Raw genomic sequence first — 144,179 nt, forward strand, 5'->3', positions numbered from 1 at the left:
CACATTTCAAGTTGACTAAACTTGGCAGCATGAACACATACTTGAAAATAGAATTTTTTTTTTTTACAGTGTAATAATGACAAACTTTATCCTCATTGACTTTTTTTATCTCATTATTATGTGATAAAAAGACAACTATGGCTTAAAATGTCATGATGATATAGATACAAATTTATGACTCATTTGACTTTGATCTAGCAACCTCATACACTGTAAAAAAAATATTGTTGGTTTAACTTTTTTGAAATTAAAAATAAATTTGAGTTAATACAATGAAGTTTGGTTTAATAAATATAAACTCAAAATATTATTGTATCTGAACCACATAAATAAAAATAAAAAAAGTTGTGATAAATCATGAAAATAGCACAATTTGGCATGTTTCATGTTTGCGTTATTACAAAACACACAATTACGCAATATGCTTACAAAATCTTTTAATAATATTTTAATAAAGGGTGATGTCGATTCTCAAATGTTCATTGTATTAACTCAACTTTTTTATTTCAATGAACTCAAAATTTTAAGGCAACCAAGCAACTTACATTTAAAAACATTTTTTACAGTGAGTAGCAATGCCGTAGCAGGCTCCCAGAATGCCCTAGCAACAATTTATCCATTGCACTTGTACAGTAGCACATGTACAAGCCCTTAGTGCAACAAGATGTGGACATCACACAATGAATGAAATGACAAGATCAGCAGGAACACACACCCTGTCATCCCCAAAAACAAAAGCACAACATACATTTACATGTTAAACAATCTCCTTGCAAAAACAGTAAAATGTGTTTGAATCAATATTGAACGCTGTTAAGAGGACAGGAAGTGGTTGACCCAGTAAATCATCAGCTGAACTAATATGGCCAAGGACAGCTCTGTGCATCTCTGGGTGGAGATTTACCGGGCTCAAAGTGCGCTGTGTATAATCATACGGGTGCTGATGCAGCGCTGCTCCTAACGATCTCATTCAGCTTTAAAAGTCATTAAAGTGGAATACGACAGATAGGCTGAAGAATCATTGTTGGCCTATCTTTATTGTTAAGGCTGGTTGGTTTGCAGCTGCATGGGGTTTGAACTAGAACGAAAGGAGGACAAGGAAACACCCAGGACAGGGGTTACAAAAGTGTGGCTGCTTAAAATTAGCTTTGAATATGCAACGTAATGTACAGTACAAATATTTTTAGCAGCAGCTAGATAGATTCTATTTATACTATGCAAAAATAGCAGTATTTTCTTTGCAATAAGTTTTAATAGTAGTTAGATGATATTTAAACTTATAAATAGAGGCAGATTTGTACCTCAGAGTTGTTGCACATTAACAGGATGCAATAATAACAGAGAGTGTAAATGATTATATTTATTAAAATTATTAAATGGATGCCACCTGATTGGGACAATAATCCCTCCCTACACATACCCTAACCGATAAACACTTTTTATTAAACAAATGTTAGACACTTTATTTCCGCTTTTCAATTATTTTCTAAATTTTTATTGAAAATTATTTCCTTTCCGATCTGTTATGGGATGGTAAAAGGGAGTAGAGTGAGTTCGGTAAAAGAAAGGCGGATTTGAACTTGGGTTGACTCGAACTTTCTGCTACGCGCCTTATCATGCTATTGCTGTTAACAATCTAGCATCTTCCGTAATTTTGTGCGACCCAACCAGACATCAGTGGGCAGAGTTCGTTTAAATAGCCTCTGCCAACAAGACAGGCAATTTATTTAGTTAACGCAATAGGCTGGTAACCAGAAGTTGGTTCGATCTCCAACATGAGCCAAGTCGTAAGGTGCTCCATAGGGATTGTCCCTATGGGTTCAATTATTTTGCATGTGAAAACATGTTTTGTCAGGTTTGACACTGATACCAAATCCCTTTAAAAGGATTGTTTAGCCTAAGAGGAAAATTTTGTCATTTACTCACCCTCATGTTCTTCTGTGGAACACAAGAAGATATTTTAAAAACTGTCTTCAATGCTGTTTTGGACCCCATTGACTTCCCCCATTGTTCCTGTACAGGTTTTGAATGATATGAGGATGAGTAAATGATGACCGAAATGTGCTTCCAGAGAAAAAACTAAAGGCAAACAACAGTAGACATTTATCCTCCAACGTGGAGTTGTCTGTTCAAGAAACATCAGCATTGGTATTGGAAGCCATTTTAGGTTCATATATGGAAGGTGCTGCAGTACAGAAAGACGACAAATAGAGAAAAACATTTGAAACACTTGAAATATAATGAAATATAAGGCACAAGTCACATGGAATTCTTTTACTGACTTTTTTGTCCTCTTTGGAAAAGAGCAGCATGAACAATGTTTGACGGAGGACAGAACATGATACAGGTTTGGAATGACACAAGGGTGAGTAAATGATGGTGGAATTTTCACTTCTGGGTGAACTATCCCTCCTTAAACGCACACCTCGGGTCTTTAGTGACCTGGGACGTCATTCACTACCCTCCTCATTCGTTTTTTTTAAGTTAGAAGAGAATGCCTTTTTTTCCATAAATGTTTTGTAAAAATTGTATAGGGTCTCTAACGACCTGAGGTGTGTAACAGTGTAAGGATATTTGTTCTGCATAACAATAATTGAATCTTTGATGATTGAATAAGTGCAATTGACCTTTATTCCACAAGGTGGCAATGTCTGATACACAATGATGAAGTGACGTTTCACTCATAGTTACCGCAGGCAGAAAACTAAAGAATAGGAAGTATCATCAGCAAAACTTGAAATGGCTCAGCGATTTACAGCAGAGCAAGTACTGAATCAAATATTAGTGTCACTGTCACTTGATGGTGGATCTGGTGAAGAAGCTGTCAGCGATCAAAATATTGATTATGAAGACGTTGAAAATGATCGTTTTGAGAATATGTCTGAGATGGCAAATATGAGCCAGATACTGAATGTTAACTAATGAACCTTATTGTAAAGTGTTACCGTTGTGTTATATAAAGATCGGGGTCGCTAAAGACCCGAATATGTAATAATAATTGGAGAAACATTCATGCATTTAAGGGTTAAATAATACATATTTAAAGTCACCAAAATTAGGCATTGACCCCTAAAACATCATAAACAAACGCACTCAGTCAACAATTGACAGAAAACCTTTATTAAAATTTAAGTTAAATGCCCTCTATCACATCAAATACTGAAAAAAAAACCTCAAAGAAAGGAGACAGTTTGACGCTAACACCTCAAGTTAGGACAGAAGGGATAGAGGGATTTGCAGGCGGAACAAATACATGAAGAGCGTATGACAGAGAAGAAGAGAATAGGAGAATATATGATGACAGAGCCCTTCGTTCAACTGGAGAACATTTAGATATGATTGTCGTCATGCTCCAGTACTATAAGCAATTAGATTGTGAAATGGCAAAGCTGGAGAAACATTAGGGAACGGGAAAAGGTGGGGAACGTAATCTAATTCATGCATTTTATGGAGAAAGATTGCATAGCTGTAGAAAACACTGTCTCAGTGGAGCTGACGCCAGTAATGTGCTTTTAGCCCTCTCTCTCTCTCACTCTCTTGTCCAGTTTGTTTGTTCCTTCCTGAAAACTGTCCCATGATTTATTTGATCCCAAATAAGAGTCTTTAGAAACGGGAGAGTGAGTCAAAATGTTGTCCAATGTGCCACGGACATTGGTTGAAGCCCATAGAAGTGGTTTACGCCCGCATTAGTTTTACTCCAGGAGCAGGTGTGTGGGTCAAGCCCACAAAAGGCCTCACCTTTCCATTTCGTCTCTCTGAAAGCACAAGGAATTTCTGATCCAAAGTTTTCTGTTCATGATAAAACAGCCATGCATTTGTCAGTAATCCTGTCTAGTGTGCTTCCGGTGCAAAAACGACATTTATCCTCCGATGTGGACTTGTCTGTTCAAGGAGCGTCAGCATTGGTATCTTACGTTGAAGCCGTTTTAGATTCGTATATGGAAGGTGCTGCAGTACAGAAAGACGACAAAGAGAGAAATGGCATATTAGATTAGAGGTAAAAGCACACAGACCAGTCAAAATCAAATTACGCCATTTCATGCTCCTAAAGCATCATTTATCGGACCAAAAAAGTGACAAAGCCTGGGTGCATATTTTAGGATTTGCGTTTTACAGCCATAACCATTCGAGGCAATTTTGCTGTCTCACTGGTAACTGATGAAATTTGACCATTAAGTAATTAAAAAGTATTCAAGAAGAACCAGTATGAGGAGCAGATGGCTTTTGATAACGAAATTGATGTTAAAATGAATTTGGAATTCCACCAAATCGAATAGCAGAAATAACTGAGAAATAACTATTGTCATAGATCTTCAAACAATAGACATTAACCACCTGTGCATACGTCACTTGGGGAAAGTGCTGTGTCATTCTCTTAAACGGACAATTTTACCTCATGTCACCCTTTACTGTCATTTGAATGAATGTTTAAAACAGTGAAGAAGGAATCCACAAAGTTTGAATTTTGACACTTTGGTTTGTACATGCTGTCTGCATTGTGTTTGCCCCCGAATCACTAAAGAAAATTGAATTTAATGAAAAATATTCATTTCTTTAAAAAAAAGAAACTTAATGACTCCAAACTTTTGAATGGTAGTGTAAATAGTACACATAGCGTTATTTGGTTAGTGATCGAGACAAGTTTTTGTGTTGAGATACCATGTGCAAAAGGCATAAGTGTTTAATGAATTGGAGTGATTATGCAACAGCACTTCAATTAATTATTTCAGGAGAAAAGCACAACAGATTAAAACAAGAAGATGAAATAAGATTACACGTGTTTCTTGTAGCACTCAGAATAAATTAAAATACTTTTATCCTTATAACCGTATAATTAATGTGTCTGTAAGATCTGATTTACATGGTCCCATTAATGTGGAAAATTGCAGAGTCATACAAACCCCATTGTTTTTTGTTTATTTTGCATTACACACTTCACCTTTAAGTGAAGTTAAATCTAGGGATGCACCAATAGGATTTTTTGGGGCTGATACCGATTTTAACAAACTGGCCGATTCCAATACCGATATTGATATTTGTCCCATGCCCTCTTATTTGAAATTTTGTCATTAAAATAGATAGTGTTTTGATCAGGTTTTAAATCAGCAAAGTTAAAATAAAAAAAACATACATTAACTTATAGCCTACTGGCTAGTTTATTGCTGCATTATCAAATCATTTCTAATGAACATAGACTGGATCCATTTAACATTCAGCAGGCCAACATAAATACATAAATACAACAGAACAAAGATACATATGAAATAAACGCTCCGTGTTAATTTTACATTCTACTCTTTGTTTTTAAAGCTTTGCATGGACTTACTCCACAGTATATATGTGATCTCCTCACCCCATATACAGCCTTAAAATCTCTTCGGTCAAGATCTCTTTGATTACTCCTCTCAGTCCCTCATCCACATTTTAAAGCTAAAGGTGACTGGGATTTTTCGGCTGGAATAATCTTCCCCTCCATATTAGATCTTCCCTGTCTATTTCTGTTTCAGTTCTCTTTGAAGACACATTTTTATTCTTGTTTTAATCTTTTTGAGGTTGTATAATTTTCATTTGTCCATTTGGTTTTTGATTTTGTATTGGTCTTGTAGTCTTTAAATCAGGCTTATATCAGGCTAAAGGTTTTACTTTACCTGCACAGCACTTTGGTTTTAACTTCTGTTGTTTTTAAATGTGTAAAAAAAAGTACAGTCAGCAGAATGCTAAAAGCATTAACTTTCTATGGGTGTTCAAGTAATTCCCTCTTAGACTGACAACTGCTGAAAGCAATTAAATTTTTTTGGGCCTCCAGGTCTCCAAATGATAGAACAAAACCTTCCTGCCCCTTTCAATCATGTGGTTGGTGAGGTATAGCTGGGCAGTCCAAAAAGGCCTGTAAAAGCCAAGCAGAGGAACTCTTGCCCCATAAAGCATTTTTGAGCACACTGTAGCCAAATTATAGCAGTGTGTCTCCAGAGCAGAGTGCTAATCATGACGTTAGCAAACTAGCATAACTGGCTTTACACTCATAAGGACTGGACATAAGGACATTAACTCCCAATAAAACTTTGCATCATTAGTTTGCAAAACTAGTAAGTACAAACAGTAGCTCTGTTCCAAAAAAGTGGCTAACTGAAGCAAATCTGTCATCTTGCAAAGTATTTCAATAAAGTTTAATGTTAGCATTTTGCTAAGCTAACACAGTACTCAGATGAGCATTAAATGGTCATTTCTGCACTAGATTTTACTTATCAATATATGTCAGTGGTGAATAAAATATTTACAATGAGAATACTGCCCGCATTCTCCACCAATTTGGATAGATTGGACTACTTTAAATTACAATCTATAGCATTACAACGGCAAAATCAAACTCTGGTTAACATACATATGATGAAACAAGTCACTTTACCAATATTCTTACCTTAAAAAGTCAGGAGCCCTGGAGATCATGTTCTCAAAGTCCGCAAAGGAGAGTTTGCTGTCTCCATCCAGGTCGGCCTCCTCAATGGCCTTCTCACACACCAGATTAACCTCCTCCGGTGTTAACTCCTCCTTTGTTAACCTGTTTAGAGTCTTTTCTAAGTCCTCCTTGCAGATGTAATTATCCACATTGAAGTCTAGGAACAAAACACGATGATAAGAGTTAACTACAAATGAGTTCATGTTATAAAGTTGCTGCACTGTTTATGAATGTTGCAATATAAATGTTTACTACAACCTCCAAAACTGTGCATTGTTACAATCCCATTGTAAATAATTTTATATTTTTGTTCTAGCGAACTGTACATGAGGTAACGAAAAATGACTTTTACCATATATTTTAAAAGCATAAATGGCTTTCAGTTCTCTAGGAGCCATTTCGCTGAGAACCGAAAACATGTCCACAAAGTCGTTGAAGCTGAGGTTCCCCTGGCCATCTTCGGAGAACGATTCCACAATCCGATTCCTGAATGGATTCTCCTATAAAACAGAAATTGAGAGGTTTCTTCTGTCACGATTCCCTGTGCTTTGTGTTCTTGGACATTTATTTTGTCCTGCTGTGCCGGTGTTCATTTCCTGTGGTTTGTTCCTGTTTGCCTTTGTCTCCCTTGTAAGTCAACATAACAACTGATTACCCACACCTGTGCCTTGTTATCCTCTTGTTAGGCTGTGTATATACAGTATACCCCTGTTTTTTAAGTCTTTGTTTTTTTTTCATGGTCAGCTGTTACGTCTCCTGTGTTCCCTTGTCATCTTGTTTGGATTATTTCCTTCATTTCCTGGGTTGGATTACCTTTGTGTTTATGTGTTCATTGAATAAAGACTGCTTGCTAAAGATCCTCACCTCTCCACGTCCATGACATCTACTAGGTTTTTCAGGATACACTATATAAAAAGGACTATAGAGGCTGCATATTAGTGCAATTTTAGTATTATTTATATACTATTATATTATTTATAAATATTATAAACTGGCTTTTATTTTTTTCAATTTTATTAAGTTTTAGCAGTTTTGTTTAGCACATTTGTAATTTTTTTCCATTTACATTTTTTTTGTCTAAAACTGAAGTAAAAATAAATGGAAGTTAAATATAAAAATAACTATTTCTATTCAACTTCCATTTATTTTTACTTCAGTTTTAGTCATTTTAGTACATCAATTTAAACTTATTTCAGTTGCAACATGTCTAATCTACGTGCAAGTTTTTCCAACTAATATTTATATTTTATATAACCATATTTATAAAAAAAAACATATTTAATAGTATTAGATTAAGTTAACAATAATAACTCTCTCTACATACAGTATATAATATATCTTGATATTCTTATGGAAACCTGTACTTTTTAATTGTATTGAACTAGAATTTTTATGTAAACCTTTACAAAAAAGGATCATGGTATCACCATAAAAGTACAATGGAAACCATATAATACCATATTTTACTTTGAAATATTTTACAAAATGTTTCCCTTAAAATCAGTGGAAAAATGTGGAAAAAGTCTACAGACTGCATTTGGCCCTAACTGTACATAAGCATGTGTGCAGCAGAGGGAGTTTTGCTGAGTGAGTCATGTATAAAATGTAGAATGGCTGACTCCCCAAACTGGTGCCCATATATTTCTTACTGGCTATTGGCCTAAAGGAATTTTTATGCCCTATGCGACTAGCTGACTCAACACCTCTGGGAACAGTAGCATGAACACAGCAGAGCAGGATCAACCCTAACATTTCGCCACTCAACATCCTGTGAATGGTTGTTACTACATTTCTGGAATGTGAATGGCGCTTTGCATTTAAAACTTGCTGTCATGATGTTCTTGATGGTTGTTAGGGCAACACAAGGTGGTTGCTAAGGAGGTTACTTTCTGGTCCAAGTCAAAAGAGACCATCCCAAGTGATATTTTTGTGCCGTTTTATCATCCACCAAGTGAAAATAGCAAGGTTACACATAGGATTTGAGGTAAAAATGTATGTTAATGGCACAAACTGTTCTGTATAATTGTTACTTCCCAAAGTTTAATACCTCAAGTTCAAGTTTGTTCAAGTCCTTGACCCCAAGTATGAGCCCAAGCAAGTGTAACATAAGCCAGTAAGAGCTGTGCGTGTAAACCTCTCTCCCATGGCCTCAAGAGGCTCATTAGCAGCTGCGGTCTTGTTAGTGCACCTGCCTCCCATGCCGGAGACCGGTTTGAATCCCGCTCGGAGCGGGCCATGTAGGACGGGTTACATTTGGTGCCGTGACCCAGATGGGAATGAGGTTTAGGGGGGTGAGTGTAACGGACGTAGGCCAGTAAGAGCTGTGCATGTAAAACTCACTCCCCTGGCCTCAAGAAGCACGCTAGCGACTGAGGCCTTTAGCGTTCTTGTTAGCGTGTCCGCTTCCCATGCCATAGACCCCGGTTTGAATCATGCTCGGAGCAGGATGAGTAGGACCATTTACATAAGCAGCATAGTTCAACTTGAAGGAACTTCAAGCATGATTTACGTGAACCTGCAATAATTAAATATATTAAATTACGTATTTAATCTCACTTTATTAAGCAATGTCTTTGCTGCTGACATTCAATGATCTAATTCAACCATATTAACGAGGAAAAAATTACTTTAGATAAACATCACAGTTGTTTTATTTTTTTATTTTTTTATTTATTGCTGAAGCAAGTGTGTTGAACTTTCTTCTCCTACATCCTATTTTTCTTCAATCCAGAATGGCAGAACAGCTGAACGGCTTGTTTACTGTACAGGCATGAATTTGCATTTCCTTCAGTCTGAGGCTTATGCATTTCACTTTTTGGTATGAAAGGGCCTTTACATTTGCCAAAAAGATAACTTTTTTTGTTGTTATTCACAAAAAAAAAAACAAGCAAGCCCAGCCCAGGTGAGAAAAAGTAACGCAAAAGTAATGTAATGCATTACCTTCTATAAAAAGTAACTAAGTAAAACAATTAGTTACTTTTTTGGGGAGTAATGCGAAATTGTAATGCATTACTTTTAAAAGTACCTTTCCCCAATATTAGTCTTAAATATTACAAACTGTACAAATTCTGAAATCAGACTAGATTCATTCATTTGAATCGTAGAGAAAAGTAAGTTAGGCTGCATCATGGGCAACAGCATAGAACATCTGTCCATGTGTAATGTCAAAACACTCTGAGGTGTTTGTATTGGCAGAAGTCAAGTATACAGCCCTCTAATGCCCTAATGTGTTAAATCCCTCCACTTTTGCATGAAAAAGCTAATTATCAGACTGAATGGGGATTGGGATTTATGTTTCTAAAGGCTGAGAGGATCTTTGGAAACTGGAAGCTGTCGTAGTCCCATCAATCCCAGCTGGAGTGGTCTCCATCAGTATCGTCCACCTCCCAGGGTTGGGTTTATAGCTCCTTCTTCCATCTGACAGCTTTAAAGGGCAGTAAAATTATGTTCCAACACGGGGGACATAATGGGGCTCATTCTGGAGCTGTAACATCTGACAAATTTTGACTGACTGAGGGCTGGGTCAGAAAAAGGAAAGGTGAGATCGGATCAGCGATGTGACTATAATAATGAATTTCTAGACTTGACTGAATTTCTTTTTTTTTTTACCCTGTAAGACTGAATTATTTTTAAATGGAACATTTTATTGAACCTTAAGACATAATATTTAAAAAATCTAATACATAAGTTTGCATGTGTGTGCATTTATATATATCAGCAACTGTACCAAATTGCTCTTTGTAATGCAAATCAAATGCAAATCTTTATAACAGTATAGCAGACTACTGTACTGTGTAAAATGCATATAGGTATCAGTTGTCAATGCTTAGTTTTATGATCAAAGCTCTGTAGTTGTATTTGTAGAGGGCAAACCTATTCATTGCAATACAACAATGATAAACGTTCCTCAAAAGCCTGATATCATATTGGATACTTGCATTTTAAAATTATTTTTCCAAAAAAAAAAAAGTATGTTAAATCTAAATAAATCAAGCAAACCCAAGTTGCTTCAGACCATTAAATATTCATAATATTAATAACAATATAAAAATCAGTAAAGATTTCGCAGCAAAAAGTCACGTGTACCATGACCTGAAGGGGGGAGTTGTTACAATCATTGTGAAAGGCCTTTGACTTCCTAAAAACTGTCAATGAGACGACAGAATGCATGTAGAAGATTGAGCACAACAAACAATGGGTTTTCAGCCAAGTTTTGATAATGTTGATAATTAGAGGCCTTAGACATTTGAGTATCAAATATAATATGGTTGGCTTTGGTTAAAAAAAAGAGTTAACTCCATCAGCCCTTGCCCTTTTGACCATAACCCGCATAGGAATGGTGCTAATAAAGCACATGCTCTATAAAGTATCATTATCATGACTTTAGTGCTAGCATGATGCTAATGCTCTTTTTGGCTGATACCATAAACGATCCCTTGACGCTTTAGTCCGATTAAACGTATGCGTCTTTACAACCATGGAAAATCTAAAGCGCTAACATAATTTGCTGAAACGGCACCGTCTCATGGTGCGTTAACTTTCACAAGTGGTGTAATATCCCTCGCTCTCCCGCTTGTGCTGTCATATAAACAGCCCAGCCAGCATGGTCATTAAAAACCAATTTTGCCCTATAAAAACAAGTGTCTATTTGATATAAACTAAAAGTGCAGAGAAGGTAATTGAACAAGTAGCCTATTCTGTTGCCAAAACAAGTGTCCGGGAATATTTCTGCACCCCTTATGCTGTTGTATACGAACTGCAAGTTTATTTCCATGTAGTTAACACAGACAACTGATACAAACAGTAAAACATTCCAGTGCAGTTATGAGAAATGAACTCTCTGAACGCAGCTGGACCAATTAGAACTTTGCTGCATCACAAAAGTAGTAAATGGCAAAGTGGTGAACTGTTAGAATTACCTTCAGTTCCGGCATGTTGACTATGAGAGCTAAAGGGATTTTAACATCAGGGTCATTGGTGTAGTCCATTGGAACCAAATGTGGAGCCAGCTCGTGGTATCTTCCATGCAAGCTGCAATGCAGAAAAAGTGAAAACTGGTTACTGGAGTTTATTACTGTTGCTCTGACTTCCTTTTAGCTCATCCTTTGAATCAGACCTCATTCGTTTTATTCACAACTACTGCAAAGTGAGAATGAACAAAATGGTCCTATAAAAAGTACAATAATGTACAATATGTACGTGTCAAATATCAAGTTAAAGTTGACCTGAAAAGGAAGTTGAGATAGTCTTTCCTGCCCTATTCTGACATATATCCAAGTGAAACGGTTTAATTTTTATTGACAAATATATTTTGTCATTTTTTCGCTTAAACATTTTTCACTTACGAAAATGGGACGATAACTAAATAAAAACCAGTTTGTGATAACAAAAACTATAATGAAAATCTACTGACCTTTTCGTCAACGAATAATAATAAGATGAAAATGTAAGGGAGGGACGATTTGGAAAGAGATTAAATCACAATGAATCCCTTTGTGTTGAATCGGAGGTTAGATGCGCACATTTGAATGATAATGTACTGATCTATCCGGGGGGTTAATAGAATAGACTTGCTGCATGTGTCTATAAAACGTTTAAAAAAAAGTCAACATCTGTGAGAAAGAGAAAAATAAGATACATTTCACATTTTACGTCAAGGAAAAAAAGACCATTTGTAAACCGTGTTGAGCGAAGTAACAATCTCTGGGAAAACACAAAGGAATTTAAAATACAATACAGGGCTCAAGAGCAAGGACTGCACGATGGCCCAGGACAGTTGAAGGAATTGAAAAAAAAGTGTTTTATGCATTTGCACGTGTTTTACCAATTTAAACAATAAAGCCATTTTAAACTATTCAAGCGCAAGAAGACGCGAAAGACAACTCAATTCGGGACGGCACACATCTGAAGTACGCACACAGAAAGCCGCCTCTCTGACAGCGTGCGAGTGATGAATTGAGTTCTCTTTCACGTCTTATCGCACTTAAAGGAATATGCTACTTTTTTGAAAATAGGCTAATTTTCCAACTCCCCTAGAGTTAAACAGTTGAGTTTTACCGTTTTCGAATCCATTTAGCCGATCTCTGGGTCTGGCGGTAGCACTTTTAGCATAGCTTAGCATAGATCATTGAATCTGATTAGACCGTTAGCAAATTCTGAAAATGAAAATATTTCTAGGCCGATATGGCTAGGAACTATACTCCCATTCCAACTTTTGATTTTCCGTCCGTTTTAGTACACGATGTAACTATAGAAGAGCCAAGTTTTAAATAGGAAAAATATTGAAACAGTTTGGTCATTTTTTTTGAGCGAGATGCTAACGGTCTAATCAGATTCAATGATCTATGCTAAGCTATGCTAAAAGTGCTACCGCCAGACCTGGAGATCGGCTGAATGGATTCGAAAATGGTAAAACTCAACTGTTTAACTCTAGGGGAGTTGGAAAATGAGCCCATTTTCAAAAATAGGGGTGTGTTCCTTTAAAAGGACAAATACACAGAAAAAATATATCAAACTGCCCGTTTTAGCGAGTATTCATTAAAACAGTCGATTATGTCTTTAGTGAAAGGTACACATTTGGGAGAAAAATAATCGTATTTGAATCCATGCATTAGTTCTTAAAGTGATAGTAGCCTAAACCTGCTGCTTAGTCCTTAATGTTAATTCAAACAACAAAAGATAAAGAGAAAATCACTCACTGTTCTTGACTGAGTAACTTTAGTAGCTTTAAAAAGGATTTATACAAGGAAGACTATGCACTGTTATTTTACATTTGATTATTTGATTTATTCAATTTCTACCTGAAAACTCCTGTTAGACCTAACTGACAAACTTAAAGCACTGTTTATTTAATTGTATCTTTGTACTTATTTTTGTTTCTTATTTACTGAATGTTAGAATTGATTCGCCTAAGGCCCAGATTTACTTACAGCTTGCTCCAGCACAAACCCTCTTTTAGCATTAAAAAACTACTGTGGATTTAGTAAAGACATGCAGTGAAAAATTTGCACTGAAAAGGCGTGGACAGGACTATTTTTGCAGCTGATCTTAGTGCATATGCATTTGTAGGAGTCTCCGTTTCAGACACAGAATTTATGGGAGGAGAGTATTTAAATGAATCATGTAAGGTGATTTACTAAGGTTTGCGCTTGTCAATTCACTGTTATTTGCGACATTATTTACAGCCCCCCAAAAAAGGGTGTCTTAAACCAGATGCTAATTTGAGCTGCTCTTGTTAGATTGCATTGGTCGTTATGAAAATGATCCGGCTGCGTCTGTGTTTTTTCATTTGCGTGTTGTCAGTAGATCACATGCAAAACTTTCCACTTCCATCTGCGCTTTTATGGGATTGCGCTCTCGTTTAGCAAATCTGGCCCTAAATCTATTGTAGGTTTAGTCCAAAACTAGTCTAAATCTAAAACAATTGAGATGACTAAAATATGACTAACACTATGGCTGCGTTTACACTGGCACAAAAAAATCTGATTTTTTTACTCACATATGACACAGATCAGTATTTGTTGCACAGGTGTAACATTTTTTTGCATCTGTTCTGAGCCACCTCCAAATGTGTTTTTAATACATATCCAATATCTGAACACCTGACCTGCGTCTAAACCTGTATATCCGATTCCCCTTGAAATTCCAAGCCACCACAAGGCAAGGGCGACACGTTTGCCCACAAAGATCACTTTTTAATGTTGTATTATGAAGCAGATGTGCCTGTATGCGCTCACACTAAAAAAATTCACAGTGTTTTTTATTGAGGTGGAAACTTTATATATTGGTAAGAGATTTCACACAGAAACATTCAGGAGCAAATTTGTTTTCAACTTCTGCCCCACGTAAATTGTATAAATAAAGCTAAATTATATTTCTTAGCATCGAGGTGATAACTTCGCTCCTTTTATAAATCAAACTCACAGCTGTTAAACTCAACACTGTTGACCAAGAACAAAGGGCGGGACTTGATTTTGTCCATAGGGAATTGATTGGATGGGCGTGGTTTGCTATTGGTCGATATCATGTGAGTGACAGTTTGATCCTGCCCTCGCACCATGTCACTGCAAAAGGGAGGGGAAGTTATTTTGATTGACGATTATGATGTGCATGGATAAATCATTTATAATAAATAAAGCAATATTCCACCAAAAACAAGAATTGTCCATTTTGGTTTCATGGTGACTTTAAGGTTAAATATGTTGGAAGGATAATGCAAACAAAACAAAACAAACAAAAAAGGAAAACAAATATTTTATATTTTTTTGTTTGGTAATGCAATGACAGAACAAAACAAAAACCGAACCAGACAACATCTCATTTATTGTTTTGTTTCTTTGTTGATTCAAAATAAAATAAAATAATAAAACTGAAAAGGCAATAAACAAACAAACAAAAAAACAGCAGTGGTTTATATTTAATTCAGAAATTACCACAATGGATAAAACTAAATGCATTTCACAAATACCGTGAAACTCTATTTCACACGAGCCCATCATAATTATGCACTCATTGTAAGAGGAATTAGCAATGCTCTTGACTAAGGCGGCAGATTTCACAAGGCCTTTTGTCTGTTTGTTCCTCACAGAGAGATCTGGAAACTTGCCAGCAAACGGTGAACTGATGACTCATTCTGAGCATGGCAACAAGACAGAGGGAAGCGGACACTGTAATAGGCCTGTGCAGCAGTAATGATCATAAAAACTTGCACAGAGATGATAGGACAGCAGGGACACAGGACGATAGAGAAAGCTGATGAGGCTTTGTGTAAGCAAGCATTAAATGAACAACTAACACCAATGCACCAATAGTCATGTATATGTCACAAAACAAAACATGTTTATCATCTTATATGTTTGTTGATTACCAAGCAAAACCAATCCAAAAGAAAGTAGAAACAAAAGAAAAAAAAAACTAAGTAAAATAAAATAACTAAAATAAACAGATAAACAAAACCAAAAATCAAAGCAAGCATGAATAAAACAAACAAACAAAATAAACATTGAATATAAAACAAACAAAAAAGGATAAAAAGAAGCTGATCTCACATACTATACATCAACAAGCAACAAAATCCTCTAGGCTCTGAAAAACAAAGTAGAATAAAATAACTAGAATAAACAGATAAACAAAAAATCAAAGCAAGCATGAATAAAACAAACAAATAAAATAAACATTGAATAATAATCAAAGGCCTTCTGAAGAGAATCGATGGGTTTTTGTGAGAAAAATATCCATATTTAACATGTTATAAATTAAATATCTAGCTTCCGGCGGACCGCCTTCAGTATTCAACTTATGATAAAAGGCGTGATGATGTAACGTAAGCATTTTGAACTGCGAGAGGTGTTACACTTTCTTCGTAAGTTGAATACGGAAGGCGGTCTGGCGGAATATGAATATTTTTCTTAGACAAAACAAATGATTTGCTTCAGAAGGCCTTTATTAACCCCTGGAGCCGTATGGATTACTTTTATAATGGATGGATGCACTTTTTTGGTCTTCAAATTTTGGGCTGCCATTCACTGCCATTATAAAGCTTGGATTAGCCAGGACATTTTTTAAATATAACTCTGATTGTATTCGTCTGAAAGAAGAATGTCATATACACCTAGGATGGCTTGAGGGTGAGTAAATCGGGGTAATTTTCATTTTTGGGTGAACTATCCCTGTAAAGAAATAAAGGCTCTGCTAAAACAACCTAATGAAAGAAAGAAGAATCTCTATTCATAAATGTAAAAAATGTACTGTAACGCACCAATACCAATACCAATTCCCAATACTAATATATATACGAATATTATACTTCATATGAAACACTACTTTGTAGAAGGAAACTAAAATGAAGTGATTAAGCGTGTGATCAGCTCATAGAAGTCAATAATAAACACATACATTACAATAACTGCGGCCCGTTATATTTACATTATGACATATGATAATATGTTTTCAGACAAAAAGCTTTGCTGTTAGCAGAGGCTGTGGAAATATTTCTAGTATTGATGATTGTGCATTACATACTGTATCTTGTCCCTGCCGTAGTTACAATCTCATGTTCCACCACAGGCATCCAATCAGGATGCAAGGAAATACAAGCCAATTCATAACGATTGCCGATAACCCTACGCTAACCTTGCATAACAGTGTGGCGGATTGTGCCGGTCTGTGCGGAGAACAGGGGAAACTGAGTGTTTTATGAAGGTGATAAAGTACAAGACTCTATTAGGTTTGCCAGTGATTGTCCATTTTGTTTCTCGTGCTCCACTGGCCCTGTTATCAAAACCAATCTCGGTGTCATTGCAGAGGCACAATCCATCCACATGAATCAAGATGGGCTGACACATCTTATGCAAGAACTGGAACTACTTATGAAACACCGGATGACAGCTTGTGAAATGAAAAATAACATCCCTGAAAGAGCTGTCGGAAGTAAGAAGTTCATATGCAGATTAGGTGAGGTGTACAAGATGTTTTGAAAACACAAAACTAAAAGTGGTAGATGTAGTTCAGATAAGTTATTCCTATTTAAGCTCATTATCACGAAAGATACAGCTAATAGTTCTGATCCTGTGTGATATCAAGAGCCAACAATTCCTGAACCTAGGAGAGATGTTTTTCTAAAGTCATCAGATGTGCACTGTTGCCTGGTGAACAATAAAACAGCCAAAAAATGTCCCATTCAACTTACATTGAAGGACCTTTAGCGACCACATAGCAACACTCAGAAGAACACATTATATACATCATAGCAGCACTCTAAACCATCCACAACACCTTAGCAACCACATAGCAAAACTAAACACACAGAACACATTGGCAACCATATATTGACACTCTAAACCACTCAGAACACCATGGCAACTGGATGGCAACGCTCTAAAGCACTCAGAACACGTTAGCAACCACATAGCAACACTACAACACACTCAGAACACATTGGCAACCCCATAGCAACACTCTAACACATTCAGAACACATTGGCAACCACATAGCAAGACTCTAAAACACTCAGAACACATTAGCAACTGTATAGCAACACTCTAAACCACTCAGAACATGTTAGCAGCCCCATAGCAACACTCTAACACACTCAGAACACATTGGCAACCGCATAGCAACACTCGAACACACTCAGAACACATTGGCAACCGCAAAGCAACACTCTAACACACTCAGAACACATTGGCAACTGCATAGCAATACTCTAAACACAATAAACTTTTAAGAACCTAACCCCAACCTCTCAGAACACATTGACAACCACATATCAACACTCTAACACACTCAGAACACCTTAGTAACTTCATAGCAACACTCTAACACACTCAGAACACCTTAGTAACTTCATAGCAACACTCTAAACCACTCAGAACACATTGACAACCACATATCAACATTCTAACACACTCAGAACACCTTAGTAACTTCATAGCAACACTCTAACACACTCAGTAGGTGTTTCTCAATGTCAAGGATCCTTCCTCTGCAGGACTGGTCCTTCCAAGTCACTTCCTTCAGAGGCTAGGCGAGGCTCCTCTTTAGCATTCGGAGAACAGGTAAATGGAACAGGCTAGCAAGTGCGCGTCAGCCTCATTACGTCAGTGAAAAGGTCCGTTAGCCATCAATAACGTCATTTGTATAACGGTTGTAATTTGTACTGGAATTTAAAAGTTAAACTTTACTTACATTTACTACGGTTATAACTAATGTTTGGTAACGTAAATACTTACACTTGAAAGCATATTGCCCCGTTAACACTCCGCCAACGTCCGATATTTTGTATTTTTTGAACAAGATAGCAAAGCTGCGCGCATAGGATTGTGGGTGATTTGAGAACGCTAAGTGCGCGAAGTCTACTCGTATGCATCTTTTCCTGTATATGGCATATCTTTCGAATGAAGGACTCAGACCTTGGTTGAAATTCCGAGGATCCTCGACATTGGAACAGCCCTTCGACGGAGGTCGATGACGTAGCATCCTCGGAATTCTGGCTTCCGAGGATCCTTCCTTGACATTGAGAAACGCCTAGTAACTTCATAGCAACACTCTAACACACTCAGAACACCTTAGCAACCACATAGCAGCATGCTAAACTATTTAGAACCTAATCCCAACCTCTCAGAACACCTTGGCAACTACATAGCAACACTTAGTCTAACACACTCAGAACACCTTAGTAACTTCGTAGCAACACTCTAACACTCTCAGAACACCTTAGTAACTTCGTAGCAACACTCTAACACACTCAGAACACCTTAGCAACCACATAGCAGCATGCTAAACTATTTAGAACCTAATCCCAACCTCACAGAACACATTGGCAACTACATAGCAATACTCTAACACACTCAGAACACCTTGGCAACCATATAGCAACACTCTAAACCACTTAGAACACCTTGGTAACTGCATAGCAACACTCTAACACACTCAGAACACATTGGCAACCGCATAGCAATACTCTAACACACTCAGAACACATTGGCAACCGCATAGCAACACTCTAACACACTCAGAACACATTGGCAACCACATAGCAACACTAACACACTCAGAACACCTTGCCAACAGCGTAGCAATACTCTAAACCACTCAGAACACATTGACAACCACATATCAACACTCTAAACCACTCAGAACACATTGACAACCACATATCAACACTCTAACACACTCAGAACACCTTAGTAACTTCATCGCAACACTCTAACACACTCAGAACACCTTAGCAACCACATAGCAGCATGCTAAACTATTTAGAACCTAATCCTAACCTCTCAGAACACCTTGGCAACTACATGGCAACACTCCAACACACTCAGAACACCTTGGCAACCACACAGCAACACTCTAAACCACTCAGAACACCTTGGCAACCATAAAACAACACTCTAAACCACTCAGAACACCTTGGTAACTGCATAGCAACATTCTTAAGTACACAGAACACCTTGGCAACCACATTGCAATGCCCTAGCAACCATTCACAACATCCTAGATGTTGCACAAGTAAGAACTACACAAATTAGCACCAAAAATCAAGTTCAGGTAAAGTATGCTTTGTTAGAGAGACAAAAATCAGACTGGATCAATATTTTATTTGACTTTAGCAGGAGTAGCTCTAGCATGGTATTATTATCCAGAGCCCCAGGTATTTAACAACATCAAGCTAATTTTTATGTGGAATATGTTGCAGTTTATTCAAAGCATCCTGGTGCATTATAACACCCAGCGATTGGGTAATGAAAGCAGAGGGTTACAAAGCACTCTGGGGACATGAGATAAAAGCCAGTAATGGTTCATTGCTGAAGAATAAGCGGAGCCTATAATGGCCATTAGAGAGTAATGCATTAAACATCTCATTAACCCCTTTCATGGACGCAGCCTCTATGTTACTCTTTGGCCCAGTTAATAAACGCATGGATTTTTTTTAACCCACCACATGAAACATATACATGAGAAGTCTTTACAGAATCTCTATCTTTTATAGAGAAAATTCATCGCGGTTTCCATGATTGCAGTTTAGAAGTGCAACAACTTTTGAACAACTCAACAACAGTATGTGTGATAGTGGAAAGGTCACCTGATATGTTAATATGACAGGAAGATGTTTTTGCTAAGGGAACCTACACACCACAGGAAAGTCCATGAGCCATCATGAGTCACCAGGGGACTGTGGGATGGGTTTCATTATGAAAATTGAGGCCTTTCATTACTGTCTCTCTCATTAGATGGGTATTACAGCCACAAAAAACAATTAATCCCAGTACCGATCAACGTGAAGATCTTCACCAGCTGTGCATGTGATCTCAGCCAAATACCTTTGGAGAAGGGATGCTTGGTAATATAACATAAAGAATAATTATTTAATAGGATACAAAAAACTTTTTTGTCTGAAACTTTTAAATTATTTTAAATTAAGATGTCACTCAGTACAGTGGTAAAAAAAAAAGTTATTAGAAATATAAGACATATTAATTCAACCAATAAAAAAACAGACTTGTGTCAAGATTATGACAGCATTGTGGGATTTTAAATGTTTCAAGACAGTTGAGAAGATTAAGACGTCTGGGGCATTAATCTTGTTACTTATTATGCTTTTTCAGATATTACCTTTCATGTAGTGTGTAATAACTGTTTGTGAATATAAAAGGTCTGCAAAGTTTCAAAGATCAAAGTGCACAATACATGTTATTGTCTCCCAAAAGAAATAGCCAAATCTCAAAAACCTGAAACGAGTCGTCAGTATAGTCTTACTTCTCCTCAAGCCTACGTAGGTTTGTTACAAATTTGCATAATGCCCACCTATGGGCTTCATTGGCCACCCGTGAACAACGTCTACTTTGACCCTCATACACTGTGGTTATAGTTGAGACCGGAAAAGTTTGGTTCATATGTCGAGAAGACGCCATTTTCTGCTCTGCGAAAGCAAATCCACTTTGATGCACTTCCAAAGGATGAGGAATTCAAGTGCTGAGGAAGATCCGGAGCTATAGTTCAGATATGGTAATGAAAATTTAATTTCCGGCACGCGCTGTAAGCGCAACCAAGCACCAATCACAACAGACTGGGCCATCTGGCAAATCAGAGCAGAGTAGACCAATCACACCAAACTGGGCCATCTGACCAATCAAAGCAGAGTAGACCAATCACAACAGACAGACTGGGCCATCTGACCAATCAGAGCAGAGTAGACCAATCACACCAAACTGGGCCATCTGACCAATTAGAGCAGATTAGACCAATCACAACGGACAGATTGGGCCATCTGACCAATCAGAGCAGAGTAGACCAATCACAACAGACTGGTCCATTGGACCAATCAGAGCAGAGCTGTTGAGCGGTTTTCAGACACTGTGAGAAAAGAGGTGAGTCTGCGGTCAGTGTATATTATGAGAAAATAAAAGTGTTTTTGACCTTGGATGCATGTAAAGCTATTGTAGGAGAACTTCAAAACCAAATTAGGAGCCCTTAAAATAGCATAATAGGGGGGAATATTAAAAATAGTTTAAATACAGTATATAACATATCCTAAAAGAAAAAAAAAACATGGGATTTGCACCTAAAAAATAAGGAGACACCAAATGTATTCTTAGAAAACCATCTTAAACATATATTTTTCTGTGGATTTATTTAAAGCCTGCAATGCACACATTTTTAAAGACTGCATTATAGACAAGCATCCACATAAATGTCTATCAGAATCGTAATACAATTTCATTTAACGGTTTCTACGTCCACAACCAGGGACTCGGACAGACATGGCCAAGAAAACATCAGTAAATCATCTGTGCATGATGCAGCGCAGCATCCTGAATCATATCATATTATCCTTTACACACCAGGACAAACATCACACCAATCTATCAATCTCACATGACACATAATGCCCAGAAAAGAACATTGGATTGGACATAATAGACTTTCGGCTGAAGTGAGAGTGGTGTATTTTGTGTAGCCTGATTGTTTTGGTGAAAGATGGAGATGATATTGCAATAGAGGGTCGAATGCATTGGGTTTTGAAAGCTTTGAACATCAAGAGAAACTACTAGAACATTGTGGCTGGGACAAGTGGCATTGAGTAGCTGATGATTAAAGATCAATCATATTTCCCATAATCAATATGTCATTGGAAGTCATTAATGTCAAAACACGGAATCTTTCGTACCAGCTCCATTAAATCTAAAAGCTGAGTCACAACAAAGCAAAGTAGGCAGATGCCTACTGAATTACCTACACAGAAACCGACTTAACAGAAAATGTAAGTGGCATGTACAGCACTGGAAATGTCCTGGCCATGAGTCAGACCTGGGGAAGTACACTAGCAAAAGCTCAGCCAATCAGAGCCTGTTGTTGGGCTTCTGTATTACCGTAATTGGGTCGTTTGACTGTAATCTGACACTGTACCTCTTTCTCCTGTATCTGCTTTTAATTTCTTAAAGTAGACACTTGATCTTCAAACGACAGCGATTAACAGCATATCCTGAAACCCGAGAGCAATATGTCAATCCTATTAGAACAGAAAGCCAGCAATTTGTTTTATTTATACCTAATGCACAGAGGGAATGGACAACAGCCAGGTCGAATAACAACACAAGGCTTTATTTCTTTATGTTATCGTGAATAGGAATCTACAAAGGAATGAACCAGACCTGATGTGACACTTTGCAAGTCTGTGCCTAATCAAGAGATTGGGTTCCAGGTCTTTCGTAAGGGTTGAAAAGCGATCCTACGCCGTGAGAGTAACACAGGTAACAGCGCTTACCCAAAAAGTCTTGGTTTCAACCATTGAACAACCATTATAGAAGTATTTTTGGAACACAGAGTTTGGTACAATTTTAATAACAAATGTTTATCGTTCTCGAAACAGTAAGAACCAGTTATGACAATGTATTCCAACACACTTTAATGACAATTCATAACCATTTTAATGGTGATTTTGGCTATTTCCTATGGATCTCATTCATGCGTTTTTGTACAATCTGCTCAGGAATAGTTTGGAGCTAGGGTGGAGCTTCATGCCTAATTTTAATATTAATCGCCAATTCAAAAAATAATAGAATTTTCTCATGAGATCAGGTTGGGTATTCATACATGTTCTAGTACATTTCCCTACAATTGGATAGACATTGTAGCATACAATATAGTATATATATATAAGTATACACAGTATATAAGTATACACAGTATCTCAACATAAACCCTAGTTCATTTTTACCAATTGGCGAAATTATATTAATTCATATAGTTTAGTCGTAGAAAAATGTATGACCCAAACCTAAACTTAAAAAAATATATAAAAGTTGGATGTTTCTGTACGATCCATTATTGTATGATTTTATATATTTGATCTTACAAATAAAGAAAAAAACCTTTGGTGTTCATAGAATATTTAATTCATAGAATGATTGATTTTATTGTATTTATAATACATGAGATTAAGTGTTTAACTCATCATATTTAACACAGTTTACTCATTTACCTAATTTGACATTGTAACGATTAAATCAAAACATTTCTTGAACGTTTCTCCATCAACTAATAATGAGATTCCCGCGATGGGATTGTCTCTCATAACTCGATCACATGCAGTGGTATTGTTACAAATATTTCATAAATTACAGTTCCAAATCAGCCGTCAGTAGAATCGCAAAGATTCTATAAAGTTATTTTTACATTTATTTTACGTCTATAAAGTTTATATTTACATTGTAGATCCTGTTAATATGCTGTATTGTACATATTCTTGTCTATACAAAAATGCACATGTAATGTATATGTAAACTTTATATTAAAATAGCTATACAAATGAATGAGATCCCCCTGATTATGGGTATATAATGCACCGAAGCAGCACTGGGATGCAAGATAAAAGCAACATTGTAAAAGGATTCTTGGTAGCTGTAACTAATGGCTGGCCCGCTTAAGCTGAGCTGTAAAATACGTCTGAGTCAATAACTGTGACTGAGCCTATTTGTGTTTACAGAGCTACTAGACTACAGCAGAAATCACTATGGTGCGCCAAAAAAGAAGAAGAGAGATTTCTCTGGAAAATCCCAATTTTGGGCTTAAATATAAAAATCACTAAGGAAGATAAAGTCCCGACAGAAATGCATTTTCTACGCTAAAAATAATTTCTACCTCCTCAGCAGAGGCCATTCACACAGAAAGGGTTTTGTTGAATGGCGCAAGATGCAAGTTCAATTTTTAAAGGGGTCATGAAATGAGAAATCTAATTTTCTTTGAGCTTTTTGACATATAAGAGGTCATCATACTATAAGAATATCCTGTAAGTTTCAGAACTGAAAACGTCCTTGTTAGTCCGAAAACAGGTTTTATTGTAACCAAGCCAAGAGAATGTGCCGATAGATAGGGGAAAGACCGCCTCTGCAGAAGAAAATCAACGCCTACTTCATCATTGCAGCTGTGGCCCCGCCCACTGGTGTGTTAGTGAGATGACGAGGAGAGAAGAGCGATACAGGATCACTGGAATAAAAATAACATTACCTTCCAAAGGACCCTAATGCTAATAATATGGTTATTTATTTTCAACAATGTGAATGTCTCAGTTGAGCATTATTTATTTGTACTTGGTACATTTCACTGTACATTCTTCGGTAAATCAGTCGCAATTTCGGCGAAACAGACTTTTGCAATATGGACTCGACAGTAATTCGGCAACGTGTAAGTAAATTTGTGTAGTAAACCAGTGATTTCTGATATGTAATGAGTCATGTACAGTCAGATGTCCTTTGTCTATGTGTCAGTAAATCAATCCAGTGACTAAACGGTCAACTTCACATTGTTTCTCTTAGAAGGATGAAAATAATCTGTTATTTAAACTGTGATTAAATTATATATAGAAAGCGATCAAACAACACTCCCTTTACAATCGCTGGAGCTGTCAATCAAACAGCGCAAGTTTATCAGACTGAGTTCTGGACTCTTGCCTAACTCAGGTTATAATCAACGAATCTCTTATTTACATTGCGTTTGCACTGTTAGTTCCCATTCAGTCGGTCACTCTCGACGCCACGTCGGAGTACCGACGAATAGGAATCTCGCTCGCGAGAGCCAATCTACTTCGAGTGTAACTAAACGAGCCAATGCACATTGGCATGCAATGATCGCACCAAGTGCTCATGCCACGCCGTGCGGGTATAAATGAGACACAGGTGATTGCATCAAATCAACCTTTTGCTTCGGAGCCGAGTGGTGAATGGTTTGTCCTAAAATCACTCTCTACAAAGCGTGTGTTAACATTATAACGAGTCAAGCTCTTCGGTGGACCTCTCCTCGTTTGGTGTTGGAGTGACGGCACTGCAGCGGGGTTGATTTTTCTCTTTCTTTTTCTATTTTGAGCAAAAACAAAAGGCTGTTCTCACAGCTGGTTCGGTGCGCTATTAAGAGCGCTGAAAAGCCGTTTTCACGGCTGGTAAGAGATCGCCTTCTATGAGAGAGAGAGCGCGCACGTCAGGCTGCACTTTTTCCCTGTCTGTGTCGCTGCGACTATTCCCCTGTGTGCTTCAGCACCGCGGAGAGCAGTTTCCCTAAAAGAGCTACACAGATAGAGCTTGCATTCATGATGACATTCTATCTGTGTGTTTCTGGATGCGGTTGTTTCCTGTCCTCACTGATGGCCACGAACACTGTTTCACATGTCTGGGCGCATGCTGAGACTGTGTTCGTGGGTGGTCATGTTTTCTAATGAGAACATGACCACGTCGGCACGCCGGTCGCGACTCATCTTTCTCCGGGAAGCTTGAGTCCCCTTTGTTGTTGGCCAGCCGCCGTGTGTAAAAGCACAGCCGCGGGTCTGCTCGACACTCTGGGAGACCGCGGAGATCAGCGAGAGTTGCCGTCGGGGAAACCCGAACGGACCTCTCGTTTCTCTGCGTGCCGTGTGCCGTTGAGTGCTAGGCTGTAGCGCGGGTTGTCACGGCAACCCAGCGCTCGCTCTGCGCTCTAGGTGCGCTGTCCCCTTGCCTATTTCTCGTTGTGGCGCCCTCCCTGGCAACAGGAGAGGTCTATTTCAGTGAAATAGCTGGGGTGACCTGAGGAGAGGAGGGCTTCTCCTTCGGGGAACCAACCCCCTAGGGCCCCTCCCCCTCTAGCGCACTGCAAGCTGTGCAGCTCTGGGTGGAATTGCTGGTCCTTCTTATGGGGGAACCTAGCATTTCATTCAGTGCTCCAGCTGAGGATCAGATGTCAATCGCTGCATCGGAGAGAGGGCTGTAGTGCTGTGGGAATGAGGATGATGCTGAGCCCACTGTAATGGTGTGTGCTTCGCTGAATCGGATTCAGAGTTAACAGCCATGCTTCCCGGGATCACTCCTGGATGTGCATGGAAAACTTGGCAGTGTGGCACTTCTTTGGATATGGAAAGCCAAAAGGGCCAAAACTGCATAAGTTTTTCCTCTCTCACTACCCTCAACGGTGGGGTGGCTGTGCGCAGACCACCCCTGCCTGCACAGGGTAGTTCTGAGTTGAGGTTGAGCTGTGCATGTTGACTAACCGTGATCAAAGTCATGGCGCAGGCCCTCAGCCAGACGATGTCCACCTCAGTGGTCCAGAAAAACCTCCTGGCTTGCCTTGCTGAGATGTGAGTGGTCGTCAAAGTACGCTTTCTCGATGCTCCCATCTCACAAGGTGGCCTTGGGCGACACTGTTGAGAACTGGGCCCAGCAGTTCTTCGCAGTCGGTAGCAGGCTGAGGCAATCAAGAGCCTCCCCCGACGTACCATCAGAGTGCCTCGTGGGCCGCCCCTCAGTCTGCTCGTCGCCAAAGGCGTCGTCCCCTGCAAAAAACAAACAAAAAAAAAACACACTTGGCACAGCCTGCTCTACTGTGTCCTGCAGGGGATGACGCTACCTGTCTCTGCTGCTGTTTAAGCGGTCGGTGAAACATCACCTCTGAGACGGGTGACCGGGAGATGGACGGGGCTGCTCTTCCCCGGAGGAGGGCCGGGTAGAAAATCTTGAGTCAAAATCCGTTCTGCCGCTGGTGTCACAACCAGTGGTACCCAAATTCTCAAAAAAAAAAAAAAAAAAAGAGCAGTTCTTCCCATCTCTGGGTCCCAAGGGGGTTCGGAGAGCTGTGGACGGTCAAACGCCGGACCACACTCATCCTCCTCCTTCGCCAGTGGACAGTAGTGGATGGTTCAAGGACGCAACCTAGCCTTCTCACGTACCCTCTGCCCTCTCGTGGAATCAGGTAAGTGTGCACCGCACACTCACAACCGCGCTGCGGGCCGCCTCCACGAGACAGCCGCCCCAGCCTGGTACCTGCATTCCACCTCGCTGCCCCACGGTGGGTACGCCGGTGGTCCCTATTGTCCCGCTTGCATGGACTCTGCGAGCCTGGCTAGAGCTCCCCAGTCCGTCTCGCTGGCTCATTCGGACCATCAGGCTCGGCTATGCGACTCAGTTCGCCCGGCGCCCCCCCCCCCCCAGGTTCAAGGGCGTCCGCTTCACCTCGGTGAATGCCGCAGATGCCCATGCCCTGCGTGCGGAGATCGCTGTCCTACTGGCGAAGGACGCGATAGAGCCGGTCCCTCCAGCCGATATGAAGACCGGCTTCTACAGCCCGTACTTCATTGTACCCAAGAAAACTGGTGGGTTACGACCAATCTTGGACCTGCGAGTCCTGAATCGGAGCCTCCACAAGCTACCGTTCAAGATGCTCACGCAGAAATGCATTTTCGAATGCATCCGTCCCCAAGATTGGTTTGCAGCGATCGACCTGAAGGACGCGTACTTTCATGTCTCGATTCTTCCTCGACACAGGCCGTTTCTGCGCTTTGCGTTCGAGGGTCGAGCATATCAGTACAGAGTCCTGCCCTTCGGGCTGTCCCTGTCCCCCCGTGTCTTCACAAAGGCACGGAGGGGGCCCTTGTGCCCCTGAGAGAACAGGGCGTTCGCATCCTCAACTATCTCGACGACTGGCTCATTCTAGCACAGTCAAGCCAGGGATCAGTTGTGCGAACACAGGGACCTGGTGCTCAGACACCTCAGCCAGTTGGGTCTTCGGGTCAACTGGGAAAAGAGCAAACTCGCCCCCGTACAGAGGATCTCTTTTCTCGGTGTGGATTCGGTCGAACGGACAGCGTGCCTCCCAGAGGAGCGTGTCCAGTCGATGCTGAACTGCCTGAACACGTTTCAAGGCAGGATGGCGGTTCCACTGAAACAATTTCAGAGGCTCCTGGGGCATATGGCAGCCGCTGCGGCAGTAACACCGCTCAGCCTGCTTCATATGAGACCGCTTCAGCATTGGCTACTCTGCCGAGTCCCGAGATGGGCGTGGCAACGCGGCACTCTCCGGGTGAGCATCACACCGGCCTGCCGCCAGTCTTTCAGTCCATGGTCAGACCCCTCATTCCTTCGGGCCGGAGTGCCCCCGGAACAGGTGTCCAGGCACGCTGTGGTTTTCACGGATGCCTCTGCCATAGGCTGGGGAGCCACGTACAACGGGCATGCAGTGTCAGGGGTTTGGACAGGCCCGCACCTGCATTGGCATATCAATTGCCTCGAGTTGCTAGCGGTGCATCTTGCTCTGGGCCGCCTCAAAGCGCAGTTACGGGGCAAAGATGTACTGGTCCGCACGGACAACACTGCGACCGTTGCGTATATCAACCGACAAGGTGGTCTGTGCTCCCGTCGCATGTTGCAACTCGCCCGCCATCTCCTCTGGAGTCAGAAGTGTCTGAGGTCGCTTCGGGCCATTCATGTCCCTGGTGTGCACAACCGTGTGGCCAACGAGCTTTCACGAGCTGCGCTCCTAGGCGAGTGGCGACTCCACCTCCCAGGTGGTTCAGCTGATTTGGAGACCGTTCGGGGTGGCACAGGTCGACCTGTTTGCCTCCCCAGAAACGTTCCACTGCCAGTGGTTCTATTCGCTGACCGAGGATACACTCGGCACGGATGCCCTTGCGCACAGCTGGCCCCAGGGGCTGCGCAAATGCGTTTTCCCCAGTGAGCCTACTTGCACAGACACTGTGCAAGGTCAGGGAGGACGAGAAGCAGGTCCTGCTGGTGGCGCTGTACTGGCCCAACCGGACCTGGTTCCCAGAACTTATGCTCCTCGCGACAGCCCCTCCTTGGCCGATTCCTCTGAGGAAGGACCTTCTGACTCAGAGACGGGGCACCCTTTGGCACCCGCGTTCAGACCTGTGGAAGCTTCATGTCTGGCCCCTGGACGGGACGCGGAGGTTCTAGGTGACTTACCCCAAGAGGTAGTTAACACCATCACTTCGGCACGAGCACCGTCTACAAGACAGGCTTACGCCTTGAAGTGGGACCTGTTCGTCGAGTGGTGTTCTTCTCGCCGAGAAGACCCCTGAAGATGTTCGATCGCGTCTGTGCTTTCCTTCCTGCAACAGGGGTTGGAGCGTAGGCTGTCGCCCTCCACCCTCAAGGTTTATGTTGCTGCAATATCTGCCTATCACGACCATGTAGAAGGTAAGACGGTTGGGAAGCACGACCCGGTCGTCAGGTTCCTTAGGGGGGCGAGACGGTAAAATCCTCCTCGCCCTCCCTCCATACCCTCTTGGGATCTTGCTCTGGTGCTCAGAGCACTTCAAGAATGCCCCATTTGAGCCTTTGCAGTCAGCAGAGCTAAAGATTCTGTCTATGAAAACTTGGCCTCCATCAAGAGGGTAGGGGACCTGCAGGCATTTTCGGTCGACGAATCGTGCCTAGAGTTCGGGCCGGGTGATACCCACGTGGTGTTGAGACCCCGGCCTGGCTATGTGCCCAAGGTTCCTACAACTCCCTTCAGGGACCAGGTGGTGAACCTGCAAGTGCTGCCCCCGGAAGAGGCAGACCCAGCCCTAGCTTTGCTCTGTCCCGTCCGCGCTCTACGGGTTTACGTGAATAGAACTCAAAGCTTCAGAACCTCAGATCAGCTCTTTGTCTGTCACGGAGGCCAGCAGAAGGGAAAGGCTGTCTCCAAGCAGAGGATGGCCCACTGGATAGTGGATGCCATCACCTTGGCTTACCAAGCACAAGGTGTGCCCTGTCCGCTCAGGGTGCGAGCACACTCTACTAGAAGTGTTGTATCCTCCTGGGCGCTGGCATGTGGCGCCTCGCTGTCAGACATCTGTAGAGCTGCGGGCTGGGCGACACCCAACACGTTCGCTAGATTCTATAGCCTACGTGTAGAGCCGGTCTCCTCCTGTGTTCTCACCTCAAACGGGTAGAAGCACTGAGAGGCCCCGTCTCTTGTCGGCTTGCTGCGCTACGGCGCTTATATTCTCCAGAAGCAAACTCTGTGAGTCCTCCACCGCCCTCGGTGCCGGACGTGGCGGAACGTCTGGCATCAGGCCCCTTGCCGCTGAATCCTTGAGAACCGGTATTGGGCTCGGGTTATATGAGTGACCCTACGGGGATCCCATATATCTTTCCACGGTCGCTCCTACGGGAAGCCTGTGTCTTTCCCTTGGGAGAGCCTTCCCTGCAGTGGGACTGAGCCCCCTCTCTCCTTTGCGGGCTACGGCTCAGCATTGTACTCCACATAACTCCTTTGGGGTACGATGTGGGCTCCGCAGCGTCCCCTTCACTAGGGCACGCTTCCCAGTGTTATCCAATAAATCACTGAGCGGGTCTTGCGGAACGGCAGTGATGGACTTCCCGGTGTGAGCCCCGTCTCATCAGGTAAGAGAGCTCAGGTGGCTCACACAGGGCACTGGAAGGGGGCAGAGGCCATGGCGCTTTGGTAGGGATTCCTATTCGTCGGTACTCTGACGTGGCGTCAAGAGTGACCGACTGAATGGGAACGTCTCGGTTACGTATGTAACCCTCGTTCCCTGAAGGAGGGAACGGAGACGCCACGTCCCGTCGCCATATCCTCTGTACCCTGCTGGGGTGCCTGTCTACCTACTCGGCTCCTCAGCAAAAGGCTGATTTGATGCAATCACCTGTGTCTCATTTATACCCGCACGGCGTGGCATGAGCACCTGGTGCAATCATTGCATGCCAATGTGCATTGGCTCGTTTAGTTACACTCGAAGTAGATTGGCTCTCGCGAGCGAGATTCCTATTCGTCGGTACTCCGACGTGGCGTCTCCGTTCCCTCCTTCAGGGAACGAGGGTTACATACGTAACAGAGACATTATGATGAAAGCATTCGTGAGAGTGCAGAAATCGAGTTGCAATGACGATATCCCTGCATTCATGTGCTCAACATGTCTGTGATCGGCTACAACGCTCATCACTGCAACCTTTCAAGCCACGATCTGAATATAATGCCAAAGATGTAAATATAAAGCTATAATAAACACTTTTCACAATTAGTTAACATTGAGAACTGTAATCGTAAAAACGTGCTAAAAGTTTTCAAGAGTTACACATGTAATACTAGCTAATTCATATGAAAAGATGTCAGCCAATCACAGCAGTGGGCGTTTACACTGAAGTCTCACAGCAGACACGCCCCTTAAAACAGAGCCTTCAAATCAGAGGGCCATCGTAGTAGGGAAAATGCCTTTTATTTCTGAATTTCTGAAAAATCCTACTAACATTATAAGTGCACCCCAGGAAACATTATAAAACAATAAAACAATGCAGTTCATAACACCTTTAAGAACGGTCAAACTATCACGGTCTGTCTATCACATGTTTACATTGAAAAACAATGGGAAAGAAACGCAATGAATTAGGGGCCGTTCTGAGTGAACAACCCCTAATTGTAATTCAGATCAAGCTACATTTGCCTCAATTTTATTACCAATAATTTCAGTACATACAAAATCAGCAGCCATTGTGACATAAAACCTGCCATATAAACATCACGATTAGACTATTTAAAATTAAAAGTTGAAAAATGTCATCATATTTGATTGATCTACTACATTTACAACTTCACTGCAGCTGTGCAATGAAGCATTTTAATCTACTGTTTAATCACTCAATTATCCTGTTGCCATTGTTTATATATGCTATACATTTTTTATTTATAAAACTAACCGAACTTACAAGCTATGCAGAGAAAATTCTCATTTTGGAGGGCAGCCACATGGTCTAATTGAGGCTGGCAGAGAAATTGAGCGATGGACTTAGCTTTTTTAGCTTGGAGCTCATGCTGATTAACACCAACAAACCTTTCTGATTGAAAGCCGATTAGTATAGCTACACTGAACGCAGCTGCATTGGGCCAAAAGTACAGCGTTATATATGTATATACCAACAGCTTACAACCGAGGCAATGTCATGTTAGTGGCTAAAGACAATTACACGCTTTGCTGCTTGCTGCATGGCCTGTCAGGGAGAGATTCTGATAGAGCCACAAAAAAGCAAGAAAGAAATCACATTCTTGCAGACAGAGCGAGGCTATAAATCTCAATTGGATGGGATGTAATCTCTCCCTCTGTTTACCAGGACAAATGTTTCTCGCTTTAGAACATTGGCTTCTAATTCAAAGAATGCCCATGTAGAGCTTTCCAAGAAAACAGTTGGCAATAAATATACTTACATTTTACTCAATACTGAAAAGCAGCGATGAAACGGTCAATCCAATTACAAAATTACTATTTTAGCTTGTTAGAGTGTCATATTGTTAGCTTAGCTAGATGCTAATGTCAAACAGCTGAAATCAATTGTGAGACGAATCTTATCCGTCATGGCATGTCAAGGTTTTCTGGGCCGCCTGACCCAGACAGACTTAGTTTGTCCGTTTAGGGCTACTGTAAACATGGCGGCGCAAAATGGTGACTTCACACAGTTATGTATATTATATTGCATTTCTGTCAATATATCCTCATAAATATTACCCACTGCACCTTTAAGATGCACTGACTAAAAATATAGCTAGCTATATACGATAGATATTTTATTCAATGCTGAAAAGTAGCGCTAAAGTACAATCTCCTATTTTAATGTATAGGTTAGCTTAGAATTGACTATGTCCAAATGCCTATGTTGAGAAAGAAGTTGGCTATATATACATTTCAATCAATACTGAAAGGTAGCATTGAAAAAGGTTAATTAAACAAAAATGTACTATTTTACCCAATAATTGTGTACTTTTTATGCTTGAGTATCACATTGTTAGCTTAGCTACATGCTAATGTCAAACAGATGAAATCAATCATGGATTGAATCTTGTTTGCTTCATGTGAATTGTAGCAACGCACAAAACATTTTATTTCATACAATACTAAAAAGTACAGTGACAAAAAAGTTTGAGTATCGCATTGTTAGCTTAGCTCCATGCTAATGCCAAACAATGAATCGATGAATCGAATCAATCGTGGATCGAATCTCTTGTGCGCTTCATCTGACTAGTGCTATACTGAAAAATAGTGTTTAAAAAGATAGTTCATTAAAAAATTAACTATCCGATTAAAATATGACTACTTTACCCAATATTTCTTGGCAAGATGTAGTTAGCAGTTTAAAACTCTTGTGTGTCTTAATTTACATTCATTTATGTAGAGTGACGCGCAGAATTGCCTATGTAGAGCATCCCAAATGATGAAAGTTTTACCCAATATTTGTGTTGCTACTGATGTAGAGCGTTCCAATTCAGTCACTTGTGAGGTTCCTTACAAGGCAGCTGCTTATGTAGACAGCGGAAAGCAAGTGAGCGCACTAGATTTTGGAACAGAGTTTTAGATTAGAGTTCAGGACTCAGCGGCTCTTAAATTTGCATAAATGGCAGCTCACATAAAGGGCAATTCCCATAAAAAGAACCTTTATAATGGTCATGTTCTCTTTATTAGATCTCAGGTCTCATCTGAGCAACCGTATGAATTTCAGTCAAACAAATGGTGCACAGCCTGTGAATGGAATACTAATGAAGCCAGCGGACTGTTAAATGCAGGCTGGTCTGTATGAATGAGCATGGATGAATATCACTGGAGCTGAACTGCTGACAGGGAAAATATCCGTTGAATGAATGGGGTGAGAGTGATATATAGATCTTAGACATGGTTAGTAAGAGCAAGTGGAATGCAGTGGAATTGAACAAACTGGTAGAACACACAAAACCATAACACAATAGCTTCTAACACACATTTCTGCTTGTATTGATTATGAAAGTTGTCAATTTCAGATTCATATTGTATCCCTGCTGGATTCCACAGAATTCTTTCCCAAAATTAGCACAGAAAATGCCAAAAAAAAGAGGTCTATACTCACCGAAGAATCTCTTTGCGGGTGAAGAAGGTGCAGTCCTAAGACGAAAAAAGAAAGATAATCACTCCTCTGAACACACATAATGTATAACTGCATTTCATAATACAAATAAAAAAATTAATAGTAATGAATAGTTTTGTAAGTAGCCTATTATTAACGCTTTGCAAACTTTTGCTAGACTTAGCCACAGAATTAGGCCACACCCTCACACCAAAAACCCACCCTCCTAAAATATCAGCCAGTAAACAAGAACACACCCATGCAGAGATAATTTCTGATTGGCTGAAACCCATTTTAACCTATTTTAGTGCTAGCTGACAGGTAGTAGTGCAATATTGTGCTTAATATTGAAGAAAAAAACAAACAAACATTATGTGAGAGAAGTAAAACATTGAGAAATGTGAAATGATTTTTAGTTTTCAACATTTTTGAAAGTCTTTTACACTCACCAAGGCTTCATTAATTTGTTCAAAAATACAGGGAAATTTTGAAATTGTATTACAATTTAAAATAACTGTTTTCTATTTTATGTAATTTATTCCTGCGATCAAAGCTGTATTTTCAGCTTCATTACTCCAGTCTTCATTGTCACATGATCCTTCAGAAATCATTATAATATGCTGATTTTCTTCTCACAAATGTTTCATATTATTATAAATACTGAAACAGTTGTGCTACTTAATAATTTAGTAGAAACCGTGATACATTTATTTCAGGCCTCATTGATGAATACACTGTAAAATAAAAAATGTAATTGCCTTCAACTTAGTTAAGTCATTTCAACTCAACTTACAGTTTAAATGACATTAAACTGACTTAATAAAAATTTGTTGAAACTTGTAAAGCTTTTAAAAAGTTGATAAAAAAGCATATGTTTTCATAACAAATATTTTTTACAGTGTGGAAAGTTCAAAATAGCAGTATTTATTTGAAATCTTTTGTAACATAAATGTCTATACTGCCACTTTTGACAAATTTAATGTATCCTTGCTGAATCAAAGTATTCATTTCTTTAAATGTACCCCAAACTGGTCTACAGAAACTTTGACTTATCCTGTTTTAAATGATAAGTTTAAGGAAAAGCACAAAAAATAAAGTGTCGATGAGTCGAATCATGTGAACCGTGAATCTGACACGTTAAGCAACAGTTTTTTCATTCACACTGCATGACTGCACGTGGATCAACACCTGAGCTCCTTGTCGGCTTTTTCAACACCTTTTGTATTGCCACACAAAGCCTCTTAGGTTTCACTGTGTATGATAAGTGTTACCCATCACAAAAAACACACATGAAATGAGGCCTGGCAATATGACCGCAGGGAATGGCGACAGCTGTCGGCCCACTGTAGCACGAATCCCCTAAAAACCATTATGAGACTGTTCCCAGGTCTGTGTATCCTTTCCTCACTGTACTCACTGTAGCCATGCTGACCTGAGCCGACAGATTTATTAGCTAATGATTAAGCTCTCCTTTATGATGTTTACCCGAACACCCAGCCAGCACTATGCAAAAAAAAAAAAACATCCTCCAAATCAACGGAGCAGCTTGGAAGACCATTCCATGATTTACGTGCATAAGCCTTTGAGTACAGTTAATTGCTCGTTAATTTGAAATATTGAGGCTTGAATCTGTGAGATGTGAGGTAAGGCCACAGCTGCAAGTTATTAGCGAAGAGGATAGATGACCCGGTGTTAAATTATTACCATAGATGTAGCCCACATATCTAACAAAGCAATGGCTTCTTTATAACTTCTTATAATGACGTCATAGAGACATAATATAAAGGTACAAGAGCAGCTGGATTTTTCTAAAATCCTTCTCTCTGCTTCCTTGCATTGTTACAAATCCCAAATGTAGTGGAGCTGGAAAACGTCGCCATTGATGAATCTTCAGCATCACAGCAAAATAAATACATTTATTATAAAAAAAACAAGAATCATCCCTGTATTAAGGTTGTCCTAGCAGGCTGCATGCAAAAACAAACATGCAACGCGACCAGTGTATTCTGATTCACAAACAAATTACTCTAATGGAGTGGTGCAGGTATGACATTATTTTGTAGGCCAAAACGCGGAAGCGAGCATTTTAGCACTTCCAGTTCCCTCGTCCCGAAGTCAATGGGTTTTTTGAATGTGGTTTTGTTTACATGGCTGACATAAGGTCTGTGGTGAACACAAGCTCAAGACACTTTCATGTTTATTCTATGACATAAAATACATCAGTATTACCCCACTCATGATTTTTTGAAGCGGTTACATGTCTTGAAAAAGGCTGTTTCTAACAAGTGGCCAAATGGGACTACAGAGGCTGTCAGGGAGATTAAACGTCATAAGCCGAACAGGTAAACACAGTCCGCGTTTACAGCCTCATTATGCTTATAGTTGTGCTCTTATAAACTATTCTAACTCAAACGTTCTGGGAAAATGTTTTTAGATTAAACTGAAAGAGTTGTCAGAAGCTTAGTGATGGTGACGTTGAAGTCGAGCGACCGTGGTTTTGTATGTTTATAGCCTACCTTTAACTTTTTACTTCTGGCAAATGCATTTAGACTTCAAAATTCATAAAGGTTTGTTCATCTGTGACAATGATCTTGATGGACAAAGCGTGCAAGTATCATAAACTTTTGTTGACCACAGAGCTTGTTTTTAGCGATAATCCAAAAGCCTATGGGAAAATCCTATTGAGTTTTTCTCGAGGGAACCCGTGTGGCGCTAACTGTGTGGCCGTTTGACGTTTCGACGACACTCTAAAGCCGAAAGTATACTTCGTTTTTTACGCACAGCCTTGCAAAGTATACTTCTTTTGACTCGTAATCCCCACTCGCGTTCTCTTCTGATGACGAAATTCGCATCAACTTGCGTACGCGTAAAAAGTGAAGTATACTTTGGCCAGTGTTGCATTTGTCCCGCCCCTTCTCCACTGTGATTGGATGGCTGGGTAACAAAGACAGTGATGAGCACTGCGTTTTACCCAAAGTTGAACATTCTTCAACTCTCAACAATCAGTAGACGCTCAGCACCTTGACCTGCTACTGGTGTTTTAAAAAATGTGGCGCTCCCATTGAAAACAATTGGAAAAATACGCTAGGAAAAAAAAAGCCTTTGGTGGACACACAGCGAAGTATTTCCTCCGGAGTGGAGAGCGCCTTTCTGAAGATTCCGCTATAAAGTAATCCACACGGCTCAAGGGGGTTAATAAAGGCCTTCTGAAGCGAAGCGTTGTGTTTTTGTAAGAAAAATATCCATATTTACAACTTTATAAACTATAATCACTGGCTTCTGGTAACGGCCATACGCAAGTCGAGTTCCGGCAGAAGAGTGACCTCTGACCCGACACATGACGCATTGACGCCGTGGAAGCGCAGAGGATAGAGCAAAACAAAACACTGGTCACAAATAAAAAAGTCTAAAACAAATTATTTTTAAGAGAAATGCTTGAGTTTGTTGCCCAGCCCCATTTGTTTGAATCACGAGAGGCGTCTAAGCTTACGCTACTCCTACATCCTCCGTCATACGTTGGGTCAGAGGTCACTCTTCCGCCAGAACTAAACTCGCATAGGGCTGTTACCAGAAGTACATAAAGCACGACCAGAGTACTTCCGATTCTTGAACAAACGACTCTAATGAACGAGTTTATTTTTAATTAAAAATGAAAAAAAAAACCTATACAGCATGGGACTGGGCAGTGTAGCCTATTTCTGAAATCAATGATTCTTATGATGATTCTTTTAATGAACAAGAAAGTTTGAATCATTTTGAAACACTATCCTGTGTTCATATATAAAATAACATTAAAACTGAAATTTTCCCAAATGAATCTGAATCAAGTCAAAGTGAAATTGGAATGGAGTTAACTGTTCACCATTTGATCACATTTACAAAAGCATCTCCTTTAGTGTTTCACTGGAAAAAATAAATAAAGCCATGCAGCTTTGGAAAAAAGGATATGATGACAGAATCCTAAGTTTTGGATGTCTCCTTTAAGACATGATTAACATCAAATAGTCTTGGAATAGATTTGTGAAGTAACTGGTTCACTGAGTCAAGGACTTGTTTTTCAATGCAAACAAAATGGGCCTTGAAAAAGGATTGTTTTAGGATTATCCACCAAATTTGCTGCAATATTCTCCCCCACTAGCCTGATTTACTTTCACAGCACAATGAAGGACTTGATAAGGCTTGGCTGCTCTGAGGAATGAGTCTATCAGCCAAATGGCCAAGCTCCACTGATCCAGGTACGTCCAACCCAGTGATTAAAGAGCACAAGGAGCGGCGGCCATTGTTGCTAACAGCCATTGATCTCCTTGATGCACTTTGATGATTGGCAGATGGGAAACTCGGATGCTTACTATTCAAATTTCCTAGACTCAGTGAACCAATTACTTATATACAGCCATATGATGTTACTCATATTTCATCATAATGCTATTATAGAAAAACAGGACTTTAAAGAAAGCCCAACAGCTTACTATTACTAACCAGAATTAGGTTTCTTAAGCTTGTATTAATATTTAAGACTATCCGAGTCCTTCTCGAAGCAGTAGATGATGTTTCGCCAAAGCATGACAGACTACGGTTACCGAAGAAGACAAAAGCATCTTCTCTTCTCACATGTTCGCGCACGAGGAGGATAAGCGCTTTGGAACAATCAGATGCCCTCAGATATGCCTCAATGCTCAGACCTTAAGTAATAATATATGATTCATGCTATATATGATTATAAGTGGTTTACTTCTGTGTGTTGACCATTATGATGGTTTTAAGAACATCATGAAGATAAATACTGACATTTTGACTAGTTTAGAGTTTAAAAAGCTCAAGCTCACAAAATGTGCAACAGCTTATATGTCAAACTCAGAATTTCCTTGCAAAATCATACAATCTTCACACTGTGAAAGACAATAAAGTGGCTTGTATGCCGCAGACAATAAACTAAGAACCAGGTGAAGCCTCGTATAAAATCATACAGACCATCTCTGGGAATAAACACTGATGCCAGCTTTTATACTTAATTAAAAAAAAAAAATATATATATATATATATAATTCTAATATATATTTGATGTTATCATGTTTCATCATACTGCTTTAATAAAAAACATGACTTTAAAGAAATTAGGGTTAGAAATTATATATATTATATATATATATATATATATATATATATATATATATATATATATATATATATATATATATATATATATATATATATATATATATAATTATTATTAATTAAATAAAATAAAAAACATAAAAAATGAAGATTTTTTTTTCAAAAAAGCTGTTTTCTTTCCTGTTTTTTTTAATTATTTAATTAGAGATGAAAATGTCAAAACCACAGTTCTGTTCATTCTTTCACCCAAAACTTAATTGTGTAGCTGTTCTCTCTATCAAAGAATGATAAAGACTAGAGTCTCTTACCTGATAGGCGTCTAGCTGTTCATCAGTAAATATCGTTTGCTTATTACCCATCTTAGTCGAGTGATTTTCCTCTCGTGCAGATGCATCACATTGGTCTTCTCTGTTCTAGGCATTTATGTCCACGGTTTGGCCAGCCGAGAAAATTGGGAGCCAGCATGAAATTTCAGTCCTTCTTGAAGTAGCCTATGCCTGTTGGTGGTAAAGGCGACACTCTCCATAAATACTTAAACAGCTCAAGAAACGTTACACTTGTTTGACGCGTACCGTTCCTGACGCGTGCAGTATGTACTCGTACTGTCGCTGTTCGCTCTCACTCTGACGGAATTCTCAATGAAAATGATTCTTGAACCACCTAACACATTTACACCACCAGGGGCAGCATGGGACGCCGAGTGTGTATATTATATTATTATATAAATTAATACTATACTCTCAATTCTACGTCTTATTTAGCCTAGTAATTACTTTAATATCAATTTTACTAATAAAAAAATTGTGGCACTTTTCCCTGTGATCTCAATGGCAAAAAAAAGTGTCCCAATCGACCTGAACTCACCACTATTTGTCCAGTAATTACTAATAAAAACAAAATTCTTAACATACACACACACAGAAAATATAACAAAAATATTCTAAACAACCACACTGTCATAGAGGAGTCATTTTAGTTCCCCAAAGAGCCTTTCAGTGAACAATTATAAAATAACCTTTTTTTTTCTTTTCCCAGGCAACATATTTGAGATAGTTCACCCAAAAATTAAATTGTTGTCATAATTTACTCATCCTCAAGTTGTTCCAAACCTGTATGGGTTTCTATCTTCTGATGAACACAAAACAAGATATTCTGAAAAATGTGGGTAAGTTTACAGCATTTTCAGTATTTTTTTCCCTTTATGAAAGTCAATGGGTGTTGTCAACTTTCATTTTTTTGGGTGAACAATACCTTTAATATAACCTTTTTCAACTTTAAAGAATCGTTTGTGCAATGGAAAGATTCCATAAATGTTAAACGTTCTTTGTGGGTTCTTTAAAGAAAAGTTGTGTCATTTATAAAAATTATCAATGTTTCCCTAAAGTTTTTGGTGAATCTTTCTTTATACTTATTCCATTTATAAAACAAATGACACAAATTCCAAGTTCTACAGTCCCCGTTTCCATGACAATATCCTAGTAACGATTGTAAGCACACAAAAACACTGAAAGGGCAACTTCCGGCTGGTCTGAACTTTAGATAAATCATTTCCACTGGCGTAAATTAAACCAAGAGAACGTTTGAAATGAAGAAAAGCATCGGAGAAGTAAAAGAGCAGGTGGGCAAACAATCCCCGCTTTAAATCATCGCTATATAGGGCAGACATTACAGTGAGGCTAACCGCAGTGCTAACAGTCACACCTACTCAGATCTGCCCGTGCGCACTGCACACTGTAAATGCCCACCAGCATTTATAACCAAAAACATCCAGCCCATGCTGTAATCTGCGAATGACTGCATGAATCTCAGCGACAATGGACTCTAAGAGGGAACGGGACAACGGTGAGTTCCTTGATAAAGCGATATTTGACACGTTAGCGCGTGCTAGCAGCGGTAGCTGTCCACACACACTGTGGTGCTGATTCACAGAGATACTACTGGGACTAAAATGACATGCATTTGTATTGAATATATTTTGTAGGATATTTCTTTTGTTTGGCAGTATAATGAATGCAGCCTTGCATTATAATTTCAGTTAAACAGCATGGCGTCTCCTTTAGGGCATTTCTCGCTTGTTGCTCCGCATGTGCGCTAAATTTGGGTTCATTAAACACATGCTTTGACTGCGTTGATTAAACCAACTGTTGGTTTGCAACTACTTTTAGTGTATCCACATAATCTCTGCCATTATATTTTAGCTCGCAAAACTCTTTCAAGTGGGTGCTGTGCGTGTTGCCATGGTCGACTTAAAATGGATTAGTATAGATTTACTAATCCATTCAGTTAGGTTAAGTAAGATTATTTATTGTTATATTTACATGATTCTTCATCTTTTTGAATACCGGATTACAGGAAACCCATCCCATAACCATGCCAAGTGCTGTTTTAGTGCTTAGTATTTATAGGTTATTGTAGTTTTTATTAGCTAATATGTGAATTAGCTTTATTTAGTTATTTTGCTATGTGCAATTTTGTCATTTTTTAGTATTTAAAAAAAATAATATTACTATTTAGTAGTGCTGTCAAATTGATTAATCGTGATTAATCACATCTACAGTGCCCTCCACTAATATTGGGATCCTTGGTAAATATGAGCAAAGGCGGCTGTGAAAATAAATCGTTTATCCATAAATATTCAATTCACAATATTCTAACCTTTCATTGATGTAAAACAATTGAAAGTGGAGGGAAACTCGCATTATGAAATAAATGTTTTTCTCCAATGCATGTTGGCCACAATTATTGGCACCCCTATGAGTAAAATATCTCTGAAGTATATTTCCATTAATATTGACATTCTTTAGCACACCAGGGTGACTAGGAACATGAAATTGTCAAGCTATGACGTCCTGTTTCACAGGAGTATAAATATGAGGAAACAAAAAGAATATAGTTCTGATGTGCAGAAAAAGATTGTTGAGCTTCACAAAATAGAAAGTGCTAAGCATGAAAATCCTCATTTTAACCATCAGGGCTGCATTTCCCGAAACCTTCTTAACACTACGTCGTTCTTAAGTTATACCTTAAGGTGTACCTTAACGTTAATACGTGTTTCCCGAAACTATCTTAGTTAAGAATACCTTCTGTAAGTATTACTTTCGTAAGGTTGGTCTGGACCACTCTTAGCTATACCTTATCACTATTGACAGTTCATTCCACTAGTGGCCACCACTGTGCATAAAGCTTCTTTACATGTCAGTCTATACGAATATAATTCTGAAGTTGTAATATACACCCAGTGTTCAATCAGGCTAATTTTTTTTTAATGCAAGGATTACAATTGTCATTACACTAATTTTAGCTTTTTAATTATATTATCCAAAGGTACATCAGCTGGCAAACCATTAGACAGGAAAAGTTTAGGAGCCTATTTAAAGGGAATGATTGTGGAGGGGAGTTTGGTCAAACTATGGCAGCGAGACAGCGAATAGTTGTGCTAAATCAAAGACGGCGCCGTCCGCGGAGCCATTTAGTGTATGTGCACTATTTCATACGTGAAAACTTTAGTCCCCTGGCTAACATGTCAGAAGCCGCTATTCCAAATAAATTTCGCCTGCCACGACAGCAAATTGAGCAGCTTTTAGATCTTGTTGGTCCAACTTTGTCGAGACAAACTGGACGGAGCTACCCTCTCAGCCCTGAAATCCAGCTGCTGGCGGCTCTCCGTTTTTATGCCATGGGGAGTTTTCTGGAGGTGGTTGGGGATGGATATGGGCTGAGTAACAACTCGGTGTGGCGGTGCGTTCATTCAGTAAGGAACATCCTGCTTCGTCATGCCATGAGTATATCCGCATGCCTTCCGCCAGGCACAAAGTGATGGAGGTGCACCAAGGCTTCCATGCCATTGCTGGTATCCCGCAAATAATAGGCCTTGTCGACGGGACACTTATACCCATCACCAACCCTTCTGCACTAGACCAGGCCTTCATTTGCCGTAAGGGCTTTGCGGCCATCAATGTCCAGGTGGTGGTGGACCACAGGGGGAGGTTCGTGGACGTGGTGGCAAAGTGGCCTGGTAGCACACACGACAGCTTTGTGTGGGCCAATTCAGCGGTGGGCGAAGATGCAGAAATAGGGGTTTTCGGCCAGAGCATTTTTTTAGGAGACAGTGGCTACCCTCTCAGAACCTATCTTTTAAATCCAGTCACCAACCCCACCACACAAGCCGAGCACGATTACAACATCCGTACCCGCAACTTGGTGGAGCGCTCAATCGGGCGCTGGAAGATGCGTTTTCGGTGCCTGGAGGGTTGCGTCTGAAGCCAGAAAGATGCTGTACAGTAGCAGTAGTTACAGCCATGCTACACAGCATTGCAGTCAGTGGAGGTGCAGCCTTGCCAGAAGAGGAGGAAGAAGATGAGGAGGAGGAGGAGGAGGAGGAAGAAGAAGAAGTCCACAACCCACCTCAACTAAGAGATGCCCTACACGCTGCTGGTGTACAAACAAGGCAGCAAATCATTCACACTGTTTTTGGTTAATGTATTTTTCACCCTATATTTCTTTTTATGCAACCACACAACATTCATTCTTTTTTTGTGGACATACACACTTTCTCCCTGCCATTTTTTGTTCGCATAAAGCAGTGAAACAGCCCCTGCATAGAGTAAATAATCGATTCTTGAGCTATCGATATAAGCCACTTCAGCACCGCCGCCACGGACAGCACCTGCTAACGTCGCACTTAAGAAGGTTTACCTTAAGCAACCTCCTAAGGTATAGTTCGAGGAACACACCTAGAAATGGTATGCCTTTAGTTAAGTTATACCTTTAGAGTCTTCGTAGCGTGCTAAGGGACAACGTTATCGGGAAATGCAGCCCAGGTCAATAATTAAGAAGTCCCAATCAACTAAAGATGTTATGAATCTGCCTGGAATAGGACGCGTGTCTATATCGTCCTAATGCACGGTGAGGAGGAGAGCTTGAGTGGACAAAGACTTTTCAAGTATCACAGATGGAGAATCGCAGAGATTTGTTGAGTTTTGGGGTCAGAAGGCCTAAAAAATTAACAACAGCACCAACATCACCACATTTTTCAAGAAAAATCCTCCTCGCTCATCCAAAATCTCCAGCATATTCAATTGTCAGACACGACTGGAAATTCAAAAGGGACCTGGTTCTGTGGTCAGATGAAACTATAAAAATAGCTTTTTGGCAGCAAACCCACCTGTTGTTAAATATACTGCTGGATCTTTAATATTGTGGGCCTATTTTTTTTCTGCTGGAGGTCCTGGACATTTTGTTCAGATACATAGTTTCATGGATTCTAGCAAATACCAACAGATAAAAAATCTAAACCTGACGGCCTATGCTAGAAATCTTATAATGGGCCGTGGTTGGATCTTCTATCAGGACAATGATCCAAAACAAACATCAAAATCAACACAAATATGTGTCACTCAGCACAAAATGACGCATCTGTCATGACCTTCCCAGTCCCCTGACCTGAACCCTAGAAAATGAGTGGGGTGAACTGAAGAGAAGAAGCACCAACATGAAGCTGGGAATCTGAAGGATCTGGAAAGATTCTGTATGGAGGAATCGTCTCTGATCTCTTGTCAGGTGTTCTCCAAACTCATCAGGCATTATAGAACAAGACTCAGAGCTGCTATCTTGGCAAAAGGATGTTGCAATAATTGGGTGCCAATAATTGTGGCCAACGTGAATTAGAACCCCCCCTCCCCCCATTTTCAATTCTTTTACTTCAATGAAAGGTTAGAATTTTGTGAACTTTTTGAATGAAAGATCAAAAGGATAAACAATGCGGATTTATTTTCACAGCCGCCTTTGCTCATATCTTACATGCAAGAATGGCATCTCTGTCAAGTCGAAGTTTGTTGCGAAGCTCTCGCCATCTCGAAAACGCCACGTCGATATTTCCTCATTTTGTTCCAAAGTCTGCTTGCCATGGTCCATAATGTTTGAATGAAACTACAACAGCATGCCGCTAGATGATACCCAGTTGTCCACGTCTGTTGCCATGGTTTCTACGGCAGTAAAAGCGGACACCGAGGGTAACGCGGATATGATGCATTGACAGGCGACTCCCTCACACGTCCCGGTTCCTTGGTTAAAATCACAATTTTCTTACGATTTACGAATAGTTGGAAACATTTGGAAACATATTGTAAGTACTCAACTGAACAAAATATATAACACTGGCCTAGTGGATTTTGGATATTTTACTGCAAAAATCCTACATATTGCACCTTTAATTATTTTTATTCATATTTTTATTCTAGTTCAGTTTTAGTTTTTATTTATTTATTTAAGTTAGTTGCCAAGACATAATTTCTAATTGTCATCATATATTTATTTCAACTTTATTTTTCACTTTATTTTTCACATTAACAAAGTACAAAGGAAAACCCGTGGGAAATTTCAGGAGCTAGGAGAATACACAACTACATTATACATTAACTACGCTAATGGCACAGAACCCAGAACTGAGGAAACTAAGGACTTAAGTACACAAGGAGTCGTAATGACCTGAACAGAAACAAGTGTGTAATTCATTAGGAACTATGGAAACTAATACAAGGCTCGAAACTGCGACCATTTCGGTATTTGGGAGCATTTGTGCGAGTGCAAATATTTGTTGAGGTGCGACCGGTTTTCCTTTCTCTAGAAAACGTTCGCTGGTTACTGCACAGTATTTGCCTGCTGTGAGCTGGTACGGTAACCGAGCCACCGTTCTATCACATCTACCACTTCATCTTTACGCTCTTAACTTTAAAGCAAACTTTAGGTTAGTTAATATCAGCCATCAATTACTCCCTTTTATTGCGCTCTGCTGTCACATGACAGGGAGCTAACTAGCGGAGTATGGGGTCTCTGCGGAACAAAAGTGGGCGTTTCTAAATTTGTGGGTGTTTTCAAACTGATGGGTGTTTATAAATCACGCAATGGAAATGAATTTTTCAGTGTACATTATTTAATTTGATTGCCAACAGCCCTATAGTGTCTTATTCTAATGATATGTATTGATCAAATTTAAAATGAAAGATGAAGCAGCATACATTTAATAAGATTGGGGGGGAAATACCCTTTATAAAGGTACAAAAATGCCTTCTGGGTAAATCACAAATATGCAGATTTAAATATAGAACTGGTAGAACACTGGTCAGAATATTGCTTCAGAATAAATAAGATTTATAACACAATTTTTTTCATTTTTTTCCAGACAAGCAACTTTTTTTATTTTGACAATTGAATTGAATGCAATTACTTGCACATGACACACACACACACACACACACACACACACACACACACTTAAACATAATGTATAAACATTTTAGTTGTGGTGCTCCTAACTTATTGAAGTATTTCGAGCCCTGTAATAGGGAACACAGACAGGCAAACAGAAAAAACGGGTTTTTTTTTTATTCTAAAAAAGGCAATTTTTTTAGTAATAGTCTGTAGTAATTATAATCATCTCAATTTAAAAACATTTTGGCATATACATTTTGAAATAAATTAAATGTAAGGACACAAATGTCAGCGTGAAAAATTAATATTTGCAGGACATTAAACCCTGAGGGAGCTGCAGCTGTAATCCAGTCTTTGAGAGTTAAAGAAAAGCGACACATAAAAGGAGATTAAAACTGTAATCACCGTGAATCTTTTGAATCATGTAGAGCCACATCTATAATCTCCCCACAGGAAATACTTAACAGACCAGAAAGAGCTTTAAAACTGTTCGTCTATCAAAAAAAATGCAATATAAAGTATAATCACACATTTGCTCCTTATATTCCAGAAACAGAATGTGCAAAGATCACCACCGTGCTTCTGAAATCCCGCACTGGGGAGTTTGATTTGGAGTCCATCTTGTTTCTTAAACTGAGGAATTTAGGTAAGACTACTAGTGTCTTCGCTGAATACATTATCACAGTCGCACATAAATACGATCTTGCTTATGTTTTTGTTTTGTTTTTTGGCAGGAATTTATGATCTTGGATGTATAGGAGAGTGTGTAAACCTGGAGAGGCTGGACCTCTCGGGAAATAACATCACAAATCTGGGGCCTCTTTCAACTCTACGGAGACTTCTCGTTCTTAACTTGTCAGCCAATAGAATCTCGAATTTAGGTAATGGTTATTTCATTTGTAGAATTCAGAAACCCTTGTTATTAGCGATATCGGTGGCCGTTAAGTGAACTGCAGCCACCAACTTATGCTGAGAGCGATGTTTAGATTATGTAAATATGTGCTTTCCTCTCAATAACAAAATAACGCTCTACAAAAATGACAGTGGTGAGAAAACAGCAGTTTAGAAAGCATCCGATCATAGCGATGTGAATATATTTGCACCAGGTCTACAATTCAAAAGTCATTAACTACACTATAATGATAGTTTGATTATATTTCCTGGCAAAAAACGTTTCCGAGTCCTTCACATAAAAATCAGTCTACAGGCTTTCATAGAGTTTCGTTACAAGCTGTTCACACATTGGCAATAAAAAAGGCGATTAACACATGAAAATTATTTTATATATCCCCTTTAATCTGATTAAACTGTACATAAAAAGCAGTGCTATTATATCTGACTTTTGGAGTTGATCATGTCTCTTCTCAGAACCCCTTTCCAGCTGTGAAAGTTTACAGAGTTTGAATGTTGCTGGTAATGTGATACCGAGGTAAGCCGCCTTTTTTAGTTACTCATATGATATTTATCTGCTTTACTATCCACCTTTCTATGTGACAAATATTGCTTTGCACCTACAGTGTTGATAATCTTCATGCACTCAAGTCTTTAAGAAAGCTGGAGAGCATCAGACTGAAGGACAACACCTATAATTACACCAATCCAGGTTAGCGGTTTTCTGGCTTTGATTTATTAAATCTTTTTGGCACTCAAACATTTTCCTTGATTCCTATTTATTTTGCTGTAGTCTGCAAGAATTCAACATACCGAACTCTTATTCTTGAAATGTTCCCAAACTTGAAAGTGTTGGATGGTGAGTTCATTTTTTGCTAAACACTTTTAAAAAAAAGTTATTTAGAATAAAAAAAATGTCATAAAATGTTGTACGCAGTCTAGCAAGTTATCACATTCTCTTTCAATGTGTTATTTAAGGTGAAAGGGTGGTGGGACGTGGAAGTGACTTATATCAACTATGCAAAGACATTGATGATACTATTAAAGGTATTCGCTGGAATTTAAATATTTTTATTTAATAGATTTTAAAAATTAGGTGATGTGTATCATTTGGTACTGTGCAGTTTTGTGTAGATAATATGCTTAACACTGAAACTGAGAAAAAAACTGAAACGATATAAACATTTTTGGGGTCAAATATATTTCATTAATTAGTTAACTATGACAGCCCTAAAAAATACAGTTCAAAAGTTTGGGGTTTTTAGCACTTTTAAACTTTTTAGCAAGGATGCATTGAATTGATCAAAAGGGACAGTAAAGACATTGTTAATGTTACAAAAGATTTCTATTTTAAATAAATGCTGTTCCCTTTCTGTCAGTCACGTTTGACGTTATGTCGACTGACAAATGGGGTGTCACTTGGGAGCGCCAATCACTTCTGAGTTTTAGAAAAATGGTCAATGAAATTGGTGAGTGTAATTTGCACGCCTGGACAGTCCCCCGTACATACGGGTATATAAGATGGTGGCGTGCATCCACTCATTAGATTTTTGCTTCGGAGCTGAGTGGTTGCATCACTCTTCCAAACACCATAGCTGAAAGAGCATTATAAAGAGGAGATCCCTCTTGCTGGAAGAGTCTATGGCGCATTTCAGTGGTGTTTCGCCAGTTACTGAGTGCACAGTTAAGTACAGCGATTCCTCTCTGGGGGCTTTGGCATAAAAGAGCAGATGGCCCTAAAAGAGCAAGCACGGGTGCTTTTTTAAAGATGCCTTTCCGTCCGTGTGTTTCTGGATGTGGTCGTTTCCTGGCTTCAATTAATGGCCATGATCGTTGTCTCACATGTCTGGGCCGAGAGCATGCTGAGACCTCGTTCTTGGATGGTTCATGCCCTCATTCAGGAATATGACTATTTTCCTCATGAAGGGTAGAGTCCCCTCTGCTCTTACCCAGCCCGGTTCCTCTGCACAGCACACGGTGGTTAACACTCAGGGAGATCTGAGGGTTACAGAAGGGTTGAAGCTCTTCCGCCGGGCCAGTCCCCACAGACCTTCCACTCCTCCAGCGCGTTGAGTGCCATCTAGGTTCTGGATGATGTCGCATGTCCCCCTCATGGCAGACCCAGCATGTCATTCGGGGCTCCAGTCGAGGACCAGATGCCGATACCTGCATCGGAGAGTGGGCTATAGTCCTCTGGGGATGAAGACAAGGCTGAGCTTTCCCCCACTGTGGTAGTCGCTCAAGCGAAGTCGGATTCATAGTTGATGGCCATGCTTTTCTGGGCTGCCGAGGGCATCAGGCTTGAGTGGAACACTCTGCTCTGCCCTGAGTGTTTGTGGTTGGACAATTGGTTCCTGGGTGCGTCCTGCCCAAGTGCCTTTCTTTCCGGAGGTGCATGAGGAGATCCAGTCGTGGAAGGCACCTTTTACTCCCTGAAGCTGCTTCACGGCCTCCTTCACTCTCATTACCTTTAATGGTGGGGCTGCCAGAGGGTACTTGGAGATTCCACAGGTGGAGTGTGCAGTTGCAGCACACTAGTGCCCGCAAAGTGCCGCCACCTGGAGGACCTGTCTGCGGCTCCTGTCCAAGGCCTGTACGTCAGCCCAGTCTGCAAAGGCTTACAGTGCATCTGGACAGGCCACCTCCACCATGCATATATTGCCCATCCTGCAAGTACATCAGGCCAAAGCACTCAAAGATCTGCACAGGGGTAGTTCTGAGCCGGAGTTGATGCAGGAACTGCGCCTAATGACCGACTTCGCCCTCTGGGTGAGCAAGGTCATGGCAGTAGCCCTCAGCCAGATGATGTCCACCTTGGTGGTTGAGGAAAGCCACCTCTGAACCTTGCAAAGATGCAGGATGACGACAGTGCGCTTTCTCGACGCCCACATCCACCACACACTGTTGAGTACTTTGCCCAGCAGTTCTCGGCAGTCCATAAGCAGATGGAGACCATCAGACACCTCTTGCCCTGGCATGATACCATCACCATCAGGACTCCGAGGACTGGCCCTAGTCTGCTCGTCATCGAGGGTGTCCCCTTGCAGCCTCTACACCTGCTCCGGTGCAGGCAGAAACAACATCCCGGCCGCAACGTCGAGCCCCCAGCAGGAAGGCGACGTAGCCTGTCTCTCAGACCGCCGCTAAACCCTCCAAATGTCCATCAAAGCAGTCCTGAGATGGGCAACCCAGAGAACCAAGAGGTGGTGATCACACCACTCCGTCCCTAGTTTATTTCTGTTCTTACATACCCCAAGTATTTTTCTTATTGCTTTATATATTACTTGTATCAATAATATATTACTTCATTTTTTTAAATAATAATTTTTCTCTGTGTTTATGAGACTCTGTCCATATATATGTTCTATAATTATTATATTCTCTTTCATGTGTAGCAGGCATGTATAAAAATGGCCAACTGCCTGAGGTGCCAGAGACCAAACCTTGGGTGGATGATGGCTTTTGGGAGATAAAGAGATCAAACAATGCCATTGTTGATGAAGCCTATAAACAGTTCAGTGGTATGGGCTAAACTCATCAACATTAATCATAACCATTTTCTAAAACATTCTTTAAACACATCATCAGCAGTCACACTTCCAAACCATTGATTTAATATGCTTTCGGTAACTATCTCAACAGATGTTCTTCATGAATGCAGACTGCTGAACAGTCGAGCAGCACATGTGATCTCACAAAACGAACGGACCTTCAGCCTCAAGAACCAACCAAAGCAGTATGCCGTTTGAAGCTGGGAATTTCTCAATCGAATTATGTTTCCATAAGAATGCATCTGTTTTCCACAGCTTTTTCTATGTTTCTATTTTCAAATGTCCATAAGCTTGATGCATCACTGGTGCCAGAAATCCAAAATGCTCCGTGTTGCCTGCAGTGTGAGGGTTTAGTTTTTGTAACTACACTCGAGTTCTTTCTGATTTTCCGCGGTTTAGAGCAGTGGTTCTCAACCAGGGGGCCCGCAACAAACTTCCAATGGGGCCTCAGATGACTTGAAAATGATAAAACAACATCAAAAAAGTCAAGATATGTCTTTGTATTTGGCTAGTTTTATAATGAATCTGCACAGATGAGCCAAAACAGACAACAGGCAAAATTAGGCAACCTGCCTAATATGTTGTTGGTCCTCTGCATGCTGCCAAAACAGCGCTGACCCGCGATACATGGACTTTACAAGGTGTCCTGTAGTCTCTGGCACAAAGACCAGGACCAAGATCCTTCAAGTCCTTTAGGTTGTGAGGTGGAGCCGCCAACTTGTTGGTTCAGCACATAACACAGATGCTCACTTGGATTGAGATCTAGGGAAATTGGAGGCCAGTGCAACACCTTGAACTCTTCATCATGTTCCTCAAACCATTCCTTACAATGTGTGCAGTGTGGCTGGGTGCATTAACCTGCTGGAAGTGGTCACTGCAATCAGGGAACGCAATTGTCTTGGAGGGGTGTACCTGGTCTGCAACAATACTTAGGTATCCTGCTGAATGAATCCTGGTGCCATAACTTTCCAGGTAAACGGCACACATGTACACGGCCATCCACGTGATGTAAAAGAAAACAGGTCTCAACGGACCAGGCAACCTTCTTCCACTGCTCCAAGGTCCAGTTCCAACGCTCGTGTACCCGTTGTCTGCACTTTCGACTGTGGACAGTGGTCATCACAGGCACTCTGATTGGTTTGCGGCTACGCAGCCCCATACACAGCAGAGTGCGATGCACTGTGTTGTGACACATTCCTCCCATAAATTCTCACCATTGCTGACCGGGATCAACCCACAAGCCTTGTTGTTTCAGAGATACTCTGACCTAGTCACCCTGCCATAACAATTTGGCTCTTTTCAAAGTCTCTCAGATCTTTGTTTCTGCCCATTCCTCCTGCATCCAACACATTGACTACAAGAACCGATTAGCTGTGTTGACCACGCAGACCGATCAGTGTATGACATTACAGTACCACGAGAGCGATTCGGAAGCATACAGAGCCGTCTGCTCTCTAATCGCTTATTATTATTATTATTATTATTAATTATCATTATGTGACTGGTCATAATGTTTTGGCTCATCAGTGTACATCTTTCTATTTCTGTTAAGCTCTAAAGCTTTATATTTTATGTAATTGTGAGTGAGGGGGGCCTTCAAGTATTGTTGTGGACAATAGGGGTCTTGAAGTCAAAAGGTTGAGATCCACTGGTTTAGAGAGACTGATACTGTAGTTACCCCTAATCCAACTTGATCACTGTCTCAGGATGTTCAGAATCAAGACAATTCCTCTTTGCACTCCTAAAACAATGCTGTATTTAACATTATGCTTTAAATTATGCTTTAAATGCTGCTATTTGTATATTTCATAATGGTGAAGCACTTGTATTGTTTATTAACCACTTCTGATTCTTTCCCATGTTGCTCTTCTTGTTTACATTTTTAGAGAATGCTTTTTGCCTTTTATCTATGCCGAATGTGGACAATTTATTTTATTTTTTTGTAAATTGCTTGTTTCATATGATTTATTTTATTTTTGTTTTTGTTTTAAGTTACATCCAAATTGTGCTCAGCTTTGCATCTTTGTATTTACATTTTGTTAGATTAAAGTACATTCATGCGAAATATCCCAGTGTCTATGTTTATTCATCTTACAAGTAATGTAAATAAGCTGACTATTAAACAGACTAAGGCGATAGTCTTTGATTAAGCCAGGACTCAGGAGTAGGCCTGAGTTATAAATGTGCCTTAGAAAAAAGGAGAGAAAAAAAACATTACTGGTGTAGCTATTGAAAACAAACATTCTGCCTGTCAACATTACTCACCCTCATGTTGTTCCAAACAGTCTTTCTTCCATAGGATAGAAAATGACCTGAATTGTGCCAGAATTTTCATTTTTGATTGAACTATACCTTTTTTCTTTGCACAAATAAGGTATAAAATATCGTTCTGAACCCATTCAAGAAAACATCTCCATCTTGTGGTCTATACATGCATCGGTCTAGTCAATACAAGTATTAAACGTAAAAGTTACCCACCTCACTGTCCTCACGAATAATTTTTTCCTAAAAGTTACTGACTCGCAAAAAAAAGAAGAAAAAAAAGATTTCGTTTTGTTCACGAGGGAAGAAAAGTCATGTTGCAAAAGAGAAAAAAAAAAAGAAAATCGTGAAAAATGTACCGTGACATCCAGTGCAGTAGGGGGCGTGAAAAAAAGTATGTGCGTTCAGCATGTCAGAGCTCTCATCTTTACAGCTGCATACAGATCAGCGGGCCCTTACACGTGGTTGCCAGGTTTATTTAAATCCCCATTTTACAGTCTGCTATTTTGAAAATTGCTAATTTCAGTGTGTTCTATTATTATTATTATTTTTAAGAATTGTTGGGAACATTTGTAAATTAATATAAAAATGCATAAAGTAAAGTTTACACCTTCTAAACTCTGAAAACGTGACAATTACGTGAAAACGTAAAAATGCATTTATACTCCTATTATGCGTCCTATACTCCTATTATTAATAAAATTCAAAGTACTTTTGGTTAATTTATATTGATTAAAATGTATATACTGGGGGTTTCAAAACCGGGGCCGCAATTAAGGGAGTGATAGGGGGTCTGTGGAAAAGTTTAGAGAAACATAGTGTAAAAAATAAATTAATTAAATTAAATAATATTACAAAATAAATACCGGTAATAAATAAATAATACAAATGAGATTAAACTAACAAGCTAAACTAGATAAAAAAATAAAAAAATAGAATTTCAAATTGGCTTGAGAAAGCCGGACCAGAAAGTTATTTTTTTTTTAAAAAAAGCTTAAAATTTGAAGGTTTTCAGTGTGAAGTAGTTTGAAGTTTAAAGTAGTTTAAAGTTTGAGGGTTTGAAGTCAATACAGTCAATCAGAAAATAGATAGATGGATGGGTGGATGGGTGGATAGATAGATAGATAGATAGATAGATAGATAGATAGATAGATAGATAGATAGATAGATAGATAGATAGATAGATAGATAGATAGATAGATAGATAGATAGATAGATAGATAGATAGATAGATAGATTTAACAAATTGATTATACATGACAAGTAGAAAAAAACGTAATAGAGGAACATAATACAAAATTAATTAATTAATTAAATACAAATAATTTGGTGTATAAATACAAATAATTTGGTATAAATACAAATAATTTGGTATAAATACAAATAATTTTGCTCTCGCACCATCATATTTTGCGATCCGTGGAATCTAAAAGATTGAAAACCAATGTTTTCAATATAAGGTAAATCACTGATGTATAGTAATTTGGGTGAAATCTGGCAACCCTAGATACTCATAGTAGAGGATGGGACACCGGATAGCTGCTGGCTGCATTGAGTTAGTATCACGATTAGTACAGGATGGCTGGAAACGCGTGGAGGTCAACGGTAAGGATTATATTATATGACAAACCTCAGATCATAGCAGTTATGCTATCTGCATATGCATATCTGTTATGCCTAATATGAATGCAAGTTTACCTTACGCTGAAAAAAAATCGTTGCGTTGCATTAGAGATGCCACAGCGGCCCTGTACTGCATGCCCTTCACACCGGTACTTACAAGATTAACACATTTAACAGCTCTCAGTCAATTCATACACTAGTCTTTTAACACAAAGTGAAGTTAAGAGAATAAGACGACCCGTTCTGCCCTCAGTGGATGAATTACGCCTGAGCCACAGATGTTCAACGCCACTGCAGTCACCCCGAACCGCACATTAATGTGTTTAATTACCCAAAGAGTAGATACACTCAGCTAGTAGGACAGTGAGGTCAGGTTGTGATAATTTTAAAACGACATTCTTGCCTTTTCAGCTCATAAAACTTCTCGAGAGATGCGGCGTGCGGATAACTGACGCGAGCGGGACTCCGGAAGTAAGACGCGCATCTCAGTTCAGTCAGTTAACGTTAGCTTATTAGCTTGCAGTGGGTTTTTTAGTCATTAAAGATGGCAAATCTGACGTGGACATTAAAATAGTCAGGGTGAGGTAGTTTAAAAATTATCTTAGCTGATTTACACCAGCGAGGAGATCTACTAACGCAAACTAACTAACCAACAAGCTAGAGGATGAAGGTCACCTCGGCATGTTGACTTCATGTAGTAACAAGAGCTGACTGATGTCCCTACTAAACTGGACCAGGGATTTATGAGTTTCTCATATTAGCTAGTTCTTCTAGAACATACAACCATGGATATAAGTGATGATGAGGACATGAGAACATGCAGAAGAACCGTTTAGTGTCCTTCAGGCTGGTGTTTTACCTCCTGGGTGCCAGGACATTATATTTTAGTGAATTTCTCTGACACCATTCGGGTCACAGAGAGCACATTCAGGGCTTTTCAGAGATACCATTTGTTTTGAGGTTTCACCAAGACAACTTCTCCTTGGTCTTTAATAGACTAAATTATCAAATTTAGCACTCTTATGGAAATATGAGAATATTTTGTAATTTTCATTTAAATCTGACTAATGTTCAAATTGTTATAAATCAACATCTCAGGAAAATGTTATGGGGTTTCTAATCAAAATGCGGCTTTCTGTTACAAAACGGTAATGATTTTTTACATGTCCTCAATAGAGGACACCGGGACTTAAAGCATGCTTATCAGGCATTTTGGGATACGCAAGTGAATAGGAAAGAAATTACATATCAATATTCCTATACAATATTAGATATTATTATGAAAATGTTGCCTACTATTACTTCCATTATTACACTTGTTTTTTTATTACACGATGCTCCAAGGACACATTAATATGCAAATTAGAGACCGTGTTTAGATGCATTGAATGGGAAAACACATGTATGGCCATTTTACCCACATATTGCAATAAGTAAAAGGGCATATACATTTATTCTGTTATAGCCTATTTTTCAAAACATGGTTGATAACCCTCTTTAAACAAAGTTTGTTTAAGAAAAAAAATCATGAAATCTGAAAATTGATTGGTGAATCCAAAAAGTAATTTCATGTCATTTTATTTAGAGTCCACTCAAGAGGACATAGCATAACATTTTAATAAAATATGCATTTTAGAAAAATCCATTTGTTTCTTGATCTTAACAATGTAATGACATAAAAAAAATTAAAGTTCAAAAGACTTATTTTTTCTGGGTCTTTGGAGATTAATGTAGTTTCGATTCATATTACTAATATTGGAAGGAGACGCGCATCTCAGTTCAGTCAGTTAGCTTATTAGCTTGCAGTGGGTTTATGGATGAAATATAAAATAGCTGTGCATATGATGGGAAATCTTAGCTATATAAACCAACCATCATATAATAAATAATAAATGATCATTTCCACAGATGGCTCCAAATGCGTTCAAACTTAAGCCACACTTAAAATGTATGAATGTCATTGCAAAATATGAAACCCATTCTGGCATCTTAAGATACTATATTTCTAATAATAATAATAATAATAATACTAGTAGTATCGTTTCTCAAAACAAACTTAATTCTTCTTACCAAAGAGGTTTTGGTAAGAAGTCACCCGGAGGTGGCAAAAACATACTATTGCCTTAATTTTTAATATCTACAGTATATATTGTTTTATAATGAGCAATATTTATATAATTTGTATTATGCAATATATTGTTTAACAGTTTCAATATTGTTTTGTAGTTAAAGGGATAGTTCAACCAAAAATGAAAATTCTGTCCTCAATTATTCACCGTCATGTCTGGAAGACTTTTGGTCATCTTCGAAACACAAATGAAGATATTTTTTATAAAATCTGAAAGATTTCAGTCCCTCCAAATAAAATGACATCCATTCATTTTTGAGTGCGATTATGAATTAAAACTCATTTTTGAGTTTGAAATGTCCAATTTTTTTGGTTCACAGTTTTTTGGCACCGCTCTCTCACAGTACACATTGCTTTCTCAAAAAAAAAAAAAAAAATTACAAATAAAGAATTAATGTCCTCATCAGATCTGCTGTCTGTTTTTCTTTTCTTTTTTTTGAGGGGTTTGTTTAAAAAAAGAGAAAAACCTTGTAATTTGTGTTTGATCATCAGTGACCCCTGGTTTCACAGACAAGGCTTAAGCTAGTCCCAGACTAAAATGCTTTATTGAGCATTTATTGCTTTAATATTTTAACTGAAAGCAACTTACACTGGCATATCTTAAAATATGTCAGTGCTATATTTCTAAGGAATGTTTATAAAAGCTACTTAAACCAAGGTCAAATCCTGGCTATGAAACCAGGATCTAAAGTTTTTTTCTGATTTTAAATGGATGCTTATGCAGATTTGTGAAACAACACCCCTCATTTTACACCAGGGATGAGTAAGAACTAAACCTTAATCGCGCAAATAATTGGCAACGGTTTGCATTTGTTTAATCTTTTGTCTTCAGGATGGTCCCTGGTGTAATTCACCTTCTACATGCCTGTCACATTAATTGAACTTGCTGCATTGCATGCAGAGTTAATGGGATCAGACTTAGTCTTTTAAGTCTGGCTTAGTCTAATTAACTGCTTTAGCTACTGTGTGCTTCAGTGAAGATCAGCCATAGTGACAGTCACAATAAATGCAGTGCATGGGTAGTTTGCTTTTTAATTGAATGTTTGGGCTTTGTGTATTGGGTAGTATCAGCTTGATTTATCTCCCAGTGTTATTGATCTGTTTGTACCTTTGAAATCGCCTTTGCAGGTGTCCCGTGTAATTGGAGCCATAAAGACTCAGACCCCACAACCCAAAACCTTCTCTAGAGGGGTAAGTTGAATTTAACACTCGATGCTGTACCATAATTAGTGATGACACAGACAGTTACAAATTATCTCAACTAACTTTATGAATGACACTAACAAATCAAGTACTAGTGGTATTACCATTATTAATTGTATTTTTGAAGATGGTACCATGTTGTTGTTTTTTGTTTTTTTTAAAACATGTCCAATGGTAATTCTATGGTATTAAAGGGATCGTTCACGCAAAAATGAAAATTGTCATAATTTACCTATCCCTCAAGTTGTTCCAAACCTGTATTCATTTCTTTGTTCTGCTGAACACAGAATAATATATTTAGAAGAATATGTGCAACCAAACAGTTGATCTTTGGTCCCCCATTGACTTCCATAATATTTATGTTTGGTGGCCCGTATTCTTCAAAATATCTTCTTTTGTGTTCAGCAGAATTCATACAGGTTTGAAACAACTTGGGTGAACTATCCCTTTAATTCAAGTACATTGGATGCAAATGGTGTGGTACACAAATATGGTAAGAAATGTAGTACCATCCCAGCTAACAGGGATTAAGGGAACGTTCTCAGGACTTGAGCTAATATTCTGGCAAGGTTCTCTCAAGTAACATTAACATCAATAGAATATTCTTTCAAAGGTCTTTAATAATGTTCTTAAAGGAACACGCTGACTTTTTGGGACTTTATCTTATTCACCGTATACCTCAGATTTAGATAAGTCCATACACACCATTCTCATCTCCATGCGTGCCATATCTCTGTCTGACGCACCCACCGCTAGCCTAGCTTAGCACAAAGACTGGAGGTAAATGGCTCCAGCTAGCCTACAGCTCAATAAGTGACAAAATAACGTCAACACTTTCCTATTTACATGTTGTGATGTGTATGGTTACATTGTGTACTAAGGCCGACGGATTTTCTAGACTGATATGTTATGGCAGAGTTATGGCACGCACTGAGATGAGAATGGTGTGTATGGACTTATCTAACTCTGGGGGATACGGCGAATAAGCTAAAGTCTCCAAACGTCGGCGTGTCCCTATAAAAACGGGAGCTCAAATACGTTATTTACACCGTTAATGGAGAGTTTTTTTCTGAAATGTTTTATTTGGACGTACGTCTAACATTCATTAAATGTTACTACTACTTTCTTGCACACTTTATATAATATGCACACTTTGACTAGTAAAAGTGATTTATGTTCTAACTAAAAAATAAATAAATAAACAATATAATATATACATATATATTTTTTTACCCTGTCAAATCCCACTTTTCAATTCGTTTTATAGATTTAAACTGTATTGTTAGAGGAATAACAGGTTAGGGATAGGGATGGTAAATGGTCTGATTAACATGTCCGAAAGGCAAGTACTTGGCTTAATGCACTTGGAGTAAGCATGAATCATAAAAGTCTCAAACATTAATTTTGCAGCCTGCAGAAAATATGTAGTTGTGCAACTTACTTCAGTTAAGGTTGTTCACACAAAGGCGTTGGCTTTTTGGCACTAGCATCCAGTCTTAAAACATACGCTGCAAAAAACCCCTCTATGGATGACTTATGGATGTTATTCTAGAGACATTAGTTAGAGGAGCCAGCAGTGTTCAAACTTGATGAACTTTTTTCAGGTTCAAACTGTAATGTTAATTTCTAAACATAATTCATGTATGCATTAATTTGATCAAGTGCGACAGTAAAGGCACTTATAATGTTACAAATCAAAAAATATATCATGGTTTCCACAAAGAATATGAAGCATCACAACTCTTAAACATTGATAATAAGAAGAAATTACTGAGCAGTCATCATATTAGAATGATTTCTGAAGGATCATGTGACACTCAAGACTGGAGTAATGATGCTGAAAATTTAGCTTTGCCATCACAGGAATAAATTCTCTTTAAAATGTTATAAATTATAATAATATTTCACAATATTCCTGTACTTTTGATCAAATAAATGCAGCCTTGGTGAGCAGAAATTGTTTTCAAAAACATAAAAAAATCGTATTGATCCCAAACATTTGAACCATAGTATTTTTATGTAGAAGCCTTTGGAAAATGATGCCAGTTTGCGACGCTTGCGATTTAATTTTCAGATTTAATCTCGTTTTCTGTTTTTTTGTGCTTTGACAGATACAAACTGTAACGTTAATTCCTGGAGATGGAATCGGTCCTGAGATCTCCACTGCAGTAATGAAGATATTTGAAGCAGCAAAGGTAACTCTGTTGTTTTACTCTTCAGGAATTCAGCTTAGGCTGCGAGTTACAACAAGTGCACTGAGCGACTATTATGTTTTTAACCCCTTTTGTGCACCGCTTTCAGTCTTCGAAGAGAATTCATCACATTTGTGTAAATATTTGCATAGTAAAAACATGCATAGAGCTAGTGTAAAGTCACCATGAATTGTTTTATTTTATGGAATATTGCTGGACTTATTTAAAATGATTTATCCGTCATTATTTTTTAATTCATGTGCCCTTGTAATCTTTAATCAAAATAACTTCCCCCTCCATCTTCCAGCAAAATCTCTTCTTTAATGTGTTTATTGGAGCGAGGGCGGGACATCCTGTCACTCACATGAGATCAACCAATAGCAAACCACAACCATCCAATAAAATCCAACCATCCAATTGACAAAATCAAGTCCCGCCCTACTTTTTTTTTTCTTGTTCGAGAAGACGTTTCACTCAGATATGTCACAATAGGGAAGAAAACACTAGCACAACTTAAGTTTAATGTCAACTTTAAAGCTACATTATCACCTTTTTTCAAAATCAGGCCCCTATTCAGTGGGAAGAGAGAAATGTCACCGCCATCCAAGGTCCCGGAGGCAGGTGGATGATCCCTTCTGAGGCAAAAGAGTCGATGGACAAAAACAAAATTGGGTTGAAAGGTAAACTTGTCATCTCTCTCACATCAGTCGAATCATTATAGTGTTTACGATGACTCGCAATCAATTTCGATTATATTTCAGGACCCCTGAAAACGCCAATTGCTGCCGGACACCCGTCCATGAACCTGCTGCTAAGGAAGACCTTCGACCTGTATGCCAATGTGCGTCCTTGTGTGTCCATCGAGGGCTATAAGACTCCTTACACCGATGTGGATCTGGTCACCATCAGAGAAAACACAGAAGGAGAGTACAGTGGGATTGAACACACGGTATGTGTGTGTCTGTATATCACACTATTTAACCAAACCAGAGCTAGCTGCTATTACTCTAATTACTCAATTTATTCTGTAGAGTTCTGCAGTTGCAGGAAAAAGTATGCGAATCCTTCAACATTTTGCATGGATTTTCCACATTAATTAGTCAGAATTCACATACTGTATTGTAGGTACTACTTTTGGTTTAAAACTTGATTCGCGAGTATGTTCTATTTAGTATGAATGTGTGAAGTATGAATGAAATTCGGACATATGGTTCATGTACTTTTTCCTGCAACTGTATATACATTTGTACCCCTTTAGTCATTTAGGCCCAGTATACAATAATAGGTTGACATTTGACCTTTGGGGTCCTGAGTGGCTCCCTTCACAAATGTCGAAGGTCATGCTATTGTTATCTAATGCTATCTTAACCAGTTTTTCACGCAGTGTTAGCAGGAACTCAGTGGGCACAGCTCATATTTCAGTGCTGTTTATTCTTTAGGTAGGTGCCACATGACTGCTATAAATCAGTTGTCTCTGGTCCCACTCCATAGTGTGTCAAAGCGTTATGTGAAATGACCTTTAGGTCGTCACATTCCATTCATGCGATCTTCCCGTTGTCTGTTCACGTTATTCAAAGTATGAACATGTACACTACCTTTCAAGAGTTTGGGGTCAGTACAATTCTTAGTTTGGATGAAATTAATACATTTATTTAGTAAGGATGCATTAAATAGATCAAAAGGTACAGTAAAGACTTTTATAACTGAACTTTGGTTCATCAAATATTACCATATACAGCAAAATATTAAAGGGATAGTTCACCCTAGAATGAAAAAGTCATCATTTACTCACCCTGGTGTTGTTGTAATGCTGTATGCCCTTCTTATGTTTATGGACCACAAAAGGAGAATTTTGTTTTTTAAATGTCTCACTTGCTCTCATCCATATCATGGCAGTGCATAGCGAGCAGCATCAAGCTTTTTTTTTTTAAACACAAAAAATATCACCGAATGATCCCATGTGACACGTGCCGTATATTCCAAGTGTTCTGGGGGTACAATGTTTTACTCAACGAAATTCTTGACCTTGGCCGTTGGTCTTCTCTGCACGGCGGCACGAATCTATTAGCACCGCAGTTCACTCCATCTAGCCCAGAAAAGGTACAGAAGTTGTGAAAAATCAAGATTAACATAAACGCAACATAAGGCATTATAACAACACCAGGGTGAGTAAATGATGACTTAAGGTGTAGCTCGGTTCGTTTGGTCTGGGACAACAACAAAAAACATTTAGTCCTGGTCAACTTGGTATTCACATACATTTACCGAATACCGAACCTAAAGGCATAGGGATATGTTCACAACCTGATTGGTCTGCTTTTATTACCTGTATTTTGCAACGGAACTTACCGAACAATGCTGTGTTCTGGGCTAAATGCGCTTGTTGTATGTGCATAGCCCACATATGATGGTATTTTGACCAGCTGAGAACTCGTGAAGAGCTTATAAAATGTGTAAAGGAGTCAAAACAGTGGCAGGAATCCCTCCATCACACACAAGCGAAGACCTGCTGCGAGGCGACACGGTTCTAATGCCTGCTTGAGCATCTTGTGACATTATGACCTGTTTTTGGTTCGTTTACATGTCTTTGGTCTGTGTTGCGTTCATATTTCATTCGAACCACACCAGAGCGGACCGAGACCCATCTTTTCAGCGCTCTCTGTCCACTTGTTTGGTGCACACCAGGGTTCGGATAGCAGTGTAACAGAGCAATTGCTTTTTTTGACTCCTTTTACGTTTTATAAGCTCTTCACGAGTTCTCAGCTGGTCAAAATACCATCATATGTGGGCTACGCACATACAACAAGCGTATTTAGCCCAGAACACAGCATTGTTTTGGATGTTCGTTAAGTTCCGTCTCAAAATAGGCAATGCATCATAAGCCGACCAATTAGGTTGTGAATGTATCCCTATGCCTTTAGGTTTGGTGCTAAAAATGTCAATCTGAACTCTTAAGTGGTTTTTTTTGGTCCGGACCAAGCGAACCGAACTAGTGATTATGTGACATTAAAGACTGGAGTAATGATGCTGAAAATTCAGCTTTGCCATCACAAGAATAAATTACATTTTAAAATATATTCAAATAAAGTTTTTAAATAAAAATTTCACAATATTACCCCCCCCCCCCCCTCTCAGTATTCTTGATCAAATAAATGCAGCCTTGTTGAGCATAAGACTTTTTCTTTTTTCCCCAAAAAACTTTAGAAGTACCAACCCCAAACATTTGAACAGTTGTGTACATTTAAAAATCACTTCACTTTTCTCAAATTTTCCCCAAACGTTTGAATGGTAATGTATATGATGTGGTTGTGTACATAAAACCTTTAGTTGCCTTTTAGATCAAGTCCACCATATGAAGCTTGCTGTGCAAAACTTAAATCTGAGTTTGTATAGCAGTCATCATATCTTGTCCCTTTGTATGACTAACTCGACTGTTTTTTGAAACCTAAACTTGGTTTTGTCGAGCTGTGCTAACGGCTGTGGTTACCACAATATTAAATGTGCTTTATTTTCACACTGAATCAGATTGTGGATGGAGTCGTGCAGAGTATTAAACTGATCACAGAGGATGCCAGCAGACGCATCGCTGAGTATGCATTTGAGTACGCCAGAAATAACCAAAGAACCAGTGTCACGGCTGTTCACAAAGCCAACATCATGTGAGTTTCACCTTGACAAGAAAACTGTCACAAATCACATAGTAACTTTGTAGCTATGAAGAATTTTTATATAACAGGAGTTTTTACTGGTTGCAAATGTCTTGTTGGATCTAAAATTGTAAATGATAAAGATGCTGAATTCAGTGATGTCTTCTAGGCGAATGTCTGACGGTCTGTTTCTGCGGAAGTGCCGAGAGGTTGCTGAGAATTTCAAGGATGTGAAATTCACGGAGATGTATCTGGATACAGTCTGTCTCAATGTATGTATACAAGACAACTTCATTCATTAGGCCTTTTCTGCTCCTGCGAAATGGTTTTGATGTGCTTTTGACATTTTTTTTATATATATATATATATATATATATATATATAACTTTAGAATATTTACACTTTAGATTAGGGTCCAATTTTCACTATTAACTATGATTTTTGCCTCAATTAACTCCTTTAATTAATTAATTAATAGTAAGTAACTCCTTTTTAATTAATAGTAAGGTAGTTGTTAAGTTTAGGTATTGGGCAGGATTAAGGGATGCAGAATAAGACAATGTGCTTTTTATGTACTAATAAACAGCCAATATCTTAGTAAAAGGCATGTTAATAAGCAACTAGTTAATATTGAGAATTAAACCCTAGACTAAAGTGTTCTCTATAGCTTTATTTTTAATTTAAGTTTTAGCACTTTTAACTTAAACATTTTGTAGTTAACATATAACGTAGTTAGTTGCTAAGGCAACATTTCTAATTTCATTGTTTAATTTTTTTCAAGTTTAAGCTTTTCATCTAATATTTATATTAGAAAGTTTTTTCCAGAAGTAGTGTTGGGTCAGTTGCTTTAAAAAATGTATTAATTGCTAGCTACTAATTACATATGTGACAGTGTAATTGGATTACTAATTACTCTCTCTAAAAAGTATTGCATTATTACTAATTAGGGCTTGGTAAAAAATATTGATTTCTCGATTTTAATCGATTGTCACTTTTACAAAACAATATCGATTCTTAAATCCCAAGAATCGATTAGTCATCCTGTTTCAGTTGATGAATGAACGGGACATTACAGCGCGCCTCCCATCCAATAAATCGCAATAATCTTTGTGCTTTATTACTATTGATATGAAACCAAGCCTATTTTTTTACGAAATTCAAAGATCTAAATACCGTTTTGGCACTGTGGCGTGAGATCGCTCTGCTGCAGCTCAGCTCAAGAGAACCGGTGTTCTGTCGATTTGTCCTACCTTGTCAGATTTTGCTACCTCCCATTAAAACAGTAGGTAGCACAATTCGACAGCAAAAAATGCTGCCTATCAGATTGTGCTACCAGCATCATATTCATCTGATTTGAGGCTTTATTAATATCCATACCTACCCCTATCCCTACCCTAAACATGTAAATATAAAAAATAAAAAATATTGATGTGGGCATGCGCAGTGAGCCTTGGTAGGACAATCTGACGGGTAGGATGAAATGTCAGGACACCGGGAGCACGGAGCGCACATGAACGGATCTTCTCTTCCACCTTAATACCAGTAGTAACAGCGAAATAAACATGAATGAACTTCTGAAAGTGTGTTAAAAGATACAGGAAATCCGTATCATGTCACATAGAATAGCTCAATCAATTTCAATTCAGAAAAGTTTCAATTCAACCGCTGAAAGATGTAAGTAAAACGGCTTGTAAACAATGTCATTTAATCTCACGTTTACCTCAGAAAAACCATATCCAGTTAATCCAGCATAAACTCGTTAGTCAGCTAGAAAAATTAACTCTAGAGAGGAGCGTTTTGCTAATTATATGCACCACATTACATAGGATATTCATTGTCAATGTTCTTCAATATTTAATGCATGTATGTATGAATAAATCTGGCACGTTTTTATGACAGCCACCATTTAAATGTTTACATTTCAAAAAACTAATTAGAGTAGAAATATGATTATGTAATTGTAAAGTTAATATTATAACTTTATTAATATAAAAAAAAACATAATTTAGTGTCATTGAAGTGTTTGTATACAAATCAGTTAATTTTTACCTTCAATATTAGTAGGTTAATGTAGTATCAACTGACTCCCATAGTTTACAACATTAGTTCAGAAATTTGTTTTCCTTGAGAAAATTTTCCATGTATTATACCTGATATATATCCAAAATAATCGATATTGAATTGAAACGAATCGAAAGCTTGTGAATCAAAATCGTATCGAATTGTGAAGTTTGTGTCAATACCCAGCCCTATTACTAATTAATTTCTAAATCTCATATCAACCTTCGACCAGTTGAATAATACAAGGATAGACATGAAATTTAATTTAATACTTTCAAATAAATATAAAATTCTTGACTTGACCAAAGTATTTAAAGGGAGAAGGTTACATTTAAAAACGTACATTTTAACATTAGACGTTAAATTGTTTTGTATAGAATTGTTCTATAGTTAACAAGTCTTTCCCCGCCATTGATGGAATTTCACTGTTATGCGCTATTACACATCTTCTGAAAGAGTACCGAATCTCCTGATCAAAACACACGAAGAAGACGCAGAAACAATCAATACGTATATGCATATGTAAAATAACGCGATCATCAACATTAAACAGCATATAAATCAAAACTGCCTAATGTTACTGAATGAAATGTCGACCCAGGACGAGCTATAGGACTATGAAGCTTTGGGGGTGTTGATGGACTCCATCTACTCCATCTGTGTTTTGATCATCGTTCTGAATAAGAACGGGATGTAGTCTTTGACAAAAACGTTATATTTCTCAGCTTTTTGTTTAAAATTCAGTTTTTTAAATGAAACTTGAATTGTGTTGTTGTTGTTTAAAAGCAGAGGGTCTTCTCTTTCTTTTTGATATCATATTCAGATATTCATACAACAAAATATTCTGGGGGCTATGAAAGTTTTGTGAAAAATTATAAAAAATGAAGGGAGGGAAAGAGTTAATTCAATTACATCAGTAACTGTAATTAAATTAGAGAAAAATTACGAGTAAGTAATTAAATAAACAGTAATTCATTACTTGGTAATGCATTTCACTCAACACTGGCCAGAAGTCACTTTATTTTCATAAAATCATTATGGTCTTTGCATTGTGATTATTCACTAGATGGTGCAAGATCCCTCTCAGTTTGATGTGCTGGTAATGCCCAATCTATATGGCGACATCTTGAGGTGAGTCTGTATAAAGCATAAATATATATTATATGTGATTATGATTATTTTAAAAGTGCAACTCTCACCAGCCTTTGATTTGTCTTTCAGTGATCTGTGTGCTGGATTGATTGGAGGCCTTGGAGTCACTCCCAGCGGGAACATCGGAGCCAATGGCGTTGCCATATTTGAATCCGTATGTATTGGATGCTGCAATAGCTTAACAATGGAGTGATCTATTAGTATCATTACATTTATCATAATTCTTGTTTTTTTTTGTGTATTAGGTACACGGAACTGCCCCTGATATCGCAGGCAAAGATCTGGCAAACCCTACCGCCCTTCTGCTGAGTGCCGTCATGATGCTGCGTCACATGGGACTGCACGGTCACGCTAAAAAGATTCAGGCCGCCTGCTATGACACCATACGGGACAAAAAGGTAGGATCAATTATTAGTGATCTTGAGGCTTGATTATGAATTTGGCTTCCACCATCAAGACCGATCTTGATAAACCTGTTATATGTTTTTATATATTCCAGCTTCTGACCAAAGACCTTGGTGGAAACTCTAAGTGCTCAGAGTTCACCGATGACATCTGCCGAAGAGTGCAGGACATGGAATGAGGCTTTTCTAAATGTCTATGTTTGGATCACATGCCTAAAGAACGGACAGTCAAAAAACCATGAAATTAATCTTCATATCATTCTGATATCTACGCACAATTCTACTTAGTGTTTGCATTTGTTTCTCCAGATCCGCAAAGCACTGTCTTAAATTCTTGTTCTACGGTGACTGTATTTGTGAGCTGTTTTAATCTGTCAAAAAAGGAGCTACATAATCTAAGATAAACTGTATTTATTGACTGGACGTTTTCTCTGGTTTAATATTGACAATTTGCCTTTCAGTCACATGACAGGAATAATCTTGTCCAAGTATTTGGGGCGGAAATACATAACTTGTTTGCTGAATTGTTTTGCTTTAAAGTGTGTTAAATCCGTAAAAAAAAAAGAAAAAGTGAATAGATGTTTCACATTTTTATGCTTGAGCTTTTACATCAGCTATGAACTTTGCATTATGGTTAACAATTAATATAGTTCCAACAGCTGTTGACCTTTGCTGTGTCAATTGTGAAATGACTGTACTATCAAGACATGACTGTGGTTGGAATATATATGTCTATTTTTATGGGCAAAACAACCTACGTCTTTATTTTTACAGAGCACTTTTGATATGATCATTTATAACACTGCATCCAAATTAGAACATTAACATATACAGTATATCCACAAACAAAGCACAAGTTTTATTTTTAAGATCTGATCAAAACATACAGGACTATTAAATGTCATATAACATCCAACTAACATAAGACAATTAACAGTATGTTTAGACATAGTAGTTAAAAAAAATAGGATTAAATTCGGTTGTTAAAAAAAAACAAAAAAACAACACATTTCTACCAGTTGTCTTGGCAAAAAGCAACAGTATCTTTAATAGAGATACAGCCAGTCTTCTATTCTGTGTAAAAACCCTCTATTTCACTGTGATACTTCTTCAGCACCACTGGGCGACGTAGTTTCATTGTAGGACCTGAAAAGAAATGCATCTTCTATTATCTTTTGGAATGAACAGTGGTGCAGGTTCAATACAAGTTAAGATCCAAATACATTCCCCCCCAGTTTATTGAAACAAGCAATGACATCTATTGGGAAGTACTTCAGCACTCACCTAGTTCTCCTCCAAAAATTGAGAAATCTTTCGCTAATATGATCCATTTTTGTACGCGTTGGGCGTTAGATGTTGCTTTTGAATTGACCTGTGCAATACCCTCTTCAATGGACTGGTACACTAGCTTGTCTTTTCCTCCAATGATGTCTGACACTTTCGTCGCTTGGCTACCAAGTCGCCGACAGTATTCCACAGCCTCCAAGCTAAGAATGTCTGTAGGCTCTGTGGTCTCTGGATTGATTGTGCACTATCCAAGGAAAGGAAGAACATAGTAACCTAAATGGTTTTCGAGTTTGTGAAGCCAGAACTTTTTTCGAAACGTAAGTTACCTTTAGCGTTAGCAGCATGGACAGAAATTTCCTTTTGTCTCCTATTAGCATGGCATTGCTTATGATTGGCAACTCCCGTTTCACGGCATCCTCTATGGGAAGTGGGGGAAAGTTCTCTCCTCCAGCAGTGATAATGAGCTCTGAAAGGAAAGAGATTGAATGGAAATACCCTTTAAATCTAACCTGAATCCAATTATACTGTACCATCAATGCTAGTAAAAAAAATGTGTAGGTTTAAAAGTAGCATCCTTTACCTTTTATTCTTCCGGTAATGTAAAGAAAGCCATCTTCATCGACCTTTCCCAAGTCTCCAGAGTGGAGCCATCCATCTTCATCCAAAGCTTGCCTTGTTTTATCCTGCAGGTTGAGGAAGCCCATGAAGACATTCCGGCCCCAAAAACACACTTCTCCAATTCCGTCAGCATCTATGTTTACTAGTTTGTATCTGCAGCCTGGAACCACCTTACCACAGCTAGAAGAGTTCAAGGAATTGTTACACAATCAACTTGATTATTGACCTTCAAGGTGAAAGTATTCAACCTGGAAATTGAGGTAAGAGGGCTTGCCTTAACAAGCGGTACACTTTTGGTCCTGACATAAAGTGGGGTCCTGAGCTTTCACTCATCCCGTAGGCTTCATAAAGTCGAATGTTGAGGCCGAGGAAAAATTCAAGGGTTTCGCTTCCAATAGGCGCAGCTCCCGAAAAGAACTTCACACAACTGGAGAAGCCCAGCTCGGCACGAAGCTTTTGTAAGACCAAGCTGTCCGCAAGAGTGAAGAGGAATGACTTCTCTTCATCCCTGATTTCGAAGACGATGACCATTAAAACATAAGAAAGTTCCATACAGTTCCATACATAAAAATGTAACATACGGACAGTGATATACATTACTTTGTAAGCCTTTGATTAGCCTCCAGACTAACAGACATGGCCCATGCCACCAGTTTCCTTTTCATGTATCCACACTGTGAAATTCCTTCTTTGATCTTTTCCATAATCTTCTCCCAAACACGAGGAACGCCCATGTGGGCCGTGGGGTTTACCTCTCGAAGGGTGTCAACCAAACTCCCCTAAAAAGGAAAATAAAACTATAAGTGAGCAATGTAGAGTAGACCAATACTTTACAATATTTGACTGTGTGGCAGTAGTCCAATCTCAAGTCCAATACTACATTCACCTAAAGGATTATTCTTCTCATTAATGCAATTATCATCTAATCAACCAATCCCATGGCAGTTGCTTCAATGCATTTAGGGGTGTGGTCCTGGTCAAGACAATCTCCTGAACTCCAAACTGAATGTCAGAATCGGAAAGAAAGGTGATTTAAGCAATTTTGAGCGTGGCATGGTTGTTGGTGCCAGACGGGCCGGTCTGAGTATTTTACAATCTGCTCAGTTACTGGGATTTTCACGCACAACCATTTCTAGGGTTTACAAAGAATGGTGTGAAAAGGGAAAAACATCCAGTATGCGGCAGTCCTGTGGGCGAAAATGCCTTGTTGATGCTAGAGGTCAGAGGAGAATGGGCCGACTGATTCAAGCTGATAGAAGAGCAACTTTGACTGAAATAACCACTCGTTACAACCGAGGTATGCAGCAAAGCATTTGTGAAGCTACAACACGCACAACCTTGAGGCGGATGGGCTACAACAGCAGAAGACCCCACCGGGTACCACTCATCTCCACTACAAATAGGAAAAAGAGGCTACAATTTGCACAAGCTCACCAAAATTGGACAGTTGAAGACTGGAAAAATGTTGCCTGGTCTGATGAGTCTCGATTTCTGTTGAGACATTCAGATGGTAGAGTCAGAATTTGGCGTAAACAGAATGAGAACCTGGATCCATCATGCCTTTTTACCACTGTGCAGGCTGGTGGTGGTGGTGTAATGGTGTGGGTTTCTTGGCACACTTTAGGCCCCTTAGTGCCAATTGGGCATCGTTTAAATGCCACGGCCTACCTGAGCATTGTTTCTGACCATGTCCATCCCTTTATGACCACCATGTACCCATCCTCTGATGGCTACTTCCAGCAGGATAATGCACCATGTCACAAAGCTCGAATCATTTCAAATTGGTTTCTTGAACATGACAATGAGTTCACTGTACTAAAATGGCCCCCACAGTCACCAGATCTCAACCCAATAGAGCATCTTTGGGATGTGATGGAACGGGAGCTTCGTGCCCCGGATGTGCATCCCACAAATCTCCATCAACTGCAAGATGCTATCCTATCAATATGGGCCAACATTTCTAAAGAATGCTTTCAGCACCTTGTTGAATCAATGCCACGTAGAATTAAGGCAGTTCTGAAGGCGAAAGGGGGTCAAACACAGTATTAGTATGATGTTCCTAATAATCCTTTAGGTGAGTGTATATTTTAATGATGGACTCTTGGACTCTTTAGGTCTTTGTCTTGACCTGGACTTGATCTACTCAAGTTCTGGCTTTGCATCGAATGAGCTGGTCTCCATTACAACACTGATATTTGATGACAACACCAGTTACAGCATCTAAAGCAAAATACCCACCTTCCAGTAGAGTGTGCAAAATGTGTGGAAACTTTAGGGAAGGTGTGCAGGATCTAAACTCTGCAGGAAGGTGGCCCTCCATGAGCAGGACTAGACATCCCAATGTAAAGCTAAACAAGAGTCCTGTTCTCAAGTATTTACCTTTAGAGCATCTGGCTGAGCAAAGGAAACTTGCTCCCCCCACTGGATCCCTGTCCAGAGATCGTAGATCTGGGCAGCAATGTGGCTGAGAGGAAGGTAGCTGACCAGAGACTCTTGCCTGATTTCAGCTGGCTGCATATCTCCAGTCCTGCTTGCATGATGGGCTGTCCATGTTATCTACAAGAGTCCAGAATTCAAAATGGTCAATAATCAATTTCTGGGTTGCCGCTATATTGTGAATTTCATTTTTTTTCATAGTCACTTACGTTGTCATGGCTTAACATCACTCCTTTCGGTGATCCGGTTGTTCCAGAGGTGTAAATAAGTACACAGCACTGATTGGCTTTCTGGCTACTGATAACTTCATCTAGTTCTTGATCAGAGATTTCAAGTCCAAGTCCCATGAACTCTTCCCACTATCCAAAGACAAGCAGCCACAGTAAGTCTTTGGGTAACTTTGGCCTAAATGGTAACTCAGACAGATCTCTCTTTATCGAACACTTACCGAGTAGAGATTGGGTATCTTCTCCTTCAAAGTTCCAGAATACTGTACAATGGCTTTTAAATGTGGCAGATTATCCCTTACCTAACAAGAAAAACAGTAGTAATCAGGTTCAATGATTATGAGAAGGTCCGGTTTGAGAAAATAAAGTACATCAAATGTTACCTGTAAAATCTTATCCAGCTGCTTTTGATTTTCCACAACAATGACATTGGCTCTTGAGTCATTAGCAACATAGAGGCAGGCCTCTGGTGAGTTTGTGGTATAGATCCCTGCCATTATACCTCTACCACAAACACAAATAAAGATGTGAGGGCAGTGATTCTAGCCCTAATATTGCTACATATTTAGTTTGCTTCAGTTTGCAATTGATGTTTATTGGACCCTGTAAGAGCTTGAATGTGTAAATGGGCTTTTCACACTTTATATTGTTTACCCACGGTCATTTTTTATAATCCTGGGTTATCTTGTTCCATGTTTCACAGGAAGTACATTTACATGCGCTTTTAGATTTAAGTCAGACTAAGGCTGCATCTGAAAGCTTAGACAGTTGACTTGTTGCCTTGTTGCACTATCAGAGGCAGAATAACGCTTTAATGATCTACAACAAAATAGAGAGAGCTTTGGTAAAGGCTAAATTAATATTTAGAAATGACATCAAAAGTGGAAAACATTGGTCAAACACTTAGATTTTCATGCAAACTAACCACCAACTGCAACTATTTTTTAGCTTAAGGGGATAGTTCACTCAAAAATGAAAATTCTTTCATTATTTACTCACTGTCGTATCGTTCCAAACCCGTTCGAATTTCGTTCATCTTCAGAGCACAAATGAAGATAAATGAATGAAATCTGAGAGATTTCTGTGCCTCCAATGAGGGAAGTGATCGTGTCTCTTCTGAAAATTTGGACAAAAAGCCCAGTCCCATTTCTACCCCTTAGCCCTTCACTTATCCCTACCCCTTCGTTTTGTGCGCTTATGTGAAGGGGTAGGGGTGTCTCGATTCTCTTTTGGCTGGAGTGGTAGGGGAACGGGGTAGGGTCAGATAGCCCTTCAAACTAAGATTTTTCAGGACCACACTTCGAACGAAGGGGTATGAGGAATTTCGCTACATACACAGACTACCGTGCTGCAGCTGCTAGAATGCTTGATGTTGCCACTCGGGATCGATCACTTATGTGTTGCCTGGCTGCCAGTTTCTCCGTAATTTGCTAAATGCTCTATTTGAGTGTTGTAAACACAAATTAATAATACAGTTCAAAGAAATATCTGGTCATCCTTCATAACGCAGTCAATATTTACATCACGTATCATCTGTAAACCATAAACTCTTGCGTTAGCAAGGCAACAACTGACTCGTTTGTATTACATTATAAAGAGTTCCGTTATCGCAGCACCACAGTAGAAAATGAAACCATATCCGTACCGGCCGCCTCGGATCGGCACGGAATGGAGCAGTTAACAAACAAAGAGAACAGAATCTTTTATGTTCCGTATCATTCTGTATCGTCTTCACTGCTGTTGAAATGGGATATGATGACGTGTAATGGTGTAGTAGTGGTGTCCCATATCTTAGGGGAATATTTTCACACCTTTGCCTTGCCACTCTTTTTCAAGGGGCAAGGGTAAGCGAAGGGGTATAAAATAGAATTGGGATTGGGCCTAAACCACTCAATTCACCCTTCGCCGCAAGTTTGATTGACAGGCGATCTGACCAATCACATCGGTCACCCAATCTGCCGTTTTGTCCGACAAAGCAGTCAGGAGAGTTAGTAGATTGACGTTGGTGGACTTGAACTTGGAAAAGCGGTGTGTACTGACGTCTTTCCGCGGTTGAAAGAACATTTCTTTTAGTGTTCATTCATGTTTATTTTGTGCTTATCAATGAACTACAAGGAAGAGATAATCCGTTCACGAGCAGCTTTAACTGAGGCGCTACAGCGATCACGACACATTAAAGAGCCTCAAAACGGTATTTATTGTTTAAATTTCTTTTAAAAAATGACCATTTCAAAGTTGAGACTTTGATTCATATCAAAAGTAACTTGCTCTGTCCTGTCTGTTGGCGTGTTGTCAGTGTCCTCTTTGCTCCGCTGTGTATTTTCTCTACGTGAGAATGTGTGTGGTGTGAGAGCGCCATGGCTTGTCGGACATGGCAACAGTAACTAAAGGGTGCGGGTCTTTGTGAACGGTCAGTTCATATGGATCAGTTTTACAATCTCTTTATGAACTCTTTATGTCAAAGTGGTAGTTGCATAGCTGTCTTCTGAAAGTCTTACGGGTTTGGCATGACATGAGGGTGAGTAATTAATGAAAGAATTTAAATTTTTGGGTTTTTTTACATTTAAGTACAGTACAGTTTTACATATTTAACCACTGCTTTAGTCCAAACTAAATTGTGTCTTTTGGGTTTTTGTGAATTTGGACTAACAGACCTAGAGGCTTGTACACATGTTAATCGTAAAACAGTTGGTCTCAGAATTGTGTGCATGACACGAAAGACAAAAAGCTATACACAGCGTGTATTTAATTCTTCTGATATTTGATTTATGGTTTTTTGAATATTCCCTTTCATGCAGTGTGTAATATATCAGTCTGTGAATGTAAACGGTCTGCAAAGTTGTAGTTACTACAGTGTTGTCATTTTTTAGCATGGCCTGGTAAGTGTTTGGCAGCACAATTTGGGTTTAGCAACACCAAAACAAATAAGTATGAAAGTAAGTATGAATTATTTAGGCAGAATGTGAAGAACCTACAAGTATTTCTCACCCTGCAAAGACAGATCCAACAGCAGCGATAAACCACTCTGCAGAGTTGAATCCCAGGATGGCTACACTGTGGAACCGCTCCAGACCAAGCTAGGAGAATTGTCATATATCACTGTGTTATATCTAATCCGTCAATTCCATGTGTATGACTTGTGAGAATGAGCTGTGCAAATAAACCTTTTAACATGAGCATGTTATGTATAAATTAGAGTTAAAAAAAAACTCAAGATCACCTTTAGAAAGCTTTTGGCGGCCATTCGACTGAGGTGATAATATTCAGAAAGGGTAACTTTTTCCCATTCATTTCCTCTTTTGGTTGCCAAAGCAGTCAGCTTCCCATACTTCTGAACTGAGTAGGTAAACATCTGATGCACAGTGATAGGCTGTTCTGGGCAAAGTTCATCCATTCTCAGCTGAACTGATCCACTGGCTTCTGTAGTCCATAGGGATTGGGATGGGGCCAATTCCGCACCTGCCAGAACCTCCTCAACGCTCTTTTTCTCTGCTGCATTGAATAGGAGATAATCACAGTTCAATGACTAAAAATCTGATGAATATGAACAACAGGATTGAATGGTCAGAACATAACCCTGATATCCAAACTCTGAATGTGATGAACAAAACAAGAGTTACTTACAAAATCCTTCCCCAACATCCTGCTCCAAAAGGTCTGTCATGGGCCCTAGAGGTGAAGAGTCCGAGCTGAAATACAGAGTGCTGGCAGGTTAGCTAGCAGTGGACTCTGGCTCTCCCTGCGGACAGACTCGGCTCTTGCTGTCGTACCCATGAATCACATGGCACAACTGCTCAACAGCATTGTAAGCCCCCAACAATGATGGGTTTTGGTTACTAAGTACTAAAGCCCCAGTAGCTTTGTTGGCAGATGGGAGCTCACAAAATGTGTGAGAAACTCTAGTTCCCATCAGTCATAGAAACTTCTGTTTTCTTCTTCACTTCAGTTCTTGATGGAACAGCCACAAGTCAGAGGGCACAAGGTAGCTTTAAAACTGGCATCCCTTCAAAATGACCGGCTTGATGCTCTTTGTAAACGAGTGCCAGAACTGGCAGCTGAGCTGATTTCATTTCCGCTGCTCATTTTGATTTAGAGTGGTGAAAAGCACAAACACCAAAAGAGGTTTTTCCAAGTAGTGTTCTGCCAAACTCTTTTCAAACGAGACATTTCACATCTTATTCTTACCTATGGCAAAGCGAAACATAGCTTTAGAACCCCCCATTAACAATGAATTTGTATGAAGTTATTTCATGCATTCTGACTTATTTACACTAGCCTGGTCCTACCAGACTCTCGTACATTTCATTTGTACAGAGAGTCTGGCCACTCTCCATTGACAAGCTTTAACTTCCTTGAAGATGGGTACTCTGTTGAAGTTTAAAACTATTGGATCTGCCCAGAGCCACTCTGGATTTGCCATAACCAATCGCTAACATTTGTTTGTGATGTATGTCATCTCAAACTAGTGCATGACATCAACGTCCTCGTTCTCAGTCACTCCCTCTATTCCCTGATTGGACCGGTTAAAATTTGACCGGAAAAAGGGAGAGAATATACCGCAATCCCAGACGGAGTACTGAAAGAAAATAAAAATTGAGCGGAAATACGTATAGGAGGGCGGAGCCAGGCTATATTTACACTGTTAAAGAGTTGGATTCTCATGCTAAACATGGCCAAAATTTTACAAAATTAGTTGGACGTATGATGTGTTTCTGTGCCAAATACACTCTTTCAGGATTCAAACAAGTTTCTGAAAGTTTTTTCAAGTATGGCCCTGTATGACGTCATAAAGGGCGGCATTCCTTATATGGGCACTTCTCCCGAATTAGCGCATGCGCACATCAACCAGAGCGAGAGCAAGAGCATTCTGTCATTTTATTTTTAGACCACAAAATCAACCGTCACTAAAGAGTGTTTTTCTGGTTGTGAAGGAAAGACAACTTTGTTCAGCTTCCCAAATAAGCTTTAAGTAAACAGTGGATGCAGTTTGTTTTTCCGAAGCAGCGACGGAGTTCTGAAAGTGTGTTTGTTTGTTCCCGGTCATGAGCCGAAACCACGGGCGGGGAGTGAAACTGCATCAAATGTCTGTGTTTTGTTGGCAATAATGTAAACAACACGAACGTATAGTAAATCGAAAGTTATCCAGGGATAATGCCATGATGTATTGTGTGTGTGTGCTCGTGATGCTTTAGCTCCGCCCACTGCACGCCTCCAAGAGTTTGGCTGTTTTCGGTATCTGTCTTTTATAAATATGATCAAATTAAAGACTCTTTGGAGATATGAAGGATGCAATACTACTATATAGGTACTCAAGATTAACATGAGATTGGCAGAAAACTGTGTGTTATGTACCCTTTAAAGGAGTAAATGCATTGATATTTGATTCATTTTGATTCACGTAAAATCAAATATCAAAATATAGCAAAAAATCTAAATATAGCAGTGCAAGGTAATTCAACAGATCTTATTACATACATTCACATACCTTTTTCCAAGCTGGTTACTGGCAGGATCAATTTGCTGGTGTGTTTGAGTGCTGGTGCTCATGCTGACTACAGGACTGGTATGAACTACTCAAAGACTCCGTTCTTGGCATAATGAGGACAGAATGAATAGCTCCATGAGGTACTGTCACGATTCTCCAAGTGAAAAACTTCAGCTAATCATGCTCTGATTATGTTGAGTTTCTAGGAAATGTTCATAGTGAAGTTCTTTTTTTTAAGCCAATGAAAGTTGGCAAAAGTCTGTTCAGTGTGAAATGCCTTTAGGTTAAAACACGTAGTGCATATTAATGAGTTTGGGGGCTTTTATATGCAAATGTCTTATAATCTATTGAATTTTAAATAAAACAGCCCACCCAACTAAATTTATATGAAGTTATTCTAAGATATCTTCTTGGAAATTAATTTACTATTGATAATGTGATGTTGAAAACATTTTTGTATTTCAATTTTTATTTTTATTTTAGTTTTATCACCTTTATGAAAAGAGAGGAAGAGTCATATTTTTCCTCTTCTGTAATTTTTTTTAATACTAACACAAATAATTTGATTTATTGGACCTTACAATATACACCGATGAGGCATAACATTATTACTTTTTAATATTGTGTAGGTCCCCTTTTGCTGCCAAAACTGCCGAGTCATAGACTCCACTAGACACCTGAAGGTGTGCTGTAAAATCTGGCACCAAGATGTTAGCAGCAGATCCTTTAAGTCCTATAAATTGCAAAGTGGGGCCTCCATGGATCTGACTTGTTTGTTCAGCACATCCCACAAATGCTCGATAGGATTCACCCGGCCATCCACGTGATGTAAAAGAAAATGTGATTTATCAGACTAGGCCACCTTCTTCCATTGCTCCGTGGTCCAGTTCTAAAGCTCATCTGCCCACTGTTGGTGCTTTCGGCGGTGGACAGGGGTCAACATGGGCACCCTGACTGGTCTGTAGCTATGCAGCCCCAAACTGCGATGCACTGTGTATTCTGACACCTTTCTATGAGAACCAGCATTAACTTCTTGAGCAATTTGGGCTACAGTAGCTCGTCTGTTTGATCGGACCACACGGGCCAGGCTTCACTCCCCACGTGCATCAGTGAGCCTTGGCCGCCCCTGACCCTGTCGCCGGTTCACCACTGTTCCTTCCTTGGACCACTTTTGATAGATACTGACCACTGCAGACCGGGAACACCCCACAAGAGCGTTCTACCTCTTTAATACATGATGTGAGTGTACACATCTTAATCATTATTTTCAAGTTTTAGATTATATTATAATTATAAGTAATGGACCATAAGTAATGGAATTTTAAGTAAGTCACCCCACATGACATTTTTAAACCTGGGCTAATGTTGTCTTGTCATAAAAAGGTAAAAAATGTGTCTTTGCTATAATTTCCCATTTTGTTGTGTTTGTTTTGTGCTTGTTAAAATATTATTATTAAAATAAATAATTATTCTAAAAATTATATTATATTCTGAAATAATAATAAGATTATGCCAAAACTACTTAGCTTTGCTTTGATTTCATATTTTTGAATGAGGTTTTTTTTTTTTATTTAACACTGGGAGTGATATCAGGATCATTGATTCAGATGAACGTTTATTTTTCTATAAATAATTTCTGTTTAATTACATATTCTGAGAAGTACAGTAATTGATCCAAAAAAAAATTGCGTCATGTTACCTATTGAAGTCATGTTAACCGACCAAAAGTCCACATCAGCTCATTCAAACATCATTGAATTTGTAATGTAGCAAAAAAAAAATTGTTTTCCTAACCGTGTTGTTGGGTAGGCCTATGCTAAATGCATGATATGATAATATTAGTAGCCATAAGCATACACATTAAATAGTAGTCTACCATTGTTTTTAGATTAGTGTTTTCTCTCTTGAAAGAGTCTTTACCTGTAATATTTAGTTCACAAGCTGCACTTGCAGGTGTTGAGCTTAACCCTCTTCACCGCTGGAAAACGATAGGACGCTTTTTGGAGGTTTTAGTCGATTTTCCACTTCTCGTTCTGAGGTATCCTTAGTACTGAGAAACCGCTACAAATGGTTCAGAAGGTGAGTGATCTATCTCAGTGATTCAGACTGAATCAACAACCCATGACCTGTTCAGGCAAAAGAACCGACTCAAAAGAGTGATTAATTCGCGAACCGGACATCACTGAGATTCATTCATTCAAACGGGTAGCTATACTGTTATTTATTAATTTATTTCAGCTCATGATTGAATTGAACATTTTTAGACTTCAAATAATTGGGCCATTTTGTGAGAAAACATCTATTTTCAAACATTAATTGGCCTAGCTATTTCTAAGGCTACTAATCTTTGTGAAGCACCGAGGCTTTCCTCTCGCTTGTGGCCTCCATATACATTGAAGCCTTTCAACGCGGTTTATTGTGGCCATCTGGTGGTCAAAACGACGAATAGTTTCTTGTTTTTAAATTTGAAAACAAAACAAATGAAAACAATTCAAAGCTAAATAAAATCTGTGATCTTTCTGTGTTTTAATCATGCCCCTGTTATTTCACAATCATAGGATGCATGAAAAATTTGAGAAAATGTATATACATTATTTTTCAATAAAAAAAAAAATTAAAAAAAAGACTGCCAAGACATCTAGAGTTTTAAAGTATAGTTTGAAGGTATAGGTTAGGTAAAGGGTTAGTTCACCCAAATATGAAAATCATGATTTACTCACCCTCAAGTCATCCTAGGTGTATGACATTCTTCTTTTTTAGACGAATACAACCGGAGTTATATAAAAAAATGTCCCAGCTTTTCCAAGCTTTATAATGGCAGTGACTTGTTGGGTCATTTTTTAAGTCCATATAAGTGCATCTATCCATCATATCACTGCTCCACACGGCTCTGGGTTTAATAAAGGCCTTCTGAAGCGAAGTGTGTATATATATATATATATATATATATATATATATATATATATATATATATATATATATATATACACAGGCCCGGAATAAGAACATGTAGGGCCCTGGGGCTATAACAAACCCAAGGGCCCCCATACACTCTAAAAAATGCTGGGTTAAACACAACCCAAGTTGGGTTGAAAATGGACTAACCCAGCAATTGGGTTGTTTTAACCCAGTGAATTGGTTGTTTTAACCCAGCGGTTGGGTTAAATATTTGCTTAAAACAACCCAATCGCTGGGTTAAAACAACCCAATTGCTGGGTTAGTCCATTTTCAACCCAACTTGGGTTGTTTTTAACCCAGGATTTTTTAGAGTGTAGTAGCTGATCTTGGTGCCACAAAGTTTTCCACCACAGAATAAATTTTTTTTTTTTTTTTAAACTAAACCTTTAAAGCACAGAGATATATGAGTATACTGTCTGAATTTTCCATTTTAATATTAAGTATGCCTATATTTAAATATTCCAGGATGCAACACATTAACAGCATGAATGCATTAACTCCAGATATAAGGTCAAAGCAAACAGGTTTCCAGAAGGAGTTTTAAAACCTGTGAGGTCCCAAATTTGAGGTATTTTGGCGGGTTTGGGGGGCATGGTCCCCATGGATGTGCATTTTAAGATGTTTGAAGGCTAAAAAAATAAAATATCTTTCAAAAACATGTTAGTGGGCAGTAGATTATCTGTCATAACTGCTCTCTCCTCATTTCATCACTCTCTCATTCTCATTCTCATTTCCATCACTCTTTCACTCTTTCTTTTTCTCTCAGTCTCCTTCTCTTGCCCTGTCTCACCCCCTCCTAAAGCTGAGCTCTGGCTCATATTCTTTTGATTATGTCTACTAGCTATTACAAACTCGAGAAATAAAAGTTTCTAGGATGTTGTTCAGTCATTAAGGGCAGACAAATTCATTTATTTTCAAAACTGATAGGCTATATCACACAGAAACGGATGTAGAAATGTAGAAATCAGAAGGGTCGGAGTTTGACTTTGCAATTCATACAGTCTATTTCTGAAACTCAATGTCGAAGAGTTGACAGGAGCCACAAAATTTCGACCCGGTGAAGGATTTCCGTAGTGAAGAGTAGATACGGCCTGAATCTGCTTTGAGACTGTTGTTCCTTTCCGCCCAAATAAATCCGGGCCGGGCTGGAAGGGGATGTGACTTAACACGATCAAGTCCGTCTTCTACAGCAGGGGTTCTCTTTCATAGGTTCACTCGACGCTGCGTCACCTTATGACGTAATGGGAACGCCCTCTGTGTGTGCCGATTGTCTGAAGCCCTTATAGAATCACGCCAATTAATTGGCTGTTGGCGCGGGTGCCGCCCCGACACTCTAACATCGCCACATTATGATAGGCTTGGAGGATGGCCATGGTATGAAGGGCCATGCCAGCCTGACCAGCCGCCGTGTAGGATTTTCTGATAAGGGCGGAAGTGGTCCTACACGGTTTAGTGGGAAGAAGGGGGCGGGACTTCCACGAGGGAGCGATATCTCGCTGTGCAGATCACTGAAAAACGGCAGCTTCCTCCGCGTTGGCCTGGAATTAGGGCCACTCAGAAACCTTGCGTCGAGCCGAGAGGATTGAGCTTCGCGGGGTTCGTCCGGCCACTCGATAGCGAGCTTCTCCGTAGCGCGCAATAGCACGTCGACGAGCTCCGCGTATGCCGCTGAAGGCCGCACTTCCTGGCCGCTAGGCGGGAGAGCGTCGTCATTAAAGGCAGGCCCGAAATCCTCAGAGTCGGACGCTGCGGTAAACACGACATCATCCAGTCCGAAGGAAACCGCGTCGCGTGCCTCCGGGCTGGGACACAAGTAGTCATGCGAAAACTCGACGGGCGGAGTCCCACGCACGTGCTCGTGGGAGAGAGGCTCGCGGTTTTTGAGAGGGAATCATCCGTTTTTCCCCTAAAAGCAAATTAAAAGAGCGCTTTTTGTCATCAAATGTGTCACCTTCACCACGGGGTCTTCCTTTCTTTCCTGATTTACACAGCGAGCTGTGTAGATCATGGAAGAAACCATATTCATCACGTCTCTTCAGCCCTCAAGTTAAAACATATAGTGATATAAGGGGGCTGAAGGAATATGGTTATGGGGCGATGCCTAAAGTAGATCAGACACTTGCGAGTTATCTGTCCCCTGCTTTGGCATCGTCCCTGAAGGCCCCCACGCTCCCCAATAAGCCGTGGGGAAAGCGTACACGGCAGCAGGGCAGGCTGGTGCGTGTTTGCATTCAATGAGTATTTTGCAAGCGTACCAGGCTGAACTGCTGGGGGATTTGGATGGCGTGGTGAAAAGGTGAGCCCTGAGGCAGTTCGTGAACTGCGTCGGGCCACAGATTTATCTCTGAGAGCCACCAAAGAGACCGCTAGAGCTATTGGGCGGTCTATGGCAGCCTTGGTGGCGACAGAGAGACATCTGTGGCTCAATTTGTCTGACATTAAAAACAAAGACAGGGCTTTTCTCCTTGATGCGCCAGTTGAACCTGCTGGTTTGTTCGGCGACGCTGTAAATATAGTCGTCGACAGATTTGAGGAAAATAAGAAACAAGCAGAGGCATTTAAAAAATATCTTCCGTGCCGCCACCAACCCTCTGGGGCTGCTGGCCGTGAGCAGCCCCAGCCGTCTAGCTCTTCATACAGGCAGCAGCAAAAAGAGAGTGTCGCATCTAGTGCTCCACCTCAGAGATACGGTGGGCCAGGTCGGCACTCTCAGCCGAAGCCTTCTAAGCCGAAGACCTGAGGGTCGTGCTTCAGGCGAAGAAGGCTTCAGGCCAAAAGAGGTCCTGACGCCAGCAGCGTCAGGTCTCTGAGGGCGTCCCCCCCGCGGGGTGGATTCGTGTTTACCTCAGTATACGGTGCCCACTCCACTTCGTTGCCCTCAGGGGACCATTCTGCCAACCCCTGGTGCCTCTGGGCGCAGCGGTTTCCAGCGAGCTTGTGACTTGGTGTCCACAGGACAAGGTGTCACACTCACAGCCTCCAAGGAGGTTAGAAACGCAGCCAGATCGGTTAGGTGCTGCCAGTATGCTTCAGGCCACCGAGATGGTTGCAGTGGAAATATCAGAGACCAGCCTCGAGAGGCTGGTTCCCTTCGTAGATTTTCTGGCAGAATGGAAACGTCTACCAAATATATCGCTATGGGTCCTGCAGACGGTAGAAAAGGGGTACAGAATTCAGTTTGGGTTCCACCCACCTCGATTCAACGGAGTGCTGTTAACATCAGTACGTCCCGAGCAGGCTCTGATAATGGAACAGGAAGTGGAAACCTTGTTAAAAAAGGAGGCTATAGAACAGGTCCCTATACAGAACATAGAGTCGGGTTTTAACAGCCGGTACTTCTTAGTTCCAAAAAAGGAGTTAGTTCCAATGGAGGGTTGTGCCCTATATTAGATCTTCGTCGTCTGAATTGTACAGTCAGAAAACAAAAATTCAAGATGATGACGCTAAGTCAGATTGTGACCCAAATCAGATCCGAGGATTGGTTTGTCACAATAGATCTGAAGGACGCATACTTCCATGTCTCCATCCTTCCACAACACAGGAAGTTCCTGAGGTTCGCTTTCGGGGGCAAAGCGTACCAGTATCGGGTTCTTCCAATTGGTCTAGCTCTTTCACCCTGCACGTTCACGAAATACGTAGATGCAGCTCTGGCCCCGCTCAGGCTGCAGGGCATACACATTCTGAACTATATAGATGACTGGCTGATCCTGGAGATGGCGGTTCAGCATCGAGATGTCGTCCTCTCTCATATTCAAAAGTTGGGGTTGAGGCTGAACACGAAGGAGAGTGTGCTTTCTCCAGTACAGAGGACCACTTTTTCAGGCGTAGTTTGGGATCCCATAGCAATGCGGGCAGTGCTTTCACCCACGCGCATTGCTGCGATTCTGTCAGCTGTAAAGAGAGTGAAAATAGGCCAGTCATTCACTGTGAAGCAGTTTCAAAAGTTGCTGGGTTTAATGGCAGCGGCGCCCAACGTGATTCCTTTTGGCCTGCTGTACATGAGACACTTACAGTGGTGGCTCAGGACCAGAGGGTTTTCCCCGAGGGGGAAACCTTTTCGTATGATCAAGATCACGCGGCGGTGTCTCCGCGCCTTGTTCATATGGAAGAAAGCCTGGTTCCTGTCCCAAGGTCCTGTGTCGAGTCACCCTGACGACAGATGCCTCTCTCACAGGCTGGGGAGCGGTAATGGACGGCCGCTCAGCTCAGGGTCTGTGGGGGGACTATCATCTTTTGTGGCACATCAACTGCCTGGAGATGATGGCAGTTTTCAAAGCATTGAAATTTTTCCTCCCGGACCTGAGGGGCCATCATCTGTCAACACATCGGTGGTCTCCTATGTAAATCGCCAGGGGTCTGCGTTCGCGCCCATTGTGCAAGCTAGCACACCAGATCCTCCTGTGATCTCTGGGGAAGTTACTCTCCTTGAGAGCAATCTTTATTCCGGGGGCCCAGAATATAGGAGCGGACATCCTTTCAAGACAGGGGCTGAGGTGGTGAAGCTCATTTGGGAGATTTACGGCCAGGCGGAAGTGGATCTGTTTGCTTCTCTGAATACGACGCACTGTCCACTCTGGTTCTCGTTGACACATCCAGCTCCTCTGGGACTGGATGCCATGGTACAGACGTGGCCGAGGCTGCGTCTGTACGCATTTCCCCCAGTTGTTCTGCTCCAGGGAGTTCTGGAGAAAGTTCGCCGGGAGGGGATAAGTCTACTGCTAGTAGCTCCTTACTGGCCGAGCCGGATTTGGTTCTCGAACCTCGTAGCACTGCTCGATGGCTCACCCTGGAAGATTCCGATCAGGAGGGATCTTCTATCTCAGGCGGAGGGCTCAATATTTCACCCCCGCCCAGAAATGTGGAACCTGTGGGTTTGGCCGCTGAGGGGGCCGAGCTCATAGAGTCCGGTCTCTCTACCGAGGTAGTGGAGACCATTCTCAGCTCCAGAGATTCGTCCACGAGGAGACTATATGCCCTGAAGTGGAGGTTGTTCACTTCTTGGTGTCAAGAACGACAGTTAGATCCAGTCAACTGCCCTGTTGGATCAGTGCTAGATTTTCTACAAGAGCATTTCTCTTCTGGGTTGTCCCCTGCTACACTAAAGGTGTATGTTTCATCTATTTCTGCTTACCATGCCCATGTGGATGGTATTACTGTGGGGAGGAACCCGTTGGTAACTCGTTTCCTTCATGGCACTAGGAGGCTGAGGCCTGCGGTGCGCACTAGAGTTCCTACTTGGGATTTGGCTATAGTGTTGGAAGGTTTATCTGCGGCTCCGTTCGAGCCACTTGACATCATCTCAGAAAAGTTTCTGACTCTGAAAACCATCTTCCTTCTTACCGTCTCTTCTATTAAGAGAGTAGGAGACCTTCAGGCCTTATCAATATCCCCTTCGTGCTTGGAGTTTGCACCAGGGATGGTTAAAGCTTTCCTTTACCCTAGATTAGGGTATGTTCCGAAGGTGTTAACCAATGTTCCACGGCCTATAGAGCTGCAAGCTCTCTGTCCTCCTCCATTTGTTAATCCAGACCAGGAAACATTGAACCTTGTATGTCCAGTGCGAGCACTGGATGCTTATGTCCACAGAGCTGCCTTGTGGAGGAAAGCGGATCAATTGTTTGTTTGTTTTGGACCTCAGAACAGGGTTCTCCCTGCGTCCAAACATACAATGAGCAAGTGGATAGTCGAGGCTATCTCACTGGCTTATGGGTCTTCTGGTCAGCAGTGTCCCTTAGCTGTCAGAGCCCACTCTACTAGGAGTATGGCGGCCTCTAAGGCCTTGGTATCAGGGGTTTCCCTCAAAGAAGTCTGCGATGCGGCCGGTTGGTCCTCGCCTCTTACGTTTGTGAGATACTATGATCTTGACCTGGAATGTGCTCCAGGTTCTTCAGTGCTCCTGTCTTGAATGTGCCACAGTTTCACACGACAGGCATTTGGTATTATGGCGTTTTGGTATTTCGTTCCCAGAGCTGTCCCTAGTGGACGCAGTGTGAAGTTCCCTCGAAAGGGAACGTCTCAGGTTATGACTATAACCATAGTTCCCTGAGAAGGGAACAAAACACTGCGTCCCTTTGCCATACTCCCTGCATGCCTGTGATCCTTTGCTTCGGCAGTTTAGCTGAAGTGCGATCGGACCGGATGTATATTTATCCTTTCCTGGATGTGACGTCACCCACCCGTGATGCTCACTCTCACCATTGGCTGAGTTGACATACGTGCATCAGATGCTATCACGCTGTGGGCGTTCCCAGAGCTGTCCCTAGTGGACGTGGTGTTTCGTTCCCTTCTCAGGGAACTATGGTTATAGTCATAACCTGAGACGATCCTTATCCATATTCACTGTCGGAGCTCATGTAGAAATCAGAAAGTTCGACTTCGCAATTCATGAAGTCCTGAAACTCGGCGTCGAAGAGTTGAGAGGAGCCAAAAATTTCGACCCGGGGAAGGATTTCCGTAGTGAAGAGTAAGACCCCGCTCTGCTTTGACTTTTCCGCCCAATTAAATCCGGGTCCGTCGTCTACAGTATACAACAGGTAAAGGGGCGGAGCAGATATAGCTAAGCCCAGAGCCATAGAGAGAGAGAGAGTTGCGACAACTCCATAGACTCCAATGGAACGTTTTTTTTTACAGCAATGGCGGCTCGTGGAGACTCTCAATAGTTCCCGGAAGTAGCAGCCGCGCTATAGAGTTACAGCAGAACAGACCGTTTGTGATGCACTTTTAAAAGGTAAGACGTTTAATCAGTAAGATTTTAAATTATCAGCACATCTTAATCAAAATAACTTGTACATTAAAGCCTGCTTGTGTAGATTAGTCATCATTAAAAAAAATTATATTTTAAAAATAACATCGCTGTAACTACATACTCATGCTACATACACATGTCGATGTGTAATAAAATTATTGAAAATCAATACATTTATTGACTATTAATTACCAAAAATCGCAGTTCTGTCACTGTGACTATCAGTTTGAATTGCCTGGAACTATTCGAGGTCTACATGAATCACGTGACTATCAAGCGTTTTGAACTTCCATTGTCGCAACTCTCTCTCTCTATGGCTCTGGCTAAGCCGAACTAGCAGCAATAAAACCCCAGTTCACAAGCAGTTATGACATGGAACAACTCAGATGGCTGAACAATCTGCTCTAGTGACCATTGTGAGCACCATGAACGGGAATGATCAACACTGTGTTGTGATCATCTCAACACCTGATGACAGGAGAGACGCTGAACTTTCTGCCACAAATGGGTGGAACACGCGAGTGATCTTTGAGCAAGTGTTTCTGCACGCTTGTAAATTGCTGCTAGAACGCATGATGCAAATGCTCTTCTAAACTTCAAGAGATTTCTGAGAGAGACGAGCTCAGGAACAACAGATTTACCAGTTGCTCACCCATCTATAAACACTGTCGAGAAGATACCCAATGACTATGGCAGAGAAACTGGGAGGGGAGGGCTCGGAATTTTGCACGAACCCAGAGTATCCCCCCCGTGATGGAAATAGTCTAGGACTAGATTGCATGTATTTTATGATTGTGCTGATGTCTTATTGGAGTTTAATTAAGAAAGTGAGGAGAAGGGGTGGTGGGGGGAAGCTAAGAAACTGTCAACGACAGGAAGGTAAATCGGCTGTCTATATACACCTCCTATCGTGGATTGACTGATTAGTTTTAATGTGCTCCTCCCGTGTTCAATTAGGTTTAATTATCTGAGGGTGCTCCACTTGTGTTTAGTTAGGTTTAATTATCTGAACGTGCTTCTCCCGAAATTTGTTTATAAAACATCAATTCACGAGTTCACACTTACATCAAATTAAATAGAGTAAAGATTATTTGTATTTGGCGTGCTGTCCGGGGGAGGGCTCCGGGGTCGGAATTTTGCCCGAACCCAGAGTATCCCCCAAAATGCAAGAACAGAGGACAGCCACCAGAAAACCCCCCAAATACGCAGATAATTGGTGGGCTGGCGGTTTGATAAGCCTGGATACTTGACCAGGAGGGCCCGTGTTGCCTCTGATGGGAGCAGCTCACGGCATCGAGCGGACGAGCCCTACTGGCTGATGGCTGGAAGCAGCCTTCGTTTAGAACAACCGGTCGGGAAGGCTCTTGCAACATCCAATGGGAGGCCAATGCTCACTGTATCAGATGGAAAAAACCCTACTGGCCGAAAAAAGAACAACCGGTCGGGAAGGCTCTTGCAACATCCAATGGGAGGCCAATGCTCACTGTATCAGATGGAAAAACCCTACCGGCCGATAAATGAGAAGCAGCATGGTTTGGAACTACCTGGCCGGGAGGACCCGTGTTGCCTCTGACGGGCGCTCATAGCGCCTGGCGGAACGGGCCCTACTGGCTGATAAGTGTGGAGCAGTCAGAATTTGGGGTAACCGATCTGGAAGGCTTTTACGACATCCAATGGGAGGCCAAGGCTCACTGCATCGGACTGGGAAAAACCCTACCGGTCGAAAGAAAGGGGAGCACATGTTTTAATCCGCCCAACCAGAGGGGCCCCCTACTGGCTGGTGAACGGGGGGCGCGTTGTTTGGAACGGACGATCAGGAAGGCTCAGGCCGCATCTGACAGGAGATCAATACTCGTGGCGTCGGACGGGTGAGCCCTACTGACCGATAGACGGGGCGGCGCAATTAAAAAGTAACGACTGACCGAGGGGGCCCACCCAGCCTCCACCAGGAGCAGTTTCTGGTGTCAGGTGAGTGGGTCCCATCGACCGACGGCACGGTGAAGGAGAAGTGGAACACCCAGCCAGGAAGCTCTCGCCGACATCTGATGGGAGATCAATACTCGCTGTATCAGATGGGTAAGCTTCGCTGGCGGACGGGTGGAAGGTAAAGCATGGATGTTCGCCCCGGAGAGCTCTTCCAGCATCCGAAAGGAGATCAATACTCGCGGTATCGGGTAAGCCTCACTGGACGGAGAAAAGAGAAGGGATAGGCATAGACCTGGGGCGCTCTTTGTGTCCGAAGGGAGATCAAGACTCGCGGTATCGGACGAGCAAGCCTCGCTGGATGGAAAAAGAAAAAGATTGATAGCAACCTGGAGGGCCCTCGCGGCATCCAATGGGAGAACAATTCTCAAGGCATCGGAAAGGGAACCCTCGCTGGTCAGAGGAAGAAAGAGATGGATGCTGGGCTAGAGGGCTTTCACGGCATCCGACGGGAAATCAGCTCAAGGTGTCGGATGAGTGAGCCTCGCCAGACGAAAAAAGAGGAAAAAGAATAGCCGCTGTCCAGGAGAGCTCTTGCAGCATCCGACAGGAGATCAAGACTCGCTGTATTGAATGGGTGAGCCTCGCTAGATAGAAAGAAGAGAAAAAATAGGACAGGGTTTTTTAATAAGGGTTATTAAAGCTACACTGTGTAACTTTTTTAGTCTTTTGTTAGCTAAAAACACTTAGTTCTTTCAAAAATATATGTGCTCATTAATGTATATTTACTTACTAAGGTAATGGGATCTAACGGTGGTCGCCATGTTGCCCCTCCATTTTGAAAGTACATTAGCCAAAGAGGGACATACCCGTAAATTCAAGCTTCGCTTTTCGCGTTTTAACCGGTTTTAATACTCGATGACACTGTACAAAATTCTCTGCCTCGCGCATGTGCGCGTCAACTTGTTCAGACTTGTCTGGTGCATGTGCAGAGAGTTTTCATCTCAGCGGCGTCCAGTAACAGATTTATACAGAGTTTTCCTGGCTTGTTTATTCCTCAAAAGTCTGTTTTTCCTTGTGTGGTATTTCTGTGCGTTAATAACTCCGTAAGTAATAATAGTTATTGTCATTGTAGATGTGTTTCAGAGTGTGTCATCGCGTAATTCAGTTGATGTCACCTCAGAAGTATTTTTGTGTCAACATACAATAGCGTAATGCTCACCTATTTGAATAATCATTCAGTTATTTTGTTATCAACAATGTTTATTCGTTTATAGAAAATATTTGCTTGTAATGTATGTCGATGGAAATATGTATCAGGTCTGATCGGCATATTAACAATTGTTATACAGAGCGCACTGACTGCAGTGTTAACGTTAAAGCGCCGCACACACTTTTGTAACCGGACACCGCTTGTTAGCAGCGGCAGCTCCGCTCCTTTTAATGCTGCTGCATTTAGCGCCTATATATGGTACAATAAGCTCTGGTTTACAGTTACATTATACAAATGTAACTTATAAGTATAGTTATACAGTTCTTAACTGTGTATGTATATTTACCATCCTTATTTGTTCTCTCACAGAAACCACATTTATGTACATATCCACGCAAACCTGTTTATGCCTTGCAATTGGATGACTGAATAAACATTACTATCATCAAAGTTCACTCTGGATTAGCTGCAGTTCTTTCTAGCCGAACAATTAGGCCAGTTGAGTTCCAACCATCCCACTGCGCACAGAATATCCCACAGGCACCGTGTCGAATGTGGACGAGGTCGAACTGGAAGCCATGTTAATCTTGGACTAAATCGGCCACCGTAGGAGTTGAAACGAAATCGGAATTGAGAGGAACAGAAACTAAAATTCACTGGATGGTCATATACCTTTTCACCACTAGATGGGGGAAAATATCACACAGTGTAGCTTTAATTAATAAGGGTTTGGTGAGCTTTCCTGATGTGGTATCGGTCGGTCCTGATGTAGCTTTGAAAAGCTTGAGAAGACCATCTTCCGAGAGCTTGGATCTGCTGCTGGGAGAGTCCTTTTTGCGCTGCTGTTGTTGCTGCCCCTATGCGGAAGGAGTGGCTTGAAAAGTTTTGCGCTGAGGTGCCTGATTGCTGGAGAACAGATTTGAGCTGTTTTTGGAACCAGAAGCGTGTGATGGGTTTGTTAGAAGCGTCTACGAAAAGGGGTTCAGAAAGAGATTTCGCCTGAAATCTCCTCATTTGGTGGTATGCACGAACAGTTTGGAATGGTTGGATTGGGGAGGAGATGTTGAAAATGTAGATCAAATGGCCTTTTTAGCTTGGTCTGTCTTGCTTTGTTTGATTAAGTATGATATGGTTTCATCATCGAGTACTGATAGGTCTGAGATAATGGGGTGGACTTTATGGTCGAATTTGGAGGTGATCGCGATTTCTGAGCATCTAAGGAAGCCAAAAAAGGCTAAGATAAACATGGTATCGAGTGTACGGGCTGTATGAAGGGGCTGGTAGCCTGTACGAAGGGTATGAATGCATTTTGTGAGTAGCTCTAGTGTTATGGGTTGTCTGCTGTCCGAGCGGGTAGGCTGTGATCGCTGAATTCCTTTGATCAAGAGGGAGGTTTGTGAGTTATTTATCTCCGGAGACGGAGTGCCATAGATTAATTTGTGGAAGAATTGGATACCGCTCAGGTATCCTTTGATGGATCCAACTTGGAAGCTCTTGATGTTGTTGAGATAGGAGATAAAAGACATAATTGAGAGGAGAGAAAAATCAGGGAACTGTAAGCTATACAAGAAATGGAAAGATTTAAAACATCTCCAAGCTGTCACGTAGGATTGGATTGTTCTGGGAGAAACTGCTTGGAGGATACTGTTGAGCGATGCGTCAAAGAGTGGTTTTAGCGGGTGGTTTATGGAAATATCAGTTCTGAATAATGAGGTACTGGAGTTGGGAAATGGTCCGCCTCTGGAGCCAATGTCCTGAATTTCTGCCAGGATCTGAGCCCGGATGTTTTGAGCCACTGGAGGTGGCTCCGAGGCGACGGCGTTAGCAGGGACAGGCATCGGTGTTGCTGTGAGGAGAGAAAATGAAGATTTAGTCTGCAGAAAAGGGTTGGAAGACAGAGGAGGCTGGGCTGCTTCTGGAGCTTGGAGGGAAAAGTTGTTGGGAGCATGAGGAAAAGTAGGATACATTTGAGGAATATGTGCTTGTGCTGTCGGTAGGGGCGGCATTGAGTTTGCTGGAGCTGCAGGCCACTGGAAAGAAGAAGAAAAGTTAGCGAAAGGTGGCTTGGACTGATGGTAACCTTGCGCTTGGGTTGCTAGCAAGCTCACGCTAGCCTCTGCGAAGGGAGCTGGAGGCCACTGCAAATGAAAAGGGTTAGTAACTGTGGGAGGAACGGAAGGAGAGGCTGGAGGCAGGTTGGTGGGCCCAGCTGCAAACGCCGCTGCGGCGGGAGAAGCCACGGTGCGAGGTTGGCCCTCGGTTGAAAGCAGGTGGGGCCTTGGCGCGGTGAAATCAGGGGCGCGTCCCAGGCTTGCTGAAGGCCTGTTGTTGCCCGTTGCTCGAATCGAGCTGGATCTTGTGCGGAGAGGAGAAGGTGTCGATCGAGGCGACTCCTGAGCCCTGCTTGCTCTAGTCTGCCTGTTGGCTGTTTTGGGAGTGGATTTTGGAAAGCGGTTGTCTGGCTGCAAGCTGACATAAAGTTTGTACAGTTCTGCTTTGGTTAATTTCTGCGAGAACTGTACATCGGAGTTTGCCAGCGCTTGCCTCAGACCTACCACCGTCCACTTCTCGATGGCTGGTATCGTCGGGACGGCCGAGCTGTAAGAGGACGCCGGGGATGGAGTTGGCCGTCTCGCCGGTGGAGGCGAGGGTTGGCCTCGGCGTCTTGGTGAGCGTGAGGCTGAACGAGCAGGCTGGCGGCCGCGCTGAGAAGCCTGGGGCTCGGGTGCGATGTCCAGCGGCGGAGGAGTTGGCTTAGGGCCAGCAGATTGCGGCAGAGGGTCCCGAGGAATGCTGATTTCAACGACAGGAAGGTAAATCGGCTGTCTATATACACCTCCTATCGTTGATTGACTGATTAGTTTTAATGTGCTCCTCCCGTGTTCAATTAGGTTTACTTATCTGAGGGTGCTCCACTTGTGTTTAGTTAGGTTTAATTATCTGAACGTGCTTCTCCCGAAATTTGTTTATAAAACATCAATTAAAATAAAATCTGAGCACTTGATGTCTCATAAATGCTGTAATAAAATCATGTAAATTTCTCAAAGTTGTTGTCTGTTTACAGCTTCTTACATGCCTTTTACTAAATATGATTATACTAGCTATTACAAAGTTGAGAAATAAAAGTTTCTAGAATGTTGTTCAGCCATTAAGGGCAGACAAATTCATTTATTTTCAAAACTGATAGGCTATATCACACAGAAACAAAAACTTAAAATATAGTTTAACATTTTCTTTTTTGCCACAATTAAAAAATGTATGAATGCATATTACCAAAGTATAATGTACAAACCCTTTAGAATTGTTTTTAAGCTTGTTAGGTTTCAAAATATAACACATAATGTAAGGTTCAAAATGAAGACAGAGAGTATGGGACGCTTTCTTTAGGCCTGATTAGTCATTGAAAAATTCTATTAACATGTCTGTCCGCGAGTCCATCATTAGTCCGGTGTCTACAATAGATCCCTATCCATATTCACTGTTGGAGCTCATGTAGAAATCCGAAGGGTCGGAGTTCGACTTCGCAATTCATGAAGTCCTGAAACTCTGCGTCGAAGAGTTGAGAGGAGCCAAAAATTTCGACCCGGAGAAGGATTTCCGTAGTGAAGAGTATGCCCCGCTCGCGATATTTTTTTTCCCAGGATGGTAGGGGAAGGTACCGCCTTTTTCGTCTATGATTGGCTAGAAGGGCTCTCCTCCGATTGGTTATTTGATTTGATCGTGAAACGTCATCTCACGTTAATTTTGTGTCATGCTAATGTGCTGACTCTTTCCAAAACAAATAACATTTGTTATCCATTTCAAGGTAAGAATTACACAATATTAGTGCATCAACATTAACTGTATGTTAACATTACTAGTAATTATTGTGTGTGTGTGTGTGTGTGTGTGTGTGTGTGTGTGTGTGTGTGTGTGTGTGTGTGTGTGTGTGTGTGTGTGTGTGTGTGTGTGTGTGTGTGTGTGTGTAGCCATGAAAGTTAAGTGTCGCTGGTGTCATATTTGTGCAAAGGAGAACATCATACCGGATCATCTTGAGGTTAGGATTAGGTATAAGTCAACGGACAGGGAGAACAGCTCCAGTAATAAATGGTTTTGGCGCAGGTATTGAGAGGTATTTAATGGTTTAGGTTAGGCTTAGGCCTACAGTAAGGGTTTGTTGTGTTGATAGGTTCTAATCTCTACAAATGATCTGTGACCTGTACTTTTTTTCTACTACAATGCAACTAAAGAGATAATTGTAAGTTTGCCTTTTAAAATAATATGGTTGATTTACTAACATTATATTAAATTTATTTAAACAGCAACTTTTGCCTGAGGGGCACTGCCATTTTATTTGCACCTACACACCATTGAAGATGGGTTTTACAGCCTGTATAAAGCTTCAATTAAGCATTTCTATGTTCAAAGGTTGACATGAAATGCCAGCACAATACAAGGCAGACAGGCTCCTCAAAAAAAAAAAATACACACTGTCCTGCTGTGCTCTATCTTGTACTGAAAAAGCACAGGCATAGCCAGAACAGGAAGTCCAGGTAGGCTATTACATGTAACAGAATAATAATTTAGAGATTAACATTACATACTGTTTAATCCAGGTTACATGCTCATGTTTCCTTTTCATATTTTATAGATCTAGTGATACTCATATTCAGGAGGGTTTATTGTTGCATGTGACCATCAAACATCACCACAACCACCGCCTTGCCTGTTCCGAGGCATTACAGCATCGGGATGTGGCCAGAGAGACCTTGGAGAAGCTGGAGAAACTTTTTCAGAGTGGGCACTCACCCTCCTCCGCCCTAAACACTCTGAAATATGACCTCCAGGAGGAGCAGGGTGATTCATATGTGTATGCCTCTGCAGATAGGTCCATTTGTCCTGATGTCCAATTTTGCTACCGGTCAGTGTCTTATTTGCTTATTCAAAAACAAAGATCTGGTGAATAGCAGTTGTACATGGTGGTAGGAAATGTAGTAATCTCGATTTTGTGCACACGTTCAGCTAAAACCATAACACATTGACAGTTGATGAGCTGTTAAATAAGGCTTTCTATGTCCCCACTAGAAATGTTTTTTTATTTATTGCCTCTACAGATTATACTACTCCATTTTTAAGAGGGAGTATGGAGCTTCATCAGGGGATGCCATGCTTGAAAACCTCCAGGAACGTCTGGAGGTTTACAACAAGGAACAGTGTGAAACATGTGCGCGGATGGAGTCCACCGCTGACAGACAAACAGTCATTGCTTTGTGCACTCCGGGCATGAAGAGGATACACAGACTGGAGAGACACAGTGGAGAAATGCTTTTTATGGATTCATCAGGTTTGTCCTGAAGGCAACACTGGTAGCAGGGTTATGTTTTTACACATGTATGTTTTTTTCTGTTTCATGTTGAGATAACCTCTCTTGTGTTACTAGTTAAATGGGTATATACATATTCCATGTACCCATCATAGGCTCTTGACAGCAGACCTCACTATGAAAAATCATTTTGGATCTCATTTCAGAAGACCCTAACACATTGTGGGACTGAAGATTTGTGTTTTACTTTTTCTTTATTCTCCACGATCTCATTTATAACATTTAAAATAACATTTGTTCATCTCTGTCAGGAAACTGCGGCCGAATGAATAGCCGAATATTCCTCCTGCTAACCCATTCGGCTGCAGGTGGGTTGCCACTGGGAGTCATAGTCACAACATCTGAGTCCCAAAACACCATTGCAGCGGGACTCAAGTTGCTGCAGTCTATACTACCAGGGGATGCTTTTTATGGAAGAGGAGTGCTAGGGCCAAAAGTTGTCATGACCGATGACTGCAAAGCCCTGCGACAGGCACTGCAGAATGTGTTTCCGCAGACCACTTACCTCCTTTGTGTCTTTCACGTGCTCTAGGCCATGTGGAGATGGCTCTGGGACAGTCACCACGGGGTTTGTCAGAGAAATTCACATTGTTTTATTATATTTAGTCAGTTTAAATTCTAACATTGGTTTAAAATCCCCAACTGTTCTCTCAGCAAATGTCTTTGCTTGAAGATGTTAAATAAACTTATTAGTATGTATGAAGACACTTGATCTAATATTTTCATCACACGTGCCGAAGGGGGACCGGCAGTGGCTGCTGGATACCTTCAAAAAAATGGTGTATGCCATGTCACCAGAGGAACTGGAGGCCTCCTACCACCAGGCTCTCCAGGACCCAGCGGTGCTGAAGCACCAACGGTACCGGGACCATTTGATGGCAGTGTTTGCCCAAAGCAAGGACTGGGCTATCTGTCTACTCACGGGCCTTCCAACGCGGGGCAACGACACAAATAATTTTGTTGAAAGTGCCATGAGGATCTTGAAAGACAGCATCTTCCACAGGTAGGGATAACAATTTATAAAACTTTATTGAAGGTGATACACACACACACTAGGGCTGTCAACGCATATTCTAAATAGTTTTAAAAAACAGAATTTTGAAGGTGAAAATTAATATTCGAATGTGGAAAAACACGCCCGCGGTAGCAGAGGCTCGGCTGTCAGGAACAGGTCACAGGAGTCGCACTGGCATAGCGTCACTGCTGAAAGTTGACTTACATGGAGGACGGCAGAAAGTGCAGAGTCCAACTCGACCGCAGTAGAGAAAGTGATTTTAACCCCCAAAATCTAAAAAGCCATTTCTGGAAGTACTTTGGATTTTGGTCGGTAGAAGGTAAAATTGTGGAGACGCGAGATATGCAAGCTATGTAAGATACAGTTAGCATACTGTAGCATACAGTTACTGTACTGGCTGAATAGATATTGCATGAATAAGGTAGGTTAGATACAGCAGTTTCATGCACTGCAGGCTACCACTGGTTTGATTATTTACCGTTCATGTCAAGAAAACTTCCATGTTTACCACAGCACAGCTCGCTCGGAGCATTCAATGTCGGTTCTGTATACTGTAAAACTTCAATTAATGTTAATAATATTTGTTTCAATCACTGAATGAAGCCTGCTATATTTGGGTCGCAACCTTAAATTGCTTGCACAAAACTCTTGATCAGCACTCAACATATGTTTAAATATGTTTAAATTTAAATAAACTACCTATACAATTAGTTATGTCTCTAATTTGTCCTGTTATTGACGTAACGCATTGACAAAATGCGCAACCAGATGTTCGAATAGTTTGAATACGTCTTTTTTTTAGAGGGAATATTTGAATGTAATTTTTGAGCAATTTTTACAGCCCTAACACACACACACACACACACACACACACACACACACACACACACACACACACACACACACACACACACACACACACACACACACACACACACACACACACACACACACACACACACACACACACACACACACACACACACACACCACTACTTGCAATTATTATACTGTCTATTATAACAATGCTTTTTATCTTTTCATTTTTCGTGATTCAGATTTTCTTCTGTCAATACAAGTCAAATTCCAAAACCATTCTGTTCTCTGTTGCCTTCCCTACAGGTTGAAGGCTAACAATGTCACTCAACTGGTCGACTTCATTTGCACCAGACTGGAGGCGTATTACATCAGGCGACTCCTCGATGTAGCAAAAGAAAGGACTGTGAAGCGGGAGTTCAAGTTCAACAGTGTGAGTCCTGACAGAATAGTCAAGGTGTGTGTTCATTTTACTACCAGTGAGTTTAGAACCTAGAAGCATTAGTGAGGGGTTTTGTAACGCAATAAAGGGATCCTATTTCAGTGTCTCAATACCCTCCATTGTTTCTAGCTTTCGTTAATGTTTTATCATTTTGTGATTTACAAAAATATATTTTTCTAATGTTATTTTCAACATCTATCTCTTTTTTCATATTCTAGGAAGATGAATCAAACTACACTGTTCCCAGTGAACAAGAAGGTGTTTATCTGGTGAACATTTCCATGGGCATGTGCACCTGCCCAGCTGGCAGCAATGGGGCGCTTTGCAAACACCAACACTCTGTAATGCAGGCCTTCAAGCTGCAGGGAGGCCACCATCTTCCAGTGACATCCTTCACAGCAAATAAGTCCTTCTGAGATGGCCATAGGTATTAGATTGCTTGTTCTGAAAGGTAATTAGCTTGTTTGTTGCAGCTTACTTGTAGAGGGGCAACTGTAGCACAGTTGTAAGGTTGTTCAGTACCTGAAGGGTCAGCCGTTCAAATCTCAACTTCTCCTGTGTGTGACTGTGCATGTAAAACACCACACCAGTGCACTTGATTTTTGATGCTGCGTATAACCATGGCTCTTTGTACCTCCTGTCTTGTCTGTCCAAAAAGGAAAGCTTGACGTACCAGACAACTGGTTTATGGGCTTGCAGTTTGAGAGGGAGAAAGACAGACCAGACCATTCAGGGTGCCCATGACCCCTGTCCACCTCAGAAAGCGCCAACATGGGCACGGTAGCATCAGAACTGGAGCACGGAGCAATGGAAGAAGGTGGCCTGGTCTGATGAATCATGTTTTCTTTTACATTACGCCAGGTGCGTGTGCGTCGCTTACATGGGGAACACATGGCACCAGGATGCACTATAGGAAGAAGGCAAGCCGGCGGAGGCAGTGAGATGCTTTGTGCAATGTTCTGCTGGGAAACTTTGAGTCCTGCCATCCATGTGGATGTTACTTTGACACGTACCACCTACCTAAGCATTGTTGCAGACCATGTCCACCCTTTCATGGAAACGGTATTCCCTGGTGGCTGTGGCCTCTTTCAGCTGAATAATGCGCCCTAACACAAAAATCGTTTTAGGAATGGTTTGAGGAGCACAACAACGATTTTGCGATGTTGACTTGGCCTCCAAATTCCCCAGTTCTCAATCCAATCGAGCATCTGTGGGATGTGCTGAACAAACAAGTCTGATCTATGGAGGCCCCACCTCGCAACTTACAGGACTTAAAGGATCTGCTAACATATTGGTGCCAGATACCACAGCACACCTTCAGGAGTCTAGTGGAGTCCATGCCTCGACGGGTCAGGGCTGTTTTGGCAGCAAAAGAGGGACCAACACAATATCGGTTTCTGATCGTTGTATATACCACAGTAGATGTTTAGCAGATTCAGCTAGATCAGTAGTTCTCAAAGTGTGGTACAAGTACCACTAGTGGTATTCAGGCTGCCTCTAGTGGTACGCAGAGGAATCACTAAATAAAATAATGTTAAAACACAATACATTTTAATTTAATCTTTATTTGAGTAAAGTTTTTTTTTTTTTTTACATTTAAGTACAGTACCGTTTTAATTTAACTTTACAACACATTTTAATTAAATCATTTTATTTACCTGTATGTAAGCACAGTGCAGTGTTGATGTACAAACTGTATTTACAACAATAAATATTCTTATTAGGAATAAACTGCCTCGTTTTTTAACTGTGCAGAGCGGTAGCTGAATTGTTAGGCCTACTACGCTACTGTATTTTAATGTTGGTCATTATGGTGGTATTTGGAGGGCCAAATATTTTCTGAGGTGGTACTTGGTATAAAAAGTTTGAGAACCACTGAGCTAGATCATTTTGAACTCATCAAATAATAACAATAAATAATTTAAGTAGAAGAAACATTAAATATGGGTGAAATTACTATATTTAATCAAGCTAACGTCACAAAATAAAATTAAGTAAATTTACTAGATGTGTTCATTTAAATTGAGATAAAATCAATTGATTTTGTAAATTCAATTAATCACTTTTTTTTCTCACTGGAGCTGTACTGTCTTAAAACTAGTGATAATCAACAAAAGACTCAGTGTAGAAGATTGTATTATCTTTTTCTGTTTCATCATAAATTAATTGATTAAACAAAACATTACAATAGTGAATGCACATTGGTGTATCACATTTGTTATATTATCTCCTTTCGATATAGTTTTGAATTTGTTACATTTCATAGGATATACAGTTTTACATTGTGATATCTTGCGAAGGACATGTTAAATTATTATTATTATCTATAGAGCATGCATTTAGAATAATAGCCTACTAAATAATTAAAAGAAAATAATATAAGCAATGAATGCCCAGTAGGCTATACTTTAGATTTAACATAAGTATTTATATTTTTATGATTTTCATAATTTTTAACATAAAGAGGACTTTTGTTGTTGCTTTGCCCCTTATTATAGTGGTATGTTTTATATGTTTGAATTTTGATCACAGGATAGATTTGAAGGTTTGAAAAACTATGGCTGTGTGTGATGTATGAGATCAAATCAATTTTATTCTACCTTTAGCTAGTGTGTGTTTAATATCTATATCAGCCTTTGAAATTAAACACACAGGCTACACAAACACAAAGCAACACTGTCTGTGTGTGGCCATCTTTAAATTGAGTTTGCTAAAACTTGAAGGGCTCTTGAAATTCTTCCAAATTAATAAATAAAAACCAAACAAACATTATCATCATTTATTTGCTGGCAGACATTTTTGGTTAAAGAGTGTCCTCTGCTGGGCGTTTGTCAGAACATACCTCATTTCTCCACCGACTTTCCCCAAAATCTGAGTGTAAATGGATTGTTAAATGACACAACATAGGAAGATCTCCTCACTTTAATCCAAAACCCTATAAAGATTGACTTCGCCTTACTCAGTAGGCCTATTCTGTTTTTATAGGCCTACCAACAGACAGAAACTGCGAATTCAGTGACAATTGTCATATTAATATTTCCACATGCTCACATTTATTCAGAAAATGTACAAAAACCTATGTAGGCTACGTTACTCTACAACAATGCAAATTCATTATAGCGTAAATATTAGTCTCAAAACGCACGTGAACGCGCCTGCCCTGCTTTCATCCCATCCCATCGCATCGAAGGTTCCGGCGCTCGAGCTCGAGAAGGTTCTGGAGCGCCACCGTTTATATAAGAGCGACAGCGCGCGCGGCGTCCAGCCAGCAGAACAATCACTAACAGAGAGAGAGAGAGAGAGAGAGGAGCCCGACGACTCCGCGAACCGGCTTTTCCTCTTCTTTTATTTATGTGAGTATTATATAACGTATAACATTCACAACTACACACTCGAAGCTTTAGTTAAAGTGTTCTCTAGACTTATTCACGAAATGAATGGACAGTTTTGAGGAATGTTGTGTTAGACGTTATAGCTTTCTCTCAAGAACTGTAGCCTATATATAGTAACCACTCAATAAACCTGCTCCAATGTTATTATTATTTTAAACAAATGTCTTGTGGCATGATTAAACATAATTTAAAGTTTAATACAATGTCATATGCATACTCTTGGAGTGAGCAGTACTGTTGATTTTATTTTCCAGTATACTGTAGTTGATTCCTATCAAAGATGGTTCGAGAAACCGGTTACTACGACCTGCTCGGCGTGAGTCCCAAAGCCTCGCTGGACGAGATCAAAAAGGCATATCGGAAACTGGCGTTGAAATATCACCCGGATAAGAACCCGAATGAAGGCGAGAAAGTAAGTGGAGGTGCAGAGCCACATGCAGAGAGAGTATAGTGTTTCAGGTTGACTTAAATGACAGCCGCAGAAACGAGAGGAACTTTCTGGAAGTGTCCCGAACACATGTGTGAGCCGGTGTCCTGACATTTCATCCTACCCGTCAGATTGTCCTACCAAGGCTTACTGCGCATGCCCACATCAATATTTTTTATTTTTATTTTTTATATTTACATTTTAAGGGTAGGTTTAGGGTAGGGATAGGGGTAGGTGTGGATATTAATGGATATTAATAAAGCAAATCACATTAATATGATTCTTGTAGCACAATCTGATAGGTAGCATTTTACATCCATATTTAATATTTAGTTATTTAAAATATTTACATAGTTTTAAGGGTAGGTTCAGGGTAGGGGTAGGTATGGATATTATTATTTTTGAAGGGAATAGACCAAATGCCATGATTATAAAAACTATTGAGGAATAATTGAAAAGTGGGGTTGAGGATAACAAATGGCCAAGGGACACAATGAAGGTGTAAAAACAAAGTATTTTAGTACAGAAAGATGAAGGGAAAAAAAGATTAGAAGGCACTAAGGTGTTTAGGGTTTCCACAACTCATTTGATCTGTTATATGCAGCAAACTGGTCCAGGATGGTGTTTTTCCTGGGACTTGTTTGTGCATGCATTATTAAAATTAGTAATGTAAAGATATTTTCTATTCTCTAGTTCAAGCTCATATCACAAGCCTATGAAGTCCTGTCAGATCCCAAAAAGCGGGATTTGTATGACCAAGGTGGGGAACAAGCCATCAAGGAGGGAGGCATGGCAGGAGGAGATTCTCCCATGGACATTTTCAACATGTTCTTTGGTGGTGGAGGGAGAACGCAGAGAGAAAGGAGAGGTGAGACACATTTATTGCACCCCCCCCCCCCCCCATTTAAACACATTAATGCACTAAATTTTAGTTTACGTTTAGTATATTATATCCATTCATAACTTTTATATTATTATTTTTCCTTATTCAGGTAAGAATGTGGTTCACCAACTTGGGGTCACACTGGAGGAATTGTACAATGGCTCAACGAGGAAACTTGGTCTTCAGAAGAATGTGATCTGTGAGAAATGTGAAGGTAAGAATGATTAGTTCCTTTGTGCACCTATATTGGGAAACCCAAAAATGAAAATTAGCCCATGATTTACTCACCCTCAAGCCATCCTATGCGTATATGACTTTCTTCTTTCAGACGAATACAATTTAAGTTTTATTAAAAAATGCCCTGGGTCTTCCAAGATTTATAAAGGGAGTGAATGGCGGTCCTGTTTTTGAAGTCCAAAAGAATGGATCCATCCATCATAAAAGTAATACGGCTTCAGAGGTTTAATAAAGGCCTTCTGAAGCAAAGCGATGTGTTTGTGTAAAAAAACATCCACATTTAAAAATTTATAAATAAAAATATCTAGCTTAAGACAAACGGCCGTATGAGTGAAAGAGTAACCCCTGACCTGATGCATGGCATGACACATTGACGAAAGCGGAAGCACCGAGAATAAAGCACAACAAAATGCCTGTCATGAATTAGAAGTCTAAAATGAGAAAATTTTAAAAGTCTAAAATTTTAAAGAGAAATGTTGGAGGATTTCGGTATAAGAGAAGAGGAGCTTGAGTTTGTTGCCCAGCCCCATTTGTTTGAACCGCGAGAGGCGTCAAAGCTTACGCTACTCCTACATCCGACGTCATACATTGCGTCAGGAGTTACTCTTTTGGCGCCAGTCGACTTGCATAGGCCGTCTGCTGGACGCTAGTTATTTTAGTATATAAAGCTTTAAATATGGGTATTTACCCATCGCTTCGTTTCAGAAGGCCTTTAATAACCCCGTGGAGTCGAATGGATTACTTTTATAATGGATGGATCCACTTTTTTGGGCTTCAAAATCAGGACTGCCCTTCTCTCCCATTATAAAGCTTGGAAGAGCGGCAATATTTTTTAATGTAACTCCGGTTGTGTTCACCTGAAAGTAGAAAGTCATATAAACCTAGGATGTCTTGAGGGTGAGTAAATCATGGGGTGAACTATCCCTTTAAAGACCCAATGTTGATTTATCGATTTAAGATGTGAATGGTTGCAGGTTATGGAGGCAAAAAAGGCACAATTGAAAAATGCTCAACTTGCAAAGGAAGAGGCGTTCAGGTCCAGGTGCAACAGATTGGACCCGGAATGATCCAGCAGATTCAGAGCATGTGCTCCGATTGCCAAGGACAAGGAGAGAAGTTCAACTCCAAGGACCGCTGCAAAAACTGCAATGGACGCAAAGTAGAGCGCAAGAAGAAGATTCTTGAAGTCCACATTGACAAAGGTAGAAGAACACAAACTTTTTTTTTAGAAACCCCAGACCCTTCCTTCTGTTTCAGTTATTTGGAGCAAGCGTTCCAGAAGTATACAAATAATGGTCTTTGTCACAGGTATGAAGGATGGCCAGAAAATCACATTCCATGGAGAAGGAGATCAAGAGCCTGGACTGGAACCTGGTGATGTTATAATCATACTGGATTTGAAAGAACACCCCGTCTTCCAAAGGCAAGATGACAACCTTATCATGAAGATGAAGATCAAGCTGGTGGAGGCACTCTGTGGGTTTAAAAAAACAATCCATACATTAGATAACAGATCGCTGCTCGTCAATTCATCTCCAGGTATTTACTATATACCATTTACTTGTATATAATATTAGATTTTTTCAAATAATATTTAGTAAATAAAACATTTTAATTAAAATTAAATATATTTCCCCACATGCTATTCATTTGTGTGAATTATATTTCAAATAATATTTGGTACATACAATTTAATCAAATACTTTAATATTGATTCAGTTGTCTTTTTTGTTTTAGGTCAAGTAATTAAACCTAATGATCTAAAAAGTATTCATAATGAGGGCATGCCTCTGTACAGAGACCCTTATGAGAAAGGTCTTCTCATCATAAAGTTTGAGGTAAGTCAGTACCCTGTGTTATAAATTTTTACTGAGAGAAAGAAAAGTGTTATCTGTTTTTTGTCAAAATAAATAAATTATGGAGAAAAATGTGTGTGAAAGTACAGAGCCCTACACATGACATGTGGACAAAAATATAACATGGCCACAATTTAAGAATTAGTTCCCACAAATAAAGATTTAATTCTCTCATTTTAGTACATCGTAATAAAAAATAAAACAAGACTCCACCTCATGTCGTTCCAAACATGCAAGACTTGCTTTCATCTTTGAAACACAAATGAAGATTTTTTTGGACATTAATTCTCTCTCCATTGACAGCTATGCAACTACCACTTTGTTGCTTCAAAAAACTAATAAAAAGATTGTAAAACTAATCCATATGAATAAAGTGGTTTAGTCCAAATTTTCTGAAGAGACTCGATCGCTTTATATAATGAACAGATTGAATTTAGGCTTTTATTCACATACAGAGCCGGCTCAAGGCATAAGCGAACTAAGTGGCTGCTTAGGGCCCCCGTGGCCACCAGGGGGCCCCCAAGAGCACATGAAATTACTTTTTGCTGCATGTTATGATGATTGAAATCGTGATATGGCCTTATACAATCACTAAATCAACTGCAAAAAGCGTTTTCTAATATTTGCACGGATTGATTCTGACAGCACTGCACGAGCTCGCGGCGCCATCGCCATCGATTTGTGTGGTTTGGTGCGAATATCTTGTCTGACGTGCTGCATGTTTTGGACAGAGTAACGTTACTGCATAGCTTCCAGTTTCTCAGTAAATGTTTTTCTGCAAGTGCTATAGCCTATCGTTCCCTTTGGAATTATAAGTTGTGTAGCCTACATTTTGGAAGTTTTTATTTAAAAAATAAAAAGGTTCTTTCTACACAGTCGACTGGAATGTAAAAAAATAAATGTTTATTTCCGCCAAAATAAAAGCTCTGTTTAATATTTGAAAGAAATCAACATTTATTGTTTTTAAAAGAAGTCTCTTCTGCTCACCAAGGCTGCATTTATTTGATCAAAAATAGCTACAGTAAAAACTGTAATATTGTGAAATATTATTAGGCTGCTATAATGTAAAACAGCTTGTCTGTGTGAATGTAGGCCTATAGTAAAGTGTAATTTATTCCTCTGATCAAAGCTGAATTTATCATCATTATTCCAGTCTTCAGTGTCACATGATGCTTCAGAAATCATTGTAATATGATGATTTGAGCTCAAGAAACATTTATGATTATCAGTGTTGAAAACAGTTGTGTAGGTACAATGTTTTTAGGATTTTTGAAAGCTTTCCATTTCAGAGAAATGCTGTTCTTTTGAACCTTCTATTCATCAAAGAATCCTGGGGAAAAGTGAGCATATTCAGCATAAGAGACTACCTATAAAAAAAAAAAGTACATATCCCAGTCTGAACTGTAGTAGCCTACTGTAAGACTTTGAATATTAACACCTGTTACAATTAAAAACTGTATAAGGGTAAAAGCATGACAGCCAGACATGATGTAAGCAACACAGCTACAAATATTAAAATTGATACTGGGTGAGCGAATTATCAAGAACTGACAATAGTCAACCGTATTGGTGGCACCGAGGGGCCCCCAAATAAAATTCTGCTTAGGGCCCCATAAGGGCTTGGGCCGGCCCTGTTCACATATAAACATTGATCAGTGAACATAAACAGAAGCTCAACAGAACCGGCTTGACATACAAGAACAAACCTCATTGGTTCTTGCAGAAGCTCAAACGTGCTGGGTAACACGAGAATGAACCTCATTGGTTCTTGTGGAAGCTCAAACGTGCTGCATAACACGAGAATGAACCTCATTGGTTCTTGTAGAAGCTCAAACGTGCTGCGTATTACACGAGAATGAACCTCATTGGTTATTGCGGAAGCTCAAACGTGCTGCATAACACGAGAATGAACCTCATTGGTTCTTGTAGAAGCTCAAACGTGCTGCGTATTACACGAGAATGAACCTCATTGGTTTTTGCAGAAGCTCAAACGTGCTGCGTAATACACGAGAATGAACCTCATTGGTTCTTGCAGAAGCTCAAACGTGCTGCGTAATACACGAGAATGAACCTCATTGGTTCTTGCGGAAACTCAAACATGCTGCGTAACACAAGAATGAACCTCATTGGTTCTTGCTGAAGCTCAAACATGTTTCGTAACAAAAGAATGAACCTCATTGGTTCTTGCAGAAGCTCAAACATGCTTCGTAATACACGAGAATGAACCTCATTGGTTCTTGCTGAAGCTCAAACGTGCTGCGTAACACAAGAATGAACCTCATTGGTTCTTGCAGAAGCTCAAACGTGCTGCGTAACATGAGAATTAACCTCATTGGTTCTTGCTGAAGCTCAAACGTGCTGCGTAACATGAGAATTAACCTCATTGGTTCTTGCGGAAGCTCAAACGTGCTGCGTAACATGAGAATTAACCTCATTGGTTCTTGCTGAAGCTCAAACGTGCTGCGTAACACAAGAATGAACCTCATTGGTTCTTGCAGAAGCTCAAACGTGCTGCGTAACATGAGAATTAACCTCATTGGTTCTTGCGGAAGCTCAAACGTGCTGCGTAACATGAGAATTAACCTCATTGGTTCTTGCTGAAGCTCAAACGTGCTGCGTAACATGAGAATTAACCTCATTGGTTCTTGCTGAAGCTCAAACGTGCTGCGTAACATGAGAATTAACCTCATTGGTTCTTGCAGAAGCTCAAACGTGCTGCGTAACATGAGAATTAACCTCATTGGTTCTTGCAGAAGCTCAAACGTGCTGCGTAACACGAGAATGAACCTCATTGGTTCTTGCTGAAGCTCAAACGTGCTGCGTAACATGAGAATTAACCTCATTGGTTCTTGCAGAAGCTCAAACGTGCTGCGTAACATGAGAATTAACCTCATTGGTTCTTGCTGAAGCTCAAACGTGCTGCGTAACATGAGAATTAACCTCATTGGTTCTTGCTGAAGCTCAAACGTGCTGCGTAACATGAGAATTAACCTCATTGGTTCTTGCGGAAGCTTTCGTTTACCACAACGTGATGTGTGATTTGAGGAATGTTTATTTGTGAATAAAAGCCTAAATTCAATCTGTTGATCATATAAAGTGATCTAGTCTCTTCAGAAAATTTGGGCTAAACCGCTCAATTCATATGGATTAGTTTTACGATCTCTTTATGAACTTTAAAGCTTTAAAGTGGTAGTTGCGTAGATGTCAATGGAGGGACAGAAATATCTCAGATTTCATCAAAAAGACCTTGATTTGTGTTCCAAAGCTGATCGAAGAATGAACCTCATTGGTTCTCGCAGAACCTCAAACGTGCTGCGCAACACGAGAATTAACCTCATTGGTTCTTATGGGTTTGGAACCACTTCATTTTTAATAATTAATTCCCAGTTAAAAGTTTTATAGTTTTAGTAAATTGTGGCCATGTTGTACTAATTCGTTCCCTCATTTTGATTTTACTGAGGGTACATTTACATGGCAACAATACACTAAAAACGGAAAAACGCTGTATTTATGAGTACAGAGAGATGGCGAAAGAATCTAGCAAGTAATATGCATGCGCATGACGTCACCTTTTTCACAAATATGCGTTTTTGTAGTTTAAACAGAGACAATAACGGTATTGTTTTCAAAAACTTGCACTTTGAAACCCGTGTTCCGTGGAAACCACTGTCGTGTAAACAGCCCCTGAAACAATAGAATGAATTTAACTCAAACCTGAGGCAGAATTAACAAAATGAGGGAATTAATTCTTAATTGAATTTGTGGCCACATAATGTGTGTGTGTGTGTGTATATATAAGCAAACAGTCAGTGGTTACCTTATCTTGTGCATGGACTGTCAGATCTCACAGAAACATTTCTGTTCCTTCAGATTGAGTTCCCAGACAAACACTGGCTACCTGAGCACATGCTGCCTGACCTGGAGAGGTTGCTTCCGGACAGAGATCACGTCATGGTGTCAGATGATATGGAAGAGGTTGACCTCTGTGAAGTAGATTATGAAAGACAAAAGAGAAACTACAGCAGTGAAGCCTACAATGAAGATGAAGGCCCCAGGCAGGGAAGCGTCCAATGCCAGACTCAATAAATGTCATAGATCAGGCACATACGTGCAATACTCCTTGAAATATGACTGCAAGTGTACACTGAATATAAGGGCGGTTAAATTTGGCAATTTTTCATTTCACCCTACCGGAGCCTTACAAAATGGACCATTTTCTTGTTGGAATCCTTCATTCTGAAGCATCTGATGAGGAGGAACCAGGTTTTGCAACATCCACCACAAATGAGTATTAACAGACATTTAATGGAATTATTTTGGATAAAAATGACATCCATGTAGGATTTAATAGTAACTTAATTTTTGCATGTAAATTATTCATCCTGTGTGAGTATGGTCACTTTTATGTTTATCTGCTACATGTAGATGTGCTTTGGTCGAGTGGGTGCTGCACTTTTTTGCCAGTTAAAAATCGGTATTTGTAGATTTTCTAAGAATGTGACTCAGTATGTTCAACTCAAGTTTCTTTCCATTTGAATGTTCTATTTTTCACAAATAAAATAAAACATTTAATTACATTTCCTCCCGTTTACTTAAAGTATACATAATCACAACTGAATGGAAGCGATTCAGGAATGGTATATTTTACATTTCTTTAAGTTCTATATGAATATAGATACCATACAATTGAAGGTGAACATTTTAGTTAATGGTGTTTTATTTACACATGTACCAATCAAAATTTGGGGTCAGTACGATTTTTATTTCTTTAAAGAAATGAATACATTTAGCATGAACTTTCTATTCATCAAAGAATGCTGAAAAATGTATGTTTCCACAATTTTGTTAAGCAGCACAACGGTTGTCAACATGGATACAAATGATAAATGTTTCTTGAGCAGCAAATCAGCATATTAGAATGATTTCTACATGGCACGGAAGACTTTGCCATCACAGGAATAAACTACATTAAAATATATTAAAAGAAAATGCATTTTAACTAATATATTACACAATATTAGTATTTTTACTTTATTTTGGTCAAATGAACACAAAAATCATAATACTTCATAACAAAAACATTTTAAAACTCTTCCGACCCCAAACTTTTATCAACAGCAAGTGTAAAGGCCCGTTCACACCAAGGACGATAACTATAACGATAAAGTTCTAAATATCGTTCTCAATATTAAAGAATAGCAGAGTTCACACCACAGCTATAAAGATATAGAGAAACGATTTTGTTGGAATAATTTACAGAACGATTATTTATTATTGTTTGATTTTCCTGATGGAACGATAAAACATTGACAGCCAATCAGAATTCATTCTGCTGTAACAAGCTCAAAGCGGCAGACAAGCGCGCGCTTAGAATAAACAGAACGATATCGCCAAATGGTGTAGACGCTAATATAATTATCGTTCTTGGTGTGAACAGGCCTTAAATATTCCGACAGGATAACAATATCCTCAACAACCTTGAAAGCTTTGACGGTAAAAATGACATGTCAATATGCTGATTATTGCACGGGATATGAAATTAACAAACAGAATTAAAATTGCAGGATGCAGTTGTATCATGCAGAATAATCTTTATTCAGAACCGCTGAATAACATGGTAGAACATGGTAGAAAGAACCTGCCATGCACCATTCATAATCACATTCAAAGTTCATTCATTGTAATCAATGAAAAAGTAAGGCATTAAGAAGTTGCACAATTTCTTTGTATTCAAAGCAACAATCCTTTTTCCTCCTTCTCAGTGTTGCTTTCTTCTGAAAGAGCAACCTATTTGGAAAAAGAAAAAATGTAGCTTTATATCAGCCCAATATAAGACACGTTATCAGATAACATTATATATGATGCAAAAGTACAACTTCAGCAGTAACCCTGGATGGGTTACAATCATACAGTAAATACACACCCTCAGTCAGCCTTGCTTTTCCTCCAGTTGGCTGGCAAAGCACTGTTGAACACCCAACACACAACACAACCGTCTGCGCATGACTAAACACAGTTGTGATCTTATAACAACCTACATGGAAATAAGCAGAAAAGATTATAATTTTCTACAATTGAAATATTACACGAGGCAAACAAAGTTTTTTTCTAAAGATCTCAAACCTGGACATTTTACATCCATGAAGTACGAGTTGGGACTCTGCACAAGCCTTTTCTTCTTATGCTGCCTTCTTTCAAAATCAAAGGACGGGTTGAGTAGATCTTTGGCCAGCTGTTACAATAAGAATATACCAATAAATATACTAATAAAATGGCCTTTATAATATATATATATATATATAAAACACACACACACGTGGCCAAAAGTGATGTCCGACCTATGGAGAATTGACATCCTCACCCTTTATTTAGACATTATTGAAAATGTGTTTAAGGTTATGTAAGCATATTGCGTAATTTGTGATAACGCTGTGAAACATGACAATTTGTGCTGATCTCATTTTTGGCCAGGCTGTCATACAAATTATGAACACATGCAAAAAAAAAAAAAAAAAAAAAAAAAAAGAGAGAAACACCAAAATATTAAACAGTATTTTTTGCCAAATAATTTAAACATTTATTTTATGGTTTTCTTCTTCCCTCGTATTTAAATACATATCTCTCTTCCTCATATTTTGAGGGTTTAATTGGGTCATCAAAAATAAATATCCCATCTGGACCACTTTTGGCCACTACTAATCACACACACACACACACACACACACACACACACACACACACACACACACACACACACACACACACACACACACACACACACACACACACACACACACACACACGCGTTACTATAGTAATTTATAAAGTATATTTATAAATATAAATATATTTATATATATTTATAAATATAAAATTTATAAAGTATATTTATAAATTAACTATATAACACATACACCAATTTCCTTCAACAATATGACAGCCATCTACAATCTAGGCAATATTAGTAAAGCATGCGTCATTTTGCATGCTTCTGCACACAAAAACAACAGCCATGCTGATCACTTCCCTCATTGTCAGTCTGAAAACTATAATGGCTTACTTGTAAAAACACAAATAACACACCAATCTGATTCAATCTCTCGTTTTGCTCGATGCAATATAACAGTTGAAATGTTCCTCGTGTAAAGTGAAACATTAGGCCTTTTCTGAAGCGCCATGTGTTAATCAAAAACTTTCACATGTTTATCGCACGGTTTAAATGATCAACAACTAGAGTACCGGTAATATTAAAACGACAGACGATAGAATTCATATCAACAACTGTCAAACGCAAGATTCGTTGCCTAGTTGAAATCCACTTACAGGCATTGTCGGGAGCTGCTGGTTTTCGCATTCGTGTGTCTGCTCTGCTTTCCTCGACTCTGAATCGCTCGGGTGACTGCAGGGTTGCCACGCGCAGCTTCATAAAGCAAATCTGATCAGACATGCCCAGGCATGCTCCACAATAAAACACTCCTTTATACATTATCCCCTATAAAACCTGACAACATTACAGAGATTTCCTGAAAATTACATCAGGCTGACAACAGTAAGTGATGACGTGTTGACTGAATGCCTCTGATGATATCAGCGTCCACCCCCCCCCCCCCCCACACACACACACACAGACCCCAAAGAACAGTTAATAAAATGCTTCACTTGAAAAAGAATTAATATCTGACTGTCTGTCCGTCTGTCTATGTATCTATCTATCTATCATCTGTCTATCCATCCATCGTCTGTCTGTCTGTCTGTCTGTCTGTCTGTCTATCTATCTATCTATCTATCTATCTATCTATCTATCTATCTATCTATCTGTCTGTCTGTCTGTCTGTCTGTCTGTCTGTCTGTCTGTCTGTCTGTCTGTCTGTCTGTCTGTCTATCTATCTATCTATCTATCTATCTATCTATCTATCTATCTATCTATCTATCTATCTATCTATCTATCTATCTATCTATCTATCTATCTATCTATATCCGTCTGTCTATCTATCTATCTATCTATCTATCTATCTATCTATCTATCTATCTATCTATCTATCTATCTATCTATCTATCTATCTATCTATCTATCTATCTAAAAATGATAAAGCTGTATAATAACAAATTGCTAAATAAAAAAAAATAAATAAAACCGCTCTGGGTTAATATTTCCCGTACTGGCAACCCTGACTTTTCTCAGAGCTCCTCGAGAGATGCATTTCCTGTCAGTTTTCTTAGCACCTTCCTCCACTACGAAACACATTTCATTGTTTGATTTCGCCTACTTTATGTTCTTTTTTATTTTCTTTGATAGAAACGTAATTACGAACTCTGAGTAGACGTGTAGCTACTATTTAATCTATCTGTGATCTACTATTTAATCTGGTCGTGGTGTGACTACGCCCCCCTGTTTATTTAATGGCACATCTAGATAGACGTGCATTATTTTAAAAGCGAAACCATTTTACTAACTGTTCTTGGGGGAAAAACGCTGATATCATCCGGTCTATTGAATCCCAAATGACAAATATTAAATCCTAAATTAATGTTGTTGTTGTTATTTTTTTCGTCTGCAAGATGAACCTTGATGTCCAAATACTTTCTTACACTTAGTATCCATGTCTGTATGAAATCTTTAAAAATGTTCGGCTACACTAGATTCATTGTTTTTGTAACGACCCGTAATGTAGCATCTGTGGGGCTAGAGTACCATGTCCTCCTAGAAACTACATTGACCAATCGCGCAGTTGCCGTCGCGCTGACGTCACACAACGAGGCTCCGCCCCTCGCTCCAGACCGTATGATTTTTGTGTCAATGCCATGAACAAGGGAAACTGTGCACTGTCATTCATAAAGGAAATACCGGCTTGGTAAATGGCGAAGACTTACGATTATCTTTTCAAACTCTTGCTAATTGGAGACAGTGGAGTGGGAAAGACATGTCTCCTGTTCAGATTCAGCGAGGACGCGTTTAACACCACCTTCATCTCCACAATCGGTCAGTTCACCGGTGATCTGGGTAGAAGGTATTGGACGGTGTCCCGTTATATGCAGGACAATAGTGTTCAGATACAGTGAAACTGTAATACTTAACTTTCTAGTTTCATTTGCATTGATAAAGTAGGAAAAGCACCTGTGTTTAAAAAAAAAAATGTAGTTAATGGGATTGTTTTTTTTTTTACATCTGGATTTATTTAGACATGCATAGGCCTTTGAGTAGCTTATTATGTAGACGTATAGTTTATTATTTATAATGCTTTATAAAATGTTTTTATTTTAATATTGTATATAATTGAAATGTATTATCTATTTTTATTCGTTTAAATTTATATCCAAATCAGTATTAATTTTGAAAAATAGTATTAACTAACATATATAGATATATCAACATAGATACAGATCCAAAGATATAGATACTCTTGAAACAATGCTGTCGGTGAAGTTGTGAGAGTCATATTTTGCTGACCACAGCTGTATCTACTTTTAACCTGTCAACTCCTGCTCACTAATGGCCTTACAAGTTCATACAGGAGTGTACACAAGAGAAACATGAACTGTATTATTGAGTTATATATTAATGCTGATGGATTCAAGCCACTCAGTAAGTTGCTGTTAGATGTTTTGTTGTAGTGTCCCGGTTTAAAATCCACGACCATATGAGGTTTTCCATATGATGACCTTCCTTATTCTTTGACAGTGAGAATTAAAGGAACTTGCTTTCTCATGATGCAGAAAACTTAAGATGCTATAAAATAAATATTCATATGCGTACTGGACAAATGAGTGTGACATTTTCATGGCAAATGCTTAAATAAACTGATCAGCTTTTCTCAAATAGACTTCATAATATAAAATTATGTTACATATATGATTATAACAAGAAAAAAGTAATACAAAGAATTAAATATCTTACACAATTTAACATCTCATGAACATTTATCTTGCTTGACGGATTTTTTTTTGACAAAATATTTAGTAAGAAAATTATTTGTTTGGATTGTGTGTGTGTGAAAGCTGCACAGTTGTCTTTCGTCTGCCTGCACAGAGAGTTTAGTCATTTCCTTTGTCAGTTTTTCCATCTGATTAAAACGTCACCGCCCCCTCTGCCTTTGTTTGCGATGCTGTCTTGCAATGGGGTCTCTGGGCCTTGACTTTCTTTCAGACTTCATTTGTATTTACATTCCATTATCTGCAAAACCAGCTCATTCTCTGAGTCAAAACAGCAATTTTGCTGAAATAAAAAGCTTTTTTGTGAGATTTTAGATGTCAGAAATCATTATGACCACACTCTGCATAAACACTATTTTGATGACAACGTCAGGACGGAGTGCTGGGGAAAGTATGGTTCCTTTGTGTTGGGTCATAGTAGACTTGACCGTGAACAGAGGGCTGTACTGTTTGAATCCCCATCATGCTCTCGTGATATTCACTCAGCCCATCTCAGCATTCCTCCGCCAATGCAGTGGAGCATTTGACTGGCATCTGCTTTCTTGTGCCAGGACGTCCATGACCCCAGTTGTGGCCACTCTGCATACTTCCCCACACTTCTCTGAGTGCGGTCCACCTCCACTTCCTGTGACACTGTGTTTTGTGTGTGTGTGTTTCTCTCTGGGTTGTGATATTGCCTAACTAGATTGATTGATAAATTGCTTGTCATGTTCCTCATTTTAGCTGTAGCTAACTTCTGATAAATTAGTGAATGTTACTGTAATAGGGCTGCCTCCGACTAAAGATTTTTCGGAACGACTAGTAGTCGTTCATTTAAGTAATTTAAGTCGAATAATCGCATGTGTATATTAATTTAATTACTTAAATATAAACTGGGGGTGGGCGGATATGCCTGTTACGTGCTCAAGCGCACACAAAAAGTTAGCCGCAAAGCACTGGCTAGAGTAATGACTATGAATGTGTCGTAAAAATAGCAAGGAGCCATTTTAATTGTTTATTAAAGGGATCCCATGGTGTTAAGACTTGTATGGCTTAATGTAACATAAATGATGTCTCTTACTGAAAAATGTAGTAGAAAACCCATGAAAGATCCACGTTATTTAAAAAATCCATTATATATTTGGACAATGGGCGGCACCATTTTGTTTGCGTTCTAGGTTGATGACGTAGAATGGTTGCACTCGGCAATTAACTGGCGCTACCCGTAGATATTTTTACCACAACACAACTCGAAAAATGTTTCAGAGTTAAACAAAACCAATCAATTGCTTTGTGTTTTCTGAGTCAGTGTCGACTGCAAAGATGAAGTTGATGATGCTGCTGACTTAGAAGTTTAAAAGTAGACATTTCAGGCTTTCTATAGATATATTTCTCATGTCTGTGAGGCAAGTATACGCTGAGTGCACACAAATAAAATACATTTTAAAGTTTGGAATTATGTTTTACTCTTATCAAAAATGATCGTGTTGGTATGGAAGTTTGTTTCCGCCACAGAATAAAAAATAAAAAAGGTAATTGCAACTTTTTATCTTGCAATTCTTACTTTATAACATGCAATTGCGAGTTAGTCAGAATTGTGAGATATAGACTAGCAATTCTGAGATGAAAAGTCACAATTATCTTTTTAAATGTTTTATTCTGTGGCAGAAACAAGCTTCCATAAGTCGGCACCTCCATGTAGTAAAGCGCGCTATACTTCAGCTTCCTTAGACACTCCGCTCAAACACTTGGATATGCTTCTTAATAATATAACACATTTATCTAGGTTAATGTTAGAGCGAGCGGCCATGTAAAGTTGCTACTTAGCCTATACATGTTTCAAATATAAGCCATATTTGAAGTTGATGGATGATGGGCGAATGTTTGGATTTCTTGCCCGACATACTGTAAAGTCTCAAACGGCATGACTTCACCACTTCCTGTGGAGATTTTTTTTTTCTGCGACTAACCGACTAATAAAATCTCGGTAAACTAAGCCTCTTTTCGTCGACTAACGTTTAGTCGGGCAGCCCTAAAATGTAATTAACATGTTCCATCGATTGAAATGGCAATGAACTACAAAATGTTTGAGCGGTGTATGGGTGTTCTGGGTGTGAGGCCGTTGCAAGTTGATCACTGATAAGTCAACCAAATATGATATTCTGGTCTCTACACTGCAAAAAAACAGTTTTCTTCAGGACTGTTTACACCAAGAATGATAACAGTAATGATAGCGATAAAGATGTAGTTTTTGAAATCATTGTAAATTTAACACAACACAACTAAAACGACGATAACGTCACAGAGGAACAATATCGTTGGAATCACTACATGATTTTTTTCCCAACTGATGAACGATAAAAACATTGACAGCCAATCAGAACCCATCCTGCTTTAAAGAGCTTGAGCATTTAAAGCAACAGATGACAAAACTGCAGCGCTTGCTTATAATAAACAGAACAGTATTGTGCGTTGATGTGGATGTGAATATAGTTAACGTTATAGTTAACTTTGTAGTAATGGTTTTCAAGGTGAATGAGCCTTTAGTCAGTATTTTGGTCTTGTTTTCCAGTAGACACATCTAAAATTCTTCAAAACAAGATAAATATATTTGTATGCCAAAATGACACAAGAAAGGTCTTATTGTCAGAGAAATCAAACTAAATTGAATGAGGTTTATGCATAAAACAAGAACTGTTTTTAGTATAAAACTCTTAGTTACCAGCTCTTGAACTAATATAATGATGTTGCATTAGACAGTTTGTCCACAGGAAAACCACACCACAAAGCCACTCGTTGACTATTTATATTGAGAGCATCCTATTGAATTTCTACAGAATTTGTGTCATAATTAAGCTGAGAAATCCTCCATCTCTCTACAACATCAATAGGTTTAAGATGTCAGATATACAGAGATTCAGAGAGCAACCTAAAATGTTAAGTTTGTTACATAGTAGCTACATTTAGCTATGTGAGCAAGGCAGCCTGATACAAGCAACAAGTAATTTTCCACTAACTAGCAGGAACAAAAAAAGGCAAGAGGAGCAATTTATCCCCAGGAACTGGAAATAGCTCATTATATATTCAATGTAGTGCAACATTGATTGTACCATTGAGTCCATGTGCTGCCAGTCACTGTAGATCTGACGATGTTTCTCTTTTTCTCTGTTGCCAGGAATTGATTTCAAAATCAGAACCATCGAGCTGAACGGCAAGAAAATCAAGCTGCAGATATGGTGAGCTGTTTGTTTGTCATTAATATGCAGTGCTAAGTTGTGTTTTATATATCATGTTATGTCTGTCACAAACTGCTCTGACACAGCTGAGGATCCAAGACTGAGAGATGCTGCGTCCGAAATTTTAAATTTGTGTACGAAATTTGTGAAGAAAAAGTGCATACTTTCGAGTGTGCAGCAGAATAGGCAAGCTTTAGGACATACTACATCATCATCTTTAATGGGACAGCTCTGACACTTTGTTACATGCATCCTGTCACCATTTAACCTGCCCTGTCAATCATCAGTCACAGTTAAAATCCTCCACATTCAATTTAACTGAATTTCCTACCGTATCTACCAGTCGTGGGTCTTTCTCCTCATGTGTTTGCAATTTGAATATGATGTGTTTAAAAGTTAAGGGCCAAACGTATCATTACAAAAGTTCTCAATGCTGTTGCAGAGGCAATAGAATGTGGATAACACTGAATTAATATATTTTCGTCAGGTTAGATACTGATAATTATTCACTCAAACCCCTTTATCTAAACCTCTCTGCTTAACTGCCGGACTTACACATTCGCCATGTTTGTAGTTTTTAACACTTTTTATCCACATTTGGGTTATTAGCAATATTAGCCGAGAGAGTGTGCACGGATCTGGAAATAGTAGACCATCTGGGTATCTTTGGAATACTCTTTACAACATAATGCGATTTGGGACGTACTAATTCTATTTTCGAATACTATTTTGGACGGATAGTATGCGAATTGGGTTAATCAGTGGAATTAAAGGGATAGTTCACCCAAAAATGAAAATTAGCCCATAATTTACTCACCCTCAAGTCATCCTAGGTGTATATGACATTCTTCTTTCAGACGAATAAAATCGGAGTTATATTACAAAAGTCCAGGCTAATCCAAGCATTAGAATTGGATTAAAAGTTGCCATAAAAAGTGCATCTGTCCGTCAAATAATGTGCTCCACGCGGCTCTGGGGTGTTAATAAAGGCCTTCTGAAGCGAATCGATGCGTTTGTGTAAGAAAAATATCCATATTTAAAACTTTATCAAGTAAACTGTCGGCCGACCGCCTTCTGTGGAAAAGTGTTGAATGTTGAAAGTGAAACTCAAGATGCGTACGTGACGTCATGACGAGCCTATCTGGTCGAGTTAGTCTTTCGATCGGCAGGGGAACTTTCAAATTTTTTTCCAAAAGCCGAAAGTTTAGTTGATAAAGTTTTAAATATGGATATCTTTCTTACACAAACGCATCGATTCGCTTCAGAAGGCCTTTATTAACACCTCAGAGCCGCGTGGAGCAAGTTATTTGATGGACAGATGCACTTTTTATGGACTTCAAAAACAGAGCAACTATTAATCCAATTCTAATGCTTGGATTAGCCTGGACTTTTGTAATTTAACTCCGATTTTATTTGTCTGAAAGAAGAATGTCATATACACCTAGGATGAGTTGAGGGTGAGTAAATTATGGGCTAATTTTCATTTTTGGGTGAACTATCCCTTTAATCAGCCCATAATGAGTCCAGGCAATGGGTTTATGGGAAATGTAGTTAAGTTTCTGCACCTAATTAGAAGTTTTTTTTATTTATTTTTTTTATTATACCAGCAGTTAGCTTAAACTTAAGACTGCATTTTTTAAGTAAATTTTTATATCATAATTACTCCTGTTGTCTTTGAAATATGGTCAAAGTGTACTACTGAATGTACTAAAATTAAAAAAACTTTAATGTCATTTCTATTTAAAAAACTGTATTGAAATAATTTGTAATTACACATTTGTAATGATCAAGTTGCAATTTAGTACATTTAAAATATATGTGTGCTTAAGTATGTTATTCAACGCATCGAAATACATTACATTCAATACAATGAAGTGTACTTTCTTTTTATTACAACTAACTTGCTTATGATTCGCAATAGCAAGCAGCTAATCATGGTTTGTTATTTTTGGTTGCACTAACACTCTTAGTGTACTTTTTTCGGCTCTAAAAATGGATAAGCCCTTCAAACTCTTTTTTGTCTAACTGGAAATATGTGACAACAGAATAGAAAATGGTTAAAGAAACCAGTTCATGAGCTAGCAATATGCTAGTTAATATTTAGGCACTATAAAAAGGTTTTTGGGATCCTTAAGTGCTGATATTTATAATGGTTGCTGAGTGTCCTTGAAAAGTAAGAAGAAAATGGTATCACACTGTGGCTATTCTTCCGGTTATAATTCTCACACACCCTGACCAGCAGACTAAGGCCGAAATTTTCGCATGCGTTTTTTCGTATTCGTGATCGGAAAAATTCGTCACGCACAGAGACCTTGCACACTGAGTCCGATGCGTATTAATTAATGTGTTACGAAAAAAAACGCAAAACAACACAAATGCCGTCTTCCAAGTAGTGATGATTTTTTTTGTCCTCTCTCTTAAAAAATGAAAAAAATGAAATATTGGGTCCATCCACTTCTGCGATCGCGTAGAGAGGAAGGAGAGTTCCTCTTATCAAGGAGCGTTGCGGGATTATCCAGACCGATTCAAAGTTTACTTTAGAATGTCAGTGACTCCGTTTGATGCTTTGCTAGCGATACTGGAGCCACATATTAAAAAGAAGACCACAAATTTCCGTGAATCAATTTATCCTGAACAGAGACTGACAGCCTACAGGGAGTGCAGAATTATTAGGCACGTTGATTTTCTGATCATATTTTTTTTCCAGGCACATTTGACCAATTCTAAACCACAGTAATCCTAATAACTACTATTGATTTAGTATTTAATAATGAATAAGTGATATTTGTTCATGAAGGCTGGAAATGAAAATCACCTTATATTCAGGTGTGCAGAATTATTAGGCATGTTTTCTTTTACAGATAAATTGAGCCAAAAAAGAGATTTAACTCAGACTGAAAAGTCAAAAAGTATTAAATGCCCATGAGAAGGATGCAATACTAATGCAATACTAGACATTGCAGTTAAGGCATGACCATTGGACAGTGAAATGCTCGTTGGGTCAGCAGGATCTGACAAAAACAGGTGGTGAAGAAAAGACACCTGTTAACTGCAAAAGAATTAAGAATTAAGGTGAAGAATTAAGGGTGAAACCATCAGGAACCCTTTAGTCTCCAGCGCCACCATTTTCCAGAGCTGCAACCTACCTGGAGTCTCCAGAAGTGCAAGGTGTCAGGATCTCAGAGACTTCAGTTAGGTAAAGAATCCTAAAAAATGACCCCCACTAGATAAGAATCACAAGCTGAAGTGTTGTAAAATACATGAAGAAGGTTTTTTTATAGGCTTTATGGACAGATAGGTTGAGAGTGACTCTTGAAGGACCAGCACCACATCCTCTAGTACCACTGTTTGAAGAATTCATCTTCCAGAATCTGGCAGTACGTTTTGGGAGTTCATTTTTAGTCCATCTCTGCAAAACGGACTTCAGGATGGACTAAAATGAACTCCCAAAACGTACGCGCGCACACACACACACACACACACAAACACACACACACACACACACACACGGTTTACAGGGACTTGGTGGTGTGCTATTATTATAGCTGTGATATAATAATATTTTTAGCATTTTTGATACAATGATATTTGTATATGTAGGTATCTGAGCACTGGCGATTCATTCACCACCATTGCCAGCAGTTTTAGGTTGGGCATCAGCACTGTAGATGGGAAAAACGGATGCGAAAAACGCAGAAAATCGAACGTGTTCCGATTTTTATTTTTGACGGACGAAAGTTTCGGAGGCAGTGTGCAAGCGTAATTGACATAACGTGAGGTCGAATTTATTTTTTGACGTGCAAAAATTTTGCATGCGAATTTCGGACTCAGTGTGCAAAGGCCTTAATGAAGGATGAGACGTGCAGACAATAGTGTCATGAACATCCGGGCCTCTCCCTCTATCTGCACATTCTACAGGATGTTTATATTAACATTTGGGAAAGAATGGGATGGGATTGACTGCAAACCAATGTGAAGTGTTGAGGTTGAGCGAGGTGACAAAAGACGGAGGAATGAGGTGAGGATGCGTATTTGCGTGTGACTGTCTGGTTGTTTTACAGGGACACGGCAGGCCAGGAAAGATTTAGGACGATCACCACGGCTTATTACAGAGGCGCTATGGTAAGACACTACTGGCTACTACATTGCAAAAAAATTTCCTTTAATTTTTTTTTTCTTCTAAAAAAAAAGTTTCTTTGTCTTGTTTTCACTACAAACATCTAAGATACATTTACTTGAAAAGTCTTGTTTTCTGAAAAAAAAAAAAACATTCATCAAAATTAAGTGAGTTAATGCTTAAAACGAGAAAAAAAAAATCTGCCAATGTGGACACTTAATTTTGATCTAGTTTTTAGTATACAAGACAAGGGTGTGTTCACACTTGTAGTTCGGTTCTCTTGGTTCTTTTGGTCTGTCAGTCCAAATCCGATTTTTGTGCATATCCGTTTGAAATCAGATCACATTTTGCAAGTGTGAACGGAAACAAATCACATGGAATTTAAAAAAATCAATTTCAAGCTACATTCATATGTGGTTTGAAAATTCTATTAAAATCACATGTCTGGAAATCCGTTTCAGTTTGACAGTTTGATCTGATTTTACGTGGTTTAAGTGACTTTTTCACACCACGTAAAACGTAAACATGTTAGATGCTGTTATAGGAAATGTGCTGATAGTCGCTGCAGAAACAATGTTATATAACAGACACATGTAACCAGTGGAGACAACAGAATGCAAAAAAGCCACGCAAACCAGCCTACTAACGTAACGTCTTTGCAATGGAAACCAATACAGATATTCTGGAAAACGAAAGAGTGCCAGTCAATTATTTTAGATCAGATTCCAATCGGATACAAAAACAAATCAAATTTGGACTGACATTGTGAACGCAGCCGAAAAGCCTGTTCACACCAGGCAGATTTTTGCGCGCGTTTATCGCTGACGTTTAACGCCTCATAAAAAAACGCCTTGGGTTTGTTTTTTTGTTTTGACGCAGCACGTTAAAAACTGGCCAACCAATGAGATCAGCGCTTTTGTTTACGTGCCTGGAGCTGCTGAAGTTACAGTAAAACACGACTTGGTGGCGCTCAAGCACAAAACGGTCTTGCCGAACACATTGATATGACGAAGAGGAAGTAAGTAGACGAAGGTTGAATACAAAATCGCCCCCTAAACCCTCCTCATTCACTATTGCCTACGTTAGTTCACTAATACAGTTCACTTGAAGTAATGAATGAAAACGAGTGAGTTAATTTGGACAGCCATTGTGTGTACATCGACTGTACACTCATTATTGCGGTGCAATGTGGGATTGAATGAGTGCACTCAATAACTATGGTACCGTCCGCTATGGTTTCGGACACAACTACAAATGGCTGTTCCCTCAAATCGTGCCGTATAGGGGGCGATTTCGGACTCAGCCAAAGAAGAAGATGAGCTGCTAATGCTGCTTGCCAGTTAGCAAAAAGTGTGTGAATGGTTTTGGCAAGCACTTAAATACTGTCTCTCTTCTTCTTCGGTGTGACAAGCGAGTGTCAATCAATCAATCAATCAATTTTTATTTATATAGCGCCTTACAGCAGCCAAAAGGTGCACAAAGCGCTTTCCAAAACAAGCATCAAACGACAACATAAAAACAAGTCCAACCAATCAAGCCCAGCACTAAGAGTCAAAAGCTTGATTAAAAAAGTGTGTTTTCAGATGTGTTTTGAAAACACTCAGCACCGTGATGTTTCGGAGGTGCACAGGGAGTGCATTCCACAACTTTGGTCCTTGAACACTAAATGACCGGCCTCCAAACTTTTTATACCTGTATGTTGGGGTAACCAGAGAAATATGATCAGAGGAACGGAGTGTTCTGGCTGGCTGATATGTTTTTACTAGATCAGTGAGGTATACTGGGGCCAAACCATGGATGGCCTTAAACACAAACAACAGAATTTTATACTCCACCCTAAACCGCACTGGAAGCCAGTGAAGCGAGCGGAGGACAGAAGCGTAAAGTGGCGCAGCACCACCTTGTGTACCGGGAGCGCCATCTACTGAATTTGCACTTTCACTCGGCGCATCGCCAGTGAAAATCGTTTAGGTGTGAACACAAAGACGCGCCAAAAAAGGTCTCGGAAAACACTGGCGATAAGCGCGCGCGATAAACGTCCTGGTGTGCACAGGCCTTAAGGGTGCTTTCACACTGGTGGTTTAGTTTGAAACGGGGCATGGCTCGCATGTGAAAGCTGTCATACGGACCCAGGAGCGCACCGGAGTTTAAGAAAGAGGAAATCTCGCAAAATCTCTCACATCAAACGTGACTTTAAAGTAAACAAACATGGCGGACGACCGGCAAGAAGAAATGGCGCTTATTGTGTATAGAATGCTTTTTACAGAAAATTTGCGGGGAGAAAAAAGACAAATGTTTAGAGTTGTGGAGACTGTGTACATGGACCTTACATGTTACACCTCGAGCTGGAGGTGAGTCTTCCGTCAGCTCGCTTTCTGATTGGGTATTGTTCGTTTCACGTGATAATCTCCAGAGCGTGTGCGTGTTTGTCCTCGGGATTCCCCCCACACGACGTTGAATATTTACGATTTGAGATCCGGGCGGCTCTGACGTTCTTCTGAGCAGATTCAGACACTCTTAACACACCTCACACCACAGGAAAATCTGATAAGATAATCTGTAGAACCATCAAGATAACCGGGACTTGACCTAGGATTGTCGGAAGGGGAGAAATCGGTCCAAAACTCGAACTCAGGTGCACTTGTTCAGGAACCTGCGCATACGTTTTAGACAATGACAATAATTCAATAAAATGCATGTAGGGGATGAAAGTGATTATTTACCTTAGATACAAGCAAGAGAGGCAAATGAATGGCTCACAATCTGCGCTCTCCTCAAAGGAATACGTCTGCAAGCAGCAGAAAACCTCCTTGATGCAACGCATATACAGTAAACCCAAGTGTTGTTCCGTTGGCTGTGTATAATAGCACCTAATTAATAAAAAATAATGTGATGTGATGGCGTAATTTGAACAAAAATGCACCAGGGTTCCATAGAATCAAGTTGACTGTAAAACCAGACCTGCCCAGTGTGAAAGCCCCCTAAGAGAATGATACATCTAGTCCTGGTTCGCTTAGCATCCACACTGCCATTTTTAACACAAGCTTAAAGATACAAACTTGTTTGTGCGCTTGTCATATGTGCACACTTATGATAGTATATTTTTACCAGCTGAGAACTCGTGTAAAGCTTATGAAATGTTGTAAATGTGGCACACAAACGAAGATCTGCGAGAAGATGCGGTTCTGATGTTTGTACCGACTTGTAATGGGCAACGTAGCTCTTATGAAAAGAAAAAACAGATATCCTTGAGCATTCTGTCCTTTTTTAGGGTCACATCTTGTGACGGAATTTCCTGTTTCTGGTTCGTGGTCTGTGGTGCGTTCATTTTTCAGTTGAACCACACCAGAGTTTGTCTGGAAATGTGGGTGTGGTTCCCGGTCCACTTGTTTGGTGCACACCAGGGTTCGAATGGCACACTTATTCAAATGAACCGCACCAACAGAGCAATCATTTTTAGAGTTTGTTTTAATCAAACCGAGTCTGCCAAGTGTGAACACACCCTTAAGTGATTTTGCTTCTCAAGTAAATGCATCTTGATTTAAGAATGATTAGATATGTCTAGAAAACAAGACAAATTTTTTTATTTTTTTTTGCTGTGTACTCATCTGTAAGTGTTGATTGCTGAAGATTGATGTTTCATATTTCTGCTGGCTTTGTTTTCAGGGCATTATGTTGGTATATGACATCACCAGCGAAAAATCATTTGAGAACATTAAAAACTGGATCCGCAACATTGAGGAGGTAACTGAAAATCGAGATATGTTCACATATAAATTTTGTGTGCAGTGCTCGGTTACATATGTTCAGTTGATAAAGTTTTATGATTTACATTATAAAACAGATCCATTCCATGTTTCTGATTGGTTAGTACTCGTCCAATTTATTGAGGGCTGTTGTATATTAGGCTTGTTAACACCATAAATGTATATCAAATATAATTTTTCATTTATTTGAAACATTTGTTGACTGCAACTTCTCAATCACTCATTTCAGCATGCATCATCTGACGTAGAGAAGATGATCCTCGGAAACAAATGTGACATGAACGACAGGCGACAGGTGTCCAAAGAGAGAGGAGAGAAAGTGAGATCTCACACATCTTACAAGCTTTTACAGTATTCCACACAAATAGATGTATAAAATAAATAATTTAACTCTAAATAATTGTCACTACCTATTTATTATAGTATATTATTTTGAATGAGATTGAAATTGTGTGATACTTTTTTTTTTATTTGTTAATAATTGTTGTAAATAATTTTTCCAGCTGGCAATTGATTACGGGGTCAAGTTTTTGGAAACAAGTGCAAAAACCAGTGTAAATGTCGAAGATTCCTTTTTCACCCTTGCCAGAGACATTATGGCTCGACTCAACAGAAAAATGGTGAGTGTTTTTTGTAAATCTGGCAAAGCAAAGACAAAACACAAATGCGTTATACTGGGTATAATTTATTATTAATTGTCTAACATTGTTACAATGAATCACGTTTTAAAACAATCACTACTGTGGGTAAAAAAAAAAAAACGGCAAGCGGCATTAATTAATGCCATAATTAAACGGCATTAATGCATTAATTAACATTAATGCATTAGCTAACATGAACTGACAATATAATTTTAAAAGCATTGTGTCAGTTTATGTTAATGTAATTAACTAATGTTACAAATGAAAGCTTATTGTTAAGTGTTACCAAAAACAGACCTTGCATTCAGTTTGATATCAGTTCAGGAATTAAAAACAATACTGGATATCATTTATTTTACATTTTTTTAAATTATTTTAAATCATTTTAAAGACCCCTTGTGGTAAAAATAAATGTTTTATGTAATTTGTATGTAGACTTGTGCCAGTAAACGGTAATACAATATACCGCAATAATGAACATGCACAATATTGTTATCGTGGGCACTTCAAAATACCGTGAATAATTATTTATTACGAATTATTCAGATTTTTAGAATGTATTTTAAGAATACTTTACCCATCAACCGTTTAAAATGAACAACTCGTCAAAGAGGAACGCGCACTGATGTAAACAGACCGTTCATGAGCCGAGCACATGGCGGAAGGCGTGAAGACGCACTGAAGTGCACATTCACTTTCAGACAGCAGAGGGCGCTGATGGAACAGCAGAAATACAGCCGTTTCCCCAGTAACCACAATCCGGTCATTGTCATCACAAAACCTAATACTTAAAGACTTAAAGTCGTTTTCAAACTTAATTTTTTTTTTAGAGTTTTAAATTACATGCCCATATTGTTTGAATATGTTCTGACTGTTGTTCAATCACACACTTTACAATATGGCTCCATTATTTAACATTAGTTCATTCATTAACAAACTGACAATGAAAAATACTTCTAAAGCATGTATTAATCTTAGTTAAATGTACATTTCAGCATTTAATAACACATTATTAAAATCAAAAGTTGTAACTGTATTATTTAATGGACCTGAGCTTACACTAACAGTTGCTTTTTTAAACTAACATTATCAAAGAAGAATAACTTCTGTAAAAATGTAGCTATTCGCTCTTTGTTAATGTTAATGCATTAACTGGCGAGACATCATTGTAAAGTGTTACCTATTGTTCTTTATAATTCTTTAGCACTTTAATCTGTTTCAAATATTTGTTTACTTTATACATTTTTGTGTATTGCTTTATTGTATTTAAATGTTTGTTTTTTTTGTTATAAGAAAGTTTTTAAACCTGTTATAGTATGACAACACTTTTTTTGCAACTTTCTTTTAAAATATCGTGATAATACCATATACCGTGATAAAAGCTTCAGCAATTAATCGCAACCTGAAAATTTGATACCGGCACATGCCTATTTGTATGTCTATGTGGTGTTTTTAACCATGTGCAAATTCATAAGTCAACACCATTGCTGAGTATTTTCTCTTTAAAACTCAAGTGAAAACTCAAGTGGTCTCAAAAACACGTTTTGACATCAACAGTGTTTCTGACGTTTCTAACCAATCACGTCAACGTGTGGGCGGGCTTTAGCATATCATCGTTACTATTCTGCAAAACAAGAGAAGCCAGGTTATCCTGGTATATTTTTCTGTTGATATGAAAAATCAGGTACATTTAGCAATATAGCGGGTGAATTATTTATATGATGAATATTACGATGTTATGAGGAATTAAATGCCTTTCTCCACTGATGTTCTATGATGTTCAAAGCGTTTTTAAGGATGCTGATTTTTAGAAGGCAGACTGAGATGGGGAACGGGAACCAAGGGGCTAATCCAGCACCCGGAAAGCATACCTTCCATAGGGGCGGCCATTGCTAACCAAGCCATCACCTGCTGTTAGCATTCCATTGACTCCCATTCATTTTGGCGTCACTTTGACAGCAAATAACTTTACATCTGAGGCGTTTAAAGACTCCATTTGTCCATTGTTTATTTCTAAAGAAACATGACAATGTATAAAAGGCTCCATTACTTTGTATCTTACACTATCGCCCCATAGAAGCCGTTTTTGTAAAAAATAGGCTAACGATTGCGTCATATCCACGCGACTCTGTCGCGCAGTAGAGAAATTAACATATATACCCGTATAGACAGGATGCATTAACTTAAAATGGCGTACTGCCGTTAAATTTTTAAATAAATAAATACTAAGCAAAATGACAAAATAACTAATCAGAATACTTACCAAAAGTTGCCCCTGCTCACACTCTCTGTCTCTGCAAGATTCGGTGATTCAGATTTCACTTTGCACAGCTACTAGAAGACATACAACTGTCAGACAGGTTGTCACGTCACATCTACGTTGTCAAGCTCAGTCTGCGGCTGCGCAGTATGCTCAGCCATCAGGAAGTGAGTGCTTCTAATTGACTTCACTTTTCTGCGTTGAAGTCTATGGGGTCGCTGTGCCCATTTCTGTTACTGTCTATGATGGGAACATGGTTTGTTAGCATTAGCAACACATTATTAGCTGTTTGATAACATAGCCAAGCAAAAGTCTAATAATATTAATTACTGTTATGTGTCCGAGCGATACCATTGTGCAGCGTTTACCTCAGTAAGTTTGAGAAGTGAGTCGAGGCATGGCTAATTTGCATATTCATGGTTCTGCGTATACTAAATGAAGTAAGGGTGTAGAGATACGTTCAAGCTAGAGTCTCGCGTAGCTAGACCTTCAGACTGACGGCAGAAGGTCTGGACTTTTTCGCTGCTTTCATTGGACAAGGACTGCCCAAGAGGACGTTCAACTGCATGTAACTCAAAAATTTGTTTTGTTCCGTGTCATGTTTAGGGGTGTGAAAATGTAAAGTCGATGTCCCTACAATAAACGATTTATTTAAGAACGCTGTGCAAGGTTACTGCAACAATGGAGCCGCGAACTTCACATACTTTTGAAAATCCAGCGTTTAGTTGATCCGGATAAGCACTCATGTCACAGTTGTAAACACAACGGCTGTCTTCCAAGAGGCGGTTCGGCGTCAGGAGCCGGGCTTTGTTTCTAGGCAGACCATTAAGGAACGCAACACACTCGTCTCACGGACATCCTATAGAATTCAACCAATCAGAAGACGACTTCAAAAATCCTGAAGTGTTTCCAGTTAAGTGTGCCATATGCATCAGATCCGTGGCCGTGACGTGACGTCTGAGGCTGAGACTTTCACAAGATTTTTTTTTTTTTTTAATGTAATTTTGGTGATCAAAATGAGTTTTAAGGGATAAAATGATTGACTACTGGGGGACTTTAAATGTATAATTGTTACAATTAATCAAACCACTTGATCAGGTAAAATGACTGCATTTAGTTTGATATCAGTTCGGCGATTAAGTACAAAAAGTCACAGGATTACGTGTTTTTAATTATGTTATATTGCCATCTTTTTACAACCCTAATATTATTACCTCAATTTCTTTTTTTATAGGTTTTACAAAGCAAAATTTAAATGTTTCTGTCTTTCTATTGACTAGAATGATGGTGGTCAAGCAGATGGCGGGGGGCCGGTGAAGATTTCAGAGAAGCGCTCCAAAAAGCACAGCATCTTTAAGTGCGCTCTGCTGTAACTCATTTGCAGCGTGTGGATACGTTCACTTGCTGTGTCCCTGTGGCAGCCAGAAATGCTCAGCTGGTATAACATATCACACGAGCCCCTGCAAAAAGAGCTGGACCACCAGGCTCAAGAAGGTTCGTGTTTCCAAGCCCTTAAATTCAAGATGGAACAGAGGAATGATGCCGTTTAGAGAGATTTACTTGGCTCACTCTGTGGTAGAGTCACAATAGGAAACGTTTCCTTTGTCGTGTGGTGATAATCGTGATGAGTGATGTGTCAAAAGATAACGGATCAGATATGAATGGTTTGGCTTCGAAATGTTTTTGTAAAATATTCTATATGGACACAGCACGGGCTGGCTTAAAACATTTGCTGCTGAAGGCTTAGATGTATCGCGTACAATATTTATGAATTAGTCAGCGAGTCTGTTTTGTTGTAATATGTGTCTTTTATACAGCATATACACTGTGTTCTTGCACTGGTTCAAAAAAAATTAATAGAAACGATCTGTAAAAATGCAATTTTTGGAACGCTAGTGGGTTAAAAGCACTTTACATGTGTTTTCAATGAGCTCTCCTTATAGGCACATGTCCATGTATAGCACAGACGGATATCAATCCACCTGCTGGAAGGTTGCAAAGATAGAACATGATGGCTGCAGAGCATGATGGGTAAAGGAACATCTTCAGGTCAGGTGTCAAAGAGGGAACACGTCTTGGCAAAATCACAGTCACCCATAGTAAGTGAGTGTCTGACACAGCCAGTCAAACCTGAGAACCAACAGTATTAAGGGAAATTGTGCCTGTGTTGTAGATCCGTAGCTTTAGGGTTATAATAAATATAGGGTTTATATTCAAATTCAGTCCAGCACTGATTTGTGGAAATTGTGACTTTTTTTTTGGTTGTTGTTGAAAATGATAATTAACTAGCATTTAAATGATTTAATTTGATAAAGACGGGCTCCTTTGCCATGTGAATGATCCTTGTGTTTTGTAACATGATAAAAAAGAAAGTCACTGATGCATGTTTATGTAAATCCATTAACAGAAACTGAGCTGTTTTGTATTTCAATTTGATATTTCTCACATTTTTAGCTCTTTTTCATTTTTTTTTTGATTGAAAATGTCCAGTGCATAATGATATACAGTATTAATATTGTACAAGCAACTTTTATTTACTGTTTACATTTTTTCTTTCACCATAGGCTCTTAAAAAAACATACAGTTGCCAAAAAGTGGTATTATGCGCTTTTCATGCTTGTACTGTCCAATGTGTGTAAGTTGTTTTAGTCAAAGGATCCAGGGTGAATTCAGCAAATTTTTCAGTAAATCAGCACTTTGTGTGAGACATTTTGGTCTCCTATTGAAACTGCACTAAAGGCTGTGTCAGAAGGAGTAGTACAGATTACAGCAATAAAATGTCCCCATTTGGGAATTATCTCTTCCGACTACTTGTGCTGATATTAGGGACCTGAATTAAAGCCTTGGATCTGTGTCCATTAATCTGAACTGGACCGATACTGACACAGTATTTCGAAAAAAGAATGTTTTGATGATCATCATTTTACTTTGACAAATGTAGCATATATCATGACCACTGATATTCAGATGGGACCATTGTTATGCATGTATTTTCTTTCCTATTTGTGACTGTATGACCGATTTTTGTTTAAAAAAGACCTATAACGCAACCTGTTACCTGAAAAGTTAATATGCTCATTTAAACATGTTAAATCCTTAACAAAGAAAATGTGAACAAGAATTTGAAGTGTGGTTTTATTAACTGTAGATTTTATACTACATATAACCAAAGTAAACACTGTATAAACATACTTTTCAGCTTATTTTTTTGTCAGCAATTCATCATCCAGAACAGTAGATGGTGCTATTAGACAGTCTTATCACAACAAAAAACAGAATGCACCTCTCATACAACCTGCAAACATTGTGCATTGAGGTAGACTCATTTTATCTTTTGACTAGTTTGCATAGCATTATACTAATTGTCATTACACTGTATAATACTGTTACTAATACTGTATACTGTTTACCAATCCAAAAACATCTAAACCATAACACATAAATGGCTGAAAACCAGAGCAGTGAGCAAGGCTACATACTGTCACACAATGTATTCTGTACCTTAAATATTTACATATAATGAAGGAAATACGTTTAGTGCAAGCACACAATTAATGAACAGTTGATGATATGGTTTCAGAGATTTGCTTACTTAATCATGACACCTGAGTACATACCGCTAATGTAAGTATCTAGTGTTACAGGTGCATATAAGGAATTCAATGTGTGTATTGTTCTTATCTGAGGAATGCATCTTCTTATTGGACTCCTTCTAGTATGTCTAGGGCTCGTTTGAAGGTACATCATCTGTTGTCTTCTGTGCTGGTTTCTCTGGATCATCAGGGGGGTCTCCAAAGGCTCCAGCAAGGTCTCTTTCACTACTCGATCCATGGGCTCTTTTTAAACTGTTTTCTAAGGACTTAGGTTTCGTGGACCAGCTCTTGGATCTTCCAGGCAGGAACATTGTGTCCTCTGGCAGAAGCAGTTGGCTGCCATCAGCGTGGACTTCAGATTCGCAGGAACCTGCACGTGTAGTTATCTCATCTGTTTTCTCTCCATCTTGCTCCTTTGAACTTTTTTCCTTTCCCAGACTTCCTTCAGGATCCTCTAGATCCTTTTCCATCTTCTGCTGAGTATCTTCGTCCACTTCGCCACTCCTTACTTCCTGGTTTACCTGATCTACATCCAGCAATACTTCTTCACCAGTCGCCCCTGCTGAGGGTAGCTCTCCATCCTTTGTCATCCCATCTTCTATTATCAGCTGAACCCTTTCGTGATTCATTGGTCCATCTGCACTGTCCAGTGTCTTCTCTCCATCTTGCATTCCCATCTCCTCTTTACTGTGTATAGTAGAAACACTCAGCCTCTGTTGCTCAGGCTGGTCAGAATGTTGCTCTATCTTGAAACTGTTGCTAAACTTGTCAATCTGGTCTACCAAGGGTCTTACCATTGATACCTTTGGCATCTGACCAAAAACACTTGGTTGTACGTTATAATCATAACCAGCACTCCAGCGTCTTGAAGCTGGAGACTTATCCATTCCTTGCCTTTCTTCATTTGCTTCCCTTCCACTTGTTTGATCAAATGAGATTGTGCTCCTATACCTCCGTACAGTGGACGGGGATGTGCTTTGTGTTTCTGTGGGATAGTAGCTGAAAGATTTCACCTTTTCTAGAGGGTATGAGGTAGTCGCCTTAAGTTTCACTCTCTCAGTCATCAAGGCCTCTTTCTGTGCGGCATTATCCAACGAAGTCTGGTTGTCAGGAATTGAAGATTGTGGTGATTCTGACTTTGTCCCATCAACCTCATCACCCTTCTCGCAAGGGAAGATTCGTATATCCACACATGAGCCAAGGCGTCTTTTTACCCCTGGAACATCTACTTCTAGATTCTGGCCATATTCCTTTGTGTTGACGTTTGTAGTGCTTATTGTTTTACTCAGATCTACCTCTTTTTCCTCGGGGGGACGTTCATCAACACCCAGGTAATAGCGGTAGAGGCTGTACCCATCAGCACTGTTGATACTACTGTGACGTTGAAGAGAAGAGGGGTCACAAATAGAGGAGGCAGATGAGCGCGTCCGGGTCAATTCAGAGTGGTCGATTCCCACCAGTCTTTCCAAGGCATTCACCATTCGGCCATTAATGTCTTCCAGCTGGGACAAACGAAGGTCCACTGTCTGAAGGGAGGCCTTCATTGTGTTTTCCCTCTCATTCACCTCCTCAAGTCGCATGGACATGTTCTCTACCCTGAGCAGGAACAAGAAGAGTATGTCAAAGGCACAATATGTAATTTTCGCCGCTAGCGGTCGCTTATTTAAATCAAAGGCGTAGCTTGATGACGCCTTGATTTCGCGGAATCATGGGAGATGTAGTCTTTAGCTCTACAGCCAGTGGACAAAAAATTCTGACGGGACTCGCGCATAAATCATATTCATGGATGAGCAAATGAAAAGCATTGAAGCGGATCGAGGCCACAGGAGCGATTTGCTAATGAGAGACAAGCGCGACACACGGCTCGAGAGCAGTGGAGCTTTTATTGTACCGCAGACGACCTATTCCACTTCTTCCGGTCATGCATATGTGGGGTAATGCAGCGCTGTTTTATCATATTAGATACATTTGAGTGTGCTGAAAGTTATGTTATAATGCTACTCTGCGTGTTCGCTCGGCGGCTACTATGAGACACTTGTTGCACACTGCAGTAAGCTAGATCGATATTAGGCATGGTAAAACATGGTACTCGCGGTAAATCAAGAAAACAGTTATACGTTTTCTGTCGAAGAATGTATGCTCACCTGTCTAATAAAACACATAATATATTAAAACATCTCTCGGGTTTGGTTCCTACAAAATAAAACCAATGGAAATCAAGGGTAATGCGGGTATGATGTCATTGATAGGTCCGTGTCCTTGTTAAAATTGCTTATTTCTGTGGATTTAAACGTTCTTGGCATTATCCAACGAAGTCTGGACGGCAGTGGCTCAGTGGTTCATGTAGGTTGTCTACAAACTGGAAGGTTGGAGGTTCGATCCCCGGTTCCACCTGACCAAGTGCTGAGGTGTCCATGAGCAAGACACCTAACCCCAGCTTCTCCCGACGAGCTCCTTGCATGGCTGACACCGCCGTCGGTGTGTGAATGAGTGTGTGAATGGGTGAATGTGAGGCAAAATGTAAAGCGCTTTGGATGGCCGTTGGTCATTTAAAAGCGCTTTATAAATGCAGTCCATTTACCATTTGGAAACATTAAAATGGATGTTTTGGATATTTTAATCCAAAAATCTTACAAATTGTGCCTTTAATATGATGATCACATAAGAAGTTTGCAAACTGGGATTTAAGAGAATTACCTTTCATTTGTAACTCTGATACGCTCATCATTTGAAGACAGTTGCTCGTCTTCTCTCTCCCTGAAATATTCCTCGACACATTGCTCCTCAAACTCATACAGCATCTTCAGCTCCTCCGGGGTAAGAATAAGCTCTTTATGAGGAAAACAGAATACAAACAAATATTTGTCTCATGTTCAGTTTGAATTTATAACTTGCTTGACCACCTGCATCTTGGTGCTTCATGGTCTAATTATTTTATGAAACTCACTTAATCCTTTATCCTTCTCATCTAGTTCTCCCTCCTTTTTCTTGGTACAGCGACAGCAGAGTTTGCGGAATAGGATGTAGAGGTGGCTAAAGATAATGAGTGGTGGAGGTAGTACAGGCCTGTCATGGAAGGTCATGATGAGCTGATATCTCTGAAACTTCCACACCTGGTTGGAGATGGACTTAACCTCAAAGAACGTGTTGCTTTATTGGGAGGAAACACATAACAACTAGCAAGTTGACACCATTGTAACGGTTACTAGAGATACACCAATGGTAGGGACCAATACAACTTATTTTTATGTTGCAACCGATCCTTCACTGTTTGTATTTACATGCAAATAAGTCATGAAAATATTGTAATGGTAGCATTCTTACTTGAAGACAGCAATGAGCAAGTTCACAAGCAGGATGTTGGCCACTAACAAATAACAGGCCATGATGGCTGGAGTCAGCCACGCTCCAGGGATGCAGGGTGGAAGCTTTTTCCCATCCTCATCATATAAATTGTCTCCACAGGGGGCTGTTTAGAAAAAGCTTTCTTGTTACATTATAGTACCAGCATTGAATTTGTTCTGCATTCACAACTATTCCAATGCCATTATACTATTAGTAGGCTTATTTTTCATGAAAACAGCGTTTATCATTGTGTCAAATGTTCATCATTGTGCTTACGATTTATTTCCATTGCGTAAACTTTAGCACATTCCAGAAGGGCAAAAAAGAGAAGAACAAGTCAGTTAGTGCAATTGGAAACCAAAAACAACAAAGTGTGCAACAAGAATTTATCAAACGCAATATCGAGGCAGGCAGGATAATCAACTAGAAATTGCTACAATATGTACAGACAGAAATACTGAAATAACGACAAATTGACAAGACTGAATACTCTAAACGGTCATAACTCAACAAAAAAGCCACTAAGCATGACATTAGAGGGGAAACTGCAACAAACAACAGGATCACAGAGGTAATGGAGATAGTGTTAGAATGGTGGATCAGACTGTTAAAGGACATCTATCTACCCTGGAGGCAGGAAACAAAATCTTACTATAAATTCTAGTCTTACGGTCTATCGAATCTGCAAACACCTCTCCATAAATCATCCAATAAGGCATGTAGAAGATGTTGCGGGCCAAGCGCCACGTGGGCTCCTCATCTGGGTGGAGGATGGCCTGTCGTGCCACACCGAAACTCATCAGGACCACCAACATGATCACCACAAAATACAGCATGTCAATCATCTGCAAGTCAAAAAGTTCATATAGTTGATAATCAAGTGTACAAGGTCTAAAAGTCGAACAACTTTAGTACGATGAATTGCGTTACCATTTTCCCTATCATCATGACATAGGGTCCTAGGTACTTGTTGACCCCGAATATGTCCAGCACTCGGATGTACCAGAAGATAATGTCCACGCAGTAGATCACGCGACCGTAGCCCATGTAGGGTTCATTTTGCAGCCTAAGTAGAACCCCGAGCAAGAAAGTGGAGATGGCCACCAGATCTGTGATGTTCCAGTACTCCTCTAACCACACGTTTATCTTTTGCTTGAGCTTGCCTGGTTCAGACATCAAGATCTGGAAGAGAGAGTACCAGAAATAGGCTACAAACTGATTCTTTACTATCGGGTTTGAGTTGATTTTGAGTTGGACTTGATTGCATCGATTTCTAGAGCTGGATTTAAGGAGAGATATTTACATCTTACCTGTCTGACTTTCTCTAGCCCCAAAGTGATGATGTATGAAATGACGATCCACTCTTGTAAACATGGCCAACGCTCCATCTTCACCAGTACTATGTAATTGTACAGCATGAGATAGCCAAGGTAGGAAATCTGCCCAATGCAATCCAATTTTGCATTTCAGAAAAAAATATATATATTTAATTTATTATTTCAATAATAATATAACAACAATATACACAATTTATACTATTTTACTGCATTAAAGGGTTAGTTCACCCAAAAATGTAAATTCTGTAATTAATTACTCACCCTCATGTTAAGGTCCAGAAAGGTAGTAAAATATTGTTAAAATAGTCCATGTGACTACAGTGGTTCAACCTTAATTTTATGAAGCGACGAGAATACTTTTTGTGTGCAAAAAACAAACAAAAATAATAACTTCATTCAACAATTTCTTCTGCTCACATGAACAGGAAGCGCTGGACATTTACTTTATTTTGTTGAATAAAGTTGTTATTTTCGTTTGTTTTTTGCGCACAAAAAAGTATTCTTGACGCTTCATAAAATTAAGGTTGAACCACTGGTGTCAAATGGACTATTTTAACAATGTCTTCACTACCTTCTGGACCTTGGAAGTGGTCATTAAATAGCTGTCTATGGAGGGGTCAGAGAGATCTTGGATTTCATGAAAAATATCTTAATTTGTGTTCCAAAGATGAACGAAGGTCTTACGGTTTTGGAACAACACGAGGGTGAGTATTTAATGACAGAATTTTCATTTTTGGGTGAACTAACCCTTTAAATATAACAATTATTTTACAAAATAATTTGGGATAGGCATCCTTGATACCTTACATAGGACAAGTGATTTGAAAAAATGGATGAATAAATATTCTACTCACAGTATTGAACCAAAATTTGGTGAAAGGGGCATTGTAGAACTCAAAGATTTTTCTCCCAATTGGAATCTGCCTCATTTTCTTACTGCCTTCCTCCTCGTCTCCTTTCTTAGAGGCTGCATCTGCATTGGGATCCTAGATATACATGAGGTATTTTTTACAACGTGCAGAATTCATAGAAACAGCAGCCTTGTTAAAATCTAAAGCACTAAATCGCCCTGGATTTGTTTTAACCAGACCAAACATAAGATTAAGAAGCCTTTTGATGCAGCATTAACCTCTATGCTAGAGTTCCCTGACTGTCCCCCATCCCCAAAACTAACCATAATTACTCAGTTTTTATTTGACTTTAAAAATATCTGCACAGTACATGCTTTATATAACTTATTTTATTTTTTCCTTCTGCTTTCTATCTACATCATGTGTTGATGTGTCATGCAATACCTGTGTGTTTACTGTTGGTTTAAGCTCATATTATGTCAGGTCAGGTTCTTTCAGTTATGTACACTACACTGATCTAATAGAGGAGGGGTTTGTTTGAATAGAAGGAGTGGTGCAGTTTACCCGTCCGGACTTATCATGATCCTCACTATCTGCAGTGACTTGATGAGACATGTCATCTCCCAGACGGAAATCCAACAGCAGGATAAAAGGCGGGAAAACGAGGTTGAGTATCACCTGGAAAAGTTTTTAGAGACAGAAGCAAAATGCACATTACAATCAAGGAATAACGTACTACCAATTGTAAATGTATATTATATTATATTAATTTATTATCAAAATTATAACTATTTTGTTCCATTCTATGGTGCACAATTTGTGCATTCTATATGTTTATTTTACATTTTGTTTACTGTTATGTTTTTATGTGAATTCTCTTTTTGTTACATTTTCTCTGTATGAGAAAAACAAGAAATATGAGATCTTTTACATGTACTGTATTAGAAAATTATATTTTGTCATGACAACTCGAGTGTTTGGCATGGTAATGGATATGGCAATGTTGATACTGTTGGTGTTGGTGGAATATATCTGCTAGGCTGCTACTGCTACAATACAACATACATGAATTACCCGTAGCAGATCTATACAGGTGGAGCTTGGGAAAATGGAGGGTTTTTGAAAGTGTGCTGCAACTAGTACAGCTGACCAAGTATTTAAAGGTTGAGCAGCAAGTTCATTGGCTACTGATACAGCAGGGACTAATCAGCTGTGCCCTATAAAGAATCATGTGATTCCAAAAAGATTGAGATAAAGACCATTAGCCTGTGCCATTTTAGTTTCATGACAGAACTTTGTATTCACAAGTGAAATAAATTATTATTAATATGTAAACTATATTGGCAAAAGTTTCTGGGACATCTGCCTTTATATGCATATGAACTTTAATGACATCCCACTCTTAATCCGTAGGGTTTAATATGGAGTTGTCCTACCCTTTGCAGCTTCAAATCTTCTGGGAAGGCTTTCCACAGGTTTAGAAATTTTTTAACCATTCTTCTAGAAGCGCATTTGTGAGGTCAGGCACTGATGTTGGACGAGAAGGCCTGGCTCGCAGTCTCCACTCTAATTCATCCCAAAGGTGTTCTATCGGGTTGAGGTCAGGACTCTGTGCAGGCCAGTCAAATTCCTCCACACCAAACTCGCTCATCCATGTCTTTATGGAGCTTGCTTTGTGCACTGGTGCGCAGTCATGTTGGAACAGGAAGGGGCCATCCCCAAACTGTTCCCACAAAGTTGGGAGCATGAAATTGTCCAATATATCTTGGTATGCTGAAGCATTAAGAGTTCCTTTCACTGGAACTAAGGGACCAAGCCCAACCCCTGAAAAACAACCCCACACCATAATCCCCCCTCCATCAAACTTTACACTTGGCACAATGCAGTAATGCAAGTACCGTTCTCCCGGCAACCGCCAAACCCAGACTTGTCCATCGGATTGCCAGACAGAGAAGCATGATTGATCACTTCAGAGATCTTGTCTCCACTGCTCTAGAGTCCAGTGGTGGCATGCTTTATACCACTGCATCCGACGCTTTGCATTTCACTTGGTGATGTAAGGCTTGGATGCAGCTACTCGGCCATGGAAACCCTTTCCATGAAGCTCTTTACGCACTGTTCTTGAGCTATTCTGAAGGCCACACGAAGATTGGAGGTCTGTAGCTATTGACTATAGAAAGTTGGCGACTTCTGCGCATTGTGCGCCTTAGCATGCGCTGACCCCGCTCTGTGATTTTACGTGGCCTACCATCTCATGGCTGAGTTGCTGTTGTTCCCAATTGCTTCCACGTTGTTATAACAGTTGGCCGTGGAATATTTAATAGTGATGAAATTTCACGAATAGACTTCATGGACCATCACGGTACCACGCTTGAATTCACTGAGCTCCTGAGAGCGACCTATTCTTTCACAAATGTTTGTAAAGGTGTCTGCATGCCTAGGTGCTGATTTTATACACCTTTGGCCATGGAAGTGATTGGAACACCAGAATTCAATGATTTGGACGGGGTGTCCCAATACTTTTGGCAATATAGTGTACATTTCCAAATTAAGAAGTCAAAATGTTCTTGCAATGTCTCAAAATAAATGCCTCACCTTCAGTCCTGGGTTTTTACCCATCCTCAGGCTGCCCATCCACATGTCAGTGAGGAGCATCTGGCAACAGGTGTGGGCTATGAAGTCTCTGTGCTTGGCAGCCACTGCCAGCTTCAGACAGGTGGAGTTACTCCAGTTCTTTAACTCGTAAGTTAACAGTTTCATGGCTAGCTGTTCATCATGTTTGTAGGACTGATCCAGCAACTCATAGGCCAAGGTTCCAAACTCCCTAAAATCAAAGAGTAATTTTACAGTGTAGAAATACATTTTTTGCAGTATTTAAGTAACAAATATAATTGTTTTGATTTACTGTAAGTAACACTGTAAAACAATATAGGAAAAATAACACTTGATATTTAACTTAGGATAGCATTTAGCAGTTGTACTTGCATGCCTATTGTCAACCAAGTAGTGAACCTTACTTGAAAGGCACTTTACATTAACTCACTTGGAGTTGTTATCGAGGTCCTGAGATATGTCATCCACCATTTCACTTTGAGAAGACTCGTGAGCCATTCCTTTGAGGAGCTTACAGGCCACCAGAGCTTTAGCCATAGCCTCCTCGCCCCTCTGCCACAGAAACAGAGCCATCTTCTGCCGTTTCATCAGCACTGCCCAGACCATCAGCTCATGAAACGGGTAATGGAAGCGACAGACCTCTGGGTCATCCACGTCAATGTCCTCTTCCTCTTCTTTCTTCTTCTTTTGCTTCTTCTTGCCCTTTGACCTGGGCTCATCATCCTAATGAGGTGAGCAGGATATTTATATTAATAAAGATATTGTGTGATCTGACAGAGAATACAATTAAAAGAAGGTCAAATATTTGACATGTACCTCCATTCCAAGCAGCTTCAAGGCTTTAGGCTACAAATAAAAGGGCATTAAATTATTTAGACTATTTGTACATGATTAAAACATTTACGAATTGGATTCATCTCTACGTCTCACCCTCTTCAGTCCATAAAGATTGTTGTAAAGAGCTCTGAAGTTTTTCCTTGTGTAGTTACAGCGATAGGCTCCACCCATCAGGTACTCCACTACCAGCCCAATATCAATCAATGTGATTTGGTAATCTGGTGGGAGATTCCCCTTTGAAATCAAAAGAACAAGTGTTATTTCTCCTGAGATGCTTGTCATGTTAAGTTTTACATGCACAAAATATTTCTTCAGAAAACATAAGCAGTGAAGCTGAATTAACCAGATTGCAAAAGTAAAGTCAGATAGCTTTACCTTTTTAACATCTCTTACTACAATATGTAGAGTGTTGGCAGGACCAAGTTTCTGATAAAAAAACAAACAAAAAACTCAATCACACAAGCCAAGAGATTGTGTATGATTGAGTAATAATATTATGAGCAATATTAAAAAATCATGACAGCAGGGCCTGCACTTTTTTCCCAGTGGATTAATGAATTGCTCTCATCCTTTATTGTGCTTCCTTTGTGATAAGCTCCAAAATGATAATGGTTACGGTGCTTACAGTGTTGTATAACTCCTCTAATCGAGGGATGGTTAGAAAATGGTGAATGTTTACACCGTTTTCTATCAGGAGCTTGACAAAATCCACTCTGTCCAGAACCAAAGCATCCATCATGGCCTGCTCGAGGGAGTTCACCTGAAGAGGGCGACAGTGAGCAAGAATTTACAGTGAGGATTGAGGAAAAGCTAAGCATGCTAAAGCACAAAACTATGTCATATATGTGAGATTATCTAGTTGTGAATTTTGGAAATGGACTAGAAACCCTGTTCCAAATATCTCACTTAACATGGAACAGTGTTTACTACAGGCAAAAATAATGTCAAGAAAAAATGTCTTTCTGTTAGCTGCATGAATGTTGTAATTCGATTTATGAACAAATGACTCTTATGAGCCACTTCTTTTTAGTGAAAAGAAAACCTTCAGCACAAAACAGTGAAGTCTGATTCACAATCAAATGACTCAAATAATCTGGTTCTTTTGGTAACAAATACTGTGTTCGAAATTGACCCTTTACCCTCATTCCCTATTCCCTACATGACTCCACTAATATAGTCCACTTGAAGGACTGAATGAAAACGACTGAGTGAATTCGGACACTGAGTGTGCCAGAAGGGCTGCCGCTTTTGCATAGTTTGCTGTTTAATAATAATTTGAAACGTAGCAAACTGGCAGCTCCAGTAATGAAAATATTTATCTTGAAATCTGCCATGGAATCTAGCATTTATAAACCTTAATTAAACAACTGAATAATCAATTAAAAATTTATTTATACCGGGATGATATTAACAGATATTACCAAAAAGTGGGCATGCGCAATATGCGGCGCATAGGGGTGCAGCACCTTGGGGGCGCCAAAGTGATGGGAATAATAGGCCTAATGAAAAAAAATATTTATGTAGCTGCTGTTATGCGTTTCTAAATAATTTCTGTATTTCCTCAATATTATATAACATTTTAGAGGACTAACAGGCTAGAGTAGGCGCCTCATAAGATTCCATAATAGAATTTTGGATAATAATGGAATATCGCGAGTGGGCGCGCCTGGCGCTGGGTAGTTGCGCCCCTGGATATTACGCTGTACCCACATTGGACCAGCGGTTTATAAAATGAACAGATGGATGGATAATTCAGCTGTGGGTGCCATCTTCTGGTCAGACTCGTGAATTCATTCGGCGTGACTGTCACAGTGTGTTGTGTATTCTCTAGTCATTGAGCGTACATCGGTTGTATACTTGTTATTGCGGTGCATTGTGGGAATCGAATGAGTGCACTTGATAACGTCCACTATGGTTTCAGACACCACTACAAAAGGCTGTCCTCTCAAATGGTGCTGTATTTAAGAGTATAGGGGGCGATTACGGACACAGCCACAGACTCAAGAACTCTGGATTTAATCAGTCTGACAAATCCTTCATTCCAAGTTGTGTGTAGGCCATCATTTCCCCTAAGTAGATATATAATATAATATTATATTAAGTATTTAGGGGAAATGATGGTGCAGGAGGACCACACTGTCTTACCCAGTTGAGTAGTTCTAACTTTCTGGGGTCAGTTTCCTCTGGTGGTTCTGGTTTGGCTTTGCCTCCTTTACCCTTTTTTCCTCTGGCCTTTCCTTTGTTACGTTGAGTTGCTCCTTTCTGCTTTTCTTGAGATGGTGCTGCGCTGGTGGAGATGTTAGCAAGGGCACTCGCAGGCTATGAAAACACATTCTACAGCTTAAGAAAGGTCTCTGGGTCTTATTTCTTGGGTATATTTTCAAAAAGGCACCTATTTCACTCACTGGTAGGTTGTGTCCGTACACAAAGATTTGGTTGCGTGCTATGTCAACTCTATTCCAAGCCAGAGCCAAGCTCAGCTGATCTGGAGCTGATGCGTTTGTTCCTGAATTACAATGAACACATTTGAGTTCATTTTTAACCATGAACCAAATTTGTGGTGACATTTTAGAAGGTCTGCATACTCACAATACCTTTCAGTAATGCAGTGAGGATAGCCATTTCAATGTCATCTTGTCCCTCAGCGCCCATTCGAAAGACCGTTATCTACACAAAAGTTAAACGGGGCAGCAAAACTGACAGTTGACACTTTTTGATACATTTATTTTGGGCAAGTGAAAATGAATGGAAAATCTGGTTTTATGGATGAATGTCTGGCTTCATTTTATCAGCATTAACAGGAAACTAGCAAATGCAACTCTCATTC

At 39.7% G+C, this 144,179-nt stretch overlaps 8 protein-coding genes across 12 annotated transcripts in view; 4 read left to right on the plus strand and 4 right to left on the minus strand.

Moving 5' to 3' along the window:
• Positions 1-423: 423 nt before the first annotated feature.
• Positions 424-39,847, minus strand: cib2 (calcium and integrin binding family member 2). The gene is made up of 6 exons (XM_079808980.1): positions 39,510-39,847; positions 34,090-34,124; positions 11,377-11,488; positions 6,810-6,957; positions 6,419-6,614; positions 424-3,948 (listed from the first exon to the last, which is right to left on the minus strand). Exons 1-6 carry the CDS (start codon positions 39,558-39,560, stop codon positions 3,927-3,929), a joined length of 564 nt encoding a protein of 187 aa, XP_079665106.1. The 5' UTR covers positions 39,561-39,847; the 3' UTR covers positions 424-3,926.
• An 826-nt stretch (positions 39,848-40,673) lies between these two features.
• On the plus strand, positions 40,674-52,914 carry lrrc61 (leucine rich repeat containing 61). Of its 2 annotated transcripts, XM_079808981.1 has the most exons (9): positions 40,674-41,043; positions 46,961-47,056; positions 47,145-47,291; positions 47,779-47,839; positions 47,928-48,013; positions 48,095-48,160; positions 48,280-48,348; positions 50,697-50,822; positions 50,944-52,914. In XM_079808981.1, the coding sequence occupies exons 1-9, from the start codon at positions 41,016-41,018 to the stop codon at positions 51,048-51,050; spliced, it is 786 nt and encodes a 261-aa protein (XP_079665107.1). In that variant the 5' UTR covers positions 40,674-41,015; the 3' UTR covers positions 51,051-52,914. The 2 variants fall into 2 exon arrangements, with proteins under 2 accessions (XP_079665107.1, XP_079665108.1); XM_079808982.1 differs by lacking the exon at positions 48,280-48,348 and having other exon boundaries at positions 40,869-41,043.
• A 1,705-nt stretch (positions 52,915-54,619) lies between these two features.
• idh3a (isocitrate dehydrogenase (NAD(+)) 3 catalytic subunit alpha) lies at positions 54,620-68,277 on the plus strand. 2 transcript variants are annotated; one of them, XM_079810054.1, is made up of 12 exons: positions 54,633-54,719; positions 55,149-55,208; positions 57,994-58,056; positions 60,180-60,263; positions 60,826-60,940; positions 61,022-61,209; positions 63,786-63,919; positions 64,077-64,179; positions 67,035-67,099; positions 67,190-67,274; positions 67,366-67,518; positions 67,620-68,277. In XM_079810054.1, the coding sequence occupies exons 1-12, from the start codon at positions 54,693-54,695 to the stop codon at positions 67,701-67,703; spliced, it is 1,161 nt and encodes a 386-aa protein (XP_079666180.1). In that variant the 5' UTR covers positions 54,633-54,692; the 3' UTR covers positions 67,704-68,277. The 2 variants fall into 2 exon arrangements, with proteins under 2 accessions (XP_079666181.1, XP_079666180.1); XM_079810055.1 differs by lacking the exon at positions 55,149-55,208 and having other exon boundaries at positions 54,620-54,719.
• acsbg1 (acyl-CoA synthetase bubblegum family member 1) lies at positions 68,241-79,649 on the minus strand. The gene is made up of 14 exons (XM_079810052.1): positions 79,498-79,649; positions 75,717-75,781; positions 75,313-75,584; positions 75,081-75,169; positions 72,476-72,596; positions 72,314-72,394; positions 72,075-72,224; positions 71,809-71,985; positions 70,030-70,208; positions 69,704-69,937; positions 69,392-69,609; positions 69,138-69,277; positions 68,809-69,055; positions 68,241-68,670 (listed from the first exon to the last, which is right to left on the minus strand). The coding sequence occupies exons 2-14, from the start codon at positions 75,754-75,756 to the stop codon at positions 68,594-68,596; spliced, it is 2,025 nt and encodes a 674-aa protein (XP_079666178.1). The 5' UTR covers positions 75,757-75,781; positions 79,498-79,649; the 3' UTR covers positions 68,241-68,593.
• Positions 79,650-101,270: 21,621 nt separating this feature from the next.
• Positions 101,271-109,425, plus strand: dnaja (DnaJ heat shock protein family (Hsp40) member A). Its single transcript, XM_079810053.1, has 8 exons — positions 101,271-101,404; positions 101,698-101,855; positions 102,564-102,738; positions 102,863-102,967; positions 103,965-104,192; positions 104,299-104,529; positions 104,728-104,828; positions 108,717-109,425. The coding sequence occupies exons 2-8, from the start codon at positions 101,724-101,726 to the stop codon at positions 108,930-108,932; spliced, it is 1,188 nt and encodes a 395-aa protein (XP_079666179.1). The 5' UTR covers positions 101,271-101,404; positions 101,698-101,723; the 3' UTR covers positions 108,933-109,425.
• On the minus strand, positions 109,375-112,432 carry rps27l (ribosomal protein S27 like). Its single transcript, XM_079810058.1, has 4 exons — positions 112,170-112,432; positions 110,970-111,078; positions 110,770-110,880; positions 109,375-110,633 (listed from the first exon to the last, which is right to left on the minus strand). Exons 1-4 carry the CDS (start codon positions 112,173-112,175, stop codon positions 110,605-110,607), a joined length of 255 nt encoding a protein of 84 aa, XP_079666184.1. The 5' UTR covers positions 112,176-112,432; the 3' UTR covers positions 109,375-110,604.
• Positions 112,433-113,594: 1,162 nt separating this feature from the next.
• LOC307122156 (ras-related protein Rab-8B) lies at positions 113,595-131,978 on the plus strand. Of its 2 annotated transcripts, XR_013816006.1 has the most exons (8): positions 113,595-113,826; positions 117,931-117,991; positions 122,053-122,113; positions 125,775-125,852; positions 126,105-126,194; positions 126,379-126,495; positions 130,057-130,270; positions 130,720-131,977. XR_013816006.1 is itself a non-coding variant. In XM_079810057.1 (7 exons), the coding sequence occupies exons 1-7, from the start codon at positions 113,703-113,705 to the stop codon at positions 130,147-130,149; spliced, it is 624 nt and encodes a 207-aa protein (XP_079666183.1). In that variant the 5' UTR covers positions 113,595-113,702; the 3' UTR covers positions 130,150-131,978. The 2 variants fall into 2 exon arrangements, 1 of the variants encoding a protein (XP_079666183.1); XM_079810057.1 differs by having other exon boundaries at positions 130,057-131,978.
• The window catches only part of trpm1b (transient receptor potential cation channel, subfamily M, member 1b), a 63,186-nt gene continuing 50,905 nt past the window's right edge, over positions 131,899-144,179 (minus strand). Inside the window, exons 10-28 of one of the 2 annotated variants that reach the window (XM_079810045.1) lie at positions 143,947-144,019; positions 143,758-143,858; positions 143,498-143,671; positions 141,978-142,112; positions 141,728-141,778; positions 141,446-141,586; positions 141,332-141,361; positions 140,946-141,238; positions 140,498-140,726; positions 138,467-138,580; positions 137,906-138,037; positions 137,025-137,153; positions 136,645-136,896; positions 136,367-136,559; positions 135,991-136,011; positions 135,694-135,838; positions 135,317-135,519; positions 135,067-135,199; positions 131,899-133,965 (exon numbers count right to left, since the gene is read on the minus strand). In XM_079810045.1, coding sequence (XP_079666171.1) covers positions 132,498-133,965; positions 135,067-135,199; positions 135,317-135,519; positions 135,694-135,838; positions 135,991-136,011; positions 136,367-136,559; positions 136,645-136,896; positions 137,025-137,153; positions 137,906-138,037; positions 138,467-138,580; positions 140,498-140,726; positions 140,946-141,238; positions 141,332-141,361; positions 141,446-141,586; positions 141,728-141,778; positions 141,978-142,112; positions 143,498-143,671; positions 143,758-143,858; positions 143,947-144,019 — 4,017 coding nt within the window. In that variant the 3' untranslated portion in view covers positions 131,899-132,497. The remainder of the gene's footprint in view (positions 133,966-135,066; positions 135,200-135,316; positions 135,520-135,693; positions 135,839-135,990; positions 136,012-136,366; positions 136,560-136,644; positions 136,897-137,024; positions 137,154-137,905; positions 138,038-138,466; positions 138,581-140,497; positions 140,727-140,945; positions 141,239-141,331; positions 141,362-141,445; positions 141,587-141,727; positions 141,779-141,977; positions 142,113-143,497; positions 143,672-143,757; positions 143,859-143,946; positions 144,020-144,179) is intronic. The other variant, XM_079810046.1, reaches the window with a different exon arrangement.

This window comes from Gobio gobio (assembly GCF_949357685.1).
Source record: "Gobio gobio genome assembly, chromosome: 25".
NCBI classification, from domain to species: domain Eukaryota; kingdom Metazoa; phylum Chordata; class Actinopteri; order Cypriniformes; family Gobionidae; genus Gobio; species Gobio gobio.

Coding starts and splice junctions, on each gene's coding strand:
- cib2 (XM_079808980.1), bottom strand. CDS start 39,560: ATGGGTAATAAGCAAACGATATTTACTGATGAACAGCTAGACGCCTAT. Junction 34,125..39,509: donor AACAGCTAGACGCCTATCAG/GTAAGAGACTCT, acceptor TTTTCGTCTTAG/GACTGCACCTTCTTCACCCG. Junction 11,489..34,089: donor ACCCGCAAAGAGATTCTTCG/GTGAGTATAGAC, acceptor TCTGCATTGCAG/CTTGCATGGAAGATACCACG.
- lrrc61 (XM_079808981.1), top strand. CDS start 41,016: ATGGACTCTAAGAGGGAACGGGACAACG. Junction 48,161..48,279: donor AAACTTGAAAGTGTTGGATG/GTGAGTTCATTT, acceptor GTGTTATTTAAG/GTGAAAGGGTGGTGGGACGT. Junction 48,349..50,696: donor CATTGATGATACTATTAAAG/GTATTCGCTGGA, acceptor TTTCATGTGTAG/CAGGCATGTATAAAAATGGC.
- idh3a (XM_079810054.1), top strand. CDS start 54,693: ATGGCTGGAAACGCGTGGAGGTCAACG. Junction 60,941..61,021: donor AAACAAAATTGGGTTGAAAG/GTAAACTTGTCA, acceptor ATTATATTTCAG/GACCCCTGAAAACGCCAATT. Junction 67,519..67,619: donor ACACCATACGGGACAAAAAG/GTAGGATCAATT, acceptor TATATATTCCAG/CTTCTGACCAAAGACCTTGG.
- acsbg1 (XM_079810052.1), bottom strand. CDS start 75,756: ATGACAGACCTTTTGGAGCAGGATGTTGGGGAAGGATTTT. Junction 71,986..72,074: donor TGATGTTAAGCCATGACAAC/GTAAGTGACTAT, acceptor GGACTCTTGTAG/ATAACATGGACAGCCCATCA. Junction 69,056..69,137: donor CCATGCTGCTAACGCTAAAG/GTAACTTACGTT, acceptor TTCCTTGGATAG/TGCACAATCAATCCAGAGAC.
- dnaja (XM_079810053.1), top strand. CDS start 101,724: ATGGTTCGAGAAACCGGTTACTACGACCTGCTCGGCGTGAGTCCCAAA. Junction 102,968..103,964: donor GATCTGTGAGAAATGTGAAG/GTAAGAATGATT, acceptor GAATGGTTGCAG/GTTATGGAGGCAAAAAAGGC. Junction 104,193..104,298: donor TGAAGTCCACATTGACAAAG/GTAGAAGAACAC, acceptor TCTTTGTCACAG/GTATGAAGGATGGCCAGAAA.
- rps27l (XM_079810058.1), bottom strand. Junction 110,881..110,969: donor CATGGATGTAAAATGTCCAG/GTTTGAGATCTT, acceptor ATTTCCATGTAG/GTTGTTATAAGATCACAACT. Junction 110,634..110,769: donor AAAAGCAAGGCTGACTGAGG/GTGTGTATTTAC, acceptor TTTTCCAAATAG/GTTGCTCTTTCAGAAGAAAG.
- LOC307122156 (XM_079810057.1), top strand. CDS start 113,703: ATGGCGAAGACTTACGATTATCTTTTCAAACTCTTGCTAATTGGAGAC. Junction 113,827..117,930: donor CACCTTCATCTCCACAATCG/GTCAGTTCACCG, acceptor CTCTGTTGCCAG/GAATTGATTTCAAAATCAGA. Junction 126,496..130,056: donor CTCGACTCAACAGAAAAATG/GTGAGTGTTTTT, acceptor TCTATTGACTAG/AATGATGGTGGTCAAGCAGA.